Below are 144,179 nucleotides of genomic sequence, written 5' to 3'. Positions count from 1 at the left end.
GAACACACATATAAAACGGTATAAACATCACATGGTGAATTTAATATTATCATTTTAATACGGTCAAATATTTTTCAACCAATTAACAAAAAAGTGCCAACTCGCAAATCTTGAATGCAGTTAGGAGGCCTTGACAGCTGGGCTGAACTATTCAGGAAATACGATCATCCTATGACCAATTCATCACAATCCTGGCAAACTAAAGTACCCAGGTGTGTCCAAGATGTTAAGCTCCAGCTCTGAGTATCTGGGCCTGATTCCAGTTTAGAGGAATTATGCCTTTCCTCACTTTTCCTTGTTACTGCCACTTGGAAAAATCTGTGTTGTGAGTGCTCACAGTTGTCACTTTTGAATTACACAGTTGCCCAGTAGTTGCTCAGTGTGTACCCAACGTTTAGCCAGACTTATTTAATTGTGGCCCTTGGAAAAATTACAATGAACCAGTTTGTTTATCACCACATCATGAATTTTCCAAGTGGAAAGAAGTGGATGAAGTGAATAAGAGCTCGCTTAATTTGGACCAGAATTGAGCTTTGCAGGCATTCTGATGAAAGCTTAGGCCTGCAGAAGGTTACAGCTGAACATTAATAAGGAAGCCTGCACTTCAATCAGTTGAGATGGCAACAAGATGCAAACACACCCACCTCAGAGTGAGAGGACTGAACAGTGATCGACTTCTGTTTACACTGGCATGCAAAAGTTCTCTTACTGTGAATAGCGTAAACTACTTTTAAGTTTATTATGGCTAAAGTTAGCTTTTATTAGATTATTAGGCCTAAAAGTAGCTTTTACCAAGTTTATTAGCGCTAAATCTAGCTTTTACCAAGTTTATTAGGGCTAAAGTTAGATTTTATTCGTTTTTTAGGCCTAATATTAGCTTTTACTAAGTTTATTAGGGCTAAAGTTAGCTTTTATTAGTTTATTGGGCCTAAAAGTAGCTTTTACCAAGTTTATTAGCGCTAAATCTAGCTTTTACCAAGTTTATTAGGGCTAAAGTTAGATTTTATTCGTTTTTTAGGCCTAATATTAGCTTTTACTAAGTTTATTGGGGCTAAAGTTAGCTTTTATTAGTTTATTGGGCCTAAAAGTAGCTTTTACCAAGTTTATTAGCGCTAAATCTAGCTTTTACCAAGTTTATTAGGGCTAAAGTTAGATTTTATTCGTTTTTTAGGCCTAATATTAGCTTTTACTAAGTTTATTGGGGCTAAAGTTAGTTTGTATTAGTTTATTGGGCCTAATGTTAGCTTTTACTACGTTTATAAAGGGCTAAAGTTAGCTTTTACTAAGTTTATTGGGGCTAAAGTACCTTACCGATTTTATTAGGGCTAAGGTTAGCTTTTTCCAAGTTTATAAGGGCTTACCAGTTTATAAGTTAGCTTATCCTACAGACAATATTAAACATATTATTTGGCTACAAAAAGTGTTTACAAGCTGTAATAAACGACAAAATGGGTCTCAATGCTGACCAAGGCAAACTTTTGCTCTGGTCCCTTTTCCTCTTTGGTTATTTTAAAAGTGTAGGAGATGAAAAAATGAAAAAACTACACTTTTGGAAGTCAGCAATTATTTTACTCGCTTGGCTATTTACAGCATCTCAAATTTTGACCAGGAGTGTCGAAACCTTTGCATGCCACTGTAAATAGGTTAGGAGGTTGGGATCAGGGAATATTAACTAACTGGTGATTAATGCTTGAGAGTAATTAAGGACAGCTTGGATTACTTCACACAAGAGAATGGCTAACTAGCTCATTCCCATATGTATGCTTGTGTTCAGTATAGATGTGCCAGTGTTTTTGCATATCAGCAGAATTCCCCTGATGAGTAATTATTAAACATGTGGGACTCAAAGTCACATTTTTTCAGACTTCTTTTGTCTTGTAAATATGGAAAATTAATGGGGATATAAAATCCGGATGTTTTAATGTTTTGGACCATAATCCAAAGGCAGTGTAATAGCTCCCAGAGAGGAGATCCCCAGACAGTCACTTGCTTTGCTAAACATTGTTTTTGTCTTCTTGACGCGTTTCTTATTAAACCAAAGAGGCAAGCTGGCCTGTGTAACATTTTATGGGTTTTAATGATCATCCAGAGAGCATGAAAAGACATGAATCTTAATGAGCTCATTCCAAAATATGGGCAAGCAGGTCAACTTTGACTTTTTACCACGAAGCAGCACTTCATGGTCATTCGTCGTCTGAAGTGTCATGTCTAGATTGTCGTGATTAAAAACCTAAAGACAGTTGATATTCTTTTTAGGTTTCCTTTTATTAAAGATAGTCAAAATAGCAGTACATCTCAATATACGTCTTCAAAAGACAAATAAGTTAAATTAAGAGCATGGACTACAAATATGGGCCTCCTCCGGGAGTTCCATGGAGATGAAAGCAGTATATGAAATCCTAAACAACTGAGATACAGTATGAAACAAACCTGTGTGAAATCTGAACAGGACAATGTTAGAATCAAACATGAAACAATTCCTAGATGCAATATTAAAGTGTGGAATGATGCCAAGTCTTAGTACCTCTTCCAGTGGTTGGCCGAACAAGAGAATATGTTTTTTACTCCATCTTTACTTGACATATGAAATTCTGTTTCATCCACTTACACACCCGAGACCCCATTTACACCTGGTCATGTTATGCATCTTGAGTATCAGGATTATATCTGGATAAGGCCGAGCCATATTAAAATGCAAGTGTAAACACACCCAAGACTCAACACCCAAGATTTAAACCACATACAAATCCCATCACTTAAACCACTTCAGGTTATAGCAGTGTAAACACATCAGTCTCTTTAAGACTCGTTCAGCAACCAAAGCCCTTCCCAGCATAACTGAAGCACCAGTAATAATTGCAGAACAACTAGCACATTTGCATATTCTGTCCCACAAAGCAATCAGGATTCAGTCTGACTGATGCCAGGTTCACACTACACGATTTTTGAGATGACGGCTACGGGTTAGGGTGGAGGTAATTCGGCAATCACTTGGCGCTGGCTTAGTTACTATGTTTTGCAAAGCTTTTAAGTTCATTAGGGCTAAAGTTAGCTTTTATTAGCTTTTTAGAGATAAAGGTAGTTTTTATTAACTTATTATTTGGCTACAAAACGTTTTTACAATCTGTGATAAATGACACAATGGGTGTCAATAAGTGCTGACCATGCAGAATGCCCAAACTTTTGCTTTGGTCCTTTGGTTCCTCTTTCCTCTTGTTTTCATGACAAAACATGTTTTTGGAGAGCAGACAGACTCGTCACGGGATCCTCCTGTTGAAAGTTCTTGTAAATCGTGACCCTGTGTCACTGATCAGTCCAGTGTAGTGTGCAAACCGCAACCACAATTCCAGAGGTGATGTAGTGAGTTTAACGACCTGATGACCTGTCAAAGTCGTAGTTTGAACCTAGCATAACCGAAGATGCATTTGACTACCGAGTGTAAACGCATGTGGCTAAACTCTCTTCAGGAGTCCAGATACTACTCACATGAAGTGACCAGGAGTAAACAGGGTCTGAGTTATGCAGTTTAACCATGGGTTTAGAGAACGTCTAGCTAGCTAGCTGACTAATGTGTGTTGAAGGATAGTCCAAGAACAGGCATGTGACAACAGCAAATCTGTTATATGCACCGTCAAAGTAGCTTTACAGCTTTAAACGTAATGGAACAGGTAAAACACTTTTTAGCTAATAACATTAGCTAATAAAGCTGTCTACGCTACTAATCCCTGAAACAATTCTGCAATAGACTGCCACAGAAGTTGTCAATAATATCCTCCGATTATTTTCTGTGATTAAATAAAAATATATAGTCTTTCTCATCTATACAATTTGACAAATTGTCATTGTCCATAACAGAAAAAAGAGGATGTATTAAAATATTAAGAGGCTGTATTATTTACACAAATCACACTCACCTCTTTACGCTGTGGATGTTTGCAGTAATTGACATTTCAGCTAACTAGCATTAATTGTTAGCAGCCAAATGGATGCTAACAGTTTAGCCAAATTTATGCAAAGACGTTCAATCAACAGAGTAAAATATGTCCTAGAATGACAGCAAGCCATGTTCACATTGACACACAGTTTCGAAATAAAGCTATGGCTTAGCTCAACATCGCAGTTCCTTGGGCATGTAACAAATTGACCACATTTTTTGCTCCTTAGTAAACATGAAGGTAAGTACCCTTTGAGTCAACCCCTATCACATTTCTAGCCGTGCATCTGTAGAAACCTGCGTCTTTCGGCATAGGGTTCTGGATAATAAGGGAGCCCTGAGGATGCAGGTACTTGTTTCCGAACATCCGTGGCTGAGGACTGACGATTAACCGTGTCCTATCTGGAGTCTCCCATGCCACCTCTGCCTTCGGGATGCCAACAGCTACACAATTCAGCTGAACAGCTACTCCTCTCTTAGCATATGTGGCAGGAGCAGGGCCGCTGGTGATCCGTGGTGGGTATGCGATTATGATGACCGGGATCGTTAGCAGGGAGCTCCCATATTCGTTAGCAGCGCGGCATGTGTAAGAGCCCCTGTCGTAGACAGAAGCCTGGTGGATGGAAAGCGTCCCATTTGGTAGAACAGCGTACCGACCTGCTCGTTGGGGCCGGTTCAGAACTACACCACTTGGTAAGGTCCAGGTGAGACGGACAGGGTCACTTGTAGACAGACAGTGCAGATGCAGGCTTTCGCCGTTTACGACACTAACAGGTGAGTTGTACCTGTTGTTAATTTCTGGCTTCCGCCCCGGCAAAAGCACCACAGACCTCTCGACCAGTCCACCAGCATTGCGCCCTAAGCAGCGGTAGGTTCCAGCTTCTGACAGAGCAGGGTTGCTGATGACCAAAGTCCCATCAGACTTGTGGAAGAACTTGTTAAACTGAGTTGCGCTCAGTAGTGGAGCACCACTAGGCAGTATCCAGGTCACTTGCGGGACTGGGGAACCCTCGACAGAACAGTTTAGGGTCATGCTCCTGCCTACAGTTAGGGTGAGGGATTCTGATTTTGGACTCCTGAGCCTTGGTGGCTCGATAACGTCTGTCACGTCAAGCTGAACAATGAGCCTTGCCTCTCCACCTTCATTGCGAGCTACACAGGTTAGCTGGGCCGCATCAGTTACCCGCAATGAACGGATATCAAGAGTGCCGTTTCTATGAACTGTCATCCGGCCTCCATAATAAGGCGAGGGAAGAACGATGTTCTCTGGGAGAACCCACATCACCTGAGGAACAGGGATACCTGTAGCCTCACAGTGTATGAGCTTCCTTTGATCCTTTACTGCTGATACCTTTAAAGAGTTTGTGTAACCCCTCAACCCATTGATAGCAGGAGGGGAGACCAGGATTTCCAGCCTGGACACTTTACGATCTTGCCCTGCACTGTTTCTGGCCAGACAAGTGTAGTTCCCTCCATCAAAGCGTTGCACATTCTGAATAACCAGCGTCCCATCGTTATGGATCATGTACTTGTCTGAGGCTGAAGGAATTGCTCTATTGGTTGGAGAGAACCACAGAACTAGAGGGTTAGGCTCTCCTTTGGCGCTACACTTCAGTGAGGCTGACTCCCCATACATGACCCTGACAACCTCATTGGTCTTGTTTCTGATCACAGGTACATCTGACACCACTTTAACATGCACCTTCATTTCGTCCTTGCCGATCTGGTTGTCGGCATAGCATGTGTAGTCGCCTTCCTCGTGCATCCCCACCTCGTTAAAGAAGAGGGTACCGTTGTCGAAAACCACATACCTGCGGCTGCGCCCACCGCCACTGCTGTCAGACTTCATAATGCTGTTGATCATAGTGCCATCCGGCAGAGCCCACTGAATCTTTGGGTTTGGTAGCCCTGAAGCCACACAGTCCACTTTCAGGTTACCCCCATATGTCACCTTCTGATTAGTCTGTGTCCTCGGCTCGATTTTGGCTGGTTTTGTCAAGACACTGACCTTCAGGGGCACATGATCATCTCCTAATTTGTTCCGCGCAACACACAGATAATCACCTTCATCTTTCTCTGTCACAGAGTGGACGGTGAGGGATCCATTGGCAAACACCTTAATCCTTGAGTCATAGCTGAAAAAAAAAACATGATTTTGAGGGTTTAAAAAATAATACTAATCCATAAATGTCCCGACAATTCATGTGCACTATATGGACAAAAGTATTGGGACACCTGCTCATTCACTGCTTTTGTTGGAGTAGCTGTCTCTACTGTCCATGGAAGGCTTTCTGCTAGATTTTGGAGCAATGCTGTGAGGATTTGATTGCACTTAAAAGTAAAAAAAGTTTTGGAAGAAGCTTTATCATCTTTCCAGAGTATACCCCTCTACCCCATGCCTGGCATTAGGCAGCATGGTGCCAATAGGTTCATGTTTATCTGCTCCAGAGAGTCCTATTCTATTGGCAGTACTCCTCTACAGGGACTAGACAAGCTGTGTGTGTGTGTGTGTGTGCATTTGCACATCGGTGTCAGCAACAGGTGCATTTTATTTAAGGAATGTACCTACAAGTTGACAACAGTATGTGTGTATGAGTTTACCTGTAATGAGCATCCACAAGCTTTCTTGAGGGAGTCCTCCAGATGACCCTTGGCTCCGGATCTCCTGATGCCACACAGTCCAGCTGCAGTCTTCCTCCGTAGGTAACATCTGTCTTCTGTGGAGACGAGGAAGTGATCCTGGTTCTGGCAGATGTAATAGTGGTTTTCACAGTCAACCTAATAGCTTTCGATGAAACTCCGGCGCTGTTGGTAGCTGTGCATTGGTATTGCCCAGCATCTGCCTGACTCAACCCACGAATGTATAGAGTCCCATTGGGAAAAACAAAGAGGTTACGACCACTGACGAACTGCGAAGGCCTGAGCTGCATGCCATCAGGAGTAATCCAGCTGATCGTAGGTAGAGGAGCACCTCTGGCACTACAGTTCAGGTATGCAGTGATGCCTTCTGGGAAAGTGATATTTTCATGCCTCAGCTGTTGAATCACTGGGGGTAAAGCAGCAACTGTCAGACGGACGGATATAGTGTCAGCACCCGCTGCATTGCTAGCAATGCATTTATAAACTCCGCGGTCTGTGTAGGTAGCAGAGGTAATCTGAAGAGTACCGTTAGCTAAGACTGAGACACGCTGTTCTGATGTAGCAAGTGATGAGGCAGCTTCCATATGCACCATTGCCCTGTCAGGGAGAACCCAGGTGGTCCGCGGTGGAGGGTGGCCTTGGGAACGACACGCCAGTTTAACAGTATCTCCCAAGTATGCGGTTGTGTCTTGATGGCGTGGCTGTAACACCTTGGGGTGTTCAGCTAAGACTACCAAAGAGACTGCCACCTTGTCTTCTCCATACTGGTTCTGGACACTGCAGAGGTACTGGCCTTGGTCCAGAGGGAGGACATTGCGAATTATGAGCGTGCCATTAGAGTGGACTTCAAAGCGCTGGATCTTGGTGTTCTGAGCGATGCTGGCTCCTGCAGAGAGATATTATGACATATGAAAAATATGATAATGAAAAAAATCTGCATCTTAAATATATTGCCTATTACAAACAATACTTTACATATAACACCACTAATCACAGGTCTTGGGTTCACTTCATTAGACTATAAAAGCTAGGGATGTCCAGGCATTTTTAATGTATCAGGTATTGACTTCCCGATCCGCTTCCAATCCTTAAATAGTGCTTACAGTTCAACAGCAGAGCATAACTGCATTATTTAAGGTGGAATGGAAAATTTGGGGAGGAAGAAAACTTTAGCTTAAGAGACTTATTAGCACTATGCCTAATTCCAGGTGTGGGCTACAAGGGTATAAAGCCCCCAAAATTGAGCTGTGGAGCAATGGAATGATGGTGATGCTCCATCCAATTCTTTTGGGATGTGTTGGGCAGTTAAGGATGAGGTGGGGCGGTGATCATCCAACATCCTGACCTCACTAACACTTTAAAACACTTGTAAAACACTTTTTTAACAAAGCAGATAAACTCTTTTTTTAATCCCCTTGATTTCAAAATGTAAAGCCTCTGCATTTTAAGCATTATCTGTATTAAGGTCACATACCTGTGGAGGCTTTAGTCCAGGACAGGAAGGGACGAGGCTCTCCTACCGCCACGCATGGCAGATAGGCGTCAGACTCAGCCTGTGCTGTCACGGTGCTAACATCAGTGCTGGTAATCTTAGGCTGCCCTCTCCTAGCTGGGACAGCTGGGGTTTGTCGAGCCCCTTCAGATGTAGAATTGAGGGCAGTGGAAGCACCTCTACTCTGTCCATTCGCCATTCCAGGAATGGGCAATTTTGGATGGGTTGCTGCTGGGAATTCTGGGGCAGCTGTAGGAGCTTTTTTAACTGCTGTTTTGTGTGGTTTGGTGTTTAAAAGCTTGTCAGTCTTAGCATCAGGTTTGGTATCTTCTAACTGACTTGAAGAATGAGAAACATGTGGCTTGGTTCTATCAGGTGTTGATAGATCTTCTGTAATGATCTTCTCCTCAGTGGTGGATATTCTTTCCTTGTGTCTATCAGGGATGAGATTTGTACTGTCAGGTACCGCTGCCTTCCTCTTACTAGAGGGGGGGGATACTGGTATCTGGAAAGGTACATGTGGTTTCATTGTCTTTGCTGTTGTTGGTGGAGGCATGGTTGTTTCAGAAATGGACTTGACCAATGGTGATGGTGGTGGTGTTGTAGTAGTAGTAGTTGCTGATGTTGTTGTGGTGCTTGGTAGGAAAATGACTGGAATATCATCAGGTACATTTGTTTCTGCTATTCCTGGCTTCGTTGTGCCTTTCTCGGCATGATCTCCATCTGCTGAAGCACTGCTAAGCCTTTTTATAGTAGTTAACCCAGATCTCTGAGCACTTTGGGAAGTGGCAGGCCTCTCTGTTGTAACCTGAGGGCTTTCATGCGCCCCCTCATAAAGGTTTGCTTTCGTTGAGCCACTAGGGATTTCTGAGTCATGGCCCTCAGTGATTTCATGCTGGTTACTTGGGGCAGATGAGGAGAAAGGCCTCACTGGAAACTCCCCCACAAGCTCCGTGGATGGAGGCACGTTTTCAGCTTCACTGGGCGTGTATTGATTCTCTGCTTTGTCTGAACCCGCACCTGGTTTTACTTCTGCTTGCATGTGAGGACTCTCTGGGGATGGGTCGATTGTGTCATGGTCTACTGTAGCACTTTCACGTGGTGCCCCTTCGAAAAAACGATGAACTGCAGGGGGGCGGATGCTTGTAAACCTCTCTTTGTCAGCATCCTGAATCGAAAGAGATAAAGTTGGAGTCGGTTCTATGTTTATCTCTGTTTCCCTGTGTGCTATAACACCTAGGGATGTTGATGGGGGCACTGATGCTGTTGTGCTGCTCACTGATGTATTAGGTGGTTTGGCATGGGAAGAAGGTGTTTCCCCTGCATCCGACACTTTCTCTTGGACTGAGGAGTCAGGGGTTAGGTTATTTCTGCCGTTGTATAAAGGATCTGTGTTCTTTTCATGAGTCATTTTGCTTAGTGACGTTGCTTGGCTGTCAGTAAATGGAACAGTGGTATCCACCTTGGCTCTAGTGCTCAAGGCCCCTGCAGATGTTGCTATTTCAGACTGAAAGGAGGCAGTCGTCTTGGTGACCTCAGAAACTGGGGCTAAAGTTGTGGGCTGTGGCGTGACATTTGTGACGTGCGTAGGAGATTTGGAGCCTTTCGGCCTTATTCTCTTTCTATTAGGCTTTCTCTGTCGGCCACCGTTCTTCCGCCGCAAACTGGACGAGTTCCTTGCACGTGAAGAAGGCACTGGATTAGTTGAGATAGTGTGCCTTCCCCTGTTATTTTCAGAAGCGGGTTTGCTCGTTGGTGCTACAGTGGTAAGCAGTGGAATTTGGGACATGTCTTGTTTCTCTTGAGTTGTGTGTCTTTGTAGGTTCTGCGTGGCTTGCGGAGCTGCAGTTGTGGTGGTTTCCATGAATGAGTGAGCATCAGCATATTTTCCTGTACTTTGTTCTTCAAGGGCTACAGCTGTGGTCAGTACTGGGCTGTGGTCAGACTCTCCTTGATAAACTTCTTCTGCATTTGTAAAGCTTTCTGGAATGCTGAATTCACTATGATCAACAACACTGCGATCACCCCCCGACCTCTCAACTGTTCCAGTTACTTTCTTACCAACAGTTGTATGGCTTTGGTTTTCGTGAAAACGGGTTCCATATGAAGGGGTGCTCAGTTCAACCCCCTCTGAAACGTCTGGCCCTGTCGTCCAATGACGAGTAGGCTGTGGACCAGTGGTGGTCTGCATGACATATGTTCTGGATGTAAACAAGTCTGAATCTGGGTTAATTTCGGGGGCAGCAATTTGATAAATTATATGCGTCTGGTCTACAGACCCCAGAGATCTTATTTCCAGGCTGATGTCAGTAGTTGGGACAGGCGTTGCTGACGTTGTTACTGCGTATGATGCTTCTTGTGGTCGCGATCCAATGGTAGTACCCTCTGCTGATGATCCTTCAATCCTGTCAAGAGATCCTGATTTCTTTGAGCTGGCAGTGTCAGGCTCCAGTAATATATTTGTGCTCATCTGAACAGCACTTGGAGTAGTTGTTTTTGGACTGCTGCCACCTCCACGGACCTTTGCCAGAATGCTAGCCCAACGCTTTGGATCTATCTGACTGTTTGACATATTGATTCTTCTTCTTGTTTCTACTGTGTTACTCTTGTCTGCTCCAGGAGGCATGACTCGTCTTCTGGGCATAGCAGGACGTCTCCATGGCTTTCTAGATGGGTGTCCACCCTGCACACCAATGTTTGGGACTCTACTGTTGGAAGTATTCATTTGCCTAGTAGGAGCCTTTTCTACAGGCTTCCCATTTTCATTGTCTCCAGAAGCTTCCACGTCATTGTCCATGGGGGCTTTTATTCTGGTGGAGACTCCTTCTGCAGGTTGAGGTCTACTGAAATATTTTCTTACAGGCAGCCCACCAGAGGGCCTTGTCAGAGTCACCTTTGTGGCCAGAGAGTCTGCACCATGTTGATTTCCCGCTACACACTTGTAATAACCATTGTCTGACAGCTGGCTATTGAGGATGGTTAAGCTTCCATTTGAAGCCACAACTATCTTCGATGAGTTTGACTTTGTGTTCACGATGCTGGTATCAGGAAGGATCCAGTTTATTTCTGGGTCTGGAGAGCCTGAAGCTAAACAAGAAACGGAAACAGGTCCACCAGCAACTCCTGCCACCGGTTCAGCCACCCCCTCACCTCCAGGCGGTGGACTAGAAGACTCCTCAACCGTCAGACGAAAGGGGAGGATACTGATATCGTCTGTGACTAAAGCTATACAGTAATACACACCTGAGTCCGAGTGATCCACTGCCCTTATATCCAACAACCCAGATGGAGACACTGTGATTCTGTTATCACTGCTTTGGTATGGGGCCTCAGCTTTGGAGCCATCAGGCAGCATCCATTTGATCGAGGGATTCCCTGAGCTGTGCACGTTGCAATGCATCTTAACCGGCTTCCCCACCACAGCAGCATGCGATATTTTGGTGTCATTCCTGGACTCTACCATAACCCACCTTCTCCTCTGCTGCCTCATTGCCTCTGCCTCTACCAGCTGGGTCATGCGGGTACTAAGAACAAGTCGAACCCGTTTACTTGTAGATTGGGGTCTGTTAAGCTGCAGGTCCAGAGACGGCTGCATTACCCATGAGGGTTCTGCCACAATGTTGACTTTCACACCAGTGTAGTAAAGAGCGTCCTTTTCAGCATCCTGCCGATACCTGTAACTCGCATGAGGTTCCTTGCTCAGCATAATGTCCCTTTGCATGTGGGCAGGTACATCACTGTAATATGCAATGAGTCTCCAGAGCCTTTCGTAGTTGGTTCTGTCAATTGGGCACTCCAGATCCAATGTCAGTGTGACATTTGCAGTAATCTGATGTGGGTTTACATGGTCCCAGTTCATTCTGGTTGATTCTGTAGGTTCATTGACATCGCAGTGGAGACTGACCTTGTTCCCATGCTCATCTGAGAGGTCTAGTGAAACATTCCCAAGAGGCTGTCGAAATTCATCTAAGGTCATGAGTTCACTCTCTGTGTCCAAAACCGAGGTTCTGTGAGGAACACTGATGATGGGACTGTTGCAGGTTGGGTTGTCTAGCTCCTGGAGATCTTTTTTCTTGAGGTGTTTTGGAGAAGAACACATAGGGCACAACTGGCCTCCAGCAAGGGCCCGGTCTTTCTTGCATTTCAGGACACCTGGTGAGAGAGGGAGAGATTAGGAAGATGGAACTCTATGGTGTCCATGGCATGTACTGAATTACCTGACATTAATTAGTTAATGTTATTTAACTACTAGCAAATGAGACACGACCAGGGAGGCAGGAGGCAGTGAGGATGCTGATGGGGTGGCAGCACCTCAGAGATTTCAGGACTGTGTAAATGCAACTAAATCATTCCACAAAACCTGGCATTACCTGGTGCATTTTTGCTCCAGTCTCCGAACCATTTCATCCTGCAGTCACAGATCCAGGGGTTGTCGTGCAGGAAGAGGTTCTCCAAGTGTGGCATGCCAGCCAACATCTTCTGCGACAGCGTGGTCAGCCCGTTCTCAGACAGATACAGGTGTTTGAGGGTGGACACGGGGAAGTGGCCGAGCACAGAGAGGGTCGCAAAGGTGGCTGGATGGAGTTGCTGTAGCCGGTTGCCCTCTAGCTGAAGTAGACGGAGGGAGGTGAGGCCTTGGAAAGCGTCTGGGTGGATGAACTCCAGGCGGTTGTGGTCCAGGTGCAGCCTGGCTAGGTACCAGAGACCCTGGAAGGTGTGCCTGCTGATTATCTTCAGTTTGTTGTAACTCATCTTCATCATCTGAGGGACGTGAGGAGAAAATGATATACAGACAGTTTGTTGTTAATGATCAAGGGTGACAGAATGAGAGGACTGGTGAAGATTAGGTGCTATACTTCCCACACCTGAAGAGAAGTCAGATCTCGGAATGCCCCATTAGGAATGTTATGAATGTCATTCCCATGCATCATGAGGAGCTCGAGTTTTCGCATACCAGCGAAGGAGACGTCAGTTATCCGGGTTATAGAGTTGAACCTGCAAACAAAAGAAAAACACATATATATTTATGTGCAGTTTCGTCAACCTGAAGAGCCAGACTACACATTTTACACTGTAGGTCCAAAAGTATCCAGACACCCCTTCTAATTAGAGAATTCGGCTCATTTAAGGTGCACCTATAATGTATAACAAATTGTATAACCGCCAAAGAAAAGCACTACTAGAGGAACGGGACGTTCTGCTGAGAGAACGGGACACCACGAGGGGTATGAAGACACCCCTCCCCCGTCGACACTGGAACTTTCTCTTCTGGAGTGGTGAAGCTCCATCCGGCACCTCTGGGATAAGCTAAAGTGGCATTTTTGATCCAGGACGGATCACTAAAGTTTTTGTGGCTGAACGTAATCAAATCTTCCCAGCAATGTTCCAACATCTAGTGTAAAGACTTCCCAGAAGAGAAAATAGAGACAAACTCTCTATGAATACCCTGGATTTCACAAGAAACACTGGATGCACAGGTGTCTTTGTCCAAACCTTTGGAGATTTAGGGTCGGTTTTCCAGACAGGGATTAATTTTTTAGTCCTGGAAAGAAAAGTGTGACCCAACTTGGGAAACCAGCACTGATTGTCCTAAGGATGAGCCGTTGAAGTGAAGGATGACACATTGAAATTAATACTAAACCCTTGGAAAGACTTGGAACACTAAGCTGAGCCCTGAACCTGTGCGTAAATCACTGTGGAAGGCAGATGTGCGCCCTCAGCCAGCTCAACAATGACTGCTTTGTTGGCAAGCCTTTTCGCTCTCCAAACTCTTACCCCAGGTTCATGCGCTCCACTTGTTTGGGCACGCCAGCAGGCACGGTGAGCAGAGAGCGGAAGGTGCAGTGCACTTCTTTGGGTTGGGGACATGCGCACGGCCGCGGGCAGCACCGGGCCAAATCTGTCCGTGTCAACAGCAGCAGCAGGAGCAGCGTCCAAATGTGAGCGGCTGAGTGGCCCATCTTGAGCCCAGCAGCTGTGGCTACCTCCATCTGCAACTGGACACAGGGGTTAGAATGTCAATTTTGCAAAATCTCTGTAAGGCAAATCACATTCTTACCAAGTTAGTCACCTACCAAAGTTCCTTATCCCTTGAGAAACAGAAAGACAAGAATCAGGAACAGCATTATGCCATTTTCTTTTCTTTGCCACTTTTGCAAATATTACACAGTACTTTGCACCTATACGGACAAAAGTATTGGGACACTGCCCGTTCATTGCTACTTCTTAATCAGGAGTCAAATCAAGAGTGTATTCCTGCTTTTGTTGGAGTAACTGTCTCTACTGTCCAGGAAAGAAGATGGCTTTCTACCAGATTTTGGAGGAGCATTGCTGTGAGGATTTGACTGCATTCAGCGACAAGAGTGTCAGTAAGGTCAGGATTTTGGATGATCAGCACCCCACCCCAACTCATCCAGAACTATTAGATGGAGCACCATCCGTCATTCCAGAGAACACAGTTCCTCCACTGCTCCACAGCTCAATGCTGGGGGCTTTATACCCCTCTAGCCCACGCCTGGCTTGATCTGGTGTTGATCTGCTAGGAAAGGAGAGATTCCTATTCTACTGACAGTACTTCTCTACAGGGACTAGACAAGCTCTGTGTGTGTGTGCATTTGCACATCTGTCTCAGCAGTGGGTGCAGCTGAAAGTAGCTGAATGCATTCATTAGAAGGGGTGTCCACAAACATTTGGACACATAGTAAAAAAAATGCAGTGAAAGGTGCATCAAATGGTCCTTTGAGCCATAAAAGATGCCACAGGAGAACCATGTTTGCGATGGAGATGTATGAGTGTGAAGAACCCTTAACAGATCTAAAGAACCTTCTCTAGATGCAAAGGTTCTTCGCCAATTTTAAGGTTCTTCACACTCACGCATCTCAATTCCAATTATATGGATCTTAACGAAACTACAAGTGCCTTCTCTATGGTGTCGCTCAAAGAACCATGAGGAGAACCTTTATTTTGTATAAGAGTGTGTGGCTTCTGATGGCAGCTCCAGTTCTTTATTGCCGGGGATGGTGGTGATGACTTCCACAGACAGTATCAATTCGCCATGGAGACTAAATCGCTCACCCAGAGGACTTTAGAAAAACAGCTAGAAGAGAATGCATGCAAAAAGAGAACAGTATAAAACGCCTGCTGAGAGTTAGATCTGGGATGAGAGAGTTTTCAGAGTTTAGGCCTTCTGCACTCCTCTACTAATGCAGTTCCTGTACCTTTGGGGTGTTTCTCAACTGATCAGACTGTAAATGAACACAAAGGGCAGGTCTTACCTTATGTTGTCTTTGTTAGCACAGTCCTACTCCTAGTTCAAGATGACTTTCATTCATGGTTCCTCTGCAAGGTTCATTGTCAACCGTGACAGCACCCAGCATGGACCACGAAGCAGCACCAAAGATGACACGACCCCCAAACAAACCGTTCTCACTCATGAAGAGAGTTTCCCAGATCCACAATTCAGCCCCTGATCCACTGCAGTTCCTACAGGTTGGTGCAGAATGACTTTAAAGAAAATAAAAAAAAATAATAAAAGAAATAAAAAGAAAAAGAAAGAAGAATGCGCGTGCATGAAGGTGTGTGCGCGCTGTGTGTGCTGTGCGCTAGTCCAGATCTTCTGCGAGGGTCCTGCACAGCTGCTCCTCGCTTTAGTTTTGGGAACTTGGGAGTGGAACTTTTCCTCTGGCGACGCGCGTGCTCGCGGTGCGGAATTGTGGTGTTTTTTTTAACCCACCCGTTTTCAGACAAGCCCCGCCTCCTGCTCTCTGATTGGCTAGTCCTGGCGTGCTTTCCTCAGCAACACTTCAGCAATGCCTGAAACCGCCTATCTCCACATGTAGCTGTGTAGGACGATCCCTGTGTTCCCCTGATCGGGATAAAAATGCATATTTTTAACAAATAAAAGTCCTGGAGTGATGATTCATTCACAGAGCATTTATCAGGTATAAGGTTCCAGGTGAAGGCAGTGTGTGGCAGCAATGTGTCAAATCTAATAAGTTTAATTTAGCAGATTTATTATTTCATAATTGCTCTGTTTAGACCATATTTTGGAATTCCTGATATACTGTGTCAAAATAAAAGTGTTATATTTCCAAGAAAGTCAGTTAATAATAAATCAAGATTTGATGAGTTGATAATTCCACATTAAGAGAAAATGAGTCATTCATTTTTTTTATATTAAAGCCTCCATGTACTACATTTATCTTAAAAATTTTATTTTGTTTATTTTTTCTTTTTTATAAAATGTTCTTATATATTTTATATATATTATATAAATGTTTGTATATTATAACAACAGATTGGTCCCTAATGGCCTGCCTGGAAAAATGAAAGTTTACATAAATAAATAAATAAATAGATCAATAGATCAATAAATCTTGCCTAAAAGTTTATGGATTTAACACACTTTATATAACAAAAAAGGACCAAGATTTCAAGGCATTTTGGTAACAAACAAACAAACAATTAAAAAGTGAGTTATTTTTATAGGTCAGTGCTTACATTGTTGCTATGAGCAGCACACAGCTGTACAGTTGTAATGGGGCCTTTGCAGTAATGGGCTCCTGAGCTTTTTCTTAACCATGCCAACCATTCTGTAAATGTCTTGTTCTTTCTTTGACAAGCTGAAGCGGCTTCCCGTTAAATAGGTCAGGCTCCTCTTAAGTAAAGGTCGAACAGGGTTCAAAGCCTTGTCATTTACTCTGCTGCTCGCATTCTCCCACGCCACACACACATACCCACACACACACACACATACACACACACAACCTCTCACACTGAGGTAAGTGTAAGTCAAAGGTCTTCATGAAGCACTGCTGGAGCATTTGGAGTTAAAAAAAATATATCAAAGAACAAGCAGAGTCAAAGGTCGCCGACTCGTGCCCTTGTTCTTGACCACTCTGCTCTTTCCATGCATCATCATGTCACTTCAAGTGGATAACACGTCTTCACGAAAACATCATGTAGGTGTCTGTCATTATCGTGACCAATAGGGCTCTGAATACACAATGAGAGGAATTGAATGGTTTCTGATCACGAGAACACTGTTGACAAGATACTGCATGGTGACAGCACAGACAGCAGTCACCCTGACGAGATCTATAGCAAGAGGAAACAAGAGACTGTAGCCCAGGGGTACCTGATCCTGGTCTTGGAGATCTACCAATCTGGTAGATACAAGTTCTGATCCCTCACAGCTGGCTCTAATATTCAGAAGCCCATGAAGGCCTTCATTAACTGGATCGGGTGTGTTAGATTAGGGTTGGCACTAAGCTCAGTAGGTATCCTCCAGGACCAGGATTTGCCAGGATCTGCTGGAAGTTAGGAAAAGAGGACGTCTGACCTCAGAAACCCAGCAATGCCACTGATAGCAACTGATACACTTAAACCAGTAGAATATACACAACCTTGCTAATAACATGTTGGCTTCTATGCTGAGAATGGCCCACCACCCAAATAATATCTGAGTAGCGGTGGTCGCATGGTGGTCGTTTTCCAGTGATGGAGCCATTTCATTTCTTACAGTTTTGCTCATTTAGGCACTATAATAGTCATTAATGCCTATAGGATGCCAGCAAATAGTCTCTTCTTAAAAGGCGGTATTCATTTCAGCTTTTAAAATCCTTCACCGCAGGCATCCTGTCAACTGTGAAAACAGCCGGGAAGTCTGAGACAAAACCAATAAAACCAGTTAACGAGAGAAGTAAAATGCTAGTGACTTGTGTTTGCTTTTACTGGGGACTGTGGACACTGATAAAAGAAAAGAAATCAGTCATGATCTAGAAAGCCCTAAAACACTCTCTCCTTCTTCTAATCAAACTCTCATTTTATGATTTGAGCCCCCACATGTTGTTTGCTTGCCTTTCTGCTGGACCACCTAATGTCAGTCGCTGTGCAAGTTCTTATATCGTCAAGAAACTGGCCTGAAAGACAGAGTCCACTGTAGGCCCTTGTAGACACACAGCAGCATAATCTGGCGAGACACGGGATTCTTCCAGAGTCTTGTAATAAAGGTTCTATGAATTCAAACCATATAAAAGCCTTTTCTCAATGAAGCACAAACTGAAGAACATCTTTAAAGAACCTTGGTTCTCAAGAAATGGTTCCATATAGTACCATAAAAGTGATTCTTTCTGTTGCTTTTAACCAAGAGCGTCCAATATGAAAAGCCTACCCAAAGGAAAGAGCTGTATGGTCCTAGACCTAGACCTAGACACCTAGACTGTGATATTCACCTTAGATGGTTCTTTAGTAAAACACCAGGTTCTATATAGAACACACAGTGAACACTGGTTGCATTGCATGGTTTTAATGGCTGACTTCTAGAGCAGGAACCCTGCTGTATATGGTTGTATACACTACCAGACACTATTGTTACAAGTCAAGTGTTCAATCAACCTATATTGAACACTTTTGTGTAGTGTGGTAGAGTGAACCAGTTTGCAGAGTTAAGCTTCAACTCTAATCTAACAGATCTGAATAGGTTTAGGTTTAGCCAGTTTACAAAGTTAATCACCCAGTTAACAAAGGCCTTCAGAGACATCTGAATATTAAAGCCAGGGGAGTAATCCAGGGTGGTAGACCTCCAGGAGCAGGACTAAGCTCTTCAAGCCTTAAAAAGGTTTTGTCATGTTCACATCACTTACAACCAAGTACTTTAAGAACTATCCCATCATTATATGGGTTTCTCATCCTTTGAAGATAATTATGTCTTTAGAAAATGGTCTTTTACCGTTTGCAAGAGTGTGAGCTTGTTTACCTTTTGTCACTCAAATAACGGTCAAAACATAATCAGTAACATTACTTTTCCATTACTGTTTGAAGTTGCTTCTGATCTGACATATTTATCATAATCTGTAAATTGGTTTCATAAAATCTGAAGATACAGCTTTAATATCCCTCCCCCGTCTTTCCACCTCTCAATGTCACAAATAACTATTGCTATCAGTCATAGTGATGAAGCTTTATGGACTTTATGGGCACACTCAGAAAATTATGTTCAAACTTTGGAATTTTGTTGATCACCAAGAATGCGATTGTTATTTGAGACCACCCCTGTACTTTGATTTAATGTCCAATGAAAACGGCCATTAAGAACAGGTTCTTCATTTTTCAGGAGATTTTTATTAGCAGATATTTTAAATTTAATTTTGTTCGGATTTGTTTTTCTCGACTGTCCGCTCTGTTATTTGCGTGTGATCAGATCAGATTTGCGTGTCCAGACATCACAACCATATCTGCATGTGTTGCTGTGGTAACAATATAGGCGTCAGTCAACTAACCTGTGGCGCTCTTCATAGATTCCCGCACATCCGTCACTCTGGAATTGACATGGCCGTTGTCCGTCGCATTGCACGTGACGCAAAACACAGTGATCACATTCCAAACTACCTCCAAATGTGGTTACGGATTAGATTAGCAAAAATCTGATTCCACATGGTCAATCTGAATACAATCTAAATACACCAAAAATCCGTCTGAACGTAGCCTAAGTTGCTAGATGGAGCCACCACAGTTCGGACTTCCCACGAAAATCCCACGTCCCACATTGGACTGATATCTGTGGAATTTGGTCTGCAGGACAACACATCTTCTTGAACTCTTCAGAGTGTTTCTCAAACCATTCATAAACAATGGGCCTCATTTATCTCTGAGTAAAAGGACTGGTCTAGGATCACCTCTTATTAACTGTCTAATTGGCGTCAGTGAACTTTAACTGATCCCAGATTTTTCCCAGATTAGAAATGATAAATTTAATTTTTTCCCTTTTACTCCCAATCAGAAACTGTCAATTAACCTATCCAAATCTCCCCCTTGCACTAGCTATGCTCCCAACACAGGGAGGGTAAAGACCAATACATGCAAACTACCCAGGGGTGTGGGTTCGATACCCGGGCTAGGCAAGCTGCCATTGTTGGGCCCTTGAGCAAGGCTCAGCAATAGCTGCTCCTCGCTCTGGTAAGCAGCCATGTGTGTGTGTGTGTGTTTCACTGGTGTGTATGTGTGTGTTCACTGCACTCAAGCCAAATTGCATCTGTGTCTGTCACAAATGGTAAATAAGGTTGTCTTGTCTTGTTTGGACTCGAGATAATGAATAAGTGAAGAGTGATCTCAGACTTTTAAGGAGTACTGTATGTGGCCAGCAGCAGTGCAATGTCTGTGGACAGCTATCCACCAGGTCAGAAGTCAACTCTGCCATCAGACATCCATACATCATTGTTACGCCACATGATCTTCAAACATACTCCCTCCAGAGCCCTTGGCTGCATTAGGTGTTAATAAAGCACCCTGTGGATTCCTCTTCTGTCACCTCAGACTCCAGGGTAGGTGGAGAAAGAGCAGGCTTACGAGCAGTCTGATCAAGCACCATGACAGGCGAAAACAAACCCAACTGAAATGTGTCTGCACCCCAGACATATGGACGTCTACTGTGTCCAGCTACTGCTGAGCAGAACTCAACAGGAGGCTAACTCGAGCTAAGTCGAGCTGACCCTGAACTGAGAAGTCTGTCTGGGGGCCTTCTCTGGGGATAATGGGCAGCAGTCTATTTACACTGGTCATTTTCACGTCTCATATCTTGATAATTCCCAGATTGGATTCCCAGACTAGGTTTCATTTGCACCTGGTCATTTTCAGGGATGCCCAATATGCTGCTGATCCTCCACAAGCCATCAAAACATCCCATGGTCTCCAAAAGGTCACTGAAGGTGCCCAATGGTATCTGGCACCAAGATGTTAGCAGCAGATCCCTGAAGGCCTTTAAAGCTATGTTCAGACTGCAGGCAAATCGGATTTGTTTCTTGAATCAGATCTGATGAGATGACTGTCTCCACTGTTATTTGATCAGATCGGACATCTGATTGTCCAGACAAAACTACCATATGTGTTGCTGTGGTAACAACATAGGCGTCAGAAACATGTAACAACATGTCTTCTTGGATTCCCGCACGTCCGTCACTCTGGAATTGACACGATCTGCATCATTGCCAGAGTCCAGAGTGTCTAGACTGAGATGCATTTGTACAAATCTGATTGCAGTTGGATCCGATTTGCAAAAATCTGATTCCACATGGACTATCAAAAGTCAATCTGGATACAATCATAGATACGCCAAAATTGGATTTGGGCTGGCAGTCTGAACATAGCCTAAGTTGCTAGATAGAGTCACCACAGTTCGGACTTCCAGAATTCCAGAAAATCCCACATTGGACTGACATCTATGGAATTTGTTCTGCAGGACAACACATCTCCTTGAACTGTTCAGTATATTTCTCAAACCATTCATAAACAATGGGCCTCATTTATCTCAGAGTAAAAGAACTGACCTAAGATCACCTCTCATTAGCTGTCTAATTGAAGTCAGTGACAGTAATTTATCCAAAGATCAGCATTCTTACTCTGAAAAATGTGATAAATATGGCCAATTTGAGCAGAGTGGCAGGATCATTTCAGCCTGCTGAGACCACTGCCATTGAGGATTACCATTTCTATGAACGGGTGTACCTGGTACCTAGAAGTACCCAGTAAACTCGTCTTCGGCTCGTGTCTGCTGTTATTTTAGGAGGACATACAACCTTGAGCGCTCTATTGCTTTAATGACAACTAAAAAAATACCTCATGGACTGGCTCATGGACGACTCTATGAGTAATGAAAATGACACAATGGTGGAAGAGGACTGGGTAGTGTTGGGTACTTCCCCCGACAGTGACCGGGTAACTAGATCACAGTGTTTATGGGTTCTTTTGTATACAACACTGACGCAGGTCTGACTGGGAGGAGTAAAAACTATACATAAGCAGCTTCAGTGGTTTAAGCAATTTGACTGCAATCCAAATTCCTAAGCATCTACACTTGGCGTTTTCACAATCAGATAACTATACAATCACCCAAGAAGCATGGAGTGGCGCATCAGTACATGTCAAATAGGCTTTCTGATGATTTCTCATCAGTAGAAGCCTTATACCACTTTTAGAAGGAGAAGACAGTTGTTTGAGGTCCTGATAGGGCTCAGTTTTGCAGAAATACATTAGGACTCTCTGTTGACTGTAATTTATGTCTGGGTTCAAGGCCGTGTCTGGAAGACAGTCCTTTCCTGTTTTGGCTCCCAAAGCAAAGATTGTACAATTGGAATTCAGCTTGTTTAGGCTTCAGATATCAAACGCTAAGAGATTTAGTGTTTCTCAGTTAAATCTGATTACAGGGCACCTGTGCTTGTTGTATTTGACAAATTGCTAGTTTAGGGTTGCTCGTCGGAAATCTTTGTAGGATCATTATCAAAGGATATTTGGATACTTAAACAGTAACCTGGGATCTAGCGAGCTGCATTCTGGTTTAAGGTGAGGCACGCATCAAAGCTTGCACCTGCTCTCAGGTGTTGTTTTGAACTTACAGGAACCATGTTACTCCTCCAGTAGGGCCGTATCTTCCACCTGGTCAGCACATGTTAGCGCCTAGAAGCTCCTGACGTTTTTAGCACTGATCCTTGGAGCTCTCTCTCTTCCGGTAGCAGGGTCGAGGCCTCGTACATGCTTGACCTTTAGCAAACAGCGTTCAGGTGTAGGGTCAGCCTTTTGTCAATCAAGCTACAGTTTGTACACTGGAGAATGTCGTGCTACAAACCAGGCAGTGGAACAGGCATTCTGCATGGTCAATCACTAGTCATCTAGTTCTCACTTATGCCAGAGGTAATTTATTAGCATAGCAGGGTTTGATGTCCAAAGATCATTTTTTTCTTCAGTTTAGCTCTGGACCTACAAGGCTAACATTGCTAACAAACTTTAGAAGTCAATACCCACCAAAATAAAGTCAACGTTTGCACTGCTCACCTAAATCATTTCTGAAAGTTTTTTAAGGAAACACAAATGTGTCAATGTGGTTTTAGACATAGTATGACCTCCAGTGAACTATGAAAATGCATAAAACATCAACACGTAGCTCCAGGAGCTCCAGCGGGAGCCATATAAGGGCGTTTTCACGCTTGTCTTGAATATACAAGTCCGCACCTAGAACTCCGGGCTCGTTTCCCTTGGATACAAACACTCAAGAGGCAAAAAACAGCACTTGGAGTCATGGCAATTCACCCTGCAGGAACACCTGCAAACAATGAGGAGAAGGTTTTTAGCCCATGCAGGCGATAAATTAAGGCAGTCAGGTGACAAAACGAACCACACGCAGCTCCGGGAGTGGAGAGATGAAAGCGAACCCCGGTCCACTGATTTCAGGAGGACCAGAGATCAGTTCTCTGGACTTGTTCTGGACTCAAAAACAGCTTTCACACTTGACCAAATGTACCGAACTCTTCGAGCAAGCGCTCCTGGGTCAGGAACAAAATGCTAGTGTAAAAAGGCCCTAAGATAACAGGCAGAATCTGTTCCCCTTTTGCCTGCACACACATCGTATGAACACTAGTTTATGTCTGCAATTTCTGTTACCCTGTACCTTTAATTAGCAGTTTATTATAAATAGAAACATCCACATGCATGCATAATGCAGATAGCCTAATTCTCCATCTCACAATCTTACTGCATCACAATAATTTAGACCTGGATGTGGTTTTTGGCATGAATTTGAATATATCTTAGATGTGGACAAGTGGACAATGAATAAATAATGCATTAATTCATTGTAACAGATTTTCACCCAATTAATCCTTTATACACTGACCATATAAACTTTTACCAGTGCTGCAGATGAGGACTCTCAGGCATGTAAGTAAGTAGGCAAGGAGGACGTAAGTAAGGCGAAACCTCTGTAATCTGTTACTCTTATCATGATTGAAGGTTCCTAAAAACAAAAAGACTTCAGGGTCCGCCAATGTTAAACCTGCCCTGACCAGTACACACAAGACATGAGCGGATTTACTGCATTTTACCAAACAGATCATCTGTCCTTCTTCTCCTCAGGATCCTTGCAATGTTCTCCATATCTCTGTCTATGAATCTGAGAAGCTGGAGTTACTCCCATTTGTCCAGGACCAGCTTTACAGGGCCAGACGAATTCACACAACTGATCTGAACTGCATGAATATGGCAACGTTGCGTTTCCAGACAGTGACACATATGATGGTCATGATCTATGCTACTCGCACGTCCCTCCCACTGTGCAGCATATTCTCCCTAAAGGGGACCATCTGTGGCTCCAGACTGACCTGTAGCTCCACACTGCTTAGAAATAATAAACAGCACTCCGCCATTTGCTCTATGACCTTGTGTTTCGCTCTGTTTTCCGTGGTGGCTGATTCTGCTTGGCTCAGATGATTGAAAAGAGGTTTCTTAGCATCGAGGCGCACTGTGAACCCGCACAATTTAACAGAGCTCAAAATAATTCTGATATTCAGTTTCCTTAATCATTTTTATCATTGAAAATGATTGAAAAGGATTAAGTCTAGAACTCATTGGTAAATTAACAGCATAAATTCTTTTTAAGATAAGTTTAGGCCTAATCTGGATCTAATAAGTCGTCCTTATTATTCCTTTGCTTTCGTGAAGTCAGGGTATTAAGTGGTCACCACCTCACCTCATCCCCAACCAATGGAGCACCAACCATCATTCCAGAGAACACAGTTCCACTGCTCCACATCTGAATGCTGGGGGGCTTTATTCCCCCTCTAGCCCACGCCTGCATTAGGCATGGTGCCAGTAGGTTCATGTTCATCTGCTTCAGAGAGTCCTAGTCTATTGATAGTACATCTCTACAGGCACTAGACAAGCTGTCTGAGGGTGCAACTTAAAAGAGCAAATGCATTCAGTACAAGAGGTGTCCATAAACTTTTGGACTTATGGAAATTAACCTTCTAGTGTGCCATTCTCTTGCTCTAAATAATCCAAGCTGTCTCAAATTATTCTCAAGAATTCTTAGTCACTAATTAGTTAATTAGATAGTTAGCTGAGGGGTGTCCACACACATCTGGAGATCTAGTGTGTAATATTCATCTGAAAAATGCATGTAAACATCGCTTTAATGCATAAATATAAAATGTCAAAAAAAATAAAAAATAAGAGGTGATTACCCGAAGCCAACCAAACTGATTAAACTCAATTAAATCGAGATTTAGCAGTTTCAGGAACCTAAAAAATAAATTGTTGAGCACACCTGATGTGTTAACTTTGCCATAACTGTTGGATATTAATGGGTTGGCTTTGGTGGCGTATTAGATGTTGAACCAACACAATCAACCCATTTGACCCAAGTCAAATCCATGAAAATTACTAGCATCTAAAGATAAGTACACTGTTAAAAGTATGAGATCCTTGAGCAACGTTGGGAGATTCTTCAGTTTAAACTCTTATGGTGCTTTGAGGAACCATTAAGAAACCTTTTTCTTCTAAAAACCTTCTTAAAGGTTCCCCAAAGCACCTAAAGAGTTTCCTCCACAGTTTCAAATGAAAGAACCTCCAAACGTTCCTCAACAACAGCGAACAAATCCATACTAAGCGACTTGCCTTACTTTCCATGCGCTGTAGGCCAGGATGCCTGTCCATGCTCCTGAACGCCAGGTCTCCTCAGGGTTTATGCTGAAGTTCCGCCACTAATCTAATACACCTGGCTCTAATATTCAGATGCTCCTGAGGATCTTCATTAAGCAGGATCAGGTGTCTTAGATTAGGGTTTGAGCTAAAAACTGCAGGAGGGCGGTAGGAATGACCTGTAGGCCATAAGGAAACTCTTGTGATTTAGTATGCAGGTAATAGTGCAGGAATTAGCTGCTTAATCACGGTTGCCAACTTGAAAACCAAACAAACAAAGGGACAGGATGGTAACAAACTGCATGAGTGCTGCTGCTGCTAATGGCATTGCTACACCATTCCAAACGCCATAGCTATCATGTTAGCGCTGCAGCTTCATAGAAACGCTTAGCTAACATTAAAATCATGAAATAATAACAGTTCAATTCATAAATGAATTAAATGAAACACTTTATATTATAGCTCTGTTCAAATATTCGATGTCTTCTTTTGCCCTGTTAGCGGCTATGGCTAGCTCTAATTTGACCCATTCGGCTACCTTCCTGCTCTTCAGTATCAGTATCTGCTCAGTGTATTGTATTAGAGCTCACAGGTTTGTAGGTCATTTTCCAGCTCTCTCTCACACTCTTTGTCTTGCTCCTCTGGCTCAGGGCCCCAGGCTCTCCTCATGGACATGGCTGTACAATAAACAGCCTTCCAGCCTGCTGCGTGCAGCTGGGCCTGGCGTTCTTGTTGAAGTGTCTGCGGTGGAAAACCATGGGCACATTGCTCCACACGACCCAACCTGAGGCGGGAAAGAAACCATTACCTTCGCTGTGAGGGGCTGAAGCCAATTTGAAGTGGTTGAACCTGGTTACGGTAAAGAGTGACTGTAAATGTATTTGAAGAAATGCATCATGGGCAGTTTTCAGACCTGTACTGGGCCGAGCAGACACGTAATCGTGTTCTTTGGTTAACATTTGGTTGAATGGGCTTTGAGGTCATTGTTGTGACGGCTGTTTAATCCAACCTTCCTTATGATTGGAAATGAAAGTTTAAAAGACGACCAGCAGAGCCAAAGACGTCAGATTTTTTAGACGAAGAGACCCGTCTATTAGTCTAGATTGTTTAAGTCTGGCTTTGGAACTGACTGAAGCTTTTGGTAAAAATAAAGGTGCTACAAAGGGGTTTTTGAGCGAAGACATTGGTTCCATAAAGAACCATGTTTGTGTGAGTTTGAAGAACCTTCAAATTTATTCATTAATAGATCCTTCAACAAACAGACTTTGTAAAACCACCAGTTAGTTCTGAACTACACTATATGAGCAAAAGTAATGGGACACCTGCTCATTCATTGTTTCTACCAAAATCAAGGGTATTAATGTTGGAGTAACTGTCTCTACTGTCCAGGGAACAAAGCTTTCTACTAGATTGTGGAGAATTGTTGCATGAGGATTTGATTGCATTCAGCAACAAGAGCATTACTGAGGTCAGGATGTTGGATAATCATCACCCCACCTCATCCCCAACTCTTCATCTCCATCCAAAAGTATTGGATGGAGCAACAACCACCATTCCAGAGAACCCAGTTCCACTGCTCTGGCATTAGGCATGGTGCCAATCATGGTCATGTTTATCTGCTCCAGATAGCCCTATTCTATTAGCTGTGCGTGTGTGCTTTTGCTGAATGCATTCATTAGAAGGGGTGTCCACAAACATTTGGACAAATAGAGTATGCTGCATCTTTAAATGAAGGCCATTTATCTATTAGCATAATAATTTTAACAAAGTCAGACGAGTCAGATGAGTCAGACTACCAGTCATGAAGGTCCATTCAGAGGTCATCAAGCTTTCAGACTAAACACTTTGGTGGAGAATTCTGAAAGTGCTTGCTTTGCATTTCTACAAATCTAACAGGCTTACTTACTCAGCTTTCAAAGTTTCAGAGCTTGATATTAATTGGAGTTGCCAAACACATTCCCAAGCTCCTACGTTGGTCAAACATCTCCGATTCATCTTAAGCTGTTCTAACTCCCAGTGACGTTGATTAATGTGCTTCAGGGCTCTACGATTAAGCCTTGATTCCATTCCAGTAGATGTCTATAGAGGCTTAGTTGTCATTATCAGACGAGCGCTACACCAGTCCCCCATCCTCTTCTGTATACACTGTTATGTCTGTGTTCTCATTTGTTGGAGATTTGCTGAGTAATACACTTGCAGTCTAGACACTAGTATTTGTACAGTCATCAACGCTAGCAGGCCTTGTGGTTGCAAATGCTTGATCATCACTTCACTTCGCCTCATTCTGATCCACAATATTTGCCTCGGAAGCGGTAAGTCACACTCTGCTGATTGCAAAATACTGCCTGATGCTAATTATTTTGATTTGAGGTTCCAGTAAACCAATGTTATTGCTAGTGGAAAAACCCAAACTCGCGTATGCACTGGTAGGTTCCCGTGGTTTTGCTATGATTTTTGGCCCATATTTGCTCTCAAACCTCATTCTCAGAGTTGTGTTTTTAGTTAAGAGATGTGTTTTTAGTTAAAATGCAATCACAGAAATGATCTTCTTCGCAGTCAGGCCTTGCATCACTCCTTCTCGGGGTCGTTTTGCCTTTCTAATGAATCTACGGGCTCTGGAGAAATGGGGGGTGGGTGGGAGTAGGGGTTCAAAACCTGGGGAAAACTGATTAAAACAGTTTGACGAGGACCATCTGTGGAATGGCATTTTAATGAATACCTTTCATTCCGGCTTGTCGCATTCGAAGGCAAGTAGCTGCGAAACCTCATTAATAACATCCCTGTTGAACGCGAGACAGGAAGAAAGAAAAACAAAAGGCTAATATCGCCTTTCTTAAGCAAACCGAATGTGAAGCAGCTGAGCTCATGGGGGATTGCTTGATCGAGGTGCACAGAAAGGAACCGTTTCTCAGCAGTGATTTACTGAAGGTTTTGAGGCAACGTGCAAAAGTTTGAGTTGGGAATGAGATGAAATATCTTTTTCAAGAAGTTAGGAAGGCAGGAGAAGGTGAATCCAAGGTTAGAGCAAGTCCTCGGCCAAAATATCTCACAAACCATCCATGTTTCGGGGTTGGCTCAATAGTGGGACCAGATGCAAATCTCATGAAGGCAATAATTTGTACTGTAAGTACAGAATTATGTAATGACTAAGGGTAGCATCTGTAATGGCAAAACCACAAACTGCACACACATAATTAACACACCAGCTGTTCTTCACATTCAGAGAATGCCTTCAGAAACACAAGATCCAAAAACAACAGGCGCTAATATGCCCCTGTATGTTTGAGTAAACTTTCGAGGCAGTGTGCTAAGGAGGTCAGACTCAGTATGAGTTTTACACCCGGTTCAGCAAATGGAAGTTCTTAGACAGTAGCTGGACAGTATCTTGAGAGGTTACAATTACACTGCAAAAGCAATATCTGAAATCTAGTCTAAAAATCTGATATTTCAGATTTTACACTGTTGTCATTTGGTATGATGCAACTATAGAGTGTAGTAAATGATCTAAATGTACTCTAGAGATGACAGAGATGCATTTTATCAGGCTAACCATGTTTATAAACTGAAAATAATGATATATCTTAGCAAGTGAAATCCTAGCTACATCTAGTCAAAATATTTGAAATTTCTCATTTTACATTGTTGTAACAATGTTATAAATAAAATATATGTATTTTTATTTTTAAAAAGTGTAATTCTATTGGCAGATAATTTCATTTGTTTCAAACATTATTTCCTTATTTGCATTCCTGCATTAAGCCAAAGTACCTGCCAATAGAATATAAATAGAATAGACACTTTAGTGATATAATCACTTAAAACAAGTAAAAATAAGTGTAAAACCTAATCTTACAATATTACTACAATCATCTCAAAATGAGAAATATTACACATTCAGACCACATTTAAGACAATTTTACTTGCTAGGATATAATTGTGAAAAAAAAAATGCGAAAAAGGCACTTAAGTAACTTATGACTACATTTGGACTTTGGAGCAGTGCTATTTATTCAGTTGGTTGAGAAAACCACAAAGAATCGGCCATAAATATTTCCTATGTACTTTCAAAACTGGGTGTAAATGCTTGGTTAATTCAGAAGTGTTTGAGAAGGTTCACTTATTTTTTAGTTTTTCGGTTGGACTGCAGTATTGATCTGTAACCAATCCTAAAGGCCGGTATGTGGGCCCATACTTCAGTTCCTCACCATTGAAGAACATACGTTACACAGTAGTTTCATAGCAGTTACTGAATAATTTATTGTAGTTACTCAATATTAGTAGTTACTGAATAATAGGTCTTGAAATTACCCCTGAAAAAAAGCCTAGGGTCCAAGAGGTTAAGTGGTGTGCAAATCAGGCCTAGTTAATGGACCACATCCAGAATCATTTCCTCTGTAATTTTAAAACTGGACGTAAATGGCTGATGAATGCAGACGTTTTCTAGTAAGTTCACTAAACTGGTCCAGTTGGATTGTGGAGCAGTGTTAATCTTTTAATAGCGTCCAAAGAAGGAAGCAATCCTCTGAGTGTAAAAGACTAACAAATCTATGCGTATTTTAAAACCCTTAAGTTGTTCCCTTTGGATTGTGGAACAGTGCACATAATCTGTTGGGATACGTCTTCTAGGATTCATCTTCTACTAAGCACACTTCCATTCCATATTGTGAGGGCTGGCTTGCGTAACACTACAGATTAATACTACTCAGCGCAAAATATGCATTTGGAAAAGACAGCAATGGAGTCAAAGACAGATGGAATAGTAGCTGTGTGCTTTAGGGGGGTTTAACGGATGAACCTCTGAGCGTCTCCACATGGATCCCTTTCAGGGGTCAGACTTGAGGGCCCAGCATATGGAAAGAAGATTGCTGGACCACCTCCAGAGAGCAAGAAGGCGACACAACCACCATAGCGCTGCAGGAGAAACCTCTACAGCACAGCGGCATCCATTTTCTTGTATGGAGCATTAGCATAATTAAATATTCGCTCAGCAGGATCTTTAGTAGGAACACCTTTACATCTACTCCTTCATGCAATTATCGAATCAGCCAGTAATCTAATCAGCCAGCGGCGCAATAAACAAAACCATGCAGTTACAGAAAAGCAACTTAAGGTAAGGTTAACAGCAACCATCAGAACACTGTACACCTCTGTGAACAGCTGTGGTGAGCAGAAAAGCATCTTAGAATGCACAACACGTCCAACCTTGTGGTGGATGGGCTGCAACCAGGGTTGCTACCAGGGATTTTGACCCCCGTGAAAAAATATTACATTGGGCCCCTGGCTGCAACAGCAGAAGACCATGTGAGGTTCTGTACTTTTGTCAGCCAAGAACAGAAAGCTGAGGCTGCAATGGGCACATGATCACCAAACCTGGACAGTTGAAGACTAGTAGCATGGTGTGATGTGAGGCAAACATATGGTAGGGTCAGAATTTGGCACCAACAGCATAAATCAACGGACCCAACCTGTCTTGTGTTAACAGTCCAGGCCTGTGGAGGTGGTGTAATGGTGTGAGTAATGGACCGCATGATGGACCAGGACATGGAGCAGAATCTAAAAAGGAATGTATCCAACATCTGGTGGAATTCATGCCACAAATAATTGAGGCTGGGTTGCAACAGGATGCTCTACCCAGTATCATCACAGTATTCCTGATAAAGAGAGTGAATTTTTTAATTTCTTATTACACTTCTGAAATAAAGATGCAAATAATATCTTAGCAAGTGAAGTTCTATGAATGTAGTCTAAACATCTAATATTTGTAACTTTGAGAGTATTATGGTTTAGTCAACAACTTGAAATCATTAAAAATGGTAAGCTAAAATGACAATGACAAGATTATTTAACTTAATTAACTTATTTTTTACTGTTTTTTAGTAATTTAATAAAATAAAGGTGTCTTATTCTAAAGGAACTTTGCTTAATTCAGGAAATAACAGATCATTTATTTTATACAAGGCATAATGCTTGAAACAAGAAAAAATATCTGCCAGTGGAAGGAAGACACTTTCAGCAGATACAGTTACTTAAAAGTAAGTTAGAATTTAAATTAAGTAAGTAAAATCTAAATTTCAAAAGTTAAATTAAGTAAAAGTTCTTTTGAATTAAGTAATTTAAGTTAGTAATAACTTGAATAATCTCATAATATTCTAGCAGCAACACAGAAATGTGAAATATTAGACATTTAGATTAGGTTTAATAGGATTTTACTTGCTAAGATATAATTTCTGCAGTGTATGCAACCAAAAATGTTCTTTGGAATGATGCCATTGGAAAAAACGTAGTTCCCTAAAGAACTCATCATGTTTTTCTGATTTGGGTTCCTATATTTTTAAGAGTCTATAGGAATTTATGTATAAGAACACATCACTGAACATTAGCGTAACCACTCAAATTGGTGTGGTAGAATTATTGCAGTAGCAGCATTACTTCAGGACAGATGTGTTTCCTGTTTGGAATGTAGATTGAGTCCAGCAGCCTTGGAGAAGATTTACGTATCCCTCTTGATATCCTGATCCCAGAAAAGTCCACTCTAAAAGGCAAAAAGAATCAAGAAAGGAAAAGATAGCAACACTGGAATGATCTGAAGGAAATGGCAGTTTTTTGGACTTGGTTTACTGTATTGGAGAGAGGCCTCTGATTTAATTCCCAGTCTGAAACTTTTGGATCACCAAATCCATTTGGATGAGCATGGAAGGTTTAGGTTTATAGCAGGTGCCGATTCAGGACAGAAACTGACTTGATGAGCTTAATACATAAACCACAGGGTTATTGTTTTACATAGCAGATATAGTCTTATATATAGTTGCAACAGGAGGCCCTACCCAGTATCAGCACAGTATTCCTGATAAAGTGTTGGAGAGTGATTTAATTTCTTATAACACGTTTCTTATTACACTTTCAAAATAAAGATGCCAAAAAGGGCTAAAAAAGATAAAGCATATCTTAGCAAGTGAAATTCTAGGAATGTAGTCTAACCATCTAATATTTTGAGAGTATTATGGTTTAGTCAACAACTTAAAATCGTTAAAAATGGTAAGTAAAAATGCCATTATTAGATTATTTACTATTTATTATTAATTAACTTTTTTTTTTTTTTTTTTGTAATTACATCAAATAAAGGTGTCTTATTCTAAAAGAAGATAACTTTGCACAGGGTTATTGCTTTACATAGCAGATATAGTCCTAAGATTAAAGCTATGTAGGAGGTGTGTAGAAAATCATGTTTGGAGAAAGCAAGATAACATTTAAAGGCATACTCTGTTAAGTGTACATGGGCCCTTTAGCCCTGATTTGCTGTTGCTTAAGTGCTTCAGGCCTCAGGTTCTGAAAGACTGGAACACATGGTTCATAGCCAAAACCATCCAGGACAGTAATGACTGGGTGTTGACAGGACGCAGATTCTAGAAGAGAATTTGGGAGTATGGCATCCCACCAGAACAAGGCTGAACGCTGCAAAAAATGATTTCTTAGCTAGTGAAAGTTTCTGTACGTAGTTTAATTATATAGTATCACTCATTTTGAGATTATTGTAGAAGTAACATTAGTTGAAACTAATTTCCAGCTTAATTTGACTTGTTTGAATTGATTCTATCTACTAAAAGTGTTCTAAAGTATCTTATACTATTGGCAGATACTTTGTTTGAGTAATGTTTCAAATAACTCAAACAATTAAAAATAAGTTAGTAGTAAGATAAATAATCTTTTAATATTCTTACATCAGTGTAAAAATGATATATTTATTAGATCAGCTAGGATTTCACTTGCTAATATATTACTTTAAATAGTGAAAGACTAAAAACACAAGACTTGAAGACTTACACAGTTTTGTTCTGTTTATAATCAGAGAAATTAACCAATTTTCTCCTGTTTTCAAAGTGTAGTTCCTGAGAAGTGAGGTTTTCAAAACATTGGCCTCATTCACCAATGACGTCCTACGAGTTCTCTTAAAAGAAACGTCTTGAGAAATGTCTACGAGTTTTTAAACTGCAGAATTGTTCACAGCTCTGCTCTCATAATGATTGATCCTCATTGCCCTTCCAGATACAACTGGGATAAACACTGGAGAAAGACAGAATCTGTGGGGGACATTTCTTCTTAAGAACGGATGGTGAATAAGGCCCATTGTCCTGCTTCTGGTCAGACGGATCTCACCTCAGTCTCAGCTGACTAATATTCACATTGCAAAAGTGTAAGATCTCATCATTTCTTTCATAGCTTTCAGCTGTCTATCATGCTTTGATAGCCTCGCTTTGATGGCCTCCAGAACCTCCAACAGTTAACCCCAATGGCCAATGGCCATCAGGCGGGCCGAAGGTTTTACTACATACTTCTATTACCCTGTAGTTACTGAATAATATGCTTTAGTGTGTAACAAGGCTTTCTCTTTTTTCCCTAAGGGTCTTTCAGGAGAACAAATTCAGAAATGAACACAATGCTGAGATCTGCTTTATGAAGATATGAAAAATCCTACATTGAATACCTTCACCTACTACCTTGCAAGCTCTTCACAGGGTCATCATGTAGGCTCTGCTGAAGTAAGCCCACAACTCCTCCAGACTCCAGTCTCAACAGTGAGGTCTGACTTCCATGACCCACTCCGGTCCAAGCTCACTATACAGCAGGCTAGACACCACAGTACAGTCCGTGTTCCAGCTAACTGAGGCTCAAATCCCACACGTTTAGAGGACAAGGCAGCACAGCTGAGAGCGAAGAGTACAGGGAATGATCTTGGGAGTGTTTGCGGCTGTTTTCAGACACATTTGATATCTAGGTTTACTTTATTCTGCCTTTCAAACGAACTCACAACTATGGTGGGCTTGTTTCCCCCCCCCCCACCTGTTTATAGAGCGTGATATCACCAATCAGTGAGCTTTGACAGCGCCCCCATCCTGTGGCTTATTCAGCTGTAAACTACATAGACATCCTAGAACAGAAATTTGACACATCAGACACGTCCTAGTTTTAAGATTTACTTAACATACCACCCAACCCTGCTCTGAACACCGTGCTCGGAAGACTCGGAAGTGGATTGGGATTAAAAAATAGCCACTACCCGATCCATTAAAACATGCCTGGGCCAGCCCCAATCTCATCCACTGCATCAGATCAGGACATTTCTAATTGTAACATAATTGGAATACTTTACCGAATACACTTAGGAGAGTGTGTGTTCAGCACTTAGACTCCGGTGCTCTCAAATGATGACCTCTTTGATGACATTCCCACCAAAGTCCATTCACAAGTGACCTGAGGTGATAGGAAGGCCCAGCTGCAGCTTGGATGGCCTCTGAGTCTACACACTGCTAAATCTCACGGCTGCTTCTAAGCTATCAGGCCATGTTTTACGTTTCCTCGCTCAATGCCAAGAAGACATCTTCTGGAACGGCTTTCAGAAAACACTCAGTTGCTGCCAGGGGATGACTCATCGCCTCTGTGCCTACGGAGTGTGTCAGTGTGTCAAAGCCTGAGTGTGTTTTACAGGCCCCGTCGTTGCAGTGACAGAACAATTGGACCTACAACTAGAGCTATCTTCCAAATAGTAAATCATGCTTTTGAACCATAGAGATATAGAGTACAATTTGATGTAACCAGAGTCTCTATGGTCGTTCTTACTATACAACACATGGGACGAACTACACTACATGTCCAAATATTTGTGGACACCCCTTTTAATGAATGCATTCAGCTACTTTAAGTTGCACCCATTGCTAATACAGATGTGCAAGCGCTGTCAATAGAATTCACATAAATCTATTGGCGCTGTGCTTTATGCCAGGTGTGGGTTAGAGGGGTATTAAGCCCCCCAGCATTGAGCTGTGGAGCAGTGGAACTGCGTTCTCTGGAATTATGGTGCTTCATCCAGTAGTTTTGGGATGAACAGAGAAGTTGGCCTGACCTCACTAACTCTCTTGTCACTGAATGCAATCATATCCACACAGCAATTCTTCAAAATCTCTCTAGTCTCTACTGTCCAGCCTCCCCTGGACAGTCTTCTCTGGACAGTTACTCCAACAAAAGCAGAATAATCATACTAAGACTGAGGGTGAATCTTTATTAACCAAGTCTGTAATGAAGCTCATATGCTGCAGTTCAAGAAATGGGTTTGGTTGATAACTAGCGTTGTGAGTTTCAGAGCAAGAGAGAGAGAGAGACTCTCTCCGAAAGCCTTTAGCTTCCATCACAAAGCAACAGCACAGCTGCAGTTTGAGGGCATTGTGCGGGAAATGGCGTTATGCTATAATTAAAATCTAATAATGAATAAAGAATAGAAATGATGATCACTTCAACGGATTTTAAAGATGGGGTCTATTAGGCAGAACCTCATTTTCCCTTTGCTGTAGCCAATATGCTTATTGTATTACGTGTGATGTGGCGTCTACATGGGGACATCGCTTCTAGTCAATGGCAGTAGAGCAACACAAGAGCTGAAAGTCCCACCCATTCAGTCTCTGGAGGTTCTTTAGAGCTGAGCCCAGTTATTTGTGAGCACATTACTCGTGCCAAAACCAGCTGTCATACAGAGCAGCTTCTTCATCAGGAAATATGACACTAGTGCGCTCACAGACATGGAGGCTTTAGACTGACCTAGTTATGATCTCATCAAGTTTGCTAACCTCAGATGTCCTTCAGCAAAGTTCAAGAAGGCCTAGAAAGAAGACCTTCTGGTTACATTGCATATGTAGTTCTGTTCAGTTATACACTACCAGTCCAAATGTTTGTGGACACCCCTTCTAATGAATGCCTTCAGCTACTTTAAGTTGCACCCATTGCTGACACAAATGTGCAAATGCACACACACACACACACACACATTGCGCCTAGGCTCTGTAGAAAAGACTTTCTGGAACAGATAAACATGACCCTAGTGGCACCATGCTGCCTAATGCCAGGTGTTGGACAGAGGGGGTTATAAAGCCCCCCTAGCATTGAGCGATGGAGCAGTGAAGCTGTGTTCTCACAACTTACAGGACGCGACTTACAGAATCTGCTGCTAAGGTCTTGGTGCCAGATACCACAGGACCCCTTCAGAGGTGTTGTGGAGTCTGTGCCTTGACCCATCACTTACAGTACGTGTCCACTGTACGTGAATTTGTCTTCAAATGCACAGCGAGAGAAGTTGAGCTAGCTTCAACTTAATGCAAAGTACATGTGGCAGACACTCCACACTGGCCAGTCAGGCAAAAGGGGACGCGAACCCAGATGGCATAGGAACATTTCCAGCGTAAATAGAGTATTGCAGCTGCCACAGCCCTCTTCTTTCCCTGGTGCATGGTGTAGCTTACTTAGAGTGTTTAATATCCATATTCATAGTTGAGTACAGTTATAATAACTGGCAAATTTGAGCGGGAAGGTGTGTCATTAGATAATTCAACGACTGTCTCACTTCGGTGAACTTGAGTGTACCAGAAAGATAGATGTTCCAGTAAATGTATGTTTAAAGGAAAAGAATTATTTAGACTTCAAATAAGAATCAGATGCATCACATGTCTTGGAATATAGGAATCAGATGCACACTTACGATTCAGCTTTGTAGATTTTTTCAGAAATTGGACATCATGTCTCTGAATATAAGAATCAGATGTGTACGTATGAGTGAGACATGCGTGTGTTCAAGTGTAACAATCAGAAGTGCTTCAAAAAAAAAAAAAAAAACAGGCTTGCGTGTCTCTCTAACTGCCCCCCGAGGGATGTTTTGGTTGCCGGCTCTCATCTTAGTTTTCAGCAGCCGGTTGTGTTAGGTTAAGTTTTAATCTCATTGGGTCAGTGGCAGGGGAGCAAGAGAGGATATGAGGTGAAGAGAAAGCATGAGGTCATCATCGTCGAGAGCAGACCGATGCATGACTTAGCTGCAGATGGCCTTCGCTCTCATCTGTTTAACTTAACTTTCATGCAAGTCAGAGAGTTGCATTGGGTTTTACAGTCTAATAAAGAGGATATACTGAGCTGAATGCTTTTCCAACTCCATATTTAACTAGCCGCTCATCCTTGAACTCTCCATGTCTGTCTTGTAAAGTCAAAAGAATTTGCTTCATCAGATAATAAGCACACTGTTCAAAGTTTTGGAGGTTCTTCATTTTGAAATGGTGGAGGAACATCTAAAGGTGCTTTGAGGAACTTTCAGGAAAAGGTTTTTTGAGGAAGTTTTGGAGGTTCTTCAATTTGAAACTGTAGAGGAACCTCTTAAGGTGCTTTGAGGAACCTTCAAGAAAAGGTTTTTAGAGAAAAGGTTTCAAATTGAAGAACCAAAACTTCCAAAAGTTAAAGTTCCTTAAAGAAAATTGGGAGTTTATTTTTATTTGAAACTGTAGAGGAACCTCTTAAGTTGCTTTGAGGAACATTCAAGCTTCAAAGGTTTTTAGAAGAATAAGGTTCCTTGAAGGTTCCACAAAGGCACCCTAGGAGCTTCCTCCACAGTTTGAATTGAAGAAGTTCCAAACTTTTGCCTTGAAGAACTTTTGGAGGTTCTTTAATTTAAAACTGTAGAGGAACCTCTTAAGTTGCTTTGAGGAACATTCAAGCTTCAAAGGTTTTTAGAAGAATGAGGTTCCTTGAAGGTTCCACAAAGGCACCCTAGGAGCTTCCTCCACAGTTTGAATTGAAGAAGTTCCAAACTTTTGCCTTGAAGAACTTTTGGAGGTTCTTTAATTTAAAACTGTAGAGGAACCTTATAAGGTGCTTTGAGGAACATTCAAGCTTCAAAGGTTTTTAGAAGAATAAGGTTCCTTGAAGGTTCCACAAAGGCACCCTAGGAGCTTCCTCCACAGTTTGAATTGAAGAAGTTCCAAACTTTTGCCTTGAAGAACTTTTGGAGGTTCTTTAATTTAAAACTGTAGAGGAACCTCTTAAGTTGCTTTGAGGAACATTCAAGCTTCAAAGGTTTTTAGAAGAATGAGGTTCCTTGAAGGTTCCACAAAGGCACCCTAGGAGCTTCCTCCACAGTTTGAATTGAAGAAGTTCCAAACTTTTGCCTTGAAGAACTTTTGGAGGTTCTTTAATTTAAAACTGTAGAGGAACCTTATAAGGTGCTTTGAGGAACCTTCACGCACGAGGAAACATATTGCAATTTTTCAAAATAAAACTAACCATATGTGGTTAGTGGGCAAATAAAGAATATGGTTTTATTTTTATGCCATTTCTGGGTTTTTGTGTGGGACATAGTGTGAGTCTGGCAGTTGTTCTTCTACATTGGGTCCACATATCAAGGTGAATGGGCCAATAGAAATGCTTCAAATGACAAATCTTTACACATTGACTTCTACTGTAAAGATGCCATTTTGGAGATACAATGTTTTTGTGTGACAGTGACGGCAATAGTTAGTACACTCTTAATAGGTAAATAAGCTCTGAACTACTGAGACTAAACTTAAATCAGTTTGCTGTGTACTCAATTACTAATTAAGTACTCATGAATAATTAATACCATACAGTCGATCAGCATATCAGCAACGCTTAATCTATGACTTATTTATGACTTAATAATTATTTATGACCAATAATGTAAATGTTTTGGTGGCAGCTGTGGCCTAAAGTTGAAACCAGAAGGTTGCTGGTTCAATTCCCCTGACCATCAGCATCTGCTTACCCTCCCGTGTGTGTGTGTGCTCATTGCTCCTTTTCACTAGAGCGTGTGTGTGTTTGTGTGTATGTGCTCTGCTCTGCAATGGCTATTAAGTGTTACCGTGTCACAAAGGTCTACATCAAACCGCCATTGAGTTCACCATTGAGTGTACTGACTTTTTGGCAACACTTGCATTGAAGTAATAGGCTGCATTCAGGTGGAAATCATGTACACATTGGAATCAGGTCACGCCAGTGCATGACTGTATCATTTGCACAGAGCAGCTGCTGAAAGAAATGAAATAAAAAAAGGACGTCATTTTCCATAGAGTATGACACTAGGCCAGAGCAGGCCCAGATCTGCTTTAAACAACTGCTGTTCTGTCCTACGAGGCAAGACACCAATCCTCCGACGGCGATTTCCACTCCAAAAGTAATCCAAGGTGGATTTCAGTGAAACGGCCTAATCTGCAGCTGCACTCTCTGCTCTAAATAAGTGCAATATACAGTAACTGGGCCAAAGCACTCCTCCCGTACATGCTTTCTAACAAAAAAGGACTACAGTGGATTTCCCGGCAATGTCAAATGAGTTCAGTATTTGAAAATAATTTATTTTTCATCCCAGTTATACCAACTATCCTAGTGCATTAGTAATAAATTTTCTTTATATTAACATACATTTACATATTGGTATTTATTGGACAGTGCCGGTACACTGTAGCACTGTACAGGAGTGAGTTGTGCTTCTTCTATGGAGCTAAATGAACAGCAGTAGGCTCTGCTGAGTGCGGGTGTGGCGGGAGTGTGTGTGTGTGTGTGTGATCACAGGCCTCTTTGAAGATGTTGTGCTTTAAGCCTTTAAGAGCTTTGGAAAAGAGCAGCAAACCTGCTATTTATAAGGTGTCGACTAATAGGCCTGTGGCACTCTTTCTCTCTCTCTTTTGTGGCCTTCAGAAGGTGAGGGGTTAATGGAAACGTGTGTGTGTGTGTGTGTGTGTGTGTGCTGAGTTGCATTAGGCCCTTTAATTGCAATGGGCTTGTGTCCCAATTACAAGGTAGGCAGCCAGCACAGGATGCAACTGGGCCGAAAAAATAAGGTTGAATAAAGCTTACGGTTCTAAAGGGGGAAAGAGTTCCTTTCTGCTTTTACCATTGAAGAGCTCCCTTGTCCTTCAATCATCTGCAAATTCAGTTTCTTATAAGTTTATTTCCAAACACAGCAGTAAACAGTGGAGTGAAAGGCATCAGATACTGCTGAGCTTGTAACATCTGTCAAAGCTGCCTTTGCTATTGCGTAAATGCCGCTGTGTAAAATAGAGGCCAGCTCAAAATAAAGGCACATCTTCTGTAGCCTAGCAAAGGGGCGGGTTGAAGACAACCTTGTAGAGTGAGGCTTACCATAAGGCCTAGCTTCGCTTCTGGAGAACCTTCTGGATCTTACAGGATGGGCTGAATACTACAACCACTTACAGTACTGTGGCAGGTCTTAAGCACCTGAAAAATGGTGTTGCATAGTGAGTGACAACACTGCCTTTCCCATGGCACCATACTGACGTAGCCCAAGTATTTAGGGCAAGACTCATAACACTACATGGCCTTACTGGCCTACCCATGTAACAGGTGGCTCAGCGGTTCGATTCCCGGGCTCAGCAAGCTGCCACTGTTGGGCCCTTGAGCAAGTAGTGCTAGTGCACTAGTGTGTGTGTGTGTGTGTTTACATGACTTAGATGTAAGTACCTCTGAGTGAGAACTTCAGCCAAATGCTACAATGTTGAAGCTTCACACCTGTTTATTTTACCCACTTCCTTAAACCCTCTGTTTAAGGAAGCACAGTATTATATATACTAATCATCCAGTACCTGGTGTGGTTGATCAATGCATTCATAAGTTAAATGCCCAGAAAATGCTCAGTTTATACTCCTGTTATTTACAACCCTGTTATTTTGCCTCAAAATGAAAAAAAAAACATGCTGATTTTCCGTTTACATTGGGCTTGTGGAAAAAAAGCTCTGCTTCAATTGGCAGGTTTATGACGACACAACAGCTCACAGATTTCTAGCCTAGCCTAGATTGTAACACTGTAACAAGCACTGTTCGTAATTATTCCGGATAGTGTTGCTGTCCTCTCCTGCCCAGTTGGCATGGTGTGCAGTTTGCTAGCTGAAGAGATTATATTAGGGTCTGCTAGGGTTAGCTTTTAGCCAATCAGCCTGCTAGCACCCCGGTTTTACCATCGGTTGTTGAGCGCAGCCCTTGCGGCGCTTCCCTTAGCTGTAAATGTAAAAGTGGAGCTTTCCCGAGCCTGATAGTGTTAGCTTAACACTTAGCTTAGGTGTTAGCCTTTTTAGACATGCTTCCATATTCAGCAGTTTAGCAGTTTAGGGGGCTGTTTTAGGGTTATTTTGTTAGAGGCTAGCGCAGCAGAATTTGTAATATACAAAATATCCAAAAATGTGAAACCTAAGAAATGCGTCATCAAATTTTACGCAAATAATGTCACTTATATTGCAAAGCTGGCAAACAGATAGGGCTGAAAATGTGGCCGTATATTCAATGTTGTTAATTTCTTCCAGAGTGTTTCTACCAAAAGTCTACCAAAATTCAGATACAGATACAAATCATACAAATCATTGATATTTATTTATACATATATATAAATATATTTATTTCTCTCTGTACTAAGTATTGGAAAACTTTACTTATTGATTTGGAGAAGGGCAAGAGTTCCTAGAGCAGCGTATTGTGAAAGGTCAACATGCAGACTACCTTCTATGTGACGACTGAAGAAGATAACTGTGACAGCATCATTCAGCGGCCCAGCAGGTCAGGGTTAATGCATCAGCGCTCAGGTTTATGCACTAGTAAAGGAGGTGCTTTGTCCAGTCGATGATTTATAGCAGCTGAAACACCTACGTAATAGCCTGTGCGTAACACCGTAGCTGGTTTATAACACTGTGTCGGAACATTGGACGTGTACGCCCCCAGCCTTGTGTAAAGAGAAGGTCATTTTCGCCTTAGAGGATCTATGCAACACTGTGTACAGTATTTATGCTTCTCTGTCATGTAAAGGAAAAGTGCGGGATAGGGCTTTAAGTGTGTGTTTTAAGCACACACTCACACACTTTCCTGTCAGCCTGACAGGGCTACCTCAGAGCGGTTTATGATCATAGGGGAACCATTAACTTACAATTAGACTCTCACAGATTAATGTTTTTCTAACTGGCCTAAAGGTCATTATATTGTTTGAACAGCCCCTATTAGCTCCACCAGGAGCGTAGAGAAGTGGGTAGGTCATGTTTGGAGACTCGCAGGGGGTGAACCAACTTCAAGTCTGAGAAGAAAGTGATTTGGAAGCACATTCTGTATAAAGAGGTTTGTGGTTCAATAGAAGACAGGCTCGTTCGTCTCCTGTCCTACCACACTGCATTGGGGTTCAGTTCTGGTGATTGGGAAGACCACTGAAGAACACTAAAACCAGGTTACTCTGTGACAAGGTGCATTATCATGCTGGAAGTAGCCGTTAGAAGGTTGTGGTCATGAAGGGATGCACATGCTCAAATAGGCTGTGGTACATGTAATGTGCCAAGTAAATATTCCCAACACTATTACACCACCTTCACCAGCCTGGACTGCTGACACAGGACAGGTTGGGTCCATGGTTTCATGTAGCTCATTTAGAGCCAAATTCAGAGCCAACAGTTCTTCAGACCAGACCAGACCAGGCTACGTTTCTCCAGTCTTCAACTGTCCAGCTTTGGTGAATCCACTGCAGCCTCAGCTTTCTGTTCTTGGCTGATAGAAGTGGAACCCAGCACGGCTGTCTGCTGTTATAGCCCATTTGCCTTAACTGTACAAAGTGGGTAACGGAGTTACTGTAGCCTTTCTGTCAGCTCGAACCAGCCTGGCCAATCTTTATTGACCGCTATTGTGAAAGATTTCTTCTTTAGAAATATCCGCAGTGCAATCTTTGTCCAGCATAAATTTCAGCTTTCAGCCACATATGAATTATGACAACACTGTTAGTGTCAAAGAGTCCACCACCTGGCCTGAATAGGGGAAAAAAATTATCTAGGAGAAACCCTGCACTGTCAGCAGAGACTGAGAAACCTCATTACTGGTGTGATAGTTCTATAAGCTTGCCCTGATACTCCAAAAACCTCTTAATACTGCCCTGAATCAATCCTTTGAGAGATTCTGGTTGGATGCCAAGATGCTGACAGAAGCGCCCCAGGATACCAGCACTGTCAGCCAGGCGGAAGAAACTCTCTTACTCAAGTAGAAGCTTGTCGTGTCCTGAGAAAACAAAGAAACAACCTCTTTCTGTAAAATCAGACACTCGCGTAATTCCCACCTACAATCTAACCTAGTCTTTGTCATTAAAAACAATGAGTCCCAGAGCTCTGTCCACATGAGAAGTTGAATTTATTTGTCATTTATTTAGCTCCCATAACAGCAGGTAATACTGTATTTGCACCACTTTAAATACACAGTCAATGTTTTGCAAAAGGCAACTGAAGGAACCTACTAAAGAACAGAATAAAAAGCTGTATTAAAAAAGAGTATAAAATTTCCTATGTTGGACTCAGGTCATTATTTAAGTTCACAGAACTTTTTCGGTTTGGTAGCAAAAGGATAAAGTAAATGCAGTTTCTTTTCAGATTATACCAAGTATACATTTCAGTTTATAAATAAAAAAACATCATTTTCACACGATTTTTAAACCCGACACACAAATAACTGCAAAACTAAAGTAACACATACAGTCTTTTAATTGTTGTAGGTCAACATAAGTAAACAAATCCTTTTAAAGCCTACGTTGTATTTATTTGCTGAATTTAACACACTGGAAAACAACATATCACATAAAATAAGCCGTAATTGTCGCACATGCCACATTTTACGTTTTCATTTTCCCCACAATGTTAAATTAAGCAAATAATCATCAGTAACTGTGCCTTAAAATGTGCAGACACTGTCACTTTCACTTTAAAAATCAACCAAACATGATTTCACCAACGGTTTCCAAAGTTTTGCATGGGGCCGTACAACGCAAGACAAAAACGTTTTTTTTTTGCTTTTTAAAAACATTAATTAAATCCACTGTTTTGCCTCAACTATCAAAAAAATGGCCGAGAATGGTTAACGGTTTGCAGTTTTTAGTCAGCATCTGCATTGCCTAAGCCATGCAAGATAGGTCATTAATTATCTCCACATGTGCATGGGAAGCACTATTTTTCCAACAATTCCAGCATGACGTGTTTTAACTGTTTCGCCTCATATTGCTACACTTCTGAAACTGACAGTGCAAAGTTCTCTCCAGAAGCTTCAATCAGGATTTTTTTTTTCTTTTTCCGAGTACACTTTTATTTTTTTGAACCGTTGAGTTGTCATGGATATGATTATCCAAAATTGGATCCGAAAGCAGGTTAGTTAAATACGTAGACGACGCTTGTGTCTTGTGTCAGAAGGCCTTTTTTTTGTTTTAGGCCTACTTATTGATCTATGATCTATATACACACACATACATTTTGCAGGTGGAATTTAGCTCCTCCTTACAGCTTCAAAAAAGAAGAATCGGATTCACACACGTACACAGTAGTTCACACCTTTCAAAGCAACGATTTCCACCCAAGTCTCTAGATCAAGTTCTTTTTTTTTATTCCGTAGTAAAACGTCCGACTGCACCGACGGCCTTAAAACACACCAGCACTGGTTTTGTTTAAAAAGACGATTCACACATCTCTAAAATAAGGCCACCTCAGGCAAGTGCTAAAAGTGTTTACGTTTTTACGTCATGCACTCGAGGTTAATTAGAAAGATTATTTACAAGTAGGGGGATGACAAAGACACAACTTCACCACAAGAAGGTCAGAAAGCCTAAGGGTGCAGTAAACCTCAAGGTAAACAAAGCTTGTGCTTAAGCTTCCAGTTGTTCTTCAAGCACCAAGTTGCAACATATTGAAATTGATACCAAAGTCCTCAATCCTGGACCATTTGTTTAAATGCCAACACAGCCATCAGATTTGGTACAGTTACTACTGTTAGGCCGGTGTTGTCATTTATGGTTTCGTAACCATACAAAGCCTTTAGCTGTACCTGTAATGAACAGTCTGAGACCAAATATTTAAATAAAAAAAGAAGAGAAAACATTAAAGACGTAATGCTAAGTCCCAGATAGCTTATGTATAAATAAACTCCACCAGACTACTGGCTTGTAGTGTGCTCTTGGCTTTGGAGCAACACAAAAGCGTTAACGTCTCGTGGGCACCCAAGAACATAAATCCACTTTCCTTTTTTTTTGAGGTAATCAAAGATGTTGCACTGATCCAGCAAAAGGAAGCATTAAAAACAACCATATTATTGCAAATATGCACACTTTGAAAAGCAAAAGTAATTTTTGGTGCAGAATCCATCGTTTGTAGTTTTTTGCATAAGAAAAGTAGGCCCAGAGAAACCGAAGTAAAGGGAATGGAGTTTTCTTCTCTATGCATTTGATCTTCAAGATGATGATGATGATGAGGTCGGCTATGATCCTCAATCTTTCTCCATGACATCAATCCAGAAGCGAGACAAGGGCAGACTTGCACTGGAATGAGTTAATGCTGGACGATGCCCTGCTCCAACATCCGGACCGACCTTCCTTTCTTTTATACCATTAAAAAAGTCCATTCAGAAGTTCTTGAAAAGCTCTAGATCCTTTGGTGGCACCGGTGTGTCCTTCTTCCATTCGTCTTCAGGGTAGGCATCAAAGTTAGACGTGTCACCTTCGTGAGACACTTTCGGAACTATGGGTGGCTTCGAAGGGAAAATGGAAAACAACAGAGCAAGTCGTTATGACATTAAAAAAGGAGAACACTGTCCAAATCTTAACATATGGTTTCTACAATTGTGTCACCACAGAAACCACCACAGAGTGCTGGAACTGACAGTATCTGAGCCAATATCCTGACTCTATAAAGATAAAAGGATTGGAAAAGGAACGGCAAGATTGTCAACATGTACAATTACCAAGTATGCTTGAGTTTAATATGGTTGTTTAGAGATCATGTTTATGCTACACGTTAGAAACACCACCATAATCGATTAATCTTCATTCTAAATATTTATTAAAGCCCCGGGAACACATTTTGATTGGGGGAGAGTTTAATTTTTCCATTTAAATCCATCTTTGTTGGAATGATCCGATATCACTTCATATCAAGAAAATTAGCCCATTTTTGTCAATTCTTTGATCTGGCCTGCACATCAGACTGGGGCTCAAGTAAAGTCTCCCCAGAACCCCAGTCACCCTAACCTGTGATAGCTGGACATCCAGAGCAAAGGATTCGTACCCAACAATTAAGGCTCACTATACTGATGACGAATGTAGGCTTGTGTCTCGTGTTTTACAGACAAGGGTAACCAGTCAGATGGCGAGTAATCTAGCTGAACTGCTGTCTGAGACAACACAAGAGTTTGCAAACGAAGGTCCAGCTATCGTGACGGACAACGCTGCAATCATGACCCTTGCTGTTTAATTAACCAGCTTGTTGCACATTGACTGTTTCGCCCACATTAAATTCGCCCTGTTGCGTGTTGGCTTGGTCGCATTGCATTTTTTCAATTGTAACACTATACATATACATAATATATATAATAAATTTTTTATTATATATATATATATATATATATATATATATAATATTTTTATTATAACATAAAAAACATTGACATAACTATTTGGGTTAATGTTTCATGTAAACACTAATATTTTTAATAAAGGTAGGTTGAGTTAGTTCTCTGAAAATCTTTTCCCAAATCCAAACAAAACCTGTTATTGTAAATGAAATATCTGACTATTTCAGGTTTAGGGGTCAGAGTATCTCTTTACATGGCGCTCTAGGTCATGTGGGGTCTCGATATAGAGGGAGCTGAGAGCTGAACATTCTGATATATAATATGATATTTATATAATGTATAAACAAATGTATATAAATAATTTTTACACTAAAGGCTTTATATATTTTATAGATTTTATATTACAGTACGTGCTGTAAAACTGTACCTGTTGTCATAAATTATAATTATATATATTCCACACATATCATAATAAAGTGACTAATCATTCTAAATCTTATCAACATAAAAGCATGCCATACCTGACTTTCCATCTGAGGAACTAATGTTAGAAATGTAGAGAGATGCCACATTTACCTTCAGTCTTCTATTCGGAACTGCTTCCCAGTCTATAGACCTGAACCACCTGTGCTTTTTAATGTCTTCGGCTCCATTCTACAAGGAAAGATGGACATGAAGAAGTAGCCCATCAATAACTTGGATAAGTAACGGATAAAGCCAGTAGGTAAGACTGACAAGATTAAAAGCAGACTGTGAAATATGGAATTAATGAAAAACCATACCTCTCCCCTTTTTACCCTAAATCAGCCTTAAGGTATCACAGCCAAACAAAAAGCGATAACCATCTAGAGCCCATAGGCTTTTGCAAGATTCAAGAATGGAGAGTGAAATTGTGAACAATGAGTGTAAATTCCTCCAACATGCTCTTTCATCTTTAACATGTCATCCAAAACCAAATAGTGGAAGAGGACGTGCAGAGGCGGCCTGCCCCACGATGGAAAAGTAAAACCTGCATGTCATTAGTTTGCAAGGAACTGAAAGGATCGCAGGTCACTTAAAAGAGCAGAAGAAAAAAAAAAAAGAGTTAAAGGAAGGTCTTGGCAGCAATAAATGAACAACAGAGTTCTTTGGAAGAACTTCACCCACCATATTTTGCTAGGTTTCATGGCTACAGCGCAGACAGAGGGAGAAAAACATTCTTTAGTGGCGAGAAAATCTACACCTGCTGTGAACAATCATCTGTGAGTTTATTACCGTAACTACAGTTGATGGGAAAATGGAAAATGATGCCCAGGCATATCCATTCAAGAACGCCTCAGGACAGATGACATTAGCACAACAGTATGTGACTAAAAAAAAAAATTGAAATCAGGCCCTGTGCTGCCATCCCATGAAATGCTAATTTGAGAAATATCCTCTATTAGAGGTCAATTCATAACACTGTACTACATGGAGAACTGGGGAACCTTGGCCTCACCAAAGCTGATATCTTCAGCTCTTAGCTAACAGAGACTTTCTAATCTTTCCATAGGTTTGTACTTCATTCTGGTAATTAAGCAGACCTTTCCTGTAAAGCCAAGGCTGGATCACATTTCTTTCCCAGCATGCTGTTTAAAAGCATCCTGAAAATGTCCTTTTAGGAACCTAAAAGTCATTGTGGAACCTAAAAGTCATTTAAGTCATTGTGAGAACGACATTTTCCCATACTTTACAACAGCAGAATAACTCAACAAATAGCTGCTGCCATCTTTATCTTCACACCCTTCGAACCTACACTTTGCTCTGGGAACGGTGTGCGTCCCATTCTATTAGCAGTGCTTTCCAATGGAGATTATACAAACTGTTTTGCACAATGGAGTCAGCACAATGTGTCTGCACTGCTGTGGCCTAATAACGGCTTGCTTACCTTCATGTTGCCAAGTCTTCTCGCTCGGTCAATCACCAGAAACTTCTTGATGAGATCTCTAAGTGGACAAACACAAGAGCAACAAGTGTTAGCTAATGATAGCCCAGGTTTACAGGCCAGGCTTACTGTATCATAATAATGCGGAAACACAACCAACACCGTCCCAAAGTATTCATTTCAAATGAAAAGCATGAAACATTGAACACACTGAGCACTTTCTCACTAGGGGTGCAACGACTAATCGTCTTAGTCGATTAAAATTCACAAACCAATAATTTAACAGTCGTTTAGATGGTGAGGTCATCGCGTGTGTTTCTAGGTTCAGGACGCATGTGAAGCACGGACTAAGTTTAATCATAACAGTGAGGAACAGTTTTACTGCTGCTGTTCCTCGTTACAGTGATAATTCCCTCAATCTGGACGCAGAGCTGCAGTAAAAACATACAAACTGAGCAGCTGTCCATCACACGAACGGAGCCCGTGGATAGAATTGTTACGGAGCCATGAGACAACACAGACACACATCTGCAGCGATATCACTCTTGGGCGGGAGTGGAGGGGAGAGTCCCATATGGACACGGCCTGAGTGTAAAAAGGAGTCAACCCAGAGACGTTATGAATGAGGAGACGGTCACTGGTTAAATATGAACAGGAGTTCTCTTAGTGCTCTGTTTAGGAACAAAGTGTTGCCTCTTAATCAACTTGCTGGTTACTAAAAAGTCCCACCTCTCAACGAAACAAGCCAATCAGCTTACTGGTTTTGCCACCATGAGGAGGGTCATTATCCCCCCCCTTTTTTTTTGGCAGATAAATTATGATAAATTATGGGGAAACTGATTAAGGAGACACTCCTTTAGTTTTGTTATATTTTATTGCTGCTATTTTGCATAGTTTTCAAAACATTGACAGAACAAAGACCTTGGAAAGTTCAATAAAACAGTTCATTTAAGTTATTAATCAATATTTTACTGTTACTGTTATTGTTATGTCATTATAAGTTAAGTTATCTCAAAGTTACTCAAAATCATATGAGTTTTTTGACTATTTAGTAACTAAGCGATTCATAATCCAAATAATTAATTATTTATTCCAATAATTAATAGATTATTTGACTAACAAAATGCTGCAGCCCGATCTCACACATCCAACAACTTCACCATAAGCTATTTATTCTCATTAAATCCATTCAAACCACAGACTGTTTATTTTTGATTGGCTACACACAACTGTGGCTGTACAAACGTCTAAAGGCTCTGCCATCTTTGCAACTTCACAACTACTTAGATGTAAAAATGTCAGCACATTTTAGACACAATTCTTACATATATTTTAGACTAAATTTACTCTGTAAAACACTAATATTAGAACAAAAAAAAATAACATTAGCAAAAAAGTAGCGATTTTATGTGACTGTTAAATCACACAGCTCTAAAGCTCTTTATAGCTGCATTTGCTCTAATGTGATCTGGACTGTATAATTTATATATTGTATAATATATATATATACACATACACACACACAAACACGTGTATGTGGGTGTACACGTGTGCACTCTTATTTTTAAGTAATTATAATTTTTAATTAGGATGCAAATTATGTAGGACTTTTCTACAGACAAGATATTGAGGTGGCAGATTCATGCAGATTCAGCCTACAGCCATTATCTCGTTCAGTCCCTCTGAAGTTATTAGGCATGTTGCTACTGCAGATAGTCTGTAACAGAGTTAATGAGCCAGAAGACGAGTGGAAAATGCTGAGCTGTTCCTGGCTGTCGGGAAGCAAATGGATCACCGCAGTCTTTCAAAGGATCCAGACCAGTTTCATTTCAGCCGACACTGCTTTCTGAATGAGTCACAACCGAGAGCAACCAATCAGAATGGCGGTCGCTTACAAGTAGCAGTCTTCAGGGCACGGTCTGGTTAATGCAAAACAGTCGGTTTAATTGAAAGGTATAGAACTATACACAAATGTAGAACACTCTTTCTTTTTAGCTTGTATTAATGAATGAAGCATACATTTCCACCGAGAGTTCGCACGTTACACTCAGCCTCTTAAAGTCGTGATTTATTGCTGCCCTCACTGTATTCACTTGCAAGTATTCCCATTCTTTGCCATATTTTCAATTCAAAAGGGCAACCATGTGTATCTTACTCTCAGTGTGCTGCCAACTGGCCTATTAGCATGTTGACTGTGTTAGAGGAGCCTCATATTTTCTTTGCTTATTATATTGTCAAGCTAACGTGCGGGGTGCCTCGCGGGCTTGCATTTGCCATGACCTTCACTTGCACTCTTGCTAGAGACTCAGCACACGGGGCTGCCGTGCGGATGCTAACCAGTTTCTCGGAGATAGCTTATCTCGACTGGCTTCTCAAGCCTCTGCTGACACACAGCCCTCATTTGACCGACGTCTGGCCTACTTTCCGCCGTCGAAGCCACAGATACGGTTCCAGTCTGAAGACTGCTTCGTGCCCTAGGGTCCTGAATCTGTCAAAATTGCTTCACATGTGTCCGGTATGCAGCGACGTGTGAACGTACAAGACTGCCGCTGGTCAAATGATGTATTGCAGAATCAGAACGCATGATTCTGATGTGTCCGATACAGAAGTTAGAGTAACGTCACTCATGCTTGAACTGTGGAGCCATCTGCACAGTTATGGCCTGAGGGCACATTGGCTGCAAACTAGTTTTTTTTATTTGGCTCAGCTGACCATATTTTTTGTGGAAGTGACTTCAGTTTTAGCTGATATCATGGCAGAACCTTGCGCCTGGAGAGTTGTGTTACTTTCTTAGCACTTCACTCATCACTCAAGAGTTTGCTTTCTAAACTGCTAGGCCAAAATATTTTGGGTTCTCTTATTGCTCATGACTGCATTCTGCAGCTCTGCATAAATCACATAACTTCCAACGCAGGGTTTATGAGGAACATCATAAGTATCGCTCTGACAGGAATATGGGACTCTTCCTGGCTTTATTTACCTTCCTTTCATTTGTTAAAAGTGTATTAAAGGGAATGTGTTTACACAATTTTCTCATTTTTGCTGCAAAGTTAGTTTTTTTAGCTTTGCGCTGGACCGACAGGGCTAATGTAGGGCTCACAAGTAATGGAAGCTAATACTTCAGTAATAAGCACTGTGCTAAGTGCATGCCCAAATAATCACACACATGCATTCAAAATGGGTTAGTGACAGGTAGCCCACACCCCTGCTCTTACCATCTGAAGCCAACGGCAGAACATCCTTACACTAGGAACTGGCTTGGTTATGAAGAGGGCGCGTTGGATGCTTGTGAGGCCCTTAGATTAGCTCTTAGACTAACGTCTTACCCAAAAGCCTCCCAAGCACCCGGCGCGTCTCCTTTACCAGACCTGAGTTTACCCTCCACAAAATGGTAAGCTAGTTAGCTATGCTCTTCATAGCTCCACATAACATTAAACCGACTGGGTCCGCATAGCTAGCTACTTTATGATCAGCGTCCACAGCAGTAACCTACTCCAGACCGCATTCGCTTTAAGCACAGAAAAAGGTGGATACAATAACATGCTTACGTTTACGTGGTGGTTGGTGTGGCGCAAAAGATAACACCACTACCTGCCACTGAGTTACAACATCATGTGGGAGACCAGGGTCCGATTCCCGGTCTGGGTGACTATGCTGCGCTACACCAATAATAGTCCTTGGGCCAGACTCCTAACACTACATTGGCTCACCTCTGTAATACCAGTAACCTTGTAAGTCGCTCTGGATAAGAGCGTCAGCTAGATGCCGTAAATGTAAATGTAAAAAATGTTTGGGCACCTCTGCTCAAGCTTTTTATTACTGTAAATAGTTAAATAAGTTTATTAGTTATAAGATTATTAGTGTACTATTGTAATTGAGTTTTATACAATTTTAGGTGTAGAAGAAAGAAGAGGAGCACAATGCCACATAGACCTGAAATATCAAATCAAAGCCCTTGCTAAAGGCCTTTATGGCGATTTAGCGTACTCTGGAGCAGTGGTGCACTGTTCCACTGTGCAGCAACACCTGCACAAATATGACCTTCATGGAAGAAAGGTCTTCTTGTGACTCAAAGGTTGGTTACAAGCTGTGAAACATGCAAAAGTGGGTGTTACCAAGTAGTGACAATACTGGGGGCGTTTCCTTAGTTTAAACCTATTTGCTTTTGTTTTATGTGCTTTAAATTTAGGCTACTTGGAAATCAGATCATCTTTTACTTTCTTTAACAGCTATTTTGACCTGGCATGCCCAAACATTTGAATGCCACTGTATATAAAACGCACAAGACCACAGACAACATTATGATCTTCAGACGATAATATTTAGACAAGATTCTGTTTGTGTAGCCTTAAGATATACACTATATGTCCAAATGTTTGTGGACATCCTTTCTAAAGAATGCATTCAGCTACTTTACGTTGCACCCATTGCTGACACAGGTGTGCCAATGCACACTCACAGCTTGTCCCGTCCCTGAGAGAAGTATTGTCAATACAATATGACTCTCTAGAGCAGATAACCATGGTGTTCTCCTAAAAGATGATGGAGGTGCTTTATCCAAACGTATTTGATAAGTTGGGGAGTTGGGGATGAGGTGTGGTGGTGATCATCCAACATTCTGACCTCAAGAATTGTCGCTGAATGCAATGAAATGCTCACAGCAGTGCTCCAAATACCCAAAATCTAGTGCTCCAATTATCCAAAAAAGCCTTTCCTGGGCCGTGGAGACAGTTACTCCGACAAAAGCAGGATCAACTCTTAATTATCCTTGATTTGAGAAGAAACGATGAAAGAGCAGGTGTCCAAATACTTTTGTATTTGTATAAATGTGATTCCAAACTGAACACATTAGCCTCACAGTTCCAATGCGAAAGTAAGGAAGCGGTCTTTTAAACACTAAACGTATCTTAGTTTGGATAAACTGAGTAAATGAATGAATGAAGAAGTTTATGTGTATATGTGTGAAAGTATATGTGTGTGTATGATGATACTTTGAAAGTATATGTGTGTGTATGATTACATGAGCCTGATGTACAGTGTTGGCAGGATAAGGTCTGACTGGGCTGTGCTCTATGTGGGTCACAGGGATTGGGGTTGTTAGGAAAAGAGGGAGTAATCAGCTGCATTCCTCCACTCTGCAGCTGTCCCTGGCCTGAGCTAATGGGTTCACATCTGAACAAGCCAGTTCATTGCAGGCCGTTTTGGCTAGTGTGTGCGCGCACGGATGTTGTCCAGTTTGTGTGTGTGTGTGTGTGTGTGTGTGTGTGGACTACAGGCGAGTCAGCAGCGTGCAGGTCAGACAAGCAAGCCCACAAAGTAGCACTCCTTAGCAGTGTGGGCAAAGGTGGCTAGGTGTACCGACAACTCTCGATAACATCCAATTACGAACTCTGAGCCGGAGCTCAGCTTGATTAATAGACTTGTGTACTTTCTAAGCATATGGTTAGCGGAGAGCTCAGAATTAGGGTTAATTAATTTGTCATTGCCTTGTTTGGTTCGAGTGCTTACTTTACGTAGAAATCCAGATGCCGTGGAAACTCCAGCTTTCCTGCCAGGATTTTCTGATAGATGCCAAAGGGGTTGTCATCGAAAAACGGCGGGTACCTAGCAGAGGAAAGATGTGAACATGTCATTAATAACAATGTTCATCATTACTTCTGACTAAATGAGACACATGTGAAAGCAGTGCTAAATTAAATTACAATTAAATTAAATGAGAAAAAAAACACAAACACAAACAAGGTTTCAGCATCTCTGGTGCTTGGCCCCTTAATACATAGAAGATAAAAAGCTTAAACCCCCTTAGGCCCTGCAGCCCACACTTCTTCACTTTCATAACTACACTGCTGTCAAAATCCACATCAATTGTATAGGCCCTAAAATAGAACCCTGGGGCACTCAATGAGATATACTAAATCAAACTGATAACAACAACTTCCCAACAGTTTCCATATGAGGATTAATCACTGAATAATAAACCTAGGGGTCAAGGGGTTAATTCTCATTTGTATATATTTTTAGCTGGAATTGAATAAGATTTGCAATTACTGTGTCAATGAGAAAAAGACCAGGGAGGAACCATAAAGAAGAATAATGTGGAGTCCTCTGTTTTATTGGCAGGTCCACTAAATTTAATACATTTGTGCAAACTGATGAAATGCAACAGATGATGTGTCTCCAGTTGCTCAGTTACAGAATGCCTCTTCCAAATAAAAAGAAACACTAGTCCCTAGATTCAGCTGGGTTGCTACAGTCAGTGAGGAACTGGAGTGTTTGTGTGTGTGTAAGTGTGTGTGTGTGTGTGTGTGTGTGTGTGTCAGTGTTGGTACTTGTCACAGCAGTTGTCATATGATTAAAATCATAGTTCACATAGCGACGAGCAATATACATAACAATAAAACCGTGCCTGGCTATGTGATTATACACGGTCATAACAGAATATTATGATCGCCCCTGGTTTGGTATGAACTCATTCATACCCATTATTTCAGCTCCACTTCCCATAAAGGAGCACTCTGTAGTTCTATAATTACAGACTGTGGTCTATCGGCCTTCTTTCACCTTCAATGATCAGAACCCCAAAGGACCACCACAGAGCAGGTACTATTTGGGTGGCGGCTGCACAGCTCAATTGCCAACAGGATTATGTTTATCAGTCATTATTCACAAATGTGGTCTTGAAGGTTTAGAATCTACCCTTTCATGGCTTGTATCAATGCGCTCTACAGAATCACTGACTGGTGAATCTGAAGGAATATTCCAGTGTTTTTAAGCCAATCTCTAACTGACAGATATGCAGCACACAGTCAATCGCTACGGATCATAATCATAATTTTTTCTTGGAAACACCTGTTTACTGGAAACTGCATTATAACAGAAGCACCTGCACCTGGATTCCATTAGAAGTGGATTTTAAGTCAACAGGTTTTCTGTTGTTTGCCAAGTACAAGGAAATGTGAAAGGAAAAGTGCTGAAATGACTGTCCGTGGTGAGTGGCTGTAGGCTACAGATGCTGCAGATATGGATCGAAAGGTTGAAAATGCTGAATTTTCCTGTAACAGAAGTTCACAGATGTGAACCGCCATTAAAAATGTATGTTGTTCCAGAATAAAAACAGAATGTACTGTGATGCACTGTCGAAATCCTGGTATAACAAAACCAGACCAATGACCAATAACATGACCAATAACATGACCAGTTTGAACTGTGTAAGCTGTGTACAGTTCTCTAGCTGCTACACTTATTACTGCTCTGCACACCTTGTTTACGTACGTCATGCTGTTTGCAACACCAGGCTGCTCTACCTCAGCATACAGTCCTCAACTCCCTGTTTTACTCTTCATTTACACGTACAACACATCACTGCTCTCCCCATTTATTCCGTTTTACTATTAGTATGGCGACTTAGTACTATAGTAACCCAGTAGCATAGTAACTTACTAGTGGTATAGTAACCTAGTAACATAGTAATCCAGTTAGTATAGTAACCTAGTGGTAAGGTAACCTAGTAATATAGTACTCTAGTTAGCATAGTTACCTAGTAGTATAGTAACCTAGTGATATAGTAACCTAGCAGTATAGTAATCTAGTGGTTTAGTAATCTAGTAGTATACTAATCTAGTTAGTATAGTAGCCTAGTAATATAGTAATCTATTGGTATAGTAACCTAGTAGTTTAGTAATCTAGTTACTGTAGTAACCTAGTGATATAGTTACCTAGCAGTATAGTAATCTAGTGGTATAGTAACCTAGTTGTTTAGTAATCTAGTAGTATAGTAATCTAGCATAGTAATCTAGTTAGTATAGTAACCTAGTGATATAGTAACCTAGTAGTATAGTAATCTATTGGTATAGTAACCTTGTAATATAGTAATTTAGTTATCATAGTTACCTAGTGGTATAGTAATCTAGTACTATAGGAACTTAGTTAGTATAGTAACTTGCACATTTGAATAGAGTCACATGTATCTGCTCTTTGCACCCAGCCTTTATGCCCACATCTGTACTTATTGTTGATGCACCCTGTTTTGTCTATTGTCCTACACTACTGTACCATGTCCTACCTGTTCTGCACCGGAGACTAAACAGACCTAACAGTGTTTTGTTGTACTGTACAGGTCTGTATTAGTATAATGACAGTAAAGGTGAATTAAACTACAGATTAGCAGATTAGCACTACAACAGAAAACACAATCCTGGTCTCAGATCAGGGCTCAGGCCTTTTTGCACAACTAACTTCCACTGCAAGGCTTTTGTATGAAGTCGGATGTGAAAGCGAGAGATAGGGAACTAGAAAAGTTCGACAAAGAAAGTTCGAGAGAGAGAGGAAGAAATAGAAAGAGTGAGGCCATCTCAAACTGCTGCCTCGGCACTCTGCCTTTGTTGCAAGATTCAGTCCTCAAGTCACTTTCCTGAAAGAGTTGGGACAGCTTTGACCTTCGCTCTGCCCATCTGTCCATCGCTACGGGAAACTCAAAAGATTTCGCATTACAAGACTCAGGAGTTCATCATGGTTTCTGCAAAGTGCTGCCATCTGTGTCAAATTAATATTTCACGCTAGGAGAAGAGCTCCACGACAATGTGATATGAATCAGTAACATTTGTAATGTACACATGTATGTTTAAAAAGCATGCCTGATATATATCGGCCAATGCTGAAGATTTGGTGAGCTGCTTCATGGCGTAACAGCTTTGTAGATTTCATGATTGTATGCCCTGTATACACTGCTCTTAAAGCCACACTCCTGCAAAACAGCCATAGAAGAAACACCTTTGGCTCCCTCATTTGACTTCCAGATTTTATTACCAAACCCTGACCGTGACAATACTGTGAATGATAACTAATCTGAATAATTATTAGGATGTTTAAGCTCCTGAACATTAGTATTAGTCTCATAATAAGACAACTTGTTACTTCCAACATTTGAATAGAGTCACATGCATCTGCTTTTGTCTAGCACTGTTACTGCAAATGTCCTTAAAATATGGAAGTGTGGCATCTATTAGTGGCAGTCTAATTTCAAAGGAAAGCTCCTACTCTGACTAGCTTCAGAAGAAATTGTGAAAGACTCCCCCACACTACTAAAGGCTCTGGGACACACTTCAACATGGCAAAGGTTTGTAGGAACGCTCAACATGAGGTGGAGTGGTGACACAACTTTGGGAACGAACCAGAAGGAAAAGGCTTCGTCCAACTCCTCCAAGCATGAAGGCAGACACCTACACTTTTGGGAGCATACTCTGCTGTAGCACTTCCATAAGGGCATAAAAAGCCTGAACAAACACTGATGTAACACTACCAGACACACAGGTGAAAGCACTTAAAGGAGGAATTCTTCTCTAGCTTTCAAAAGGTTTCAAACAATTGTGTTGTGTGAAATGTGTCTCTAAGGGTAGATAAAATACATACACTAAAACCTCCAGAGGGCACAGAAAGAGACATTAGAACTGCCTTTAGAAACTGTACTGTAGTGATGCAATGATCTCCAACTATTAAGCTGTTATTTCAATATTATATGTTCGGCCTGAAACAGAACAGAACACATATAATCTTATAACTCAGCTGGGACGTTTATATACTGTTGCTCAGTAGCTTGAATGTTGAGGGAAGAGATGCATTTGTATATATTAACACGTCTTAATATATAGACTTAATTCTTAAGTATCAGCCAATGCCGAGTACAGATAGCTCGATAGATGGCTATAAATCCTGATATTTATAAATGTTCCACTTTTTATAGGTTGTACTTTCTATATCTTATCTCAAATAAGATCTAATAGACTCAAAAGGACAGGGTTTACTGGTTGAGGAGCTGCACATTTCAGAAGTTTCAGAGCTGAGAAAAAATTAAAATTGTCACAATGCAGAAACAAATCTTGCTAAGCTTGACCAACTTGCTTTCAACTGTTGTAAAATTCATATTTCAGAGCAGTGAAAAAAATGCCAGTTTAGAAACAAAAATTGCATATGGAGCAATTTCACATTCAGGTACACATTTCTATGTTAAAAAGGTACTAAACGTCAATGTGAGGCCTTAAAACAAGCTGCTTAAACTTAAACTTTTGGTTTCGGAATCATAAAAGTTCTAAAAAAAGTCCTAAAAGTTCCAGTAAACGTCTGTTTAATGGTAATAACTATTAATGACTGGCTTGTACTGGTTGTTTAAATGTTTCGTTTTATAACAAAGTGTGCAAAAAAAAGTGCTCTATACAAAAAAAAGTAAGACGACATCAGTAAGCGTCATGGTAGCGGTGCTCTCTATTGCCAATACCGATACTGTGTGTAAGTGCTAGTATCGGTGGCAACACCGATACAGTCATCAATGCAACACTAGTTTTTGTCTTTCGTTTGTAACAACATAGGCAACTGAAGCTAGTGCTAGAATACTCGTTATCGAGAGCTTTCTGTGCAACATTTACAGTAAATATATTTTAAACGCATCACATTGATTTGTGACTTTACTTGCAAGAAGGTTTAGAAATATGCATGTTTAAAAGCTAAAACTCCCAAAAGGCCCAGTCTCTTGCCTTCTTTCTCAAAACCTTAACTTGGTTGGAGGTCTATGATTATCTGCATACTTCTGTTTCAGCACAATATCAACAGGCTTCATTAGAGTTGACAAATGCTCACATTTGGGTGGAGGGAGGGGGGGGTTATGCTAGGCTCAGATTTCTTTGTGCGTCTGTAGTGAACATCTTTTTCCCCCCCTGCACTCCTTGCGCTGTTTGCCAATCATCATCTCCATCCCGTACCCAGCCGAGCAGTTTGCTATTTGCACGGATATTAACTTAGCTCAGTGCCTATACAGATTTTCCTATGTTGTGTTTGCAGCCAGCTTTCTTTACTTTTACCACAGAGGGTTCAATGCTTCTTCTGGTAGCTGTACACTACATGTATGTAACGTATTTTGTACTTTTTGTATGTTTTCCTCAGTAAACTTAAGCCTAACTCTATGAATTAAGGAATAAGGGACTGAAATCATGTTATTTGGTATATTCTCAAGCCAATGACTTTAAACATGAGTTTAGAAATGCAAAAACCACAAAGCACCAAAGGACCGGTTTTAATATTTCATACTTTTTTCTCCTGCTTAAAAAAAGGCAGGAAAAAAACATACAAAAACAGAACGCATAAAAGAGTTTCAATATTCAATAAAAAAAACATACAAAAACGGAAAGCATAAAATACTTGTTTTAATATTTTATATTTTGAAAAAAGAACCAAAAAAAGTTTGAAACAGAAAGCATAAAAAATGTTCATGTTTGGTACAGAAAATAGAGTACAAAAATGGAAAATCACAGAAAATGTGTTTGATTATTTTGTACTTTGAAAAAAGGGGCAGAAAACGGAAACGTAAAAGACTCGTTTTCATATTTTGGTGAAATTTCAGAAGGTAAAAATGCATAAAATACTTAATTTTCTTGATTTTTGACAGAGAATTATCTCCCATGTGGGACACAGTATTGCTATCCATTTAGCCATTCATTTATTCATTTTTTTTTAAGTATTGTGTAAAATCCTACATAGGTTTTTGTATTGAACAGTAGCGAAGTTGAGACAAGACCTAGACAATAAGAGAGTGACAAAAGATTTTAGCTTAACCATGCAGATGTTTGTTGATGTAGTTACATTAGTGCTACTGTAACGTAGCCTGCATTCGCACAGAAGCTGCCTATGATGAATGTGAACAGCTGTGCTGTGCTCTCATAGAAGAGACAAGAACAAAACAGAAAAACAGTGTCCTCCTTACCTCAGGAATGAGACAAGACCAAGTCAAAATAAAGCTGAGACTCGGCCGAGACCATTCAGTCTTAAGACTGGACTTCAACACTACAAAACTATTTCACAGTCACTGCAATACCCAAAACGTTCAGCACATTTAATGACCACATCACATAGCCTGTAATGGACTGCAGTACCATATCAAAGCAAACTCTTAGCACCAAGCCTTTACTGACAAGTCATATCTCATACAGTACTACATTTCTGAACAAGTCTTACGTCATGCTCATTATCACCCCACTCTTTAGAACCCAGATGCTGGATGGTCGTAAAGAACAGAGCACTGGTTGACATTCTGGAGGCTGGCCTGGACAGAGCTAACTCAGACGCAGACTCGACATAGAGGTATTCTGGAGCTAATCAGTGGATTTTTCCATAGTGAAGCCTTGGTCTGGAGAATTCAATTTCCTTCAGAGTTCAAAGAGGAAGCAATGCCCATCCGCTCTTACAGTGGGGGGAATACATTAGCTCTGGTCCTGGCTATGATCCTGCGTGGAAGTCACTGACATACATACACACATGAACAGATGGCAATAAGTTTGCTCACATGCCCTCTGCCCTCACATGTGACCTTCTGGAGGATTTTTGTTAAGGGTGGTGGGTGATGTGCAAGAGGTTAGCATCATGGCATCTAAAAGCCTTTTCACAGCACACAGCCTGAATTGTGTGATACTCAGTTTTGTGAGGTAGTTTGGAATAGCTGGAACAGACAAAAAAATAGGCCTCATTCTCCAATATCTTCCTAACAAACTAAAGTAGTTCTTGAAAAAAGTTCTAACCAAAAGTCTACATAAGATTCATGATGTGTTTTTAAACCACAGAATTGTTCATAGCTCACAGCTCAGCTCTTATAATTAAGGATCCCACTCTCCTCATCAATTGAACAAATCCCAAATAAGAAAACACTGGTGAATGTCAGAATATTCATGGATATTAAGAACAGTTGGTGGAGGCCCAATGTTTTGGTTAATGTCTGAAGAAAAAGCTATTTTTATTAAATGCTAAAAAGCTATTTAATATTTAAAGGCCAATACATACCGAACCCTGGGGGAAATAAACAATATTTGGACCCAATTTTTACCAGCCACCCCCCCCCCCCAAAAAAAAAAAAGTACAATAAGATTTTGTAGAGGTTCTCACATAACAACCGAGACATTAAGTAGCTGGGCAAAATGGTGAAAATACTATATCACGATAAGACCTTTTACAATACACAATATTTATCATGATACATGTAATGAAAGACTAAATACATCAGTAGCGAATGTGCTGCTCTTTATCTAATTAAGCCAGTCTAATTACACTGTTGATAATGAAACTTGCAGTTGATCAGTGTTTATTAAGCAGTAACATTATCCTCTATATGTTTAAGAAAGCACATTGTAAAAAAAAATATAAAATATCATATTGCCCAGCTCTAGTTGTGTCCCAAAAGTTGAATTAAACTTCTGCTCTGTTGATCCACAATCTTCTAAAACTTGCCAATATTTACTGAGGCCATGAGCAATAGATCAGGCAAAACCAAGAAAGCAGGCAGGAAAATTAAGATGTTTCATGGTACTTGGTATTTGGATGCTGTCCTACCACCTTATTCAGGAGAGTAAACTTCATAAGCGCTTTCTCTCCAGCTTGGATTGTGAGCTCTTTCTGGAGCTTTGTGCATGACGAAGACTGATCAACTTCTGATTAACAGTCCTGTTGGTTTACAGTGGATCTCGCCAGGCTGAGACACAAGTGAGACAACTATGACTGAAAAATAGAACATCACGGTTGGCGTGCAAGACCTTGTCAGTTGTACAGGTGTTTTGCAGGTGAATGTATTTTTAGACATTCAAGTAAACTGCAGCAGTGTGGTTATAGAGGGGAAACAAGACTGAATTCGATTCAACCCTGTAACAAACCTAGCCTGCAACAGCGCATACTCACACTGTGCGCGTAATGTAAGCTGTGTTATTCTTCTGTGGGATAGTAAGAGTTCAAGTAGTTTGATGCTTTTAAATGCTTTAGATATTAATTTAAAAATAGCTCATTTAAAACATAGTTTTTTAGTCATAATATCGCTATTAGGCTTGAATAGACACTCAAATTCTAGTAATGGTACTGTAAGAAAAGAAGAAAGTAGCTGGTTAGATATCAGCCAGTAATAAGAGGTAATATGACTATGTTCTTATGCAGTTACTATACACTAGTATTTTTTGTCTGCATTTGCAGTTGTTCTAGAAGTACTGATGAGATCCTTCATGAACTCAGGAAAGTGTACTGTAGTGTAATTTATCACTCAGGACGTGCTACTGTTTTCCCCACAAAGCTACATTGCTATGCAGGGCCTTTGAAAAAGCAGGCAAGGGACACTGGAGCTCTATAAGCCACAGAGGCTTGAAGAAGCCTATAGTGTGTGCGAGAGTGTGTGTGTGTGTGTGTGTGTGTGTGTGTGTAGGCAAGGAGAAAAAAGGGGAAGCAGCATGTGTGTGTGTTCTAAAGGACTGGAAAAAAGCAGAAGGCCAAGAGTGGGTCCCCCTCTCTCTCTCTTTTAGAACTGAACACTTCTAAAGCGGTGAAGAGCCAGGGTGGGTCACATTTTCCACTACGCAGCCGTCTATGAGAAGCTGTATGGTACATTTAGAGCAGAAACAGGGCAGGTAGGGGATACAAATGAGAATCTGAAGCTACTGCTGTAAAGACATGTGATCGGTGTTAGAAACAACTCAAAACTAAACCACTCAAAACTTAAAACAGATGTTAGGCAGATTAATGCTTTTTCAAAACAATAGCTGTTCGTCGATATTGTGTGGATATTTCATATAAATCAATAAACAAATGGTCAAAAGCTTGTTCTAGTAACAGAAAATAACTCACAGTCACCGTTGTTGGCGAGGACAAAAGCATGGAAGTAACCCCATATTAATTATTTCTCACTTGCAGCTCACTGAAGTAGGAGAAGAGAAATTGACGGTTTATGAAGCATTTCAAACCAAACCAAACTTCTCACAAAGTCAATTTAGAGGTTCATATTTTTATTATACATTCCATTACTTTTGTTAAATGTCATATAGTTTCTTTCTTTTTTTTTTTTTAGCTGCCACTGCTGTTCCCGTTTCTACATCTATTTATCTATCTATCCATCTAGTTATCCATTTGTCCAGGAGTCTATCCAACCATCTATCCAACCATCGGTCTATCATCCATCAGTCTATCCATCATCTATCCATCCATCCATCAGTCTACCCATTATCTTTCTATCTATCCATTCATCCATCCATCCATCCATCTGTCTACCCATCATCTATCCATCCATCCATCCGTCTACCTATTATCTATCCATCCATCCATCCATCCATCTGTCTACCCATTATCTATCTATCCATCCATCCATCAGTCTATCTATCCATCTGTCTACCCATTATCTTTCTATCTATCCATTCATCCATCCATCCATCTGTCTACCCATCATCTATCCATCCATCCATCCGTCTACCTATTATCTATCTATCCATCCATCCATCCGTCTACCCATTATCTATCTATCCATCCATCTGTCTACCCATTATCTATCTATCCATCCATCTGTCTACCCATTATCTATACATCCATCCATCTGTCTACCCATTATCTATCCATCCATCCATCTGTCTACCCATTATCTATACATCCATCCATCTGTCTACCCATTATCTATACATCCATCCATCTGTCTACCCATTATCTATCCATCCATCCATCTGTCTACCCATTATCTATCTATCCATCCATCTGTCTACCCATTATCTATCCATCCATCTGTCTACCCATTATCTATCTATCCATCCATCTGTCTACCCATTATCTATCTATCCATCCATCCATCTGTCTACCCATTATCTATCTATCCATCCATCTGTCTACCCATTATCTATCTATCCATCCATCCGTCTACCCATTATCTATCCATCCATCCATCTGTCTACCCATTATCTATCCATCCATCCATCTGTCTACCCATTATCTATCCATCCATCCATCTGTCTACCCATTATCTATCTATCCATCCATCCATCCGTCTACCTATTATCTATCTATCATCCATCCATCCATCTACCTATTCTCTATCTATCCATCCATCCATCTGTCTACCCATTATCTATCCATCCATCCATCTGTCTACCCATTATCTATACATCCATCCATCTGTCTACCCATTATCTATCCATCCATCCATCTGTCTACCCATTATCTATCTATCCATCCATCCATCCGTCTACCTATTATCTATCTATCCATCCATCCATCCATCTACCTATTCTCTATCTATCCATCCATCCATCTGTCTACCCATTATCTATCTATCCATCCATCTGTCTACCCATTATCTATCTATCCATCCATCCATCTGTCTACCCATTATCTATCCATCCATCCATCTGTCTACCCATTATCTATCTATCCATCCATCTGTCTACCTATTATCTATCTATCCATCCATCCATCCATCTGTCTACCCATTATCTATCTATCCATCCATCTGTCTACCCATTATCTATCTATCCATCCATCCATCTGTCTACCCATTATCTATCCATCCATCCGTCTATCTATCCATCTGTCTACCCATTATCTTTCTATCTATCCATTCATCCATCCATCCATCTGTCTACCCATCATCTATCCATCCATCCATCTGTCTACCCATTATCTATCTATCCATCCATCCATCCGTCTACCCATTATCTATCTATCCATCCATCCATCTGTCTATCCATTATCTATCCATCCATCCATCTGTCTACCCATTATCTATCTATCCATCCATCCATCTGTCTATCCATTATCTATCTATCCATCCATCCATCTGTCTACCCATTATCTATCCATCCATCCATCTGTCTATCCATTATCTATCTATCCATCCATCTGTCTACCCATTATCTATACATCCATCCATCTGTCTATCCATTATCTATCTATCCATCCATCCATCTGTCTACCCATTATCTATCCATCCATCCATCTGTCTACCCATTATCTATCCATCAATCCATCTGTCTACCCATTATCTAGCCATCCATCCATCTGTCTACCCATTATCTATCCATCCATCCATCTGTCTACCCATTATCTATCTATCCATCCATCTGTCTACCCATTATCTATACATCCATCCATCCGTCTACCTATTATCTATCTATCTATCTATCTATCTATCTATCTATCTATCTATCTATCCATCCATCTGTCTACCCATTATCTATCCATCAATCCATCTGTCTACCCATTATCTATCCATCCATCCATCCATCTGCCTACCCATTATCTATCCATCCATCCATCTGTCTACCCATTATCTATCTATCCATCCATCTGTCTACCCATTATCTATCCATCCATCCATCTGTCTACCCATTATCTATCTATCCATCCATCCATCCGTCTACCTATTATCTATCTATCCATCCATCTGTCTACCCATTATCTATCTATCCATCCATCTGTCTACCCATTATCTATACATCCATCCATCTGTCTACCCATTATCTATCCATCCATCCATCCGTCTACCTATTATCTATCTATCCATCCATCCATCCGTCTACCCATCTATTTATGCATCCATCATCCATTTATCCATCTATCTACCTATCTATCCCTCTATACATCTACTCATCCATCCATTCATCCATTTTAGGTATACCATGGTATTAACATTAATTATCATACCGTGTACAGTTGCTTAATACTGGTACAGAAAAAAGCAACCAAATTCAAAACGCAAAACAATCCCACCAATTTTCATGATAATAATAATAATAATAAAAAAAAAACAATCAATGGATGAATGGAAGAAAATAATCATCAGATTAATCCATACTGAAAATGCTCCTTATCTGGAAATAATAAATGTTTACTGCCTTGCTCATCCTGTCCTATAAGAACAGCAAGTCGAATGTGGACTGCATCTTGCTCTCCCTATGTAATACTCTTCATCTTTTAATTGAATCTCTGCTCTGTGTATTCTGTGGACGTCAGGAGAGAAGTAAATGAACAATTTAGCCACGTAGATCACAGCAGTATGAGGTTATCAATGACGAATAAACAGTGGCACAAGCAGTCATTCCAGTGTTGCTTCAGAAACCTTAGCTTGAGAAACTCATTGTTTTGTTATGCTTTGCTATGATACTAAGATATTATTATATATCAGAAGGATGTGAGCAGCATTACGTAGTTACACACAGTTTCCCCTCACATAATAAGCAATGTGCCACTAGTATCAAGGCTTCCAATGGCTTCCTCAGAAATCACAGCACATTATTTTGTTTATACAATTGATTCTACAGCCTTGATGGACAGTTATCTTCAGCTTACAAAAACTTCAGATTTAAAATCATCTGCTGTGATTTGCCAGGCTGATATATTTTTGGACACAGGATATGGCTGTGTTTTCTCAACGAATTATTACCATCTCAAGAAAAGTGTAGTCCTTTTGAGCAACGGTATAACAGTCGGGTAATTTGTCTTCATAATGGCATATTGAAGCTTCTCCAAACAGAGAAAAGCACTAGCACTGCTGGGCTAGCCAGCTGAACAATCAGAAATGAAAGGTTTGTGTTGTGAAAGCTTGCACGGTGGGGATCAATATTCCCTGTGGATGGTTATGGGTGTATTTAGGGGTCAAGTTAAAAAAAATAAAAAAACAACATCAACAACAACATTAGCAACAACAACAACAACAAAATCAAGATGAGCAACTATTACAACCAGGCAAAACTGGAGGCAGGCTAATACTTTGTCAAAATGTGGACAATAGAGTAGATATGTGTATATTATTCCATTTATTTACAACAATAACAACTGTAAGTTTATTCCTTTGATATGTATGAGATACAATATGTTATAATCATCCCAATTAACCACTCAAATGACATGAATAAGGCTGTACTGTAATATAGTGACTAAACAATACATTGTGCAGTCCTAACATGAACCTGGACTAATGTGTCAACCGACTTCCAGTCTGACCAGTTCCAGCCAAGTGCTGCCCTCTAGTGCTGAAACACTGCCAGTTCATCCTTTTTCAGTGCCACTTGGATGTGGACGGTTGCGTGAATTGAGCGGAGGAGGTAGACAAAGCACCACCACAGCAGCAAAGCTCAAGCTTTCCTGCTGCATCAAGCTCTAACCTACGCTCTTAAAAGTAAAGGTCCTTCAAAAGGTCCTTAATACAGATGCAGGTGCCTAAAGAACCTTTTAAAGTTTTCTTTCTAATTAAGTGAATCTGGCTCCTCAGGGCCCCCAGTGTAAATCTACAGAGTGTGTCTTATGAATATCTTCTGGTTCCCTCAGGTTTATGTCAGCATAGCCCTGATCAATCACAAGGCTAACATGGCTCCACTTTCTCTCAGAGTCTGAGCAACCTGGAGATCTAAAGCTAAAGCCCCGTCCTCCCTGACGTCCAGCACCCGTCGCTGGCACCCTGCTTCAGGTTCCGCTAAGGACAATCCGCTAGTCTACTTGTTGAACGGGTTCTTTGAAGGGACTTACAGAGGAGAATCCCAAATGCCAATTGACAATAAAACTTAGTGCCCAGCTTAACTGTCTTTGTCTTAATGTGTGGAAACCCAGTACTGAAATGTCTTACCCAGCAAGCATCTCAAAGATCAGGACACCCAGAGCCCACCAGTCCACCGCCCGACCATGGCCTTTACTCTGGATGACCTCTGGTGCAAGGTACTCAGGAGTGCCGCAAAGAGTCCACGTCCTGGAGAGAGGGGAGAGAGGGGTCAGAAAGAGAGTGTCATCAATTACTCAGTAAAAGCTATTTGTCAGCTAAACTGTGCTAAATATGGATCCAAACAACTGAATCCAAGTTCCTAGTTTTCCAAAGGGACACGTTTGTAGAAATGCGTTACCAGCGTGCGGCCTGAGCTTTCAAAGACTCAGGCCTGATCACTATAGGCACCAGCAGGTGTGTTGAGATGTCTGTGGATGTCTGCATTACAGCACAAAGGTAGCACAAAGTGATTAGGGAGGAAAAAATGCTTTGGTATTGCTTTAATCTTTTCGGTGGGGAAATTCGTCTGTAGATTGTAGGGCAGAAGTAATTGAGGTGTAAAACACCCTGAAATAAGATGTGGAGAGCAATGACAGGTATTGGGTGGGAGACATCCTCCCTTCACAGATGAAAACTTTGCCATGCGTCCATACGCATTTCCAGACATCTCAAATGCAGCTTGAACCCACAAGCTTCTCGATTGCGCTCCCACATGCTCTTATCATGTCCACATTTCGGCTGAGCTGAAGCCTGCAGATAACTTACCAGCTTGACTCAGCCTGAACAGCTTAATTACTGTTTACATCCACACGAGTGCTCTCACAAAGCCCCATCACACGATCCTGTCAGTTTGAGTGACAGTGGAGGAGGCTGTAATTCCACCAAAGCACAAAAACAAGGTGATAGCTCCTGCGCCCCACTACCGATCACCCTCCCAGCTATCGGTGTTGGATCGTCAAGCCTGATGGCTCCAAGAAAGTTACATTATCAAAATACTGCCTCTTGTGTACAAGGCTGTTTCAGTGTCATGCAAATGTTTGTGTAGCCCTGCCAATTTGAATGCAGTTATACTTAAGTCACATAAAAAGTCTGCATACATAAATAAAAAATGAAAAGTTTAGATACCCTTTAAGCTGTTTCAAGTTTCAGAACTTGATTTCCTAGGCCTTAACTAGGTCATTAGGACTGGTAAGGCAGGTCAAGAAGTGCCATTGGGAATCAGCTTCAAGCTTGCAGTGCACCAGTCGACTAGTTGAACTGGTTCTTTGACAGGATTTGCAGAGTGTGCACATGGCAATGCAACCTGGCAGTGCCCTGCTTGGCTGTCTTTGCCTTAGAGTGTGGAAGTAAACCCAGTATTGAAATATCTTACCCAGCAAGCAAAACATCTGCAGGAAGGCTTAGCTGGAACAGGAGTGGTGCACTATTCTACTGTGCAGCATTGCTTGCACAAACATTATGAGCCATCAGAAGGTAACCCTTTCTTTTTGCTATAAAAATAAACCACTTATGCAATTTAGCCAGAGGCCCCCAAACAGCTGTATATGATAATACCTTTAAAACAGTTGGAACTGAAATAGCAATCAATTAGCATGTCCCAATGCCCATAATGATAACTGCTGCTTTTATTACTGTGACTAATAATGAACAGCCAACAAAAGGACTAATATTTAAAATAATCAAATGCAACATATGGATAAAAATAAAGTAAAATCCAAAGTAAAAGAAGCTTCGCATTTCCACCCTGCCTCCAGCCACCTTATGTTACACATATAGCACATGCCCAGCTATAGAGACAAAGTCAAGTGCCTCTAGTTACATGAGGGGGCCGCAAAACAGGGTTAGGTAAAGCGATAGCGCTCCACTAGCTTGCGAAGTCTGAAGGCAGGTCGATCGGCGTGTCTGGAGGCCCGTGCAGAGATCAGATGACCGGCCTTGTGATATAGCCGAGCTTGCTGGGATTCTGAGATGCTGAGAAACACACTGCGGCTATTGCCATTCCATTTCAAAAACAAGATCCTTCATGCTTTGTTTACGGTTTATAAACAGCATATGTAAGCATATGGTTGTGACATGGTCGCTACTGTAGATAGATTTTCAACCTATTGATCATTCATATTGATTGAGACATCATCTTTTGGGTTACAGGAGCAAGCAGCTGAAGCAACAGTGAGCCTTAGACAGTTTGAGAGAACAGATATGAACAGCTCATCGCTTCTGAATATAAACACATAAATAAATGTTATTTATATTTTGTTGGATAAATATGTAGAGGATTAGAACTCTCTATAAATATGCCTGGATTATTAGCTAGCTTTGTAGGCTAGTTAGGAGCATATTCTGAGCATTTGGTAATGTTTTAAATGGTAGCTAGCTTAATAGCAGTGAACAATGTAGTAAAATCTTTGAGACTGAGAAAAAGGAGTGGGAAATATGACAATATTGTATTATTATCATCATTCATTTTGTTGCTGTGATGAGGAATATGCATTTCTTACATAATACTCCTTCTCTTGTGACAACCACACACCTAAAAAGTCATGGGCTGCATCCCAACGGTGTACTACATACTAATGCTGATAGGTTAATACTATATACTAGAGCTGGGCAATATGACAATATTTTATTGTATTGTGATAAAATTTGTTATCATGATAACAATAAGCTTTTCTAAGCATATGGAGGATACTGTTAATGCTTAATAAATACTGATCAGCTGCAGGTTTCATTACTAACAGTGTGATTAGACTGGTTTAATTAGATAAAGTGCAGCAGATATTGAATAAAAATCACTGTAACGGGAGAGTATGTGAACACTACTGATATTTTTAGTCTGTGATTACATGTATTGTGATAAATATTGTGCATCATGAAAAAGTCTTTAAATATCATGATATATTATTTTTACCATATCGCCCAACCCTACTATATATACCAATCTTAATAGTAATCTATAGACCAGTTTTCTACAAATAGGAAGTAATAAATTGTTGCTATACCAACATACGTAACTGCAAGTTCACCAGCCGCTGTTGCAGCTACACTTGCATCGTTATCCGTCATTTCTTGTAATAACTGTTCCAGTAGCAGTAACATGAGTAGCTCCTCCCTTTCCGTTTTGCATTTGACTGTGGGATAATAGTGCCCATCATAACCACGCCCTAAAACAGACCGGTTCTGAGTACATAGCTTAGATATTTGAGTCTACTCAAACTTGGACACTTTTATCTATACTACATACTTTATCCTTAGTAATTAGTCCACAATTGGGACGCACCCATGGTTCTCGTGACGCTCAATAACTGCACGGCATGCTTTCCCCACATTGTGACCAATCAGTGGGTCAGGACCCACAGTTTTTGGTGTCCATTTCTAGTCATGCGTATGCTGTTCAGTATTCGAAATCCCCTCGGAAAGTCTTTTTTAAATTGGGTTATTTGCAAAATGCTAACTGGTGGGCCAAAATGCTAACTATATGTGTCCATTGCTTGTTAGCTACATTAGCCTAATGTCTTGGTGCTCTCACTTTTCTTTTAGGGCTGTGTTTTGTTCTCTTAGCTGTGGGAGTGTCCAGACGCAGACAGCAGAGATGCTAGCCTTCGCTAAAAGGAGCACTCGCGTAGTTGCTGTGGTGACAGTAATTTGGCGTTCAGAGGAATGGTCTGCTGGGAAAGATTTGCTCTCTCCTCTTTCTCTCTCGCTCTCTCTCCATCACACACTCTTGGATCAATCTGCTACTTTTATTTCTGTTCTTTGTAACAGGCTGGATTAGTCAGCCATGTCCTGGTGATGACTCCAGAGTAATAGCTTTGGTGTTGTTTTTCCAGTGAGCTGTTATTGCTGCACTCCTTATCAAGATGTTCAAAGTTGCATTCTCCTCGGCAGACATTTTTGAAGGGTGCTATTATTATGACCCAAATGTAGGAAGCTGCACTCTGGGTAAAAGAAGATACTTTCACCCTGTCACTTTCAGAGTAAATTAGGTACAAACAAAAATGGAGAAAGAAAGATATCTAAATAGTACAAGAGAAACATATCACCGCTGTCACACAAAAACCTCATATCTTCAGAATGGCAACTTTACAACCCTTTTAACATTTAAAGGAAGTAAATATGGAGCATTTCTGTTGATTTGTTCATAAAATTTTGACACAATCCCATTCCAATCACGTCATAAAGTGAAAAACAAAGGCACAAAGTTGACAAAGTGACAGCAACTAATGGGCTCTGAGTGGCTCAGCTGCCTAAGGCCAGGGCCAGGAGGGTTGCGAGTTTAAATCCCGAGAGCTATGTCGCTTTACCATCCATGGCCGGAGTCTGAGAGAGCACAGTTGGGGTGAATAGATGGCACTCTCTTCTCTCATCACTCTTAAGCAATGTCGTCCTGAACAGTCTGTTAGCTGGTGCGGTGGAGCTGGAGACCCAGCGCTTTCCTCCAAGCGTGTTGGCTGCCTGGCAATGTCACGTTAATAGCAATTGGAAAAGAGGCAGTAGAGCTGGTTTTACATGTACCTGAATGCATATGGTCTCACAAGGGGTCTGAGGATCTCATCTCGGTACCTAATGGCAGTCAGGCTACCTCTGGCGAGCACATGATATGCCACCACACACCATTACTGACCCACTGCCAAACCGGTCATGCTGAAGGATGTTGCAGGCAGCAGATCGCTCTCCACGGCGTCTCCAGACTCGATCACGTCTGTCACATGTGCTCAGTGAAAGCATAGGTACTGAGAAGTGGTCTGTGGTCCCCACCTGCAGAACCACTCCTTTAATTGCCAATAATTTCCACCTGTTGTCTATTCCATTTGCACAAAAGCATGTGAAATTGATTGTCAATCAGTGTTGCTTCCTAAGTGGACAGTTTGATTTCACAGAAGTTTGATTTACTTGGAGTCATATTGTGTTGTTTAAGTGTTCCCTTTATTTTTTTGAGCAGTGTACATACACACACACAATTTTTAGCCTATTCAAACTAGCTGAGGTTTTTCTTGGGTACATAGCAAAGCACTTCTGTAAGTTGCTCTGGATGTAAGAGCGTCTGCTAAATGCTCTGGATGTAAGAGCGTCTGCTAAATGTTAAATGTAAAATAAAACAAAATAAGCAATATAACCATGACAAACTCTTCATGCAGTGCATTCAAATTAAAACTGATATGACCTTTAGCCTCTTTGAATTGAATTGTTGAAAATTTGTGTACAGTGGCATTCAAATATTTAGGCACCTTTAGTTCAAAGTTCAGCAAATTCAATAACCTGTCTGCAGTAACAACACTCATCATTTCAACAGTAATCAAACTTAACAGCTAAACAGCAATAGGCTAATCTGACAATTATATGCAAATGCATTCATGGCATGCTGGTTTGTGCCCTTTAGTATAGATGCACTGGGGAACAAAATGTCCTGTACACTATACAAACAAAAGTACTGGGACCTGCTTGTTCTGCTTGTTACTTCTGAAATCAGAGGTATAAAACAATCTTGCATTTGTTGCTTTTTGTTGCAATAAGTATCTCAACTGTCCAGGAAAGAAGATTTGATTGCATTTAGTGACAAGAGCAAATGTCACTAAAGTGAAAGGTCAAAATGTTGGATGATCATCACCTCAACTCATCCCAAAAGTATTGAATTGAGCACTAACCAGATAACCCAGTTCCAATGCTCCAGAGCTTAATGCTGGGGGCTATACACCCCTCTAGCCCACACCTAGCATTAGGCATGATGCCAAAAGGTTCATGTTCATCTGCTCTAGAGTTCTATTCTATTGGCAGTACTTCTCTCCATGGACTAGACATCTGTGTCAAAAATAGTATCCAAGTGCTTTTATTAGAAGGGGTGTCCAAAAACATTTGGACATGTGATGTAAGTTTTTGTCATTTAAATGATACCTACATGATACTTTTTGTTTTGAGTTTGATGTAAGGAAAATATTGCTTTCCATGATATGGATGCTAGAAGTCATCCAGCTCTCTGCTTGTGAAATAACCCCATGTGAACTTCTCATCTGACAGGCTTTATTACTACTATCCCAGCTCCCGGTCGCAACACAAAAACAATACTTTCTCCAAATCTAAATCCCCATCGCAAGCGTTCAGTAATTACAGGCCGTTGCCGACAGCAGCTGGTTCGGAACTCCTCTCGCAATGATGAAGGTGATGGGGAAGGTGAAGGAAACACTTATTTATCAACCCCATCATCAGTGGAGTGCTTCGGATCAGCCCGTCTGACACACAACCCTCGCTTCCACCCGCTGGGCCTTTCTCCATGACTAAAAAATACGACGAGGAACCTGCAATCCATCACCTGTCGTCTCAGACTAATGAGCCCTCATCTGCACAAGCCAGGCAGTACCGGTGCACTTGAGAAATAACAACTCGTCCAGTCTGAACAGGTGTGGTGGACAGCACCTCTTAACCCTCCTTAGTCCAGGTCCACAAAAAAATCTTACATTTCGCTTATTTTGAAAGCCTAATATAGATAATCTGTGACGACTGACCTATTGAGACCCTATCGAAATCCTGGAAATTAAACTTGCAGGGATGAAAAGTCCCCTCAACTTCCCCTCAAAACTGAGCAAATCTTATTTGCAGCTTGAGGAAACATTTGGTGGAGCTGATTGCTGCTAAAGAGGATCTACAGGTTATTCATTTAAAGTGGTCACTTACTTTTTCTAGCCTGCACTGTGGAAGTTTTTTGGTCATTCTAGAAGGTTCATTTACTTCCTCGTGCAAAAACATTATCACACTTATACTTATCACACTGTTCATTAGTAGAAAAGAGGAATAGAGGATTGAGGAATTGTGGAATATCTATTATTGTGTTTATTGTATTGTGGAAGTTTTTTATTTACCTTCTTTATAGTTTTACATTGGGATGAATATAAAACACTTAGAAAGGCAAACTGAAAGCTATCCAGGCAGAATATAAATCAAACGTAAATCCAATTAAATAACTAAGTTTGCAAGTAGAGATAATCATATAATGAAAATTAAACGCAAGACAAACTGACAATGCTAACTCTAGCTTAGTGTTAACTAAGTCTATTTGAGAAAGGAAAAATACCTAATTACTAATAAAATGGTCTTTTCTTGAACTGTTATTCAGCTGCTTATAAAGATGTCCGCTGGTGCCTTCTGAGGGACAAATGTAATTACATTCTGAAAGAAAATTAGCACTGACGTAAATATGACCATTCAATTAGGCTAGGGCTGCACAACATATCAAACATGTCATGCTACAACTTTTTTGCTTCTTGACATAAAAATTAAAATTTGCATCAACCTAATTTGCATGACCTACCAACCAGAGGCAGATTATAACTGCCCAATATCATTTATTTTACTCCAATAGAGGGCATTATTAATATCATGTCATATTTAATCATAGACATCTGGTGAAATCTGATAAATTCTTATTCATTTTTTTATATCACAATATATATGATAGAAAAAAATGCAATGTCAGTTTTTCCTATATTGTGCAGCCTTAGCTGGGACCAATGTTAACTACAGACATGGGTGTACATCAATCCAAGGTTAGACAAATGGTCTCCAAATGGAGAAAAGTTAAGTGTGGTCATCCGGTAAAGAATCACTCCAAGATCACTCCATCACTCCAATCTTAAGCTGCTAGATAAAAAAATTGAACATTTTATTAGTATTTAGGACCCTCCACTTTCTCATGTAGGCTCCTAAGGTTAACAATGAACTGGGACCAGTATTAACTAAAAGACCTGGGTGTCCATCAACCCCCAGGTTACACAAACTGTTGTTACACAAACTGGCTACAAATAGAGGCACATCTAGGGCTGTCGCTACATTTACATTTACAGCATTTAGACGACGCTCTTATCCAGAGCAACTTACAAAGTGCTTCACTATTTACCCAAGATTAACCTCAGCTAGGCCTAAAATTCAAAGATATCTCTAAGCTTAGACACTAAACACAAGTCAACATGGGGACCATAATACTCTACTATTCGCCTAGTACTCTCAGAAGAGGTGGGTTTTCAGTCTGCGTTTCGGTGCCTGGACTGTTGTCTTCCGTGGATCTTAAAGAATGGAAGGTCAAGCCGAGCCAAACTTGAAGCTGGAAGGGCTCTTGGGGCAGATCGTATTTTGACCATTGCCATCAAGTACGGAGGGGCTGGTCCATTCTTGGCTTTGAAGGCCAGCGTAAGGTTCTTGAATCTGATGCAGGCAGCAGCTACAGGAAGCCAGGGAAGAGTACGCAGCAAAAAAGTGACATGGCTGAATTTAGGAACATTGAAGACGACCCGTGCCGCTGCCTTTTCTACTCTCCCAAGCAACGGACATCCTTTAAAGATCACTCCAAAAGCAGCACAACTGGAACTTAGGACCTCCTCCTAACCTTCTCCTTTCTTGTGCAGACTCCCAAGTATTAACACTGAGCTGGAACCAGTGTTCATTTTCCTTATCCATCACCTTCAGAGATGATGAAACTGGAAACTGGTCCCAAACCAGCATTAGCAGAACAGCTGCAATTACATGTGCTGACCAGTGGGTGGCAGTGTGGACACATGGCATTTCCACCCACCGTCTCCCCTCTCTCCAGTAAATAAGCCAGAACGGCCCGCTTGCAGGGGCAGTTGTCTTCCCCCATTGCATTGGGAGGCATTTTTTCCTCTTTTTATATTGCTTTCCATTTATATAAGTGGGTCAGTTGCACATCAGAGAGCTTCCCACTCCAGATCTATTTCTCTGCCCCGCCCGCCCGCGCGAGAGAGGGAGAAATGTAATCGTAGCCCATTATGTTTACATGTCACAGGGGTCAGGTTGTGCTCCGTCTGCACTTGCGAGAGAGAGAGAGAGAACGAGAGCGCTCCGAAACACTGCAGTACTCTCCGCACTGCAGATAACACACACTCACACATCTCTCCCTTGCTGCTTCTTCTTCTTCTTCTTTTTTTTAAAAACTTGAGCGATACTAACTGGGGCCACTTCTGGTGGGGTTTTCAATTTCGCCAAGGTTACTCCGAAAATTGGTCCGAGTGTTGCTCATTCGAAATGAAAAACCACCTTCGCTGATGCACCGTGGGCAAAGCGAGCCGGTTATTTGCTTAGAAAGCCTCACAACACACAGAAAACACAAACCTCATTACTTGTAGTTGCGTATGCAGATAGCTATTCATCTTCTGCTAATAAAGACACCTACAAGCATGGGATGGTAATGGCTGTTTGGCCCTGAGGCGCCTCTGTACCCTTTTCTTTGTTTATTCATTAAAGTGCTTTGATTGAAATTCCTCAAACTAGCAACTTCTTACAGGCATGCTGCGTTTCTTTGTTTTGCGCTGGAAAAGAAACAAAGCTATAAGCTATATATGAAAAATAACATGCATACCTGTCTACACTATCAGTCAGCTTCAAGGACAGGAATGGCAGATGTCTAAAACACAGCCGTCCCTGCCACTAGGGTTGGCGGTCTCCAGTGTTTTCGTAGTAAGTCATACCGTCTCAAAGTATCCCTGCGATCTATGCGGTATTACTGGGGGCAGGGAGTAGTGAAAGCTGCGGGAGTAGATCAGATGGCCCTGGCTTCTGTACAATCTGCGTTATTTAACACCGAAAAAATGATACAATTCAAATGCCAGTTTGCTCACATGGTCACAGGCTAATTGAACATTGTGGACACTGAATAAACCATCAGTCTGACCATTACAAATGTTAAACTGATCTGAATCAGGAGAGATAAGCAGGTTAGCATTAACGTATATAGTCCCCGTATAACGTATATTAATAACGTATTAAATGCCTCTCTAAGGCGGGAGCTTGCATTTTTTTTATTCCATCCAAGCGACTGGCTAAGAGAGAGCGAGCGAAAATGTGTGATACGTGGACATTTTTTGGCATGGTGTTGGATGTAGCCCACTTACTAAGCTAGTCTTTGCTTAGCTAGCACAAGCTCAGCTACAGATCCACCCAGTATCAGACAGCCCAGAACTGTTGCTGAGGAGCGTTGACAATAAAAAACTGAGAAAGCAAAGTTGAGCGACTGCTGGTGGAGTAACAGAAAGGCAAGAGGAGACGGGTCCTGCCACAGTTGGACTCATAGCAGACCAGCACACCATAGCACAGACAGTATTCCAGCGAAAAGAGGCTTAAATCACACACGTTTAGAGGATGAAGCCTCATATCTGCCAACACAACGTTGAGTGAATGGTCTTAGGAGTGTTTTCCATTGTTTTCAGGCACATTTAGTAAACTGGTTCATCCAGGTTTGCTTGCTTTCCCATTTCAAGCATCGGTTGCTAAATGTTCAACTACTGTAGTTTCCGCCTGTTTTCAGAGCGTGACATCAGCAATCAGTGTGATCCCACCGCACCCCCACCCTGTGGCCAACTTAAATGCACATGAATGAATACGTTATTTTGCTGGTGTACTAGAAACACACAGAACAGAGGTATGATACATCAGACGCGCCATAATTACAAAATACTGTCTTCTTTTGGCGATACCATCATATATTGTATATTCACAGGTAGGGTAATATCTTAAGACAGCCCAGCACTACATGTGGATTAGTCAATCAGATGACTGTAATGAGCTCAACACTGTGGTAGGCATCACATAACCACTATATTGCAGTATTACGGTTATGGTCACAGCCCTACCTGCTGTGTGGTCTTAGATATCTTGGGGAAACAAGCAAGAAAGCCTTCAAGCCATTAGAGAATTAGGAGTTGAAGAAGATTTAACCTCGAAACTCTACAGTTTTTATTTTCATCTAGTATCGGCAGTTTGACATTGTTCCATTGGTTCTGAAAGCAAGACTGACCACAACTTCTCACTACATTCAACTAGAGCTGCAACAGCTAATCAATCCTATCAATAACAACAGTAATAAATCTTACCTGACAGAAGGAAAAGAAAAAAAAAAACACTTTCAGCAGAGGCGGTGTAGGTTTGTGTACAACCCAAAAAGTCAAAAATATGGAAACACTTCTGAAGTAAAAACTGCAGTGTAACATGAACATGAATGTTTGACATTTCTCACTGCAGGGCTCTCATTGTGGTATAGCTGCTCTTTATGCTGTCTGCCACAAGATGCAGAATGTCCTTGAGCTGAATAAACCTTCTATTGAGACCACATTTGTATTTGAGAGTATAAGAGGGTTTATGGTCTGAATTGGATGAAAAGTTACTGTTGAATGTCTTTTAGCTTTTTTCCATGATTTGACATCTTTTAAAAAGGAAAGCAAATGGAATGGAAAAGTCAGTGAAGATGTGAACCAGAATGAAAACCTGTGATAAAAGATGTAATTCAATGATTAGGCGAATAAAGTAAAGTGTAGGGTGTCTAAGAGTTAACAGTGACTTTACAATCTTTGGAATTCTAAGAGCCAAGTTAACTTACCGATCTGAGAGTTTCTTAGCGAAGCCGAAGTCTGTGAGACGGATGTGTCCTTCTCTGTCCAGCAGAATGTTCTCGGGTTTCAGGTCCCTGTAGACGATTTCTTTGGAGTGCAGGTACTCGATTGCGCACACGATCTCTGCAGAGTAGAAAAGGCCTGTGCTGTTACTGAAGCGGCCGCGGCCGCGCAGGTAGCTGAAGAGCTCGCCGCCCGGCACGTAGTCCATCAGCATGTAAAGTAAGCGCTCGTCATGGTGAGTCCAAAACCTGCGGACAGCATCTTTTGTTAACCGTCATATACCATCCAGAAATCAGTACATACACTTAATAGTCACTTTATTAGCTACCCCTACTGTAACCTGTAATAATTTATATAAACAAACACACACTGTCACTCCTTGTATATATCTATTTTCAACAGTTTTCATTTAACTCACAACAGTTATTTGATTGTCTTACGTCAACGTCAATGGTCATGATGGACAGACCAAACAGAAACGCTCCAAAATGACTTGGAATTAAAAATAGACTACCACTGAAAGTTCAGAAGTTAGTCTAAGGGCCCAATGGTAATTGTTAGTTAGAGTGGTATAAAGCAGAAACTACTTTGTCTGGAGAGATGGAGCGCCATCAAAAAAACATTGCAATGTGCTGGAGTGGCGTTTGAGATCGAGAACTAATTGTGGCTAAATGCAATCAAATTCTCACAGAAACGTTCCCAGAAACTCCTTATTAAATCACTTGGCTTTGACAAACACATCGTATGAACAGATGTCTACAAACTTTTAGACATACGGTAATACACACCGAGCTGTGGCAGCCTGTTAGGCAGTTTATTTATTGTACCTCACTTCAAGGTTAACATTCTGAATAAAGAAGATAAATGTATAGGTAAAGAATTCACCACAGATTTTGCCCACTCAGTCTAATGCATCTGGTACATGCATTATTAATACAGGTAGAGAACTGCACTGTATTCAAGTAGAACCGTCTTCGTCTAATGGTTTTGTGCACAGTATTTACAGCATCTATAAGGATAAACAGTAAACCTCTGCTGAAAAAGGCACTAAACTTCAATATATTTCCCAATATTAGTATTAGGGAATTATTTTTCAATAATTCCCTAATACTCAGAAACATAATAAAACTGTGCATTTAACTCAAGTCAAAAATGTAATAAAAGTAAAGAAATTTAAAGTAAATCAAAGTAATTTAATAAGAAATTACAAATGATCAACCTGACATTATGAAAAAAAATATCTGAATAATGTGATAAGGTATTAAATTACTGGTATAAATAGCATTACACTCATAATCAAGACTCACATTACATCATTAGGCAAGGTATTACATTATCAGCCTTAATTACATATTTGATCTTTTTTTAAGTGCACAATTTTATTACCTTTCAGAGTGTTATTACATTATTGGGAAATTATTAAAATATGAAGTGCTATACACACACACACACACACACACACACACACACACACAGTGCCAATCACGTCGGGCATGGATTACACCACTCTCTTGAGTTCCACTCTATTTTAGCCCACTCTTCCACTAACTAGAGATGCATGTTTCCGCTAGACTTCAAGTGTGCCTAATTTAGCCCTTCACCTGCTGATCGAAAACTGAGTGCTCAGTCATGGGATACTGGAGTTGGACCCATGCACCTATGCTGTGTTATGCTCAGACATGAAGTATAAAGTTAATAAAAATGTTGGCTTAACGTTGGACAAGAATCATGATTGACTGATAAGCCTTAAGTGACTGGATTGGTGTCGTAATTAAGGCAAGAAAATCTGTAACCAATCATTACAGAAAAAATATGCATGTGAACGCTGAGCTTATGCTCATGAAGTCACCTAAAATGAAGTATGAAAGAACTATAAGGGTGGTCATTTTTCTTAGCTAGCTGGATTTGTAATATGATGAGTTTGGGTTGTTTTTAATTGAGAAGTGGTGAAAATTGAATAAAATAAACAAATAATGAAGTCTAGACTCTAACGGCTGTTCAAAGTGATTTAAAGGAGTGGACTGCTTGTTAAATGGCTGCAAGCCTAGTTATTAATGTGTCAACCAAAGCTGGAGCAATTACCGATATTGAATCAAAGCTGTTCAGCCAGTGGGTGTCCTGGCCAATTTCGTTAATGATGGTACAAGGGGTAGATATAGGAGATGTGTCATTACCTGTGGTCATTACCTGTGGTCTGCTCATTAAATGCTTTACCCAAGTTAAAATTACAGGCTAAAACCTGCAGACCCACAGGACAAATATAATATCTGATGCAAGATATTTCCTGGGGTTGTCTGTGTCCAAATGCGTAAATGAAGAGGATGTGTGTTTGCTAGTTTAGGAAGGAACCCACTCACAGCGTGATGAGGAAGGGATGGTTCACCTCCGTCAGAACCTCCTTCTCATTATGAACGTGCTGCTCCTGCTTTAATCGGATCACATCAGGGATCTTCATGGCTTTCAGGGCAAAGAAGCCCCTTGTCTTCTTGTCCTTCACCAGAAATACCCTGCCAAACGTCCCCGTACCTGTTTAAAGGGACAGAAGAACAAGAAATGCCATTAGAAGAGCCTAACTCATGTACCTATAAACCCTTCTATCTTCCCAACAGATTTAGAAGCTGTGTGCCATCATGTTTCTATCACTATGAAAATGAAGCTCCATGCTGTCTTTATTTCTGGATGCACTGTAATATTTTCTGGGCAAGTGTATGCACATTCAGAGCGTAATTCATATCAGTAAGGGTTATTATTGATGTGTTTTCTTTAATTATTAACATTAAATATAAAAAATAATTATATTGTTAAGTACTTTCATCAAAGGTAACTGAAGTATGGGATATACTGTATTCCTATTTGTACGTACATCTTATGAAAGAAAAAATACTGTCTGGCTTTTACTTTTTTTGGCTTAGAGTTCAAATCCCGAGGCGTACTGCTTTGCCATCAGTGGCCAGAGTCCGAGAGGGCACAATAGGCCGAGCTCTCTCACCTCATCACTATTAAAGCGATGTTGGCTGGCACAGGTGTCTATTAGCTTGTGCGGTGGAGCCGGGGACCAGGCGCTTTCCTTTGAGCCTGTCAGCATTGGTGGCAGTTGGAAAAGAGGTAGTGGCTGGCTTCATATGTATCGGAGGAGACGTGTTAAGTAAAGGTGCATGTATTTGTCACTGTACACTGTACAGCGAAATGTGTCCTCCGCATTTAACCCATCTTGGGTGGTAGTGAACACACACACACACACACACACACACACACACACTAGTAAACTAGGGGCAGTGAGTGCACACACACCCAGAGCGGAGGGCAGCCAACTCCAGCACCCGGGGAGCAGAGAGGGCTCAAGGGCCCAACAGTGGCAGCTTGCCAAGCCTTGGAATCGACCCCACAACCCTGTTATCGATAGCCCGGCACTCTAACCGCTGAGCCACCACTGCCCGTTAGTTCTTACCCTCCTAGTGTCGGGAGCATTGGGCGAAGTGCAAAGGGGAGTTACATATGGGTGGGTTAATTGGCAGTACCACATTGGGAGAAAAAAGGGAGGAATTTGACAACCAATTAAAACACTGTACATATCATAATAAATATGACAGCGCTAAGAAAACTTTTTTTATTGAGTGTGCTCAATTTATATTATTTAAATGTTCAAATGGTTTTACACGAACAAAATATTACACTGACATGTAAAGTTCATGTTAATTTTGATACAATAGTTATTGTGATTTTTTTAAAACTCCTATGTAAGAAATGTAGACATCTGAATCATGTACATTTTTTAAGCTGAGACTAAAAGACAGAATGATTCACTTTCAGCCTCAGTGAATGGTAAAGGACGGGAAAAGTGACCCATCAAATGATGGATCCGTAATGGTGCTATAACATCCTTGCTGGGCATAAAATTTGACCATCCACATTATCTTATTCCCAGAATAAAGTCAATAGCCTATCTCTAATGGATCTTTTTCTGCTGGATAGAAAGAGGATACTCCTATATATTAATCACTGAAAAGGCCCGGACTCAGAGCCCGCCATGATTAAAGTCAAATAAACCAATCCCAAACGCTGAACCATTAGCTAAATCCCACACCCACGGATGGGTCAAACATTTCAGACAAGCGCAAAAGCTTAAAACCACACCAGAAGTCCCAGCAAATATGGATTCAGTAATGGGAGCACTCAACAGGCTCTTGATGAATTCAAAACTGCCTCTCTATTTGTCAGACACTGTACTACACTGGGTGTAAAAGCCATTAGCCCTTGCCCTAAAAGTGTGCTATATGTCATCGCAGAGCTTGTGCTTGTCTTTGGTTTCAATTATCTGCCAGATGTCACTGCAACATGAGTGCTTAGGCAGAAAAAAATGTAGCAGTCCTCTCTGTTTACATCATGTTTCCTCACAGAAAAACAGACATCGTTATTTTCTTCCTCCTTACTGCATGCTGATTTTACCACCGACATGGCTTCAAGTCCAGGGGGTGGTTACATTTAGATTAAAAATGTTAATATGGTGAATGATGAATAAAAAACTAGCTAGCATGAGGTCAAACAACGCTGATTTTGTTAACTACAAGCACCGCTAGCCTTCACTCCAGCCTTGAGCCAGTAATAGGATCCACTTATTCAAATACTCATGTGGAATAAAACCATGGTTTCCCTCTGCTTTACATTTTATTTGACAATGATGAAGATCCAATAAACCCGCTGTCAGCTTCAGAGCTAGGAATTGTGTAAAATTAGCAGAAGGAAGAGTGTTGCTGTTATTATCACTACTATTATACATTGCCGTTTTTCAATTATCACATTGTATCTTGGGATAAAATCTCTTACCATTGGCTTTCACTGAAAGTTAAGCCCAGTAAAATTACAAATTTGGAAACAGTTCAGTAAAAGTTGCAGTTACAGAATACAAGCATCTTAAACTTGGTAATGAAATCGTAATGAATCCAGTCATTAAGAACAGCACTCTGAATGACTTTACTGTGCTGTGCTCTCTGTACCTGCTTAGCTTAGCCTGAAATTATGAGAAGTGATACACGGCAGTTTTATTTGCTGTGTGAAACCTGACGCTAGTTCAGAGAAAGCCCCTATATGAACACCATACCATAGATGGCTTTTTTAAGGCTTGATATCTGTTTGCAGTATCGAGCACGTTCAACTGTCCATCGCCACTTGTCGAGCTGCCGCCCCCTGCCGGCCAGCATCCCACCGAAGTTATGTGGGGAGAGAGATCGAGCCATCTACCCACTCAGAGAAAGCAATTGTGCTCCCTCGGCTTCCAGCTGCTGATGGCAGGTAGCATGACCCCAGGATTTGAACCTGCAGTCCTTGGGTCACAGTGGTAACTTTTCTGGGCAAACCAATGATATCAGTACTTAGAGAAACACTGGCTAAGTCCATGTTTTATTACAGAGAATGGCATCAGTCCTTTTTAACTGGCATTCAGTAAAATAATACGTTTTTAATAGTTGTTTTTATGTGCCTAGTCTCTTGGACCATTTGGAGCCCACCACTTTGCACTTTGCATGTCTATAAAATATGAATGAAAATATCTATACCAGCATTTCTTACACCGTTTTTACCATCACTGGGGTTATCACTATTCCTATGAAAGTTCTTGGAATGATGAATAAAACCTACCACTGCAACTTAAAAAAAAAAGCTAATACTACTAGACAAGATCAAACACTGCGAATGTAGCTAACACCTAGCCCAACCGTCTGTCCTTTTCAGCTCTGCATTTCCAACATTAGGCTTAGTACCCGTTTTAGAGAAATAAGCAGCACTGTGATCAGTGTATAAGGACCAGAACAAAGCCGGCAGCAGTTCCAGGAAAGGGGAACATGGGACCCTGCTAAGTAATAGATCTAACCCTACACAAACGATCAATGGCGACAAGGAGTGCTCGTCTGCAGAGGAGGGCACCTTGAGCCGCCTACTAAATTACACACCGGGCCCTTTCTGGAGCTCAGAGGAGCTACAAACACACACTGTAGGTTAATCTTTAACTACTGAACAGGAGCCTATCTATATTCCCAAATAATCACCAGCAATTCAATAACGCTTTCTGTGTTCATTATTTGGATAGGTTCAGCTTTGTAAACACTGGCTTTTTTCCATTGAGCTACAAGTGGATAAATATTGCTTGATAATATAACTACCATTTAATTACCTACTGGGCTAGCTTTCAATATTTATAAATCATTTATAATGATATTGTACTGTATACTGTATTTAGGACAGGCGGCTGTAACACTTAACATCTTGTGGTTCTATAGATTCATTTGGTTAGAGGCACAAATGTTGCCAAACTGGCACGTTGGCACTCTTCTTCTGGACAAGCTGAAAACAAAACATCACTCGGAAATGTTCAAAAGACAAGACAAGGCTTTGCGGAAAAAAGCTTGAAAGGACATGCATGATCTACTGTACGGCCTTAGTTTTCCGTTCAGGCTTTGAGGAGAGCACATGCAAAATTCCAGCAGAATTCCTGAATATTTTTGGGGGGATCAATATAGTATCTCTCCATCCATCTATCCATCCAAAGTGCGAGGCCACCTAAAGAATGTTCCACAGCTGACGTTACATTATTGCTTAACATGAAGGAACAAGGAGGCGCTCTGACTCATGACCCTGAGTGCGATACCTGAAGTGGAATGTTGGCATTTCACACATTTACCTCACACAAGGAAACATTGTTTGGGACCCGTTGAGTCTCCAGGGTTACGTACAGTAAAGAAAAAAAACACAACCTGAGAACAAAGAGCTCAGACATCTGTCAGAAAGGGCTTTTGTCATAAAAAAAGAAATAGCTGAGCGAATAGGCTATAGTATATAGTTCCAGTGAATAGTTCAGTATTTCAACATAGTTGAATCTACATAGTTTTATTTGGACAAAATCTGAACTGTGTTTTTAGAGGGTGCATTTCTTTCCCTACATGGTGACTGGATGGGGGTCTTAGCTACATAATTTGATGGCAGGTGCTGGCTAGAGGGGCAGTGGTGGCTCAGCGGTTAGAGCGCCGGGCTATCGATAACAGGGTTGTGGGTTCGATTCCCGGGCTTGGCAAGCTGCCACTGTTGGGCCCTTGAGTCCAACAGTGCTCTCTGCTCCCCGGGCACTGGAGTTGGCTGGCCACCGCTCTGGGTGTGTGTGTACTGACTGCCCCTAGTTTACTAGTGTGTGTGTGTGTTCACTACCACAGATGGGTTAAATGCGGAGGACACATTTCGCTGTGCAGTGTACACTGTACAGTGACAAATACGTGCACCTTTACCTTTTAGATTAGCTGAATTTAGTGAACAGCCAGCTTACTCAAAAAACAAACAAAAAACACAACTACATAGGTAACCAAGTCAACTGGTGTTGAAAACATTCACAAGATACTTTCAAATTACATTATTTTTGCCGAAATAGGCAATCAATGAAGATAGACTTAAGGATATGTGTGATTAGGATCATGCATAATTATTTCTCCATTTCCTTTATTTCTGCAAAATAATTTACAAGTGAAACAACTGCCAACACCCTAACACCTTAAAAATTACAGTAATTTGTGGACAGTAGACTTGGGCTACAAGTCTTAAAGACTTATTTAAAGAAACACTTAAATATTTATCACAGGCTACAAACATAAGCAGCGACAGATTCTTATAAACCACTATTCAGACACTCCCCTGTACTGAATAGAGTAATCTGATCAGTGTTTATTTAGCACTAACAGTATCCTTCATATGCTTTCATCACGATACAATGAAATATCGTCATTTTGCCCAGCTGTAGTTGACAGTGTCTCAAAATGAGGACAGTTTTCCAGTTTTTCAAAACTATGACATGTCTAATGTGTCAAATTTCTTGTCAGTGTCTATCTAGTTTACAGCCAAATAAGCTCATTCCCCAATGTGCTCACTGATTGTTGATGCCATGTCTGAAAACAAGTCCATCATAGCTGCAAATTTAGCAATGCTGGGTTCAACTGAAAGACAGAGCCCTGAAAACAGTGACTCTGCACTCTCAGATATGAGGCCTTATCCTGATTTGAGCCTCAGTTAGCTGGAACACAGTCTGTGCTGCAGTGTTTAGTCTGCTAGCTAACTTATCCCAGCCTTGATACACCCAGCTGCAAGTCCAAACAGGGCAGAACCGGTCTCTCATTTCACCTTCCTGTTACTTCCAACACTTCGCTCTCCCAGACACGAGTTTATATCGGTATGTCGGTAGCTCAGCGGTTTGTCGGTCAGCTGCACTGGACTAGCTGATAGTCGGTGGAGCTGTAGCTGAGCTAGTAGTAGGCAAAGGCTAGCTTAACGAGTGGCTTTAGATCCAGAACCATTGAGCAGTTGCTAGATCATTAGCCCACCAGTCGAGTCATTCTCTTCGGAGTGTGTATACGTGGGCTTTCTGTCAGCCAGACTGGTGAGCATTTGTAATGGTCAGATTGACAGTTCAACATTCACTGAATGACTGATTTTAAACTGTGCAGCGTTCACTTAGCCAGCCTGCAAGTAAACCAGACCAGTTGGATTTGGTCATTTCGGCTGTTTTCTAAGTGTCTGGAGACCTTTTTAATCCCTTCCCAGACTTGCGTGCATCTACAACCTTCTTTCTGAAGGCCTCAGAGAGCTCTTTGGATCTTTCCATGGTGAAACCGCTCCCTTCAACAATCCAGAGCAAACCAAAGGAAATGTCTGAGGTTTAAATAAGACAGACTCCTCCAGAATCCTCTCTAATGAGGGTCTAATCATCTGCTGCTGATGTGCAGCACCTGCTACTTATTTTAGCCATTTTAAGTAATAACACATGTGGTGGTGTTTTAACTTTTTTTTTTTCTTACAAGAAAACTGCATTTCTAATAATTACACTTTATAAAAGAGTTTTACTTCAGTTGTTGTTGTTTAGTTATTATAACCTCCATCTCTTAATATTGTCCAAATGAAGATCCATATCTTCATGTGTTTAAATTAGTTTAAAAAGGACAAAGGTTTAATGGGGCCTCCTAAATTTTTCTTATGACTATATGTAGTTACCAGACACTCTCCAGTCCACCCTCTAGCCACACCTCAACAACATCTAAAAGCCTGCAGGATGGGAGAAGTGGAGAACACTGGCGAATGAGCTCATCGTGTAGACACAGTGACGCATTTCTAGCTCATGCTTCCTGTTACAGAGGACATGTTCTCACTTGGTAGAGAGAGACAGATTTTCTTTAGATGTGGCTTTGGAGATCACGTGGGATTTTAGAACTGTTGTTTATCAGTAAGACCATGGAGAAATCAATGTGGAATACAGAGCGAACCTGCTCACTCCAGGGCATGAACAAAGGTTCAATCAAGCAGAGTGGTTCTTCTTACATCTCTGGGCGGTTTGAGAGTGAGGCAACAGAAGACACAACAAAAGCCATTGAGGCTCACTGTTGTGAAGGAGTGCAAAAAGTGATGACGCAGATCTAAAGTTTGGAAATGAACTCCAAGTGCTGCTCTTTCTTTAGTGGTGAGCTTGCCAGCTTGACACTTTTTGGCAAAAACTCTGTCCAGTCAGCTATTCGGTTTTACTCGCAGACAAAATTGTCTTGTGATACAAACTGACAGTTGAATTCTTAAGCAGCAACTTGTCAGCCTACCCCTCCGGTTCTACCACACAAAGGGTGGGCAACACAGTCAACAGGGAAAAGAACACCTTACATGGTGGTATGCAATATGAAGATATTTTGTAATTTAGGGCTGCACCTAACGATTCGTTTTTCATTGATTATGAACTAATTCTTCTACATTAAGCATAAATAAACTTTCTTTTATTATTTTTTATGATTTAAAAATTTAAACAACTGCATAATACACTCAAGGTTGTGCTATACCATGAGATACACTGTGCTGATTTATGTACACCAGTTCCATTAGGCCAACATCTCACAGTATAAACAAGTCTAGTGTCCTTGCATTAATATACATGAGAATTAAATAATGTCCCTATCCAGCTCTTTGCCACCAATTCGAGTCTTTTAATGCAGAGTATCAGCCAATACTGATCTGATTTGCATTGCTTGCAATTCAATAAATAATACAGCTGCAATAAATTCACAGTACAGTAATTAACATTCAAGCAAAATGTCTTTTTTTAAATAAATGTTGGGCTTTGTAACATGGTTTCCAACATGCAGCAGCACTGGTTGTCTTTAACGTTTCTAAATTCAGCCTGTCACTTCAAAAATGTCACTTCACTGGCTTCCTGTAGCTGCTTCCTGCATCAGATTCAAAACCCGGACCCGACATCGACAACAACAATAATCCCGTACAAACACACACATCCACACATTTGACATACACACAGCATCAGAATGAGAACAGCTGAAAAGTGGTGGCAGAAACAATGGCCATGAAAGCCAGCCTTGGTTTGGTGAGCAATTACAGAACGGAATGCTTCAGTATCAGACAAGGAACTTAGAAAGATTTAGAAACAGTATTATTCTCAGGAAGAGGGAAATTCCTTCCATGCAAAGGCAACAGGCCATCTGGTCTGCAATTGGATTATTTGTAACTAAAGCATAAACAGCAGGACTTTATAGGGATTATAAACAGGCGTGATCTAGTGATTTCGTTTAGAGGCATGTGACACAGGTTTTTCCTCTTACTAAGTGGGTCACTCTGCCTGTGGCTAAAAGGTGGACCCTTAATGCTGATGCAGAGCTGATGTAGAATCGGCTTGCCTTGCACTCTCAGGATAATGGTTTTATATGGTACCGAGGTTTTCCCTTGTATCAATCGCAGAAATTGAATGGCTCTGGCAACACATAAAAGGCTTCATTTTCAGAACTACATTTAAGCTTTCAATTGATTCTTTGAGTTAAACACTACCGGTCAAAAGTTTTAGAATATTTTTTGAACAAGTTTGTACTGACATTTGAAGCACCTGAGGTCCGGTTAATGCAGCATTAGGTAGCATTTTACCTTTAAATAAAATCAGCTTCAATAGCATAATTGCAATGCTTTCCCGACCTGTACTTGGGAGAATAGCGAACACTGAAAATAATATAAATGTGTTTCCCTTTTTTTTTTTTTTTTTACTTACAGCTGGTTCGTAGTGATGGAAGTAAATAAAAACAATTCAAATGTCCAAACTTATAAACTTACCTTACAAACCTTTTGCCTGTATAAATGCAGTGCTGGAATAAACTGTGCACTCTACCACAGTATATGGACAACATTGCCCATATCGATTCATATGGATGCTATCATAATATCTAGAAAAAGGCAAACAACAGAAACACAGACTGACCATTCTAACTCTTAGAGCTCTATTCTTTAGATAAATTATAAATAACGCCACAGTGTGGTGAGTCCAGTTTCCAACACCATCAAAAGACGGTCACACTCAAATCCGCAAAGAAACAATGGCCATGAAACCCAGCCTTTGTTTGGTGAGCAATTACAGAATGGAATGCTTCAGTATCAGAAGACAAGTTTCTGAGAGTCAACAGCTTGTGATAGACAGCTCACATGACAACACCTTATAGGTCAGCTTGACACTGGATCAAGTCTCAGTTTAAACTGAGAAGACTTTGAGCTGCAGGTCTGACAGGTGTAGTGGCAGTAAGTCATTGCTTAGATGCATGGATCAGGCAGGCTTGTCTGGGCCATGCAGCAATGCTAGTGGACTGCTGAAAAAAAGAGGGGGTGTTCAAAAATGTCTGACCACTACATTAAACCCAACATTGGTAATATATGCAAGAGGACACTCCATCAGATTTAGAGCATGCACCAAAAATATAACCTGGAACTTCGAGCAGCAGGGCACTTTCAAAAGGGAAGGTTAGGCCGAATATCACACACAGACATACACTCGCTCTGGCTTTGCCTGGCCTACTGAATGCTGTCATTCCCTTTATTAGCTTGGCTGGTCAGGTGTCCACTGCATATGGAAAACGGCACACGTGCACAGCACTGTTCTGAGCAAACACTCTTAGAAAGAGGGGCCTTAAATTCAAGCAAACTTACTTAAAGCGCTGAACACTTTCCTAGGCGTCCTGGTGAAGCTCCAAGAAACACTGGTCACTCTCAAAACAGAACACACCCATTAGAACCACAGTGACCACCCTAACCTTAAATCCCCACTCGTCACAGACTCCTCTAGAATTACTCTTCTTGTGAAAATGAGACATGACTTCAACTGTTTGAGTCTAAAAGCACTGTAAGCAAACACAGGAGAAATCTAATAACCACAGTGTTCTTACTCCATAAACGTTGCTTCTTTAGATAAAAATGGGCAGAAGGATGGACAAAATTCTGTAGCCACGAGGGTATTATATACGCTGGAAGCCAATTCTCCATTAATCAGCAGCTGGATGGAAAGCTGGAATGCGTGTTATACAGTGTAAGAACCTAAATAACTGTTTTTTTACTTAACTATTCTAGTAAACATCCAACTCAGCACTGACACATATCTCATGACCTCTACAGATGGTTACAGCAGTTTTCTCATACTTTAAATCAGAAAGCGTGAACAGCGGTTCTCTGCTGTCTCACTCCGCATCCACCCCATCCCATAATTTATTCCGAGCCCAAACACGAGGGAGCTGTACATATCGCTGATTCACGAGAATGAGCTATTTCCTAATCATTTTAATGTCAATTCAGTTATAAGAGCACTCATACGGGGGCTTAACTGATTCGTCACAGGCCATAAATCCCTCGCATCCAACCAAAGACTCAGCAAATTGGATTTTTTATGCTGGTCCTAATGCTATATGCTTTCCATTCTGCCACAGTTAAAGTAGAGGTCTTCTTTCGGAGTGGTGCCAGTTACATTTTTTTTTGTAAACATTTTTCCAACAAAACATAATCCCCTGCATTCATTAACTCATGGCTGGATGGGAGATTTAGTTTGTTTAAAAAACAGAAGTATCCAGTCTACAATTAAGTATAAGCTTTAAGTATGAGGGATTTGCGTTGACTATGTGGGAGGAAACTAACAACTGTACAACTGTAGCCTGATTTGTAATTTCTACTGCAATGCCCTGAACCAAAAGACAAAACTCTAAATCATATGACAAGTGTTTAATATAACAGAATATCATCTGCTGTTTAAAGTCATTGGGCACCGAAAGACTTAGTTATTCTATGAAATTGTGGGTTATTGCTATTGATAATATTAGTCATAGTTAAGTAATTTAGTGAGAATTTTTTTTAAAGATTTAACACAAAAATTGACTGAATAATAATAAAAAACATGTGAAACGTGGAACCTACTGGAACAAGTACACACAGTGTCACTGACGCAAAGCACCAAAAGCTATACATGAGTACTAACAGATGCAGGATCATCAGGATAATAGTTTGTTAGTTAGTTTATTAAAAATTCAATAAAATAATGTTGCATAATTGTTGCATTATTTGTTGAGATGTTTGCGTAGTGCTCTTACAAACACATTTGAGAAATAGAAGCCAACTGGAACACCAAACTTCTATGCTGCACTCTGGCCTAATTGAGTGTTATATATGTAAAAAGCCACAGTTTACCTGGTGAATTTAAAGCTAACATTCAATCAAGGCACTAAATGAGTAGTATAATATGCTCAGTGTCACAATAAATGGAAGAACAACAGAATTGTGCTTGAACAACAGCGCTATGAACATTTCACAAATAGGTCAGTGTGTTGTGGAGCACCACATAGCGTCACAGACGTCATTTCCTAGTAGCACATCAGTGAAACTAATGCAGACAATAACAGTGATCAGATACAGATCCCAGCTCAGCTTAGATCAGAACAAAATGTGAAAAATATAAATAATGTATTATCTAATTAATACAATAAAATAATAATTGTATTGATTGTGTATCAACGTGTTCATTCTAAAGATTAGAGCTGAATGGATCATACCAACATGCAGAACAAATAAGGGTCATTATTTAATTATGGAAGTGGATCTTGGCATAAAATAGTTTGGGAACCTCTGCCTTAAGCTGTAGGTCATTAGCAGCAAGCTTACCACAAAATGAAAATTATAAAAATGTAAAAAAAACAAAACAAAACTAGTCTTATGCATTTTTTTGTGCTCCCTCATGGTCTGTACTAAATTCGTACCGAACCGTGATGCCCGAACTGTGGCGCCAGACTTCATTTGGAAGCAGACGGAGGCTGACCTCTTTGGAGTTTGTTTATTTGTCTGTTTATTGGTCGAGCGCCACTTGTTCTCACTTATTCTAACAAAGCGCAGTAACAGAACAATCAAACTAGAGTTCATTTGAAGCCCTTCAGTCCTAGGTTTATTATTTAGCTAGTAATCCTAATGCACAAACAATTCTGGATTATTTTAAGACTGTTCGGTTTAGCATATTTTGTGGAGTCCCACTGGGTTCTACTTTGGGACCTATGAAACTGATGCTGATTATGCTAGTGATGTAGTTGTAACAGTGAGGAAGTGTAGACTGTCATGCAGGGTCAAATGGGTTACAGAACCAAACCCCTTCAAAAAAGCTTTAATTCTTACTGTAAAGACATACAAGCCAACAAGCAGACCAAGCCAAATAACCACCACCAGTTCATCTAGAAGGTAAATCTGACTAATCGCTGAATAAAGGGAGGTAATAACAGTTGGGGAGATCGACACATGACATTTGATTATTAACGGTCAGTGTGCTACTGCAATTACACTGACTAAGCACACCTTTAAACTGGAAAATGAAACCAACATGTCAGAACATGTAGTTACGGTATGTGAAAATGAGCTGTTGATGTTCATATGTGTGTGTGTGTTGCTGTATCCTAGCATGAACCATGTCTTCCCACAGGCCTTAGTAGAGGAACTGTCCTTTTGAATTTTCACAACAGCTGCTGAAGAGACAGACAACAATACTGCTACCACTACTGCCCTTCCACACACACACACAAATAGTGACATATCTAAAAATAGGCTAACTATTGTGTTTGTCACCGTAGTCTTCGCCAGTGTTTTGCATTGTGGCAAGCCGAGTTTCTGTCAACTCCTGCCAGAAGTGTTAGACACTGCACTTAGACTATGGCTATTGCTCTGTTCTGTATGCTTTTCCAAGACGTGACATGCCTTTCTGATGGTCAGCGCTGGTCTGCTTGGTCAGAGACTTTCTGCTAATGCATCTGCTAACAAGAAACAAGCAAGTAAATAACAAATGACTGTTCATTCAATTATACATCAATTATTCATTAAAGGTGCATTAGTCGATTTTCTCTCCCTTTTCTCACTAATTCAAAAGTGTGAAATATGTGAAACATATATTTTACTAATAGCATCAGCTAAGTGTATAAGGTGCCTGGTCCAAAACCTGTTTGAAAAACATTGCCACGGTCCAGACCATGTCCGTATTTACACTGATCTCCTGTCAGTCTGTATGAGAAACTCTACAGGACCCTGTTACTTCACCCAAGCAATCTCTAGTCAGGATTCCAGATGTTTGATATTATTTTTTATTTAATATAAGTGGTAAACAAAACAAAACAATCCCCAAAAATCTCAAAACCCTGGAATTTGTAAGCAGCTTCAGAAAAGAGCTCAGTCATCTGAGCATGGGTGCATGCAGAGCATAAGCCTCCCTTTCGACCCACTTTACTTTTTATAGGATATACCCAGATGCCACTGCTTTGATCTCTCACAGACATTTCTACAAAAGTACTGACTGGTCCTAATCACTCTTTCATTTTATTCTGAGACCTCCCCCTGACTGCGATTGGTCCTAATCACAATTTCATTTTATTCTGAGACCTCCCCCTGACTGCGATTGGTCCTAATCAACAACTTGCTTTATTCTGAGACTGCCCCCTGACTGCGATTGGTCCTAATCAACAACTTGCTTTATTCTGAGACTGCCCCCTGACTGCGATTGGTCCTAATCAACAACTCGCTTTATTCTGAGACCGCCCCCTGACTGCGATTGGTCCTAATCACTAACTCATTTTATTCTGAGACCGCCCCCTGACTGCGATTGGTCCTAATCACTAACTCATTTTATTCTGAGACCGCCCCCTGACTGCAATTGGTCCTCATCACTAACTCATTTTATTCTGAGACTGCCCCCTGACTGCGATTGGTCCTAATCACTCTTTCATTTTATTCTGAGACCTCCCCCTGACTGCGATTGGTCCTAATCACAATTTCATTTTATTCTGAGACCTCCCCCTGACTGCAATTGGTCCTAATCACTATTTCATTTTATTCTGAGACCTCCCCCTGATTGTGATTGGTTCTAATTAACCACTCTTTTCCTTCTGAGACCTCCCCCTGACTGCGATTGGTTCTAATTAACCACTCGTTTCCTTCTGAGACCTCCCCCTGACTGCGATTGGTTCTAATTAACCACTCTTTTCCTTCTGAGACCTCCCCCTGACTGCGATTGGTCCTAATTAACTACTCTTTTCCTTCTGAGACCTCCCTCTGACTGCGATTGGTCCTAATCACTTCTTCTGAGTTTTAAGACCTCTGCTTGACCATAATTGGTCCTAATCAACAGCTCATGTGTTCTGAGACTTCCCACTAGGGATTAATATTAATCAGTGACATTAAGGCGTGTAACCTGGCTTGCGGTTACTATACGTCAATATATAGATCGCAGTGTGAACTTGTTTACTTTATTTACTGGTATCTGTATCGACCACAATACGTAGCCAATATCAATAGTAATAACAGATCTTCAGTACAGAACATCAATAGTATCTGTCATCATCTGATCAATCTGATGTACGCCTGGTCCCCCCCAAAGATGCTACATGGCCTCTTGCTTGTCAACATTCCAGTGTCAGGAGCTCTCAGGACCTTCTGCTATTGCAACTCACAACAAGGAACTAGAGTGCAGTCCTACTGGTGAACAAGTAATTAACGGATCCGTTCATTAATTACACATAAGTAAGGGAAGACCTACTTTCAGATGAACAATGCTAGCTGAAGAAGCTTGCCCATGCACACACACACACACACACACACACACACACACACACACACACACACACACACACACACACAACATGACCTTACCCAACACTCTCGAAAGTGAAAGAGAAGGTGTTTGATAAAACTAATTAAAAGGTGTTGGAGCTGTAATTACAATGAGGAAGTCTCAATGGTGGGAAGAAATGTCATATTCAACACAAACCCACTATACAGATTCCCAAGTTAGCAACCTGGGAATTGAACAGTGAGACCAGATGATGCCTGATCCAGCATGAAGTGTTAGAACATGGAACTAACAGTTAGATTATATATTTATGTATATTTATTTTTAAAGCAGGTTCATATATGCTATAATTAAATAGACATAACTAAAATACATTAACTTAAATAGATCTAAATGTCACCAATACGTAATAAAAGTCATAGGAAACATAATGTGTATATTTAGTGATGAATTGACCAATAGGAATGATCCAAAGTTACTTGGGTTGTTAAGCTTTTTCTTCATCTGTAAAGTTAACATTGTAAAAGTAAGGGTTCTTTACAGATGAAGGAAAATCTAAATAGCCCAAGTAACTTTGAGTCATTGCTATTGGTCAATCCATCAGTAAATATACATATCTAAACATCAGCTGGCATTTTTAAAAACATAATAGAATAAAATTTATTTAAAATGCATAAAGTAATTAGATGCTTGCCAGGGCCAATGTCCTAAATGTCTCCATTTTATAATTTATAATGACAGAAATGACATTTATTTAGGATCAGGTTCATGAAAAATAGACTTTAAGGAAGTACCAACCCCCTATTAAAAAGGCCCTTCAGTGAAATACAATAGTGCCTGGGGGCCAGCTAGTGGAAGGCTGGGACACGGGTGCACCTGATAGTTTCCGGGGATGCTCTGGGCCTACAGGCAGCTTCACATCCAGCCTGAAAAGCTCAGGTTACAACTTCTCTAACATATCAGTTGGCTGATGATGGTTTCTCTGGTGTCGGCCCAAACACCACCTATAAAGCACCAGTAATAATTTTCTCTCCAACTATGAGGGGGCAGCTAATGATTGGGGAACTCAATCACCCCAAAATAATAGCATGTAAAAGGTAACATATAAAATGTATGATCACAATAACACATCTATATATATATAGATGATAAACTGGTGAGAAATAAAGGAAGTATGCTGAAATAGACAGAAAACTCATCCGTGAACCCATAAATTATAGGTAGCTCCACCCCAGCACTACATTACCCAAGTCTGTGAGCTTCTACCTGTAAGCTTAAATGACCCATATCATCCTAATGTTTGTTTAATAAAAAGCTTAATGTTTTATGCAAACACTGTTCACATATTACAGCAAATTTCTGAATGTAAACAAAATTAAAAACTGAGCTTCCAACATATACCATCGACTCAGTCCACAGCGGTTTAGCCCTGCCCATGACAGATGAAATCTACAGGATATGGGTCCTTTAAAACATTTGACACTAGACCTCATATTCATATGTGTTTCTAAAGCACTCCTTGGCAGGCATCGGACATCAATTTGAAAACGAAAATCAGGTTGACATCAAAACCCAACGTTGTACAAATGAATTCATTTTGGTTGCAAATAAAAGTCACATGTCCGCCAAGAACAAACACTGGTTTGATATCAAGCTCCAACATTCGACAGACGTTGAATTTTAGTTACTTAACACCATAACTTTCAGCAGATGTTGAGCTTGGGTCACCTTACCTCGTTACTACATTCAACTAATTCGGTAAGTTACGTCAATATGACGTTGGGGAGACGTTGGATTTTAGTTACTTACATTACAACTTGAAACTAGGGCTGGGTGAGGTGGTCAAAATATTATATCACGATATTTCCAAGAAACTCGATATTTATTATGATACACATGATCGCAGACAACATGCATCAGTAAAACTGGGCAATGTGACAATATTATATGGCATTGTGATCAAATTTGTTATCATGTTACACAATATTCTTCTATGAGTGTATCGTGGATATCGTCAGTGCTTAAAGAGTGTAATCAGTCTTATTTAATTCAATGGAGTGCAGCTTATTTTGAGTAAACATCACAGTCATTAGTATTTGGATTGCAGTTTTTCCCCGCTGTTTTGTCAGTAGGGACCGATTTTCCAAAATTACAATTCAAATACTCTCCAATACTTATTACATTTATTCAAAGCGTGCAAGACTTCATCCAAATGAACCTGACTAATCTCACTGTAATGAAAGGCTTATTACACATAAGGTGTATCACTCAGTAACTACAGGGACTTCTGTACAAACTGACGGGGCTATTCTTTGGTAATAGATGTGTGTATATAACACTTTCGGCCTGCTGGTGGTCCAGTGGTCCAGGTTGGTGTGGTGCAACAGATAACCCCACTACCTGCCAGTGAGCTACCACACCACGCGGGAGACTGGGGTTCGATTCCCGGTCTGGGTCACTATGCTGCGCTACACCATTAAAGAGTCCTTGGGCAAGACTCCTAACACTACATTGGCCCATTTCTGTAATATGAGTACCCTTGTAAGTCGCCATAAAAGTTAAGCACTGACAATTTTCTCGCTCATATACTTCAAAAATCAGATTGTGTATCACGATATGATAACATCAGCATATTGCTCACTCCTACATCAAACTAAGAAATGTCCAACCTCCGCACTGGACGCTGTCCTGAAACTGAATTTTGGTCATCTGACCTCAAGGCCTACATTCGACCAGATAACAACTGGTCTACTGACATTGTTGGCCAGCTGAGTTACGGGATATTTACATTTACATTTATGGCATTTAGCTGATGCTCTTATCCAGAGCGACTTACAAGGTTACTCGTATTACAGAGGTGGGCCAATGTAGTGTTACGAGTCTTACCCAAGGACAAGCAGTGGTGGCTCAGCGGTTAGAGCTCCGGGCTGTCAATAACAGGGTTGTGGGTTCGATTCCCGGGCTCGGCAAGCTGCCACTGCAAGGCCCTTTACCCTCTCTGCTCCCCGGGCGCTGGAGTTGGCTGCCCACCGCTCTGGGTGTGTGTGTGTGTGTACTCACTGCCCCTAACACATGTGTGTGTGTGAGTGTGTGTTCACTACCAGATGGGTTAAATGCGGCGGACACATTTCGCTGTACAGTATACAGTGACAAATACGTGCACCTTTTCACCTTTCACCTTATTCATAGTCATCGATAGTCATCGAACCCATCGAACCCATAGGGAATCGAACCCCAGTCTCCCACATGGTGTGGTAGCTCAGTGGCAGGTAGTGGTGTTATCTGTTGCGCCACACCAACCACATATAATATTAATATAATAAATTAGACGATTAAAGTAAAAACACAACCCTGACAGCCTGATGTCAGCAGTTATTGTCGGGGCATAAATTCTTCGAATTTATTATCTAATAAAAATACATATATATAATTGATACTGGCTGTAATTATTGATCAGCAGAAGTGTCAGCCCTGTAAAATCAGCATCACCCACCCAACCTTCATACCGGTCAGACCTAGTGCTCTCTACCTTAGAGGAATGGCAGCTAGCTGCATGTGTACTGTGTTTAGCTAAATGATGAAGAACAGAAACGTGGATCATCTCCACAAGCTGAAAAGGAAAGGAGAGCAAGGCCAGGCTATACTCAGAGCAGGTGGTGAAGTTTCTGGATCCTGGTCCATGTTACCAACTTACCAACGGTGGCCACCGTGTCGAAGTCCTCCAGAGAGTACGTCCTATTGTTGGCCCCTGATAAGGGCGCTGCTCCTCCAGCTGATAGCGCCGGACTGCCGGCTTCTGTCCTGCTCGTCTCCCGATAAGGACTGCCTTCATTGTTCAGCCCAGCCTTGGCTTTCGTTGCTGCCATCTTCCAGCTGTGAGTTTGGCTACGACTAGCAGATAACGCCCTTTAAACGCGAAATGATCGAGACCGTTATTGATTCAACGGCCGCTGGATCGTGTCGGTTAAACGGAGCTGAATCAACGCCTCCTTTGTTGACGCGGACCTGAGAGAAAGCGTCTCTCCGGTGCAGCATGATAGTAAACAGCCCGCGAGGTGAAGGACTAGCATGCAAACGCCGGCCAGTTTATCCCCGACCCTAGATCAATGCTAGCTGGCCAAGTCGCCCAGGTCATTTCTGAGGTCAGTTGGTCGCCAACTTTAAAAAAGGCAAGTGAGCAGCAAGTCAACAAAGGCAGGAGTGGTGGGCTGGAGCCTCCAAACCCTCCCTAAACTTCAATATTACCCACTCAAAAAGCGTTACCTCGATAGCTGTCGCTCCCTGTCGTAGTTTGCGAGTTATTCGAGACATTTAAATTATTTACTTCCCCAAAATCGAAACCAGAACCCGGTTTCTTTCCACCCTCCTCCCTCAAAACAGCTCGCTCAGCGGCGAGGAAGCGGAGGAGCGCTTGAAAAAGTCATTGACAGACGCCTCGGCCAATAGAACGGCGAACATGTGGCGAACCAGCCAATCGCGTGAGGGATGAGGCGGGGCTTGGTGTGAGGACCAGCCCTGAACGTGTTTTTCCCTTAAAGTCTCGCACATGCAGGCGCGACGTAGCGCAGACCACACCCTGGGAAATGTAGGCTGCTGAGAGGAGGCATTGAGGCAAGTTTGTGGAATGTAGACCGGGCCACATAGCTAGAACTCAGCACTACATAGCACAACATAAGAGCACACCTCCGGGAGTGATGATGTGCAGTTTGGTGGAGCACTGTATACAATTAAGCTGCTGGTGTAGTGTAGTGGGTAACAACAGTTAAATTCACAGTTTAATTCAATGGTCAGGCAAAAAAAAGAAGAAGAAAAAAGCACCATGCTACACAAATAAGAGTCCCTGAGCAAGACTCCTAACCCTACATCTGCCTGCCTGTTTTACATGATTCAGATTGTTGCTGTCACGCGACTTTACAGGAGAAGAAAAACACTGAACTCTTAATTCAAATCAATGTTAAAAAATATAAAAGGTAAAAAAGTGATTTTGAAGCATTTAAATTGAAAAACATAAAATACACAATGACACTATATCCTAAGTAAAAATAACAAAAAATGGACATACAAGGTGTTTGTGTGACAGCGACGAAATGTGAGTCACTCAGAATAGGAGGGTTAGACAAATACCATATATGAAAAGGAACATCTTATATTTTTTGAAGACAGTTATATACAATGATTCAAATAAGTCTGTTTAAGAGCCTTAGGGCATACATATACAGTCAAGAAAATACACCCTCTTTGAATTCTAGGGTTTTATGTAAAAATCTGGTCCTTAGCAGGTCTTAAAATGGGGTTAATCAGGATGAACAACAACACACAACAGTCATGACTCGGTCATTGCAACACCTTGATTCATCTGTTTTTCAGCCATTCTGTTGCAGATCTGCTGCTGTGGATCATTGTCCTGTTGCATGACCCAGTTTCAGTCAAGCTTTAGCTGTTGGATAGATGACCTCATATTTGACTCTAGTACCTTATAGGTAGTAATGGTGTAGACATTTGTAGCCTAGTTTTTCTTAAATATCTATCTATCTATTAAATATCTATATATATATATATATATATATATATATATATATATATATATATATATATGGAGGATATGCTGCAGGCGAGGACATCCAAGATGCATGCACTTCCAGACTATCCTAAAATACCCTATTAGAGCAGCTGCTGGCTTCTCAGGCGACCCTTTGGATATGGTAGCACGCTCAGGGCCAGACACACACACAGTGCCTCTTATACTCACTGACTTACTGACCCACTGGCAAACTCATATTTCATGGTATACCCCATATACTTGTCTATAAGCCTGTGTGCACAGAATTTTTTTTTTGTAGTAGATAAAGCCCTGAAAATATTTTAGACAAGAACATAACCATGACCAATAAAACATCAACATTTTATTTTCAGAAGGAAAACCCTTTGCTCTACCTTTGCACTTGTGGTTGGTTTGAAAATCACTGCAGTTGTAGAACCTCTTAAACCAAAAGGGCCTCTTTATTTGCACATATCTTCAGTTTACAGCATATTAAAGATAAGCATAAAGATGCTCTTTTCTACTCTTACAATTTAACCGAGTCACTGAGGATGTAATCCGCATGTAATTTTAAGAAGTTTTACCGACTGCTGCTGTAGTGTGGTGTGCCTGCTCAAGCAGACAATCATTCTCCAGTCTGCCATGTGGAGGGACATGTTGTGACCTACTATGTTTTTCCACTTCACGTCTTCACTCTCATAATTGCATAAATTATATTAGATCCATAGTCATTGCTTTAATAATTTAATAATAATACTGTAGTTACTCTACTTTAGTTTCTGAATAATTCATTAAAGCTACTGAATAATAAATAGTACTTACTGAATAATTAACATTAGGCAATATATTATTCACAGCAGTTCCAGAGTAATTAGTAGGTAATGCTAACTCATAGTAGTTTCTGAATAATACATAGCATGGAATGGCTAATTCTTAGTAGTTAATGGATAATGTGTAGTAGATACTAAATAATATATAGTAGTTTATATGAATTATAAGTAATAATTCATAGTAGTTAATGGATAATAAATAGCGGTTAATGGATTATTCATAGTAGTTACAGAATAATAAATAGTGGTCAATGGATAATTAATTGTAGTTACTAAATAATAAATAGTGGTTAATGGATAATTCATAGTAGTTACTGAATAATAAATAGTGGTTAATGGATAATTCGTAGTAGTTACTGAATAATAAATTGTAGTTAATGGATAATTCATAGTAGTTACTGAATAATAAATAGTGGCTAATGGATAATTCATAGTAGTTACTGAATAATTAATAGCTGTAAATGGATAATTAATAGTAGTTACTGAATAATTAATAGTAGGTAATGGATCATTCATAACAGATACTGATTATATCATAGTAGTGTTTGAATAATTTATAGTAGTTACTGAATAATTTATAATAATAGACCATTCATGACAGATACTGAATAAGTCACAGCATATACTGAATTATGCAGGTAATGGATAATTAATAGCAGTTACTAAATAATGCATAGTAAGATATTTTTGTTTACGCAAGTCACGACTGCATTACTTTTTTTTTTCAAACAGAAATAAGCTGCTTAAAACCCGAGTTCCTTATATGTACGTTATAAACTTTGGACGACGCCACTGTAAAAGCGTATTAGTAAAATAAATGCCTCTAACAGCATCATTATCAGCCACTGCTGCAGTAAGGTAGCATTGTTGCCCCCTCTTTCCCTGTAGTGGGACCATCTATCTATTCCAATTCAGTCCTCGTAACGTAGTGAAAAGCTCCAGCACACCAGCGTCGCGGAGAAAGCAAATCGGCACAGTTAGCACTTTATCAGTCTGTTAAATCTTTCAGAGGCTGTCATGCTGGATGCCTATCATAACCACTGACAGCCACTGATGTTGCTGACAGCTGTGCAGTCGGTTACAATGTGAAAACACCAGTTCGACACTGCGACTGGAGTAGGCCTCATGGGCCACAATGATGGCAGTGGCAGTTTACTAGAAGAAGCATAGCATGCTACTGTTATTACTGCAGCCTACTGTGCATTATTAGTCATGTCATGTGGCCTGTTTATACTGAAGCCAAATTAACTAATACAACCTTTCTTGTCAGATGGAGTGTGCTTCTTAAATTTTGTGTAAATTCAGTGTAAGTTTATAGCCAGCAGGTAGCTGTGTGTGAACTGCATACCCACATCATCACACAAAACTTCAACCACATAATGTTGTCAAGTTCATCTCAAACCAACTTGCTCATGTTGTTGAATGACATACTGTCATGTCTACAAAATGAACAAATGCACACAGCTAAAAATAGTATTAGCAGTTCCTGAAGCCTAAATATTCTCCATACTTTTATGTTTTTATAGATACCAGAATGCTAGACAGTGTAAGAACCACTTAGGAAAGTCTCTTTGAGATGATCAAACTAGTAGACAAAGCTTGCAAAAAACAAACGTGACCGCTTGGTTGAGTTGCCCAGTTAGGGTAAACAGAATTGGACGGTAATGTTAGCTCAGCATAAACACTGCACAAGACCATATAGTCAGTTTCTTTGCTAGTCTAAAGTGTATGTGTTTCACCTTCAGATTGGCATCCTATAAATAATAAGATATGAGATGATAGTACTCGTTATTTTTGCCACAGCTGTCATACCTGAGCCACTGTACATTGAATAGCTGTAGCTACATTTGTCTAACAAACATAGCATGTATATGAGACTGTAATTGAAGGGGTGGCCATATGTGTCTATGTTTTATTTAGCACAGTCGATTATATTCTAGTTCTATTGTATTAGAGTGACTGTTCTGCAATACTGTAATACCATAACAATACCATAATCTCAAATGTAGGCCATTTCTTAGTGTCACTGTTAGCGTTAATAGAGTTTCAATTATTCAACTGTATTTCTAGCGAAATAATTAATGCAAAACAGCATTAATGACTTTCCTCTACACCTCACTGCCCTCCGTGAGACTCTTACCATAAATGCACCACATAATTTTTCACATTTAAGGGTCTGGCTACATTAAACACCAGGCCAACAAAGTCATCAAAACTGAAAATACGATTAGCAAATGAATGAAGTTAAGCAAATTAAGTGTGATTGAAGGTTTTGTAATAATTAGAGTTTGAATATTTCTGCAGGATCTTGCTATCTTCTCAGGAGGCTTATAACAACCTTCTGCTTGTGGCTCAGAATCTATCATATGGTGAATAGATCGAAATGGAGCTAGCTGAGATTGGGGTTAGTTTGACATGTTATGCTTTAGTTAAACACATGGCATTGTTTACCACAGTAGATTGTACTATTACATTTCCGGTTCCTCATTCTTTTAGATCACTCAGTTCAACTTTAAAGACATTGTCTTAGAGTTGGTGTTCCTGTGAGTCCTGGGAGGAGCAAGACCTCTAATCTTGTGGTTTACCAATGCAGTCTGAGAGTGCTGATATATTACCATGCTCTCTTCCAGGAGGCTTTTGACAACCTTCTACTTGTGGCTCATAATATTATATCACATTATATGGTGAACATATTCAAATGGAGCTGGCTTAAGTTTGACCCCTTATGCTGTAATCTAATGTTTACTGTTTACCACAGTATATTGTACTGCTACACTTTTCCCTTTCCTCAGATCACACAGTGCTGCTGGGAGTCGTGGGAGAAGCAGTTTTTACAGTGCAGTCAGAACAAGTTACAACAAGATAGGATGAAATAGTCTAAAATGAGACTAAATACACTATTATATGGGTATGATTGCATAAGATAAAGTAATAAATAAGGCAGATGGTTATATATATATATATATATATATATATATATATATATATATATATATATATATATATATATATATATAAATAATATGTACAATGGGATTCAAATGTGTACATTTTCACACAAATATAAAATATTAGGTTTGGACGGTAATCTTGTGCAGTCTAAAGTCCCTTTCAGGTCAGAACAATTCCAGACATTACATAGAGGAGCTGTATGTATAAACGCAAATGTCTGGATCAGTTGTAAAAGACTGCAATTTCCGCAGCGTACTTCTTGCGTCCTGCTGTGAACGCCCTGACCAGATCGTCTGGACATTTTCCTGGAGTTCATATGTGAAAATGCCTGGAGAGTCCTGATAATTTACAGCGCAGAGCACCTAAATGGCAATGCTCAATTCTTTTCTTGTCTTTCAGTTTCAGTGGCCAGGCTGACTTCTTGGTCATTTGATGGCAATGCTGTACTCCTTCTCTGCTGTATGCATGCAGAGAAGGCCCAAGAATACCTGAGGAGTACACAACAGTTCACCATGTTTGCTAACAGTGTCTTTCACAGCCTCGTAGAACAAGATGTTGCTGGATGACATCTTTGCTCTGGAGGAGTGAGAGTATGCAGATCCTGGGCACCTGGCCACTGCTGTGTGGGAGCATCTGCAGCATCACGTTCAGCAGCTCCTGGAGACTTAGGCTGCTCCATGATCAGCATTGAGGAACAACAAGCCACACTCTGCCCTGCCTTCTTGGAAGTCCCATTTTCCCCTTTCCCTTTTTTTTGTTTTGTTTAAGTTAATGATGGTAGTATAAGATAAGCTTGCATAAGGCAAGATAATACAGAAAAAGATATGACACTAAATGAGACTAGATACAAAATGACATGGGTATGATTGCATATATATATATATATATATATATATATATATATATATATATATATATATATATATATATAAATGTAAAAACCTATTTAATAAGATTTAAACAGGTGGCAGTGATTGAGAAAACTGGTAAAGTATTATTTTAATTAAGTGATGTTAACCTTTAAAAGGTTTCTTCACACTCTCATTTACAGCTCTATTATAGATATGGTTCTTTTGGGAAACAAAAGTGCTTCTTCTAGTTAATTGCTCTTCATCTTTATCTAGATATTTTAGGACTTTGCTTGAATGGTTTGTGTTGTATGAATGTTTTACTTTATTTTAGAGGAGGCTCTGCAGAGAGTATATATATATATATATATATATACAATGGGATTCAAATGTGGACATTTCCACAAAAATATAAAATATTAGGGATGGACTGATATGGGAATTGTGAGCTGGGTATCAAATGTAGACAGTACAGCTGAATCTTCTAATATACTAATAAATAAATCTAACAGATTTGGATATTAGACACTGAATGCAGCTGGACCCTCACCTTCAGAAACACTACTTTTACATTAGTCTAACTCTAATAGCCAATTATAAACTAATCAAAGGTCTGAAAGTTGCACAGTTCCTGGATTGAGGAGGGAGATCACACATCAGCAGTGTGTGGAAGCCATCTTTTCATGGTAGGGTTCATGACTCCAACTCAAACTCAGAAGAAACACTGAATGAGCAAGTGTCCCAGTACTTTTGTCTCAACCTACAGCAGTTTAGCTCAGCCTTTTCATTGTGTACTTAAATGTTATGAAGAGGACTGTGAGTTTAGTTGTGTTTTGTTCTACTTGGGAATCGAATCAAAACGAATCAAATTGATTCGAATTGAATCAAATCGAATCCTGCAGTATAACACTCTCATACTAATAATGGTGCTGGGATTTACTCCTTTTATAATCTTCCTCTACTGGTTCTGAACAGGAATGAATCATCTATGAGGGAATGAGTCATTCAAAACAGTCTTTTATATGTATCTCTTTCACATTTACACACAGTCATTAACTACAAGATATCAGAATAGCCACAGAGAGAACTAAAAAGGTAGAAAACTCTGGGTCATCCAGCTATAGAAAGAAATAGAGTAGATTAAACTATTGTGATCCTGGGAGTCCTGGGAGGAGCAAGACCTCTAACCTGGACCAACCCATATAGTCCGCACTGGGCATGCTCCAACTTATCCTGGGACTATAAAAGCCAGCTAATAGCATTACCACTTCTTTTGCCCTCTTGGAAGTTGAAATGTTGGAACCTCTTTATTTTCTGATTACAAAACCTTGAAAAAGCAAGAAACTGATTTAATACTGGGGTGATTGACTAAGCTAGTCTGTAGCTGGGATTAGGCTGGCAGCTAGAGGTGGCAGAGGACCACAAGTAAAGTAAAAGTACAGACACTACTTGTTAAAACTACTCTGGTAAAAAAAAATAATCTGAAAGCTTATTTTTATTACATGTTTTTTTTAGTTTTTATGTAAAATTTAAGTTTTCCAAAATATGCTTTTGTTTTGTGTTTAGCACAATGCTGATAAATAGTAGCTCAGAATCTAAAATGGATTTTGGAGGTGGAGATTTGTCAGTGGATGTCAGGAATTCAGAAACTGTTCAGTTGATTTGTACAATACTGATTTTCACAGGTAGTGGTGTGTGCGTGTGGACCATCCAGAAGACCCAGTGATTCAGCTTCAGGCTAAATGGATCCCAGTCATTGCGAATCAGAATGTTCTTATGTTGATTAACATGTTAGGCTTTTATTTCTGTAGTTCCAGCAGCCTAATTTTGAGCAGTGGTTTGTATCTGATATCTGATCAGGTCTTTTGTGCAGTGATTATATATTTTCTGCAATAATCCAGATGTTTTTAGAGTGATTTTTGTATCTTTTGACAGAATTCTGGACAGACACATGCCCATTCTTGACCAGTTTCAGAAGACCCAGCGTGATGTAAACTGGTCACACCAATTACAAATAACATGATTGTTGGTGGTTAATTTGATGGGGCTTCACTTGTGCATGTCAAGTCTGAACCATTGATTTGAGGTTTGGAATTTGAAGGACTTTCTTCTTCACAGTAATGGTTTCTGCCATGGAATGAGATTAGAGACCCAGTTATGCCATTAACTGATGAATCCTCGATCACGTTGACTTTCTGCTTTGTGAAGTATGACCCCTTTATTTCCAAAGTAAATCTTTTGATTGTCAGCAGTGCAGATTTCTCAGTCCGAGTCATATGGCCCTATTAAAGCACTGCCACTGTACAGGAACTCGCCTCTACCATGAGTCTAGACCTATATGTACACTTGCTTATTAATGCAATTGTGTGATCAGAAAATCTGAGGCAACAGCGTAATGTATGCGGGTAACTAAAGCCTGTTTGTGTTTATTAGTGTTATTTTGGTGGTTTCTTGATGGATTGTAAGCAACTAGATCTGTTTTGGAAGTGAATGAATTTCTTAAAGGCCCATTTAAAAAAATGGGTCTTGCTAAATGACCCATCATGAAAAGCTTTCTTGAACTGAAACACTTGTATTTTAAACAGTGTTTACATACTACAGCATCACAGGCCACACAATCTAAGCTGAGGTCACAAAACACTATTCATGTAAACATTACATGTCCAAATATTTGTGGACACCCTTCAAATGAATGCGTTTAGATAGTTTAAGTTGCTCCCATTGATGACAGGGACATGCAAATGCATTTTCACACGGCTTGAAATACTGAGACGAGGACTCTGGATTGATTGAGCTCTGTCCAGTACTTTTGTGATGAGGGAGTCGGTAATGTGACCTTGGGTTTATTGTCAGACTAACATGTGGAGCAGTTTGTCCAGCTGTTTTACAGTGTTGGTCTTTAATTTGGGGTCAGCTGATCAGGCTGAAGAAACTGTGCTACCAGTTACTGGTGTGGGTGACCTGAGCTAACCTCAGGTAAATTCTGACTGACTCGTTTAGGCACAGCTGGGTCACACATTTGGATTGGTGCCAAGAATTAGTGATGCAGCAAGGATGTATTTGATGGCCAGAGCCAGAAGGAATCTGCTGGTGATGGGTTATGAACGCTTGACAAAATGATCAGACCCAGATCATAAAAGACTTAACTGTGTTGAACAAACTTGCATATACACCATGTCCAAATGTTTGTGGACATTCTGCTACATCCCTTGCTGCCATAGGGGCACATTGAGCGTGCTTAGTTCCTGTAGAGAAGCACTGCTAATAGAATAGGACTCTCTGGAGCAGATCATTACAAACCTATTAGCACCATGCCTAATGCCAGGTGTGGGCTAGTAAGATATATAAAGATAGACCATCATGAGGTTCTAGGCCACAAAAGAATATGCAAAATACAGACATTAAAATCAAGCATCAATCTTATTTACACAACCCAGCTCTAATTAGAGGCCCACAGTAATCATCAACCTCCAAAAAACATTCTCTCACAGCAGATAGAGTCAGGAATGACCCCTTTTATAGTCTTCCTCCACTGGTTCTAATGAACTGGTACAAATTTGGGGGGGGGGGGGGGGTGAATCCTTCAAAACTTTATATTTTTGTCTTTAATATTTACACACAGTTATTAACTACAAGACATCAGAATAGCTACAGACAGAACTAAAGGTTATTTTAATTTTTACTTTAATTTTTTTTACTTCAACTTATATTATTATACTTTATTTATTTTGTATATATTTTTTATTTTTATTATTAATTTCTTTTTTGTTATCTTTATCTATTGGTGAATGGAGGGACAGCAAAGTAAGAATTTCATTGTACAGCGTAACTGTCTGTTTCGGCTGTGCATATGACAATAAAACTCTTGAAAACTCTGGATCAGGGAAACTTATTAATGCTGTCAACACTGCAGCTTCAGCCCCAGCCATGCGGTTCTCCTGAGACAGTATCATCTGAAGCCTTGCCACCATACCAGGAACTCCTCTACCCGGGGTCTCTACACCTACTCCTTCACGCAATTATCTAATCAGCCAATCTGTGGCAGCACTCAATGCATGCAGATACCTGAAGCTGCTGGTCTGTAATCTAGTAATCAGCTTGGTTTTATTGGATTATCTTTTGCTGGCTCTTGATGGCAGTAATTGTAGGAGGGAAATAAACAGTTTTGTGTAACCTTTAACTCCTGAAAGCCTACAAATAGTAACTAGATCAACTCTGTCCTTTAAAGAAACTGGTGTGAAAGAACAGGGTCCAACTACACTGTTTAATCCAGGGTTGGAATTCATACAATAAGTGTGAACAATCCTTCAAAAGAGTCTTTTATATGCCTATCTTTACATATATTCCAACAGTCAGTAACTACAAGACATCAGAATAGCTTCAGGCAGAATTAGAAGGAAAGAAAGAAATGACATTAAATTATTTGGTGTCCCCTCTAACCTGGACCAACCTGGGTGCTTCACACTGAACAGCTCCAGCTTATTCTGGGCCTATAAAAGTCAGCTAATGGCATTAGCGTTTTTTTTGTCTGGTTAAGAATGGAAATGCTAGGACTGGAGTAAGTAGGAATGATAAACTGTGTAAAAACTCTAAAGAAGAATGAAAATGACTTGATGTTGAGGTGACTCGTCTAGCTAGGATATAGCTGAGATAGAAAGGTTGAGTGTTTCTCAGGTAAATATCAAAAGACATGCTCTGAAATGTGCTAATAAACAAATGAACTTTTTAAAGGGGCTTCCTTTTCTTAAAAAATCTTTTTGTAAAAAGTAGCACATTATAAACTGTCTCTTTGAGTCACTGAGAATTGCATAGCATTTGATGGCCAGAGCTGGAAGGAATTGGCTGGTGATGGTTGGGTTATGAACACTCTACAAAGTGAACAGACCCAGATCATATAGAAGTGTCCTTAAAAAGCAATAATTGTAAACACACTTAAAAAATATAGACACAAACATTAGTATTTTAACATGGTACTTTTTGAGTTGCACCCAATGTGCACAGATAAAGACCCCCAGTATTGAGCTGTGGACCTGTGTTCTCTGGAATGATGGTGCTCCTTCCAATACTACAGGGATAAGGCTAAGCAGCTCTTGGGTGTGCAGCGGTTTCTGTAACGCTTTCTTTTTCTCGGTTCACCTTCATTTATTCATCTGAAGCCTCATCCTGTTCTACCATCGTGTTGCAGACACTGCAGACGCAGTCAGTGTTTTTCTTCCCTCCTCGATGTATAGAGTGCTTCCACAGCCGCCTCTCAGGCACGTCTCTCTGTTCTTTAAGTACATATACCGTCTCAGAAGCTCATTCGCGTGGTGAGTCTCTGATGGTTTGACGAGTCATGTTCTACTCCTCTTGATACTCCCTGATAGGGAATGCTTGAGAGATGTCAATGCTTAGTGTGTGAAACCACAGTTCCACATCCTGGTCCCATCTGTTGAAGTTACTCAGTTGCTCGTGATCGAGACACCCATGTGTGTAATTTGTCATTTAAAATGTGCCTAGTGTGGGAAAGGGCCTGGTTGTTCCGACTATGGAGGTCTGATGGCTCTCACCATCTGTTTGATGGCTAGTGTCGCCCTCTAGCTGCGGTTGCGGTACTGTAAGGAGGTGTAGCTGCCTTTTCAAAGCTTTTATGCCATGTAGTTGAACAGAGCTGAACAGGGTGATGCCACAACTTCATGCAATGTGTTCACACTACTCAATATAATAGGGCCCTTCACTTGATATACAGGTTCTTTACCAATCTCTATTACAAACAGGGTTTTTTATGAAGTCAAAAGAGGTTCTTCTATGGCAAAGAACCATCTGAAGCTCCTTTATTGTAAAGTGAAGGTTTGGGCCTCTCGACCCAGAATGACTGCTTCAAAATTATATTATTTTGGCTTTAATATATGAGTTTTTAACATCTCATGCTGGGAAAGCCTCTCTCATGTCTCTCAGTATCATTCAACCTGGTAATCTGCTCACATTCACCACTATTAAATATTCAGAGTATTCCTCAAATCTCTTAAAGTTCATCTTAAGATCAAGGAGAAGAAATGAAAGGTTTACCAAAAGAAAATTTCTACCAGGAGACTCTAATGCTACATCACCTTTACCTCAACCAATCATCAGCTTTCACCCATTTTATATATATATAAAAAAACCCTCTACTTAGACATCTATCTTGCTGCTTTCAGATGCTGATGTTTCTCCTTTGCTCTCCTTCTTCCCTGCAGCCACCGGTTTGGTCCCGCCCATTTGCTCAGGGGGTTGGCTCTGCCCCTGCCTTCCATGTATGGAAGGGCTGTGAGGGTCCTGGCAAGATCACGGGACCTACGCCAAAGATTTAAACCTACAATTATTGTTATCCATCAAATTGTTTATTATACATGAATTATCGTCAAGATTAAAAGTTCTTCAACTTGCATGCTTGCTTCTGGAGTCTCCTGGTAGAAATTCTAAGGCTGACTGAAAAAGGTCACTTTAAAGGTACAACCCTGTTACCTAAACAATTTTTTAAAACATATGTTTATATGGATTTATTAAAACATATACATACATAATTAGAATGAGCTTAATGTTTTCATGCCACTGTCATAGATTTATAGTGAACCACATTAGGCAATTCATTCAATTTTAATGATGAACAAAATGCAACCCTGCTACTGTCAAGCGGGAAACTCTTGTAAAAGTTGGATATCGTTTATGAGATGGGTTAATAAAACATTATGGATGGTTACAGGCATAGATTTTTCAGTACTGATTAGATTGATAAAGTAAATTTTTATTTTTAGGTGTTAAAAGAACTAGCACCATATTTTGGGCCCTGTACACTGTATTATTTCCAGGAGCCCCTCCGCCATGTGCTAGTCTTCTGCACATTGCTAGTTATTGGAGGATAGGGATTGGGTAATTGGCCTTCTAAACTGGGTAGAAAATTGGGTCAAATTTGAAAGAATTTAATAATAAAAATGAATCAATTCTTCTTTAGATGACTATAGCTCTCTTTTGCGTGCCGCCATTGTATGTTGTTATTTATAATGCTAAAAAAAACTCCAGCATCTTCTTACTTTTAAGCAAGAATCCTTGTAAAGTTGGACACTGTTCCTGTAATAAAATGAAAGAAGCGACATAAGATGAGAAAGGTGGAGAGGCAGAGGAAGATGAGAAGAATTAGCTAAAAAGAACTAGCCAGAGGAAAGCTCGATCTTCCATCACACTGATCCAAACATTTTGCTTTGCTGCTCCTTCTCACAAAGCCACTGCCTGACGCACATCAGCTCAAAATAACAGCAGGTGGTAATACAAATAGGATACTTTTACCACCAGACAATCACTTCCTCACACGTGTGCACACACACTCTCTTTCACACACACACACACACACATATACGCATCGACGTCGGCCGTGTTGCCACCATCCAATTATCAGCCGAGAAGCACTTTGGGTTGTAGCAGCTCTGCCTACATTGATGGAACAAAAAGAACGAGCTGTTGAGTCTCGCTTGCTGTTGATTAGGAGTCCGTGCCCAGAGGGAGTGCATTGCAGATGGCGCTCTGCATGTTTTATAAGACACTCACCTCACTCGTTGGTGCTGGGAATACCAAGAGACCAGCCAGGAGAGAGAGAGAGAGAGAGAGAGAGAGCATCACCCTGAGACTACTTTGAAAGACAGAGAATCAAAGGGGTTTCGTGAAGCAGCAATCGGAAACCAGTGTCCGATTTTTTTCACGTTGCTGATGAGGGACCAGTCACCGTCTGAGCGACTGAGTCTGGGGCAGAGGCTCTGCATGTAGATGTGAAGCAGCTTGATCGTCTCTTAGGGTGCCTCTATTATCCATTATACTACTGACTAATCAGCCCTCTGCAGTTTCTACTGCAGCACGCATTCATTTAATAGCTCTTACTAGAGAAGGTTCATGCCAGTTTCCTTCCTTTCAGTAGCAGGGTTCCCATTTAAATGCGAGGCTCGCTCACCATGCTGATACAATGGAGGGATCAGAGCCTTTATTAGCTCTCGGTAGAGCAGTTTTGTCAGCCCTCTGTCAGCTCTAACAGCACACAGATGCCAGGCAGGGTGGTCAGTGGCATATTGAACGAGGGTTGAAGCCATTGTCCCACTTCATAGTCAACCCCTGAACTTGTACAGCAAACAGTTGAGGGATTTAGTGTCAAACATGACTTTTTTTCTCACTGAATAATCATTTATTAGGAAAAGATATATATATATATATATATATATATATATATATATATATATATATATATATACAGTCTGCTAGAGTTAAGTGAACATTTGTGGTCATTTCATACATTGAACTGGAACCTATGAGACGAATCAACTTATGATATTTAAGTTTAATTGGTTGCCCTTGGCAACTGGATAGTGATTGGCTCATGCAAGTTTAAAAACTGCACTCTCTAAAAAAGGAACTGCACTGATGTGCACTGCACATCTCTCCCATTGGCTCCTGGTATCCTCTATTAGCGTATTGGGCGTGTCCTCCAGTCACTGACACTAACAGTTAATGTGTTGTCATGTCCCCAGACCTGTCTGATGTTTAGGAGCTAGCCACTGGTCTAACCATCAAAATCTGGTCCTTATCAAAGAGGCTCAGATGCTTATGCTTGTCCATTTCTTTTTGCCCAATAGATCCGTCCTTTGACAGATGCCACTCCACTAGATGAAGATAATCGATGCTTTACATGTCACCTGTTTTAATGTTATGGCCGATCAATGTATAAATGCAGCCAATCTGAACAGAAGACGTTTACGTACCTCAGCCTTACCAAAAACTGCTTGGATAATTCTACCCAAAAAGACGAGAGGCAATCAGTCAGAAGATAATAATGTTTTTTCACTTTACCTGTCAATGAAATTGTAGAAGTTGATGAAATTCTAGAAATTCTACCCTTGAATAAAAAAGAACTTAAAATTAGGTCAGAATGACATGATAAATGTGTGAACTTGAAAGATTTGGACTGTGTAATAAAGGTGATATTAAACTTCCAGAGTTTAGAAGCACTGAACCGAAAAAGGTCTCCAGGCAGCCGTACATCAGCTTCAGGTCACCAAGCCCAGCAACCCCCCCCCCCCCAGCATCTCAGCATTCAGACCTTTGGGATGAGATGGAGTGGTGTTTGCGATCCAGAACTAATCATCCAGCATCAGAACTCAATGCAATCTCCTCGCATCTCCTCATAAGCCCTCACATCAACACCTATTGTAAAGTCTTCCCAGAAGAGTAGAAGCTCGTACAGCAGTAAAGGGGCCTTTAGCCTGCCTATTAAAACCCACTCAGACGTATGTACAAACTACAGTGCTAAGAAATAGCATTATGGGACTGAGCTAATGGTCCTTTGGGTCTCCACATGGATGCATCTCCAACTATGAGGCACTTTGCATCATGAAGAAAAATGCAGCTTTCTCTCCAGCCTTCCCATGAACCTCGTGAATGCCTCTGTGGCGTGTCTCCATGGTATGAAGGCTGTCGCTGGTGTCTGAGCATTGTTAAGAAAGGCAAGAACAACAGGACTTTCTCCTGCTTTAGCTCTGACAGTCTCGCCGCCCGAGAAACTCCATTTGTGCCGTGTTACAGGGGCCCAGACACACCCGAATGCACTGTTAGGCCTGCTGTTGCCTCTCTCGCGCACACCCACGCAGTCAGGGGAGTGATGGACACTAATGGCGAAGCGGAACGTCAAGCCAAAAGTCTGTCTGGTTAAAGACGGACTGTCAAACAGAGAAAAACATATTTTGACTTATGCTGCAGTGTGTAATAGTGAAATATGGGATTTCTCTGGCAGGATCATTTAGGCTCTTTTGAGCTACCCCTACTCTCCAAGAGCGTGTGGGTTTTTCTGTAAAAATTACTTTGATAAATGAATGTTCTCATAGCCCCACACAGTAAAATCATTAAGTCTCTCACTGGTAAGATTGCTTGTTGCATTTACTGTCTATGATTTTGAGGGTTGGATGTATGAATATAGAGCTTACGCTGACCCAGCTTTTCCCTAAAATCAAGTGCTACTTTTATCCAGGGTGAGTTATTAAATATGCAAGCAAGCATTAATGGATTAAAAGATGGGAATATTAGCATAGCCCAATGTGAGTATTACAGAACAGTAGTTTTTTTCATTTGGTTATTATTTTTTATATTATATGCCAGAGAAATCAGCTCTGAGGCATGTCACCATTTGTATATTGGAAATATACAGATCAACAGAATCAAATTTCCAAGCATTATAAAGCTCTTCTCTTCCTAACATGTGCTAACACTTATCAAACATGGGCTCCTCTAAGTCCACTTACTGTCTCAAGATCTGAAAACAAAAGTAACCCATGCTTACAACTCAAGCCAAAGCTATAAGAAGATATTTTTCAGCTTGTGGTTTCTATAGTGCAAAAACGCAGTTCATGGATCCAGATGAGAACTGCTCATATGCTGGTAAATCAAAAGCCCCAAATGACTGGCAAGCAAGCATCTGCAGGACGGTTTAGCTGAGTGCAAGAGGGTAGTGCACTATTTCACTGTGCAGCATTGCTTGTACAAACATAATCTTCTTGGAAGAGTCATGAGAAAGAGACCTAACCCATGCCCTCATCATATAATACAATGCCTGAAGTGTGCTACAGAACACCTAGAGAAGCTTGATGTGGGCTGATGCTGCCACAATCAGCAAAGGTAGCCTACAGAGAAAACCACATTTAACGAAAAGCACACCTTGCCAACTGTGAAGCATGGGGGTGAATCCATCATGTTTTGGGGTTGTGTGGTTGCCAGTGGCATTGGCAGTACTGCATGAATAGAAAGAAGCACAGATTCTACAAAATTCTAGCAAATTCTGGATGCAAATGTCCAACCATCTGTGAATAGACTGAGTCGGAAAGGAGGATTGCTTCTATAACAGTACCATGATCGAAAACACACCTCAAAATCCAGCATGGACCATCTGAAGAGACCCAAACTGAAGCATTTGGATTGGCCTTAACATGCTTAACAGGCCTTAACATCTTAGAAAATGTGTGGATAGACCTTAAACAAGCTGTGCATGGAAGGCAACTCAAGAAAAGCTCTGAACTAGAGGCCTTCTACAAGGAAGAGTAGGGCAAATATTCCAACTACGAGAACTGAAAGACTTTTCAGCTCTTTCCAAGCTGTCCCGACCTTTTACAATGAAACCGGCTGTTTTTAAAAGTGTGCCTTTGAGACTGACACATGTAAACTGTTGTGCTGTGGGCTATTTAAAATAGAGTGTATTTTTTATATCTACACAGACATGCTGTTTGAAAGCCAACACACCTATTTTCTCGCCTTTCACAGCAGCCCTCAAAAGCTACACCAGCTCAGACAGGACACATTCGTACACAAGGCTTATAAAGAGTGACACCAGTGCCAGGCTCAGGGGACAGCTCTGCTCCTCAGAGCATGGCATTGTGGGCCATCACTCCACACTGCCCACGCAGATAAGCCCCAGAGCCTGCTGGGAAATGCGGTCCTGCCGGTTTTATCAATCTCAAACAGTGGGCCTTTCTGCTTCGCAATTCTCTGGGCCGAGGGGATAAGCGGCAGTCTGCTCCATGCCGACAGAACATTCCAGAAGTCTGGACTGCTTCACTGACAATATGCGACTGGGAGGGTGGGCGGAAGATGTATGTATGTGTGTACCGAGAGCGAAACATCTTGATAGGCTGAACCGTGTGGGACTAGAAGATCTGAAGATCTCTGTTTCTTTTTATCATAGCTGTCCAGACAGCTTAAATCTAAAGAACAATTGGCTTGTGATAATGTCAACAAGTCTCTGCAGTTCATTTATAGAAGCTAAGCTGCAAGAAATCACCTTTTTAACCCACTGTATAGAATCACTGTTACGCAAATTCTCAAATCATCATTTTACACTTTTTTATATACTTTTTAAAAAAACTTTTTTTTTCATATTACATTTATATACTTTGTGATAATGTAAATCTGGCAGTTTTTCTATTCCTTGTGTACAAATTTGATGACAAATGGACCAATAGAAATGCTCCAAAATGACCTGGACTAAAATCTGAAGGTTCTTTCCAACCCTGTAAATTTGCCAAGTTTTTTTTGTGTGACCGCGTAGACACCCACATTTTCAACCTACAGACGTTTAGCCCTGCCCCTTTACTTAGTTATAATGAGACATTCAGCAGGGCAGAGGCACTGGTTGGACAATCAGAACACAGCTCATTAACATATATATGTCTTAAAGGCACAGTAGCAGAAAAGAGCCTGATTAATTTTATGATAGAGGTTGAGAATTGGTAATGTTGGTAATTGGAAACTACTTTAGGTACAGAAACTTCAAAGAAAAGAAAACAAATCCAAGATAAAGTCAAGTGCACAAATGAAAAACTTTGTCTAACATGTTATTTTAACATATTTAAATGTAAGGACATTTGATCTTTAACAATTAAAACAAAAGAAATGTCTTTTAAAATGTCATTAATAAAAATGCAGGTGGACAGATGGACCTTGATACTCGGGTCTTGCCCTATTTGAAGGTGATTTTTTTTTAGATTTATTAGATTACATTTCTCAGATTTATTGGTTTAGTTTTATTACCTCCATCTCTCAGTATTGCTTAGATGAAGATCAAATATCCATGTGTTTAAACATGTTTAAAAAATCCAATGGTTTTAATGGGGTGTCTAATTTTTTCAATCACATACAGGTGAATGTAGGATACTGGCCCTTTTAAACATCATGCCAATTCCAGCTAAAGATTGCATGGTGTGTTTCCCCAGCCCCCCCACCCCGCCCCCCTCCAAAAAAAGCAACCTCCTAAACATTATCTTTCCCTTCATTCGTTTAGTGGTAATTACCCTAATTAAGCAGCAGCGATCAGGCAATGCAAACTGATGAAGCTGACATCCGTGTCCTCAGGAAAAGAAGGGAGGAATTGTCTAGATGAACAGAAGAAGGATGAAGGGGGGGGAGAAAAAAAGGAGTGGAAAACAGAGAGGAGGCGAGATGTCTGCAGCGTTGGTTAAAATTGGGGGCAGCTGGGAGCGGTGCTGTTTGTGAGGGAACTGGCATGCTGATTCACCATCAAGGTTGCGACAAGGACATTTGAATAAATGCTGTATGCAGAGTGTTTTCTGAGGGCTTTGTTGGAGATCAAGAATGTCTGGCTAGCAGAAAATGTGTGCGTGTGATAACATTCCTAACCCCTTAAAGGAGTATTATATGAAAATTGGTATGTTAGCACCTGGCCTCCCCTCAATGTTGTGGAGTGTAATTCACATTTACTGCTGTAAATGCACACTCTGACCACCCCTGCTGTGTGGACAGCTATAAATGTGCATTTCTGGACAAGCTGAGAGATACAGAACCGGCATCTGAGGTAAAAATCATGTGGACTGACACTGTTCTCATAGTGCTGTCCTGCCCTCTTCATTAGAGTTGCAGTGTGCGGTTTCGGATGTTCCAGGCCTGGAGAAGCAACAATAAAGATGCTGTTCTCCTTACTACAGGTCAGTGGTGCATCAGGATTATTTAATTAGCTGTATTAGATAAGCTGTAATTTGAATAAAAAGCTACATAATGTTGCTTTAATCAGCATGCTTATTAATCAACTCATAACTTCCAAATAGATTATTTATTAACTGCTTTTACCTCACATTTCCATGGACTGATGGTGTTACAACACCTTTCTGTTCCTTTTTTTGTTTTTTCTTTGCCTCCAGGAAGGATACAAACACAACACTTATTCAACCACTAAGCAACACCTTAGCAACCACCTGAAATATTATACTAACAACATTGTAACACTATAGCACCCAGCAAGCAACCACTTTAGTAACACCATAGCACCATAGCTGGGGATACCTTTTTTCAGCTACTTAGCAACACTGTAGCAACCACCTGGGATACCACAGCAACCAATAAGCACCACCACAGCATCATAACCAGCACTTAGCAACACCACAGCCACCACTTGGTAAACCATAGCAACCACCTAGCCTCACAATGGCAATCGTTACACAACTTAGTCGTAGTAACCACATCAATATCTGTGGCTGTGTCCTAATAGTTTACTGAAACTTCTTTACTTATCTGCTTACCTGCCTAAAAGTATTTGGACACAGCAGATAGCAGTAGCCTGAGCTGTTTACACCTGAGCATTAGAAAAGACTTATGTGGTGGTTTAGTGACTTTTAGCAATTATTTAGAAATAGTTCTGACCAGAGGAGGATGGGTCCCTCTTGTGAGTCTTGGTTCTTCCCAAGCTTGTTTCCTTGCCACTGTTGCCTTTGGCTTCCTCACTGGGGGTCTTAGATTTTTATGTCTTTTTATGTTGTTGATCTTTTGTCCTCTTACTGATTCCTGGTTGTGTAAATCTGCTTTGTAGCAACGCCAAATATGACCGCCAAATATGACCGCCATTGACCGTTCCACTATTTTCCTCCATATATCTGGGACAATTTTGCACACAGTATGGCAGTTTTCAATTCCTGGGTACCCCAGGTTCTGAAAGCAATAAATAACAAAGAAAATATAAGAGGAAGATCACTCAACATTCAACCAATCAGGACGAGGAAGCATATCCACATGCCTGTCAACCAATTGGGATAGTCACCCACAGCACGTAATAGGAAGCCAGAGATTAGCTTTACAGCCGGCCTAAACCTAATGTCTCAGAAAAGTCACTGCAACAGCTGGGTAATGCTTCTGAAAATAATGGCACAGAAAATAACACACAAATTGCCACTTCGGCTGCTGCCGACAAGGGGGTAACATGACAACCAAACCGAGAAAACAGAGATTGGAAAGAAAATGACCAATCTAAAGCAAGAGTGAACACCACTGTGGCTTTCTACAGAGGTAAAGGGATTTGAAGGGCTAGATAAGTGACACTGACCTTCTTCTATATCTGCCAGAAAGGTAATTACATGTAGAGCGGTAGGCTATTAACACCTCTGAAGCTAGCAAAATGGGTTCAGGTCTCAGTCTAACATGGCGAACTATGCATCTCCTGTAAGCACGGTAAGTAGCTTTGCTGATGTCTGATTGTGGCAAAGCCTGAGACAACTGATTCAGTGACGTTAGTGGTAGCATTCAGGCATTCACAGCGCTCATCATTAGGGCTCTGCTAGTTGGGTTGATTAGGCAATTGCGGGCAATACAGGATCTACACAGAGTTCTGCAAGTTTGCTGTAATTGTCTGGAAGGCTTGTCTAAAAAATGTGCCACAACACATACATCAGCAGGTTGGCTTTGGAAAAACTGATTAATAATGTTAAATGTGAAATTTCAGTGTCAATCTATCCAGCCATCTTTGTATCCACACCTTCCTGGTCAGGGTTGCAGTGGGTCCAGATCCTGGAATCATCAGGCATAAGACTGCAATATCTACTGGACAATCAGCTCCTTTCATTTATCTAGCCATACGGCACATGCATTTCAATCAACTTTCACACACAAATTTGTGTCCCTGACCAATAGCACAGCTGCTCTGGCTGTGTGACCTCTCACAGGCGCTATACTGTCTCTGCTCTGTCTGAGCCAACAGTTATTCGCAGCTCTTTTCTTGCGGGTTGCAAAATACAACACAAGCGAATGGCGGCATGGTTACACAGCCAGTCAGGAGGTGGGATTAGATGGTCATTTTCTTTAGTTCTGGGATTTTCGCTTTTTCGTTTTTATTGTTGTAGTTAGCTGACCCAAAATATAAGACTGTTTACACTGCTGAATTCTGGGCCCACTCATAGCCAGAGCTTTAGCTCTCCACACTGCCCTGCTAAGGTCATATAATTAACACAATGTTGTGTCCTTATGGTTACATGTGTCACATCAGGCTAATATGCCAAGATCCCTTGTCATTCAAACCATCACCCACAGTACTATACCATATACCTGGGTGGGCAGTGGGGGGCCAGAGTCCAGCACTGTTAACTGATTTCCCTGCTCGAACAGACATACGAAACCTGGCAATTAACATGTGAGTTGAATCAGGTGTGCTTGAGCAGGAGGTGTGCTTGTGCAGGAATCCAGCCGTCCAGGGCCGGAATTGCCCACCTCTGCTATATACTGTACTATTTCCTTTGCAGGAAATCTGGATGGAATCGACTTTTGGAATCGACTCTCAACGATTTCTATCACTTGACTACAGCCTTTCTAGAATCGAATAGCTCTAATCCTAGCACTTGCATGTATTCTTGGGTAAGCGCTTTTGTAGAAACCCTGACTGGATGGTCTGTAATTGTTTGGCTGTTAAGTTCTGAAACATCTTACTTCAGTTAACTTCTGCCAAAATCAATGACCCATCCTAAATAACTACATATTTAATGAATGGAAATGATGAATAGGCGCAATTGTCCTTAATGGAGTCAATTGTACCCCCCTTTATAATTCCCTTTATTCTATATGACAGTTCAAAGAGTAATGCAATCGTAACACATCACTAGCCAAAGTGCATTCAATGTCACTCCTCTATAGAAGACAAAAGTCCACTTCAGGACACAGCCTTGGCCCGTCAGTCTCGGGAGGAAAAAACATAGGGAGATTTGTGCCTCCTGAAGCCAATTAAAGAGCTGTTTCCTGTACCTGTAGGGGGTGTGATAAGAGGGAGAGGTAGGAAATTAATTCATCAGATCCCACGTTCACACTTCCTCTTTGTGTGTGACACCGTGCTAATGATTTAATGAAGCTCAGGCTTAGTGCGGGAGAATGTCCTACACAAGGCTCAGGCACCAAGGAGATGTTATCTCTTTATGAGCTGATCTTGGTCAGTCTCCACTATCCCGGTCTTATCCCTTGTATCTGACCTAAAGTGGCTCAGGTCTTGGAGCAGCATTAAAGGGATAATGAATTTCAATTTCGGGATTGAAGTACTAGGTGCAAGGGAGTCCACAGAATGCACTTTTAGGGAATATCCCATGGTATTTCAGCCTACCATCTAATAAGTTTGGCACATCTGCTTGTACTTGAAAAGCACAGAAAACCAGTTGACTTTAAACTGTTTGTAATAGAAGCCAGTGGGGAGTTTCAGAATTCAGTCAGCCAATGTTTACTCTGTAAAAATATCATTTAGACCAACTTAAACTGATAAAGTATCTGATTACAGGGTGCATTTAAGGTTAGTTTAGCCCAAAATTCTCCTCCTAGTTCTGCATCTCAGTTTGGTCAACAGTTAAAACTGAGTTCAGCCTCAGAAACATGAGTAAATGAGCTGCAGTTTTGTTGATGTTTAGTAGCTCTTTCCAAACTACAGGTTAGAAATGAAAGCTTTAGTGAAAGCTCTACAAGGAGACTCTAAGGCAGCTTCACCTTTCTTCAGCCAATCATGTGTTAAAAGACCTCCAATTACATGCTTGTTGTTTTTTTTTTTTTGTTGCTTCCTTCCTTCCTCCCCACCGCCACCAGTTTGGTGCTGAGGGCTGCCCTGGAGGCAAGTCCCATCCCCTGCCTCTAAGTTCAGCAGGATCTGCGACAGTACCGATGTTGCAAGACCTGGGCTGATGACGAGACCTATGCCAAAGACTACCAACAGTTTCAACTCACTAACATTGTTCCCATCTCATCATCTATCAAGATTGAATTCATGATTTACTGCCCTCATGGCACCAGAGTCTTAAGGGTACAACAACCCTTATCACCTCATCTCCAGATTGGGGGGCATTTCACACTTGATGAACAGTGGATAGACCGTAGGGCCACTCTAGAGCTGTGGAATTACACTACATAAAAGCACACTTCTGAGTAAATTGTATCTGTTCTTTCTTGGTCACAGATATGTACATGGTTTACAGCTCTAGAGTGGCACAACTGTCTAACTGCCTGCTTGTCAAGAGACAGGAGTTCAGAAGTTTGAATACAATGAACACCACTGGTGGTATGGTAAGGAGTCCTGCCTTAGAATAGGAAGGCCTCCCCCTTTTACAATAGGGTATGTTCTAATAGGGATCTGCCTACCTTACATACTGAGTTCCATGTCCTATTGTGATTAGATTTTTCTCTAACAGTTTCAGCTTATACTAAACTGTAGCACTCAGAGGACTTCAGAACGCATACACAAACCTCTAATAATAAATAAAAACATTATATAATAAAGGCTTATTAAAACAAGAGTTACTTCAGTCAAGTGTTCCCAGCACAGTCCAGTGGTTGGATTTCACCTTTCATGTGATGGCACGTTAATCCTTTTTCTGTGGCTATCCATAAAAAAGGAAGGGACATATCCAAACACCCAAACAGTTGCCAAACATCAGTGTATGGCATGTGTACATCTGAGTAATTCTTTCTGACTGCCAGTGTGCATTTAGTCCTTTCAGAGTTTGGACTAATTTTTCAAATGAAAGAATTTATGGTAAATCATTACCTGCCTAGTAATGTGGGCAGAGCTTTCACAGATCTCTGCCAAAATAGAGGCAGTGAAGTGACAACTAGAGCATTTCAGAATGCACTGGTCAGCTTCATGATGAACTTTATGCCTGACCCTATATTATTAATCTTTATAATGAAAGGTCCCTGAGGACTCCACATATTCTTCTTCTCTTTAAGAAGAGCTGGGGGATAGAAGGGAGGATTACATATACATACTGGCCAATGTCATGTAGAAGATTATTCATGAGCCGGTTAAGCATTGCAAATTCAGCCAAAATACAATATATGAGCTACAGTCTAGATTCAGAAGATGCCATTCTATGGAAATGTGTTTATTGCATTAAAATGACCTCATCAGAAATTATGTCGATAGGTTAGATCTCCAAAAGACCCTTGATACTGTAGATCATGAAATGATACTTTCTAATGTAGGCCTAAGTGTAGGCCTAAGTAATACTAATGTTACTGCAAAATTTCAAAGAGTAGACATAAATGGAGCATGCCTTAAGACTATCGCATGTGGAGTCCCTCAGGGCACCGTTCTAGGGCATTTCTTTTTCTGCTGGTATCTCAAAAAGATAAAAATGAGGTAGAAATTAGATACTAGGTACTAAGATTCAAAATGTTTTGACTTGGTAACCTGACTTATCAGCGTTTTGGACAAGCAGTAAATATCTTACTATAAAATCTTGATGTGTAGAAAAAAAACTGACTGAAGCATTAATTCAAGGCTATTTTGATTGTGCAGCTATGCTCTGGTGTAGCAGCCCTTCGCAATCCTTTGAGAACAAACCCATCATATGACCCAAAACAGGCTAATTAGGGTTGCACTGAAAATATCTCTGTATATGAATATTGCTAACCACTGACCTCACATCCCTCACCAATGGCCTGGATGAGTCCAACAACCTACATTCAGCTTTGTGTGTTAGGGCTCAACACAGAATCACCATGGTTTACATTAAGCATATAAATGATCTAAAATAATTGAAAAGAAATTAACACTTGCTTTTTTCGCCCAGGGTGAGGATCACTGGACCACATCCTTAGCAGCTGATCCTGACTTATTTCCCACTGCTTTAGACTGGATGCTAAGAGTTGACCTGGGAGACTGTGCCCTGGGAAGAAGTGAACGATAAGAAAAGTGGCAAGCACGAGACGCTTGACGAGCAGTGCCAGAGGCAGGGCTGGAGGGCTTGCTGCAAGTCCATCGAGGTAGGGTGTAGAAGCTTTGCTGGTCAGCCGCTCTGCTTGGCATCATTGGGGTGACTAAAACCCCAAATAGAGGGATCAAGTACACTACTGAGGCTGCTGGGCTCATGAGAGGTAAGACATGGACGACGGTTGGTGGGACACATGTTGGCTGGGACGTCTAGATAAAAGAGAGATGTTGAAAGACCGCCTTTGGATGAATCTTTAGCGCCATAACATGCTTTGTTGGCATTTTAGTAGATATCTAGTTCTACATTGTGCTTAAGTAGCATCTGTGAAGCTTCTCTCCAGTTATTTTTCCCTGAATGACTGCAGTTTTCACAGTGGACATGCCCATCCTTCTGACCCCCTGCTTTGAGAATGTGTGCTGAGATAAATCACACAGGCCAACAGCCATTGATCCACATACTAGGGTCCAATACATGTGTGTAGTCAACAGTCACCACTGAGCTTGAGGCAATTTCGATTATACTTATTGATTTATGGAATTTCTAACAGGTTAACATGGTGAACAAGGAGAATGTTAAAAGGGTGCAAGTCTACAAAAGGTCACTGAGGGGTTTCCGTTTGGTCACCAGTGGAAAGAACTTTGACGTTATGACTATTGGAGGTGGTAAAGTTCACACATCAGGAAAAAATGAATTTTCCTGGCTTGGTGTAGCATGTAAACAATGTCTCAAACCGTACCATTCACTTCTCTGCCTAGACAGTCCATACATGGAAACTAAGCTGCAGAATTGGCTCATTTTGAACTGATTGTTGTGATGTCACATGCATCTTAGCCCCACCCACTCATGCTGAACCTATTAGGCATGCTTCAGCATGAAGTTAGTGCCCCTTGTGCCACAACAACAGATCTGACCACATGGACTCCACAAGACCTCTGAAGGTGTCTTTGTGCTATCTGGCACTAAGATGTTAGCAGTAGCTCCTTAAGTCCTCTACGTTGTGAGGTGAGGCCTCCATGGATCACATCATAAATTAGCTTTTGGTGTCCATGACCATGTTGCCAGTTTACTGGTTGTCCTTTTTTGGACCACTTCTGGTAGGTACTGGCCACTACATACTAGCAAAACCCCACTAGACCTGCCAGATGTTTTGGAGATGTTCTGACCCAGTCAACTAGCCATCACAGTTTGGGCTTGTCAAAGTGTTTCAGATTCTTAAGGTTTCCCATTTTTCTTGATTTTAACAAACACATTACCCTCAATGACTGACCTGCTGCTGTTCACCTATATCACACCCCGACAGATGCCACTGTAGATGAAGATAATCAGTGCCTTTCACTTCACCTGTCAGTGGTTTTAATGTTATGACTGATTGGTGTATAATTGTAGCCAATCGGAAATGTATATTACTAGGTCTTAAAGGGACAGTAACAAAAACTGCCTGGTTAATTCTACACCAAAAAGAGAGGAAATCAGTCATGTAAAAATTAGTTATGATTTTCTTTATACATAAAATCAAGCAAACATCATAAGTGGACCCCAGGGAGCTAGTACCTTGCAGGAAATATGGACCCTCTAAGGTTACACACAAACGGGCATTGTTTTGCACCAATGACATACTGTAACAGGCAGTTACTGTGTGATATGCTAAGCTTAATGAGCTTAAAATTGAATGGGCGCTCTGCTGCATGGTGAAGTGTTGAGGTATTTGGCACTTTCACATTATGTGAAAGGCTTTTTTAATACCGGAGACACCAGAGACTAGCATGGGCCAGGAAAAAGAGCACGCCGCCTTTTTATTCAGTCCTCATAGCAGCGGTCGATGAGAAATTACAAAATCGAACTCTGGGGAAAGCGGCCGTTTCTCCCACCGTCTGCTGTGTGATACAAGTTTGTTTTTTTCGTCAACCCGAAACTGCTTCTCGGGGAGCGAGGTCTTTCTGTGAAAATGACCTTAGCTAGTCTCCAGGTAATGATCCTGTGGTTTACCAGAGACCACCTTGTGTGTTGTGATCTCTAATCTCCAGGCATTATTTGCTTTTTTAAAAGCCCAAAACAGCACCATCGATTTGCCTCCTGGGATTTTTTTCTTTCTGATACATACTTTAACACACTGTTCCCATTTCCTCATCTAGACAAAAAATAATTAAATAAATTCACTGGATTTATTCATATGAATGAAGTCATATAAAAAAGCTACAGCTGCTACAGCTCAGCTCACTCCAAGTCCCAGCCAGAAGCACTTGTACCATTTAAAGGAAAAATGCTATTGATAGCAATACTATTATTACAGCAATTAATACTACTACTAATAATAATACTATTTATTGATATGACACATTTAATCATTTCAGCTATACCAAAATGCACAGGACAATAAACAAACCATCAGGAAACCATCATTAAAATATTACTATTTAGATGAAAACTAATGTGTTCCTGATGATGCCACAGCCATCCTTGGCCAACTGTCACCCAGCATGATCCTTTCCAATGTGGGCATCTGTTTGCTAATATAACAGAACTGGTAGTTAGTGTTCTCCTCCAAGCATGTCGAGGCGGTCAATGCCACTGCGATAAAAGCAGTTCAAATAAAAAAAGATACAGTATAGCTCCAGTTTCCATTTGTCGAGGTAGTGTTGGTTGACCTTGTGATTGGTGGTTGACCAAATATACTGTATAATGAAGCAAAACAAGACGTAAAATCATCAAGGCATCCTTTTCTCTTCCAGGTCATTTTAGAGACTTTTATATAAACTGTTCTACCACGAACAATAAGCAAGAGTATAAAAGAAGGAAACATTCAGTCTCATTTATGCTCAGCATGAAATACGGATGCGGATACGGACAGAGCCTTTCTTTCTCTACTCTGGGTTCATTTTGTCTGTATTTGTAAAAGTTCTCTTAAAGTTTGTGGATAAACAAGATGGAGCAGTAACAATTGAAATCACGGGGCCAGTGTAGCCAATAGTTAACGTGAGACACGACCTCTGCCATATGGACACAATGAAGACGAAACCTCTGGGAGAAAAGAAATATATAGTGCTTTTACGAACATTGGCACATTCATCTTCTTTGCAGTAAGCACACAGTCACAACCTCCTCCACTGCTGCCATGTTTCTTGTTGTCAGAAACCTTTGACGCTGAACTGCCCTTTTGTGGATGTACTGCTCAGAATCCATAGGAATGAAAGGACGTATAGAAGTATGTGGGCAGTGGAGGTTATGTCGCCTAAATCTAACATTCATTTTCATAAGTAATAAGAGTATAAATAAGCCTTTAGAAATTATCTACTAACACATTCTGTGCCAATTCCAGATGATTTAACACATACAGGTGTATTATAGCTACAACATATGTTTATCTCTTATTTGTAAATGATGGAAAAGGTGTTCTGTTATCCCAATTGGACACAAACTGCACACATTTATGTGTTTATTGGCCTAATAAGTAGGCATAGCCCTACACTGCAACATGCTTAGTGAGATACTGTATTTTTCAGCATGTGCACACTAATACTTTAATATTTAATTTCTATTTTGTTGGATACTTGGATGAATGTGTTCTGATTCATACAGTCAGTGGGTTTAGTGAGCCAACCGACAGTTGTGTACTCTAATCATCATCCATTAGTTACACTAAAGCATGCTTGTCTTACACCATAAGCACCCAGCATGTCTAGTGGGAAGATTGCCTACTGGAAGATTTCAGTAAAGCAACGGAGTGATTACCACTTCTGATCTAAAACGGGCTTCCTTTAGCTCTGCTCTCGTGGGTAAACACTTATGCACTGATGCAGCTTCCTTGAAACCCAACCCACCCGTCCCCACACTGCAAGCCACAGCTTGAAAACCACTGTTCAAAGGCTCCAAAGCTCCAAAGACTACATTTTGAAGAATGCAGTCGTTCCTCAGACGTTCTAGAGGACCTCAATGCGCTTGAAGGAGAAAGCTAAACCCTGGTCACGAAGGAATGCGTCAAGGCCCGGGGTTCGAGTCTGAAGAGTGTGAGGAGTGTAAGGCACCTCTGCACTATTTCTCCTGGATCACTGCTTTTACCTGCTGCTTCAGGAGACTGACAATTTGAAAGGATTGTATCTGTATTTCTGGGCTCTTACTTTGGCACAGACTGTGCTCACTTCTCTTTAGTTCCTTGTTCTTTTTCCTGCCTGCCAGTCTGTCTGTCTCTCTCAGACACACTCTCTCTTACTCACGTTCTCTTATTTTGGCCAACCACCCTCTCCGACCTTCTCAGCGAATTCATCACTTTCATCCGTCTCTGTCTTTCTTGCTCGCCGTCTTCTCAGCTCTTTCTGAAAGTGTGCATTCGCTCCATTAGGGCTTTAATTGGGCCTGAAATTTTTTGGTCCCAACTTCAATATAGCCTGAGAACACTGTGCACGAGCCAAGTTGTGAACCCGAACCAGACTGCGGCTCGACTAAATTCTGTCCAATGCCGACCCAAACCTGACCACTCCCAGCTGGAGACTCCTTATGATCGCACCTGTTGCATTGCATTAGTGACAATGTTAATCAGCTACTGTTCTCAGATCTAAAAAAGGGTCATAATATTTGCGATCCAAAAATATATATATAAAAGGGCTCTAGAGTGGAAAACTGTATTTTCCTTGGCATAGATATATAATGACAGTGTACGGAAATGACCTATAGTGAACCTCAAACACTGTTGTTTACTCCTTCAAAAGAAAACCCCAAAACTCAGTGAATCGTTTAATTTACACCTTCCAAAATTACATAAACCCAGCCCACCAACACAAGGCCAATTTAAAACGGGCTAAATAATAATAATAAAAAAGAAGGCGACTATAGGAGAATATGGGGTTGTTGACACTAGAGAGCAGCTCAACACCTCCAGACTTTGGTAGTTACGGGAATACAGGTTGCTACATGAACAAGGCCTATGCTGACCCAGCTACAGTCTCTTCAGCTTGCTAACAGCACATCACACTGGGAGAATACAACGAGAGGACAGCAGCACTATCCAGAATAATTACAGTGTTTTAGCTACAGTGTTAAAATTATGCTATAATATTGGGCCTCTGTGAGCCACCGTAGTGCTGTTAAGCAGTCACTAAAAGCAGAGCCTTTTTTTCCCCCACAAGCCCTCTGTAAACAGAAAACCAGTGTGTTTCATTCAGAAACAAAATAACAGGGTGGTAAATAGGCTTGTAACATTGCATATGAGCATTTTTCACCCCAGCCAAAGTTACATAGTTACTATATATCAAAGATTTCTGAAAGATTTTTAACCTTTAACAAAAGAATTTATTAATCTGTGCCTTTAAACAGCCTTCCAAAGGCTAATGCATGTTTTAATGCTAACCTCATGGACCTCATAGGCCCAACCTGACCCAACATGAGTGTCTCTAATATGGATATTTGGAAGTACGAAAGAATGATAAAGCCAGGTGAGAAGCTAAAGCAGGAGTAAATGTGAAATCTGAACCTCACCTGAACCTGACAAATATTTGAGAAATGGTCTCAGAACTGAACCTCATATGAGGTTATGCTTTACCGGTGGAGTGTGTGGGAGTGAGTGGTATAGCAATAAAGGCATGACTATGCACTAGTAAAGCATATATAGGAGTTCCCCTGCATACCCACTGGCTATAAATGAACTAGAGCTATTTGCAATATCCAGCAGTTTCCTGTGGTAGTTAAGGGAACTTGCTTTGGCTGCCAGATGAGGGCGCTGTGGCTCTGTTGCGACAAAGGAGATGCCCTATAGGCCCTCTTTGCTTTGTCTCTGCAGTGATCACTTAAACACGGAGTCTGGAGAGAGAGAGAGGGAGTGAGAGAAAGAAAGAGGGAGAGCGAGAGAAGGAGCAAAAGAGAATCAGGCTGAGAGGTCTTGTCACCCAAGAGAGACAGAGTGAGGAATAAAAAGAAGAGAGAATGAGAGTGAGAGAGAGAGAGGGGGTGAAGAGAGCGAGAAGAGGACGGACACAGAGACGATAACAGACAAATAGCTAATGAGAAATGAAGCCTGTCCTATTGTAACACAGTTAGTGTCTGAGTCAGTCTATGTGGGTGACTTTAGTAACTCTGTGCATCCAAACTAGCCCTGAATCATTTGGGACGACACTTTAAGAGCAATGAAATTAGGTGAAAAGAAACTGCAGACGGCACCAAGCTCTCGACATGAACTCTTGCGGGCCTTTATATATATACACCGTTTTACTGCTGTATTCAAATCTGTCTGCATAAGTAAATGTTTAATTACCCAGAACAACACAATGAATTTCACATTTACAATTTCATTCAAATCTCTTTAACTTTTGTAATAAGAAAAGCTAAAAACATGCCTCTGGAGTACAGAAATAGTTATTTTGATAACTTTTAAAGGTTTAGAAGGGGTATTATAATAATTACAGTTGCTTTGGTATTCATTAGATTCACATTACATACTTCAATTAGATTAGATTCAACTCATTTTGATGTTAAGCTTTTATTGTTAATTGTTAAAAGTATTCAAGGGGTATGCTGATGGTTTTACCATGCATTTGATGCTCCTTAGTTATCTTATATTTATTAGATATTACCTTATAATTAGAGCAGATTGAACTTGAACATTGTTGATGTAACCCTTCACTAGCGTGGTTGTTTGGCTATACATTTGATTAGCATTATATAAGCGGATTAGATTTTTTAAATTGTGATGTTATACTTATCTTTAGTAGATCTTTAGATTATATAATTATATAAATATTATTCTTGCTATACATTATATAATTACATAAGATTAGATGTATTTTTTGTTAATGTTAACTTTTGGTGGTTTTGCTATACATTCCATTCACACTACATAATTAGACTAGATTAGACTCAACTTTAACCAGAATTGTAGAATGGTTGTTACGGTTATTTTTGCTATATATTGGATTGACATTATATGATTAGATTAGAGGGTTAGATTAGATTCGATTTTTTAGATGTTGACCTTTAGAAGTGTACAAGGGTTATTATGGTACTTTTGCTATACATTTGATTCACATTATATAATTAGACTAGATTAGATTTAACTCTCAGCTGTTGATGTTTCCCTGTAGAAGTGTTGAAAGAATATTATGGTTGTTTTTCTATACATTTAATTCATATTATATAATTAGATGAGATTAGATTGAACCTATTTTGATGTCAACCTTTAGCAGTATAGAAAACTGATTATGGTATATTGATTTTGCATTACATTTGATTCCCAGTATACAATTACTTCTATGCACTATTCCCCAACTTCTTTCAGTAAGCTACAAGAAAGAAATTATTCATGTCCAATTACACCATGCTCTAGCCATCATCCGCAATAACTGCTTCTGTGGTTAGAACCTCCACACACAAAGCTGTTAGAGGTCATACTTATCAGAACTTGCCTTGAAGCGACTCCCTGAAAGGGGAAATTTCTACCTGCCCAATCAGTCATTTTAATGAAAATCATGCCCTTGGCTACTTACAGGCAGTACCTAAATATACCTGTTTGAAAGGGGTATGTTTTTTTTGCCAGCTAGGTGACAAGTATCCGATCTGTGTGCGGCTCTTTGGGACTAGTGTCAGGAGTGCCCATGATGGAGTGGATTAATGTTGTGCTTGGAGGCAAACGTCCGTCTTTTCCTCACTGCGACCTTGTCGATTCAGTGGCTCCTCGGTCTTTGCTCTCTGAGGAGTTCCTGCTTCTTTAGCCTGACCCAACCTGAATTCCTACTGTGGTGGTTTGGCTGTACACAATCAGAAGGGTTTTTTTTAGTTAGTATTTTTTTACTGGAGTTAATGCGCTGTGTTGGGTAATCTCTTTTTCTTCTTTTTTTAAGTAATCTTTTGTGCTTGTGTAACAGCATGTCATGCTCTATAAATAAGAATGGACAAAAAGTGAAGAAGCTGTTTTTAGCTATGCTATGCACTTGTGTCCATTATTTAGAGACTGAAAACACCTATTTTAAGGTGCACTAGAATGGAAAACGCTATTTACCTTGACATAGTTAATTTAATAATGATAAAACGGAGCAAATGGGAAGCGACAAGGCCCTCTATACACCTACAGTCTCTGCAATCTCTTCAGCTAGCTAGCCACACACCATGTTGACTGGACACCAAGCGAGGGCAGGACCACACTCTACCAAGACGACACAGAAGAGACAGGACTATTAGGTAAGATCTGGCGCAGTTGTAAGCTGTGCTAGGCCAGGCTAGGCTAGACTGTGCTGTACAGCTGCGGGAAGTCTCAGGACGTAAACCAGCCAATGAAAGCACTTAGCAATTGGGATTTCTTTTTTCACAAGCCGTTTATAAAAGGTGTAGAATCAGTGTGTTTCATTCTGAGGCAAAAAACATGCTTATAAAATCTCCTCTGAGTATTTTTCACCCAAACCAAAGTCACATACTAACATTTTATACACTAAAGGACAATTAAAGATACTTGCAGTCAGGCAGTCTTTACCTTCACCTTTAGGTTATTCATAGGTGTTCATGTTTTGGACATGTCCCCACCTCCACCTTATTATTTTCTACCCACCTTTTTTTATCATTTAAACTGCAGGGTTGTGACATACCTGTTGAAACACTTTCTATAACTTTCTATAATAACAGATGTGTGTAGATGTGCTAGTAGCGTTATTGTTTTTCTGAAGCTGAAGTGAGGGTGGTAGTGGAATAAGTGCTACCAGATAACAGGTTGGAAAGACAGATGTGACGTCTCAGCATGATGTAAGATATTATTGTTTGATATTTGGAAATTATGGCTTATATACTGAGATTATAAGAGCGTTTATCCAGCTCTCATCCCAGTTCACAACAAAGCTACCCCCGTGACATTACTCATCAACCTGTGTGATGATTTAGAGATACAGTTAACACGGTGCTAACCCAGCTATAACCTTCAACTACTGCAAAAGTGAAGAAGGGAACATCAGACGCTAAACCGTTCTCGGATAATTGACTATATTTGGGCTAAGGGGAAAACTGTGTCAGTTGGATTTTTTGGCTGATTCATCGTTTTTAAGCACCGTCTAAGATAAGACTTTGACGTGAAACCTAAAAATATCAAGCGGATCCATATTAATCCTATTTATGTCACGGAGTCTGGTGTGGTTTTCTTATTGGATCATTCATGAAAGGGGATTCCTTTGATTCCTTCATAATGGAATATACATTACGCTCCTAAGAGACTGCCACCCAGTCTTGATGTGGTGTAAAATTATCTTCTTCACGGCGAGGACGGCGAGGAACAGCATATCAATTGTACACCATAACTGATTTAACAATGTTCATGTCACTCCCGCGTCAAAGCACATTATAGTCACGCCAACCACACTAAGCTTTCAGCAAAGCAGGCTACAGTTAGTATATTGACTCTTCGCCGTGTTTTTGTGTATTTAAAGATTGGACGCCACAGCCAAGACCATTTGTTCAGCATGGCAATAAAGCTTTGATCTTATGGGAAATATTATACTAAAAAAATTCTCTTTGAAGTCGCACAAATGGAGCTTATTAAACAATTAGCATAGCTATTTTGGTCGTAATTACAGTGAGACTGCTATGCAGTCTCTCCTGCGGATATGGAGTTCTCCTACAGCCTGGTCACACAAAACTACGACAGGTTTGGTCACCAGAAACTTTACTGCAAAAAAAACAGCAGCAATGTCACTTCCACAGATCGAGGTTATAGATCTCCGTCCATTCATCCATCGTCTTACCAACTTCTTCCTTGCCAGGGTGGTGGCAGTGGTGGTGGTCCGGAGGCTATCTGGTATCGTTGAGCTCAAGGCAGGAAAACCTCCTAGACATTTACTGTATTAAGATGGTTTAAGGTCTATGGGTGACACTTCCTGAGAGTCTGCACTGCTCATCCTCTATCTAGTATGTATATCTACAGTACTAGGTGTACTTAGCCTAGGCTTGGTCTTAATCTGGGTCTGGAAAACGAACCCTGAATGTTGGTACATTGGTACGTTGGTACATGATGGTACCTTCAGTGTCATTCTGCCACCAGCATTTCTTTGCTAGATTAGTAGTTTGACCTCATGTGACCTGCTTGCTACATCCTAATTGGAGCCCCCCTTCCCTGCTACAGGTGGGAAAATGCTCCCTTTCGGGCTACAGGAGGAACAAGCCACTTTTCCTTTAACTGTGTTTATGCCGCTGTTGCATGTTGTATGGACTGCTCCCCTTCAGAGAGCCCTGCGGAAACCCATAGATCATTTCTGTACACATCATAAGCCATTAGTGTCACGCAGAGAACTACCCTCCTGCCTTGGCCTCGGAGAGAATGTACATTTACAAAGGCTTTTAATCGGGAGAGAGGTGGGAGTAGGGGGCATATTGACTTGCAGTCTTGCAAATGAGTTGACTGAGGGAGTAGAAATAGGACAGAGGAGGCCTCCTTTTGTAACAATGTCTTTTGATGTAGGCCTTGTATTTTTTCAATGCCTCTATGACTTATCTGACCTTGGGTGGCCTTCTCCTTTATGCATTCCTTTTTGTCTCGCGGCTTAACTTGTCCGTTACGTAACAGTCGAATGTCAGAGGGCTGCCAAATAGATCCTGTTTTAAAGGAATGACAAGAAAAGCCTGATTTTGATCAAATTTAAATGGGATCCTGGGGTAATTTTCTCTTTTTTTGTGATTTTTATCTCCATCCAGATTAGCCTTGCTAGTGTTTTTTTTCCATTGACCAGTTTCTTCTCAGAACTCAGAGATTTGCCCACTGTAGTGCTGTCCGGATACGCTTCTCTGTGGGTTTCCAAGCAGACCTAATCTTAGGAAAACAAGGTTTCTGACCATGGATGTTGACTGTATGTAGTCTACTAGCATGTGCATTCAGATGATAGACTTCTTGAATCTGGTGAAACTCAACTGATTCACAACAGTGTTAGTGTTAGGATTAGGACCATAACTAGGTTTAGGACAAGGACATTGTTGTAACTTTGGCGAGACATGCAGGGAAACGCTTGAGAAAACACTTGAGTAACAATACTCTACCAAGTAAGTCCTCCTGCTTTCTTTTTTCACTTTCTGCTTGTAAAATGATGTGGTTGTTGTGGCGCAACAGATAACACCGCAACACCATTACCTGCCACGGAGTTACAACCCCATGTGGGAGACCAGGGTTCGATTCCTGGTCTGGGTGACCATGCTGCGCTACAACAATAAGAGTCCTTGGGCAGGACTCCTAACATTACATTGGCCCACCTCTGTAATACCAGTAACCTTGTAAGTCGCTCTGGATAAGAGTGTCTGCTAAATGCCATAAATGTAAAATGCATGTGTAAAGTGTGTCCTTTAAAGCCCCAGGGAACCTAAATCTAAGTTTTCTGATTAATCTGGCTCCTCAGGGCCCCCAGTGTAACTGTACAAAGTATGTCTGATGAATATCTTCCCAAAGTCTAATACATGTCTGCTGTAATTCACCAGTTTTGCGTTAGTGGCTGGGTGCACCATAGACAGGGAGACCCTACCATCACAGCATGTGGCCGACCGTCAAAGCAAAAAAAGCAGAGAGGCATCAGGCGCTGATGTTAGGGATGCCGGGGCACGCGGGGCAGGCGCCCCCTCAGTTGCAGCTCAAGCTTGTGTGGGAAAAGATAAGGGAAAAGATAATAAACATAAAAATCTCCATCTCAAGGCTGTATGTGTTGCCATGGAAACACATACAGGGGATAGAGGGCTAGTCAGTCTAATAAAGACATGTTTAAAAGATTATTAAGACCACACCCAGACCGTCCTCTGTGAGATCTGATGAGTGCATTTTGGGGATTTCTGAGAAGTGTTTTCTAGTTGAACTGAACTCTTCACTCAACACCCATTATATTATACCAAAAAAATCAAAAAATCAAAATGTGCTCCTAGGGGCTTTAATGGGGGTTCATAGCGCAAATTCCACTTCAAGACTGTAGGGGGAGCCTAGGAGCAAGAAATGCCAGTTCTTGCATAATGCTGCTTTAAATGTCTCCAACGAGTGTACTATATAGATATACTATATAGACTATGTGTCTATATAGTATGTGTCCTGTCCAAATAGCGTCCCCAAAACAAGATAACGTCACTTAGAAGAGCAAGATCCTGCAGGTTAATTAAAGGAGGTGATCATGACAACAGCTACAGGAGGTATACTGCTTTAATTTACTGTTTAAGTATGATAGGCAGTGCGTTATAGTGAAATAACAGCACGACTGTGATGAAGCAGTCGTATTTCCACACAGCCGTGCTGTTATTTTTACGACAGCATGCGGCCTTGAATGTTCTATTGCTTTTAGACAGATGTTGTAGTTTCTTAACAAGCAGCTTGTTGCTACGTCACAGTAACGAACTCCACTCACTCACTCACACTGCTGAATAAATTCACATACTGCATGCACAACATCACAGATTCAAAATACTGTATGTGATGATGAGTGTCATTACTAAGCAGATGTGTGCTTGAGCTAATAATAACAACAGCAACTCTTCAACACTCTTCTCTTTCCTCAGAGCAACTGTGTGGGTTCTTTTTCCATATGGGGGCTCTCTGTAGACCTGTTACCAGCACAGGGCTGCATAAAATAAAGCAAAAACCCCAGCTAATGTCTTGTATTTCCATGAAAACCAAGGCTGAATACACAGCAATGCCAGCTCTTCCTCAAATTTAAGACATGCCCCATAAACTGACTTCAGCATTAGGAGCCAGAGAGCAGTTAACATGGTATTCTGAAGCAGACTGTCCAGCTGTTCCTTTAAACTTTGGAGAGAGAGAGAGAGAGAGAGAGAGAGACGCAGTGAATAAATTGCTGACTGATGTCTCTCGCCCTGCTCTGCTGGCCTGGGCGAGTTCAGTGGTGTATCCACTCCATAAAGTTTGATGTTGGGACTCAGTGAACCCATCAGTCTTTATCAGGACTGCGCGCAGCAGCGGTGATTAATTACGTGGACGCCACAAAGCAAGCCCCACGTCATCCCCACGCCCACGACTAATCCAAAACACATTAGTGCGCTAACACACAAGCCAGATATGCCACAGCTTCAAGTGGGCATGGCTAGGTTTTGGGCTTGTTTATTTCCTGTGGTAAGAGAGTGAGAGCGATAAATGAAGAATACTGTACATAAACAGACACAGACAGTTGGCTAATGAGTGTGTGTGTGTTAGTGTATTAAAGTTTACATTACTGGAAGGGGGAGACAAAAAGTAAAAAGTAAAGCGAAAGTAAGGAAGATGGAAAAAGGTGAGAGAGAATTGAGAGAGAGAAAGGATAGAGAGAGAGAGTGAGAGAAAAGGCAGAGAGAGAGAGAGAGAGAGAGAGAAAGGGCAGAGAGAAAGAGAGAGCGAGAGAAAGGGTCAACAGAAAGAGAGTGAGAGGAAGGGTCGAGAGAAAGAGAGTGAGAGAAAGGGTCAACAGAAAGAGAGTGAGAGGAAGGGTCAGGAGAAAGAGAGTGAGCGAAAGGGTCGAGAGAAAGAGAGAGTGAGAGAAAGGGTTGAGAGTGAGAGAAAGGGTTGAGAGAAAGAGAGAGTGAGAGAAAGGGTCGAGAGTGAGAGAAAGGGTTGAGAGTGAGAGAAAGGGTTGAGAGAAAGAGAGAGTGAGAGAGAGTGAGAGAAAGGGTCGAAAGTGAGAGAAAGGGTTTAGAGAAAGAGAGAATGAGAGAAAGGGTCGAGAGTGAGAGAAAGGGTTTAGAGAAAGAGAGAGTGAGAGAAAGGGTCGAGAGAAAGAGAGAGTGAGAGAAAGGGTCGAGAGTGAGAGAAAGGGTTGAGAGAAAGAGAGAGTGAGAGAAAGGGTAGAGAGAAAGAGTGAGAGAACGGGTTGAGAGAGAGAGAGTGAGAGAAAGGGTAGAGAGAAAGAGTGAGAGAACGGGTCGAGAGAAAGAGAGAGTGAGAGAAAGGGTCGAGAGTGAGAGAAAGGGTTGAGAGAAAGAGAGAGTGAGAGAAAGGGTAGAGAGAAAGAGTGAGAGAACGGGTCGAGAGAAAGAGAGAGTGAGAGAAAGGGTCGAGAGTGAGAGAAAGGGTTGAGAGAAAGAGAGAGTGAGAGAAAGGGTAGAGAGAAAGAGAGAGTGAGAGAAAGGGTTGAAAGAAAGAGAGAGTGAGAGAAAGGGTCGAGAGTGAGAGAAAGGGTCGAGAGAAAGAGAGAGTGAGAGAAAGGGTTGAAAGAAAGAGAGAGTGAGAGAAAGGGTCGAGAGTGAGAGAAAGGGTCGAGAGAAAGAGAGAGTGAGAGAAAGGGTCGAGAGAAAGAGTGAGAGAACGGGTCGAGAGAAAGAGAGAGTGAGAGAAAGGGTCGAGAGAAGGAGAGAGTGAGAGAAAGGGTTGAGAGAAAGAGAGAGTGAGAGAAAGGGTAGAGAGAAAGAGAGAGTGAGAGAAAGGGTTGAAAGAAAGAGAGAGTGAGAGAAAGAGAGAGTGAGAGAAAGGGTCGAGAGAAAAAGAGCGAGAGAAAGAGTAGAGAGAAAGACAGTGAGAGTAAGAGAAAGGGTAGAGAGAGAGAGTGAGAGAAAGGGTTGAGAAAAAGAGAGAGTGAAAGAAAGGGTAAAGAGAGAGAGAGAAATTGTAGAGAGACTGAGAGAAAGGGCAGAACGAGAGAGAGAGAGCGAGAGAAAGGGCAGATAATGAGAGGAGAAAGGCTAGAGAGAGAGTGAGAGACAGTAAAGAGAGAAAGGGGTGCATTTTCAGGGCTGTGAGCACGTATGAAGCGTCTGTCCCGTGTGATGCACTGAATACAGGCCCGGAATAAGATCGGTTGTTTTTCTCCAGATCTGCATTGTAAATTTGACCCTGGAGGACGGCCCAACACCTGTTTAGCTGCACATTAGCACCTTTTAATAATATTTTTACATCGCTTAACCTGATTCTAATGGCCTGTGTTTGACAGCTGGCAGCCGTGCACATGCAGCAGCAGCAGCACCACCGATATCTACATCTCCATCCTTCTGTCCTCGACTGGCCTCTCATTACTGGAGGGGAGATGGGAAGGTTTAGAGCTACACCGATCACAGTGGGGTTTGCCTTAGTGCTCAGGACATTTGATTTCCCTCCATTTGTTCCCTTCTTTTCGCTTATTCTACAGTCTGTGTCGACTGCCGCAGCTCTGCCCTTCTGTTCATTCATCAGTTTTGATATGAAGCAATGACAAGAAGAGATCCTTTAAGGTCTACCAATATCAAGAATATCAAGAGGAACCTCATTGTCATGCCATCCATATACAAGCAAACAGCAGAACAAAACAGAGAACTGCTCCTCCAGGGTCTTGATGCAGCTTCTAAGACAGGACTAGTGTTTACTGGGCCATATACCCATCAAATCAGTGCACATACAAATGAGCCAAATTCAGCCTATTTTTTAATTACACTGAAAAATCTCCTTTAGAAATAAAACACGAAGGGAAAATGATCGTAAACGGCTTAACTGACATTTGTACTGACTGCTGCTTGCTTCCGCCATGTTGCCTTTTCTCTTGAGACGAGCTGACGCTAACGTAGAAGATCATGAGATACGTAAGGCAAGATGAAGGTACCTAAACAGGCAACGTTCCTTATGTTCCAGATGCAGATGCCATGCCATGTTCTTCTGTGGCTGTGTCCTCCTTCCACAAGCCACACACCTCTAGACTGGCTGTATTTGACTCTGGTTGGCATACAATCAAACAACGCTTGCTGAAACATCTACCAACCTGAAGGAGGTGAACAGAGGAGAATCCCGTATCCGCTAGTCCCAAAGCAGGCCGGTTAGCCGTCTTCCTCCTCCCTGAGGGCTACGCCGCCAGGGATTCTGTCTGCGCTAACGTTACCAACTGAGGCATCCATCCTTTTCCCCCCCAGAGACAGAGACAGATAGTGGTGCACCCGCTGGTCAATTGGAGGCAACTGTTGAAAGTGAGGGAAGCCTGTGCTTCATCTGACTGAGAGTGAGAGAGCGACAGAGTGAGAAAGTGAGCAGATGTTATTATGGGAGTATGGCTTGGACTAGACCTCCTTCAAATAGGTTAATAGCTTGAGGTTGGGAACAGGCTTTTAGCTCTATAGGACATGACTTCGACTGTACTGAAAAGCTAAATGGCCCTCTTTCCCTCTCGCACGGGTCACTACACAAACCGACTCCAGCACAAGGAGCACTTAACGTGCTGGTTCTGAAGCAGACAATTGTTTTTCAGAGCTTTAGGGCAAAGTTGTCAGTTTATTAGATACACCTGCCTTGTCCCTACACTCGTTGGCCTGTTGATCAGAAACACTTTCCGATTACTGACTGCAGACCATCTGCAAATGCTGATAGGAATTACACCAAGATGGTACAAGCCCAGCTCACAGAGAACGTTTTAAGAACCTTCCACAATGTTTTTATGAAGGGTTCCAGGAAGGTTAGCCTGTAACGCTACAGCGGTAATCTTCCAGGAACGTTCTGAAACGTCCCGTACACGCTACTCGATCCTCTCTCCAACCAGCAGACATACTAAAGTTGCTAACGTCAAACTAAGCGATTCTTTACAGTGTGAATCAGGTTCTGGTGAAGGTAGCATAATGTTCTTAAACATATACGTCCCACTGACTGTTAGCCATGTTAGAATGTCAGTGACTGTTAGCCATTTTGTTGTTTTTGTAAACTTTATCTTTCCATTGACTTTTAGCCTTTTGACTAGTATCATTCCAGTGACTGTTAGCTTTCCGTTCCACTAGTAGAGAATCCATGTTATGGCTTTCTTAGGCAGCTTTTTCTTTGATTCTTAGCTTTACGTTCCACTAGTCCATGTTATCATTTTCTTTAAGCATTAGCTTTCCACTGACTGTGAGTCATGTGACTGTTTTTTGCACAAAGCATTTGCACTAATAACATTACTACCTCACTGGACTCAATATTTATTACACACTGCAGAATTTGCACACTACCGCCAATTATTTATTATTCTCTGTCTGTACAGTGTTGTGTTGTCTGTCCGCACTTGTATTGTGTTGCACTTGTGTTTTGTATGCACTGTCTATGTTGCACCATGGTCCTGGAGGAACATTGTTTCGTTTCACTGTGTACTCTGTATGTAGTTGAAATGACAATAAAACCCACTTGACTTGACTTGACTTGACAGCATTCCACTGACTGTTAGCTTTCAATTCTGTTAGTTAGCCATGTTATCATTTCTGTTAGAATTTCAGTGACTGTTAGACATTTTGTTGTTTTGTAAACTTTAGCTTTCCATTGACTCCTTTTCACAAGTATCATTTCAGTGACTGTTAGCTTTGATTTTCATTCGCTTTTTTAATGATTTTTTGCCATGTAACTATTAGCTTTTAACAGACTCTTGGCCATGTGACTGTCGTTCCACTAGTTAAATGTTATTGATTTTTTTTTTCTCTGGCTCTGAGCCATGTGACTGTTAGCTTTCAATTCTGTTAGTTAGCCATGTTATCATTTCTTTGTTAGAATTTCAGTGACTGTTAGACATTTTGTAAACTTTAGCTTTCCACTGACTTTTCACAAGTATCATTTCAGTGACCGTTAGCTTCCATTTTCATTAGCTTTTTAAAAGTTTTTTTGCCATGTAACTATTAGCTTTTCATTGACTGTTAGCTGTGTTGCTGTTTCCTAAACTTTAGCTCTTCATAGACTCTTGGCCATGTGACTGTTAGCCTGCCGTTCCACAAGTAGAGAATCAATGTTATGATTTTTTTACGCAGTAGCTTTTTATTTATTTGTAGCCATGGGACTGTTAGCTTTTAATTCCATTAGTTAGTCATGTTATCATTTCATCAGTTTCCCTTTGACTGTTAGCTATGTACTGTAGACTATCAGTCATGTTATTTTCATACATATAACACTCATTCATTCACTCTTAGCTTTGTTGATGTCTCCTTAAATGTTGACTCTCCATTGACTGTTAGCCAAGTTACCATTTTCTTAAAGATGGTGGATTATTAGCCATGTAGTTGTTATTGTTTCTGTATACATCTTTCTGTCCATTGCTAGACACAGTAGCTTTCCTCTCTAAGTCTCTAAGTCATGTTTGGTGACATAGATTTATACACAACCGCCCAGTAACCACCATCAGTGACTGTCTGTCAGTCTGTTTTTTTATTCTACACATCATCTTTTAAAGTTGCCTCTGGGGGAGGCCTCTGACTGCAGTAAACACTGATGTTCAAAGCCATTTATTGTATTGTTTTTTTTATTATTATTATTAAAGCTGTTTTCTTTGCACCCCTTGATATTTGCTGAGCACTCCTTGATGGTTTTGGAAAAATGGAGGCTCCGCTCCACTCTGCAATTCCCCCGCCGCAGTGTGTTGATTAGCGCTCTCTCTTATTTAAATTGTCAGTCTCCTCCTCCACTGCGTGGGATTTATAGTGTGTCAT

General features: G+C 40.9%; 2 protein-coding genes across 2 annotated transcripts; both read right to left on the bottom strand.

Moving 5' to 3' along the window:
* Window positions 1–2,253: 2,253 nt before the first annotated feature.
* Window positions 2,254–14,055, bottom strand: mxra5a (matrix-remodelling associated 5a). Its single transcript, XM_072657559.1, has 6 exons — window positions 13,842–14,055; window positions 12,932–13,061; window positions 12,437–12,827; window positions 8,049–12,218; window positions 6,536–7,460; window positions 2,254–6,069 (listed from the first exon to the last, which is right to left on the bottom strand). Exons 1-6 carry the CDS (start codon window positions 14,024–14,026, stop codon window positions 4,161–4,163), a joined length of 7,710 nt encoding a protein of 2,569 aa, XP_072513660.1. The 5' UTR covers window positions 14,027–14,055; the 3' UTR covers window positions 2,254–4,160.
* A 29,456-nt stretch (window positions 14,056–43,511) lies between these two features.
* prkx (protein kinase X-linked) lies at window positions 43,512–100,570 on the bottom strand. The gene is made up of 8 exons (XM_072657353.1): window positions 99,909–100,570; window positions 81,660–81,828; window positions 79,287–79,550; window positions 68,000–68,119; window positions 54,118–54,213; window positions 48,613–48,670; window positions 47,283–47,360; window positions 43,512–45,884 (listed from the first exon to the last, which is right to left on the bottom strand). The coding sequence occupies exons 1-8, from the start codon at window positions 100,078–100,080 to the stop codon at window positions 45,759–45,761; spliced, it is 1,083 nt and encodes a 360-aa protein (XP_072513454.1). The 5' UTR covers window positions 100,081–100,570; the 3' UTR covers window positions 43,512–45,758.
* Window positions 100,571–144,179: the final 43,609 nt, after the last annotated feature.

The sequence above is a fragment of the Salminus brasiliensis genome, chromosome 15 (assembly GCF_030463535.1).
Source record: "Salminus brasiliensis chromosome 15, fSalBra1.hap2, whole genome shotgun sequence".
In the NCBI taxonomy this organism is placed as follows: Eukaryota; Metazoa; Chordata; class Actinopteri; order Characiformes; family Bryconidae; genus Salminus; species Salminus brasiliensis.
Note: the sequence above shows the minus strand (reverse complement) of the source record. Positions and strands in the feature narration are given on the sequence as shown.

What these genes read in the sequence shown, in the direction of transcription:
- prkx (XM_072657353.1), bottom strand. Translation starts at nt 100,080, where the DNA reads ATGGCAGCAACGAAAGCCAAGGCTGGGCTGAACAATGAAGGCAGTCCT. An exon ending in CATCCCTTCCTCATCACGCT is followed by an intron (nt 79,551 to 81,659) that starts GTGAGTGGGTTC and finishes TGCTGTCCGCAG; the next exon opens with GTTTTGGACTCACCATGACG. An exon ending in ATCTTTGAGATGCTTGCTGG is followed by an intron (nt 54,214 to 67,999) that starts GTAAGACATTTC and finishes TTCCTCTGCTAG; the next exon opens with GTACCCGCCGTTTTTCGATG.
- mxra5a (XM_072657559.1), bottom strand. Translation starts at nt 14,026, where the DNA reads ATGGGCCACTCAGCCGCTCACATTTGGACGCTGCTCCTGCTGCTGCTG. An exon ending in GTGGAGCGCATGAACCTGGG is followed by an intron (nt 13,062 to 13,841) that starts GTAAGAGTTTGG and finishes TTTTGTTTGCAG; the next exon opens with GTTCAACTCTATAACCCGGA. An exon ending in CTGGACTAAAGCCTCCACAG is followed by an intron (nt 7,461 to 8,048) that starts GTATGTGACCTT and finishes ATCTCTCTGCAG; the next exon opens with GAGCCAGCATCGCTCAGAAC.